This window comes from Vigna unguiculata, chromosome 6, assembly GCF_004118075.2.
Source record: "Vigna unguiculata cultivar IT97K-499-35 chromosome 6, ASM411807v1, whole genome shotgun sequence".
NCBI classification, from domain to species: Eukaryota; Viridiplantae; Streptophyta; class Magnoliopsida; order Fabales; family Fabaceae; genus Vigna; species Vigna unguiculata.
Genome location: NC_040284.1, coordinates 27668786 through 27789465, shown reverse-complemented (window position 1 = coordinate 27789465; position 120680 = coordinate 27668786). Strand labels below are relative to the sequence as shown.

General features: G+C 32.1%; 13 protein-coding genes and 5 non-coding genes across 21 annotated transcripts; 6 read left to right on the top strand and 12 right to left on the bottom strand.

Annotated features, from left to right (window-relative positions):
• Positions 1-14798: 14798 nt before the first annotated feature.
• Positions 14799-17734, top strand: LOC114188136 (U-box domain-containing protein 4-like). Its single transcript, XM_028076682.1, has 2 exons — positions 14799-16749; positions 17260-17734. The coding sequence occupies exons 1-2, from the start codon at positions 15439-15441 to the stop codon at positions 17320-17322; spliced, it is 1374 nt and encodes a 457-aa protein (XP_027932483.1). The 5' UTR covers positions 14799-15438; the 3' UTR covers positions 17323-17734.
• A 2406-nt stretch (positions 17735-20140) lies between these two features.
• On the bottom strand, positions 20141-27244 carry LOC114187363 (inositol transporter 4). Of its 3 annotated transcripts, none has more exons than XM_028075604.1 (7): positions 27090-27244; positions 22369-22499; positions 22139-22209; positions 21718-22053; positions 21540-21647; positions 20853-21458; positions 20141-20781 (listed from the first exon to the last, which is right to left on the bottom strand). In XM_028075604.1, the coding sequence occupies exons 2-7, from the start codon at positions 22493-22495 to the stop codon at positions 20296-20298; spliced, it is 1734 nt and encodes a 577-aa protein (XP_027931405.1). In that variant the 5' UTR covers positions 22496-22499; positions 27090-27244; the 3' UTR covers positions 20141-20295. The 3 variants fall into 3 exon arrangements, with proteins under 3 accessions (XP_027931405.1, XP_027931404.1, XP_027931406.1); XM_028075603.1 differs by having other exon boundaries at positions 22369-22710; positions 27090-27222; XM_028075605.1 differs by having other exon boundaries at positions 22369-22495; positions 27090-27222.
• A 4054-nt stretch (positions 27245-31298) lies between these two features.
• On the bottom strand, positions 31299-31379 carry TRNAL-CAG. The gene has a single exon. It is a non-coding gene; the product is annotated as a tRNA-Leu (tRNA).
• A 776-nt stretch (positions 31380-32155) lies between these two features.
• LOC114188836 (thymidine kinase a-like) lies at positions 32156-35936 on the top strand. The gene is made up of 4 exons (XM_028077493.1): positions 32156-32592; positions 34605-34749; positions 34979-35100; positions 35425-35936. Exons 1-4 carry the CDS (start codon positions 32276-32278, stop codon positions 35678-35680), a joined length of 840 nt encoding a protein of 279 aa, XP_027933294.1. The 5' UTR covers positions 32156-32275; the 3' UTR covers positions 35681-35936.
• A 1121-nt stretch (positions 35937-37057) lies between these two features.
• On the bottom strand, positions 37058-37146 carry LOC114189294. The gene has a single exon (XR_003605600.1). It is a non-coding gene; the product is annotated as a small nucleolar RNA SNORD96 family (small nucleolar RNA).
• A 329-nt stretch (positions 37147-37475) lies between these two features.
• LOC114189324 lies at positions 37476-37580 on the bottom strand. Its single transcript, XR_003605628.1, has one exon. It is a non-coding gene; the product is annotated as a small nucleolar RNA snoR109 (small nucleolar RNA).
• A 182-nt stretch (positions 37581-37762) lies between these two features.
• LOC114189293 lies at positions 37763-37851 on the bottom strand. The gene has a single exon (XR_003605599.1). It is a non-coding gene; the product is annotated as a small nucleolar RNA SNORD96 family (small nucleolar RNA).
• Positions 37852-41526: 3675 nt separating this feature from the next.
• Positions 41527-42437, bottom strand: LOC114188590. The gene is made up of 3 exons (XM_028077161.1): positions 42012-42437; positions 41743-41916; positions 41527-41672 (listed from the first exon to the last, which is right to left on the bottom strand). Exons 1-3 carry the CDS (start codon positions 42385-42387, stop codon positions 41527-41529), a joined length of 696 nt encoding a protein of 231 aa, XP_027932962.1. The 5' UTR covers positions 42388-42437.
• A 2045-nt stretch (positions 42438-44482) lies between these two features.
• LOC114187883 (scarecrow-like protein 13) lies at positions 44483-48189 on the bottom strand. Its single transcript, XM_028076279.1, has 2 exons — positions 47976-48189; positions 44483-46502 (listed from the first exon to the last, which is right to left on the bottom strand). The coding sequence occupies exon 2, from the start codon at positions 46290-46292 to the stop codon at positions 44631-44633; it is 1662 nt and encodes a 553-aa protein (XP_027932080.1). The 5' UTR covers positions 46293-46502; positions 47976-48189; the 3' UTR covers positions 44483-44630.
• Positions 48190-61951: 13762 nt separating this feature from the next.
• Positions 61952-62753, bottom strand: LOC114187222. Its single transcript, XM_028075406.1, has 2 exons — positions 62483-62753; positions 61952-62380 (listed from the first exon to the last, which is right to left on the bottom strand). The coding sequence occupies exons 1-2, from the start codon at positions 62634-62636 to the stop codon at positions 62229-62231; spliced, it is 306 nt and encodes a 101-aa protein (XP_027931207.1). The 5' UTR covers positions 62637-62753; the 3' UTR covers positions 61952-62228.
• A 5113-nt stretch (positions 62754-67866) lies between these two features.
• LOC114188589 lies at positions 67867-68268 on the top strand. The gene has a single exon (XM_028077160.1). The coding sequence runs from the start codon at positions 67867-67869 to the stop codon at positions 68266-68268; it is 402 nt and encodes a 133-aa protein (XP_027932961.1).
• Positions 68269-69658: 1390 nt separating this feature from the next.
• LOC114188588 lies at positions 69659-70147 on the bottom strand. The gene has a single exon (XM_028077159.1). The coding sequence runs from the start codon at positions 70145-70147 to the stop codon at positions 69659-69661; it is 489 nt and encodes a 162-aa protein (XP_027932960.1).
• Positions 70148-71825: 1678 nt separating this feature from the next.
• LOC114187614 (CASP-like protein 2B1) lies at positions 71826-74167 on the top strand. The gene is made up of 4 exons (XM_028075910.1): positions 71826-72450; positions 72622-72826; positions 72962-73094; positions 73872-74167. The coding sequence occupies exons 1-4, from the start codon at positions 72063-72065 to the stop codon at positions 74118-74120; spliced, it is 975 nt and encodes a 324-aa protein (XP_027931711.1). The 5' UTR covers positions 71826-72062; the 3' UTR covers positions 74121-74167.
• A 3354-nt stretch (positions 74168-77521) lies between these two features.
• Positions 77522-79332, top strand: LOC114187023 (probable stress-associated endoplasmic reticulum protein). The gene is made up of 3 exons (XM_028075124.1): positions 77522-77792; positions 78576-78717; positions 79016-79332. Exons 1-3 carry the CDS (start codon positions 77790-77792, stop codon positions 79060-79062), a joined length of 192 nt encoding a protein of 63 aa, XP_027930925.1. The 5' UTR covers positions 77522-77789; the 3' UTR covers positions 79063-79332.
• Positions 79333-79682: 350 nt separating this feature from the next.
• On the bottom strand, positions 79683-82253 carry LOC114187022. The gene is made up of 5 exons (XM_028075123.1): positions 81699-82253; positions 81078-81296; positions 80480-80578; positions 80267-80356; positions 79683-80180 (listed from the first exon to the last, which is right to left on the bottom strand). The coding sequence occupies exons 1-5, from the start codon at positions 82209-82211 to the stop codon at positions 79959-79961; spliced, it is 1143 nt and encodes a 380-aa protein (XP_027930924.1). The 5' UTR covers positions 82212-82253; the 3' UTR covers positions 79683-79958.
• A 3618-nt stretch (positions 82254-85871) lies between these two features.
• On the bottom strand, positions 85872-85978 carry LOC114189305. The gene has a single exon (XR_003605609.1). It is a non-coding gene; the product is annotated as a small nucleolar RNA R71 (small nucleolar RNA).
• A 13494-nt stretch (positions 85979-99472) lies between these two features.
• LOC114188933 (transcriptional adapter ADA2b) lies at positions 99473-104685 on the top strand. 2 transcript variants are annotated; one of them, XM_028077606.1, is made up of 13 exons: positions 99473-99862; positions 100133-100188; positions 100890-101068; positions 101350-101415; positions 101539-101664; positions 101752-101827; positions 102113-102173; positions 102248-102306; positions 102408-102509; positions 102908-103130; positions 103599-103809; positions 103983-104255; positions 104374-104685. In XM_028077606.1, exons 1-13 carry the CDS (start codon positions 99810-99812, stop codon positions 104563-104565), a joined length of 1677 nt encoding a protein of 558 aa, XP_027933407.1. In that variant the 5' UTR covers positions 99473-99809; the 3' UTR covers positions 104566-104685. The 2 variants fall into 2 exon arrangements, with proteins under 2 accessions (XP_027933407.1, XP_027933406.1); XM_028077605.1 differs by having other exon boundaries at positions 99810-99862; positions 102402-102509.
• Positions 104686-105897: 1212 nt separating this feature from the next.
• Positions 105898-115246, bottom strand: LOC114188137. Its single transcript, XM_028076683.1, has 6 exons — positions 114275-115246; positions 109085-109179; positions 108873-108989; positions 107350-108141; positions 106990-107206; positions 105898-106860 (listed from the first exon to the last, which is right to left on the bottom strand). Exons 1-6 carry the CDS (start codon positions 114570-114572, stop codon positions 106298-106300), a joined length of 2082 nt encoding a protein of 693 aa, XP_027932484.1. The 5' UTR covers positions 114573-115246; the 3' UTR covers positions 105898-106297.
• Positions 115247-120680: the final 5434 nt, after the last annotated feature.

The window sequence follows — 120680 nt, the reverse complement described above, 5'->3', positions numbered from 1 at the left end:
AACTAGATATTAGAGTCAGAGTTAAAATCTATCTTAATAAGATTTGATATTTATTTGGTTTATATCGAAAAGTTTATTATTATCGGATCATCCATTAATATTAACGTGAGGAGTGTGTTGAAAATTCTATATTAACTAAAGACAAACCTTCGTGATACATTTGTCTTTAAGGAATATTTAAGAGTTTGTTAAAAGTGTTAATTATGTTAAAACTACACTCGGCACTCACTTTGTAAAATAAGAGATTAACTCTGCTTAATTTACCTACTGTAATCCTTTTGCCAGCCAATGCTCATAACATTATCATTTACATTTTTATCTACATTCTGAACGAACATTCCAAAAGTTTGTGTTCCCATTTTTCTACCATCACTGTAAGCACCTTACACCTTCAGTACATTAATATAATATTAGACCTTACTACGTTGAATTCGCAAAAATCTCCAATGAATTGTCACAATTTTTGCTGCCATTATCTTTGGCATGAGATTCGTACAATTGAAGAGGAATAAAATCTGTATTTGTTTTATTTCTTTCTGAGGAACCAGGCCCATATGCAACTGTTCCTTATGGGGTTGTAGATTCTGTTCTTCTCTGCATGCATCATTCGTGTATCTGTCGCTTTGGACTTTTTCTTATTCTTCTACATGCACCAAATTGCTGATGAAGGGATCATATAGCTGTATCTCTTTATGGGCTACAGAAAAAGTTAACAACTTGATTCAGGATTCTTTTATGATAAAAGAAGAATTTGTGTTCATTTTCATATTTTTTCTAAAATAAACGCTTTCGTGGGGACAACTGCAGGAGATCACGAAACAAAAATTAAGGAGAAAGACAAGAATGCAGAACAAAATAGGGTAAATATATATATGAAGTTGCTGTAACATGCTGTCTTGAAACTTTAAAAATTTAAAGAACTAAAATAATAATGATTATATTTCATCTTTTTGTGGATTAATCTGGATAAAAGGAAGGTACTTGATGCGTCGTAATAGTGTGCCTGACGCTGTTAGTTGAGTGTAGTGATGATTAGACTAAGTTGAGAAACAGCTTAGAAATTTGAAATTTGAAATTTGAAAAATGAAAGTTATATTGTCTTATTTTAGTTGTAAGTGGAAATAGATCAAATGTATGAGATAAAGAAATGCAAAGGACAACACGGGAGGGATTTGTTTTATACGCGAGTTGTACTTGGTACGCTCCCATACCACACACGTTTTGTACGGAAATAATTGTTTTAAATAGGTTAAAATATTTTTTTTTATCTTCGTTAAATTTTATTAAATAAGTCGTAACTATTTTTACGTTTACAAATGTTTTAATTCTTGTCAATTTTATTTAATTTAGTTATCTTTTACTAATAATATTTAAATTATTGATGATAATAAACAGTGATTGTCATGTGTTACTTTATAGTTTTTATTTTTATTTTTTATTATATTTCTTTTAATTTTTTATTTATTTTTGAGAAAAAAAAATCTACATATCAATCCAACATCGTAGTGTGTTAAAGTCAATATTTATATTTAATTTATTTTCTATATTTATTATTTTTGTTTAATTTAGGTCCAATTTTATTTGAAATTGAATAATTTTTTCCTTCTCAAACTTTTGAGACCAAATTTAATTTTATATAAAAATTATTACGATGCTTTTGTTAAAATTTACATTTTTGCTTTAAGGTTAAAATTAATTTAAAATTAAAACAAAAATGTTAAGGATCAAAACCAACATCATTAATCTAAAAATTTTAAATTAATCTTTATGCTTAAATATTTTTTTTATAATTATAAACTACTTTTAACCCTGAAAAAAATTATTTAATAAAAATATGAATTTTAATATAAAAAAGTGAATTTAGTCTCAATTTGAAAAAGAACAAAATTGTTTCATTTAATAAAAAAAGGACTAAATTTAACAAAAATAAAGAATATGAAAACTAAATTGAATATAAAACATTAATTGGCACGTTGATATTGTTGTTGGGTTGACAAATGGACATTTAAAAATTAAAACAATTAAAAAATAAAAAACCAAAAAAATTACAAAGTAATATATGATCGTCACTATTCATTATCGTTAATGATTTAAACAGTACAAACAAAAAAAATTAAATGAACAAAAATAATAAAAATTGAAACTTATTTGAATACAGCATAATTTAAAACCTTGACGCAAATTCAGGAAAAAAAAAAAGAAATTTTAAACTTTTAAATAATCATGCAATTTTTTCTACACAATGGTAACAGATATTTGCTAACTCACTAACAGTGTAAAAGTCCACGACCGTGGTTTTACCAATTTATTGCCAACCACTTCTAATAACTCAATTTCTTAAAACTAATATTTAGAAAATCCTTGTTATGGCACAATGGTCGAAAATGTGTGGGACTGTTTACGAATTTGTTTTTTATGAAGTGAACAGAAAATGAAAACTGAAAGCAAGCAAAATCTCAATCGTAGGCCTATAATCGTTTTGAATGGTTGGAAAGGAAAATGAATCTGTTGGTGTTGGATACACAGTCCCCACGTGGGGTGTCAATGAGAGGTTCTCCATAAACATTTTAACATCATTCATTTTCCCACAACCACGTAATGTAATGTGATGTTAACACATCATTCTTCATTTCAAATGCCACCAAATTCAACTATAAAACTATTAAACATACGTTTATCTAATTTTTAATTAAAATATTTATATAACTATAACATAAATCTACTTCTGGTCATCGTATTTACAAATCTATTTTATTATAAGGTGTACAAATCTATATTTTTGTAAACTTTTAAAAACCGATTTTATAACTAACACCATAATTATTTATTGGACTTATAGGCTTGGCTTTTTATGTAAAGTAGCATGTCTAGTATTTAAAAATATAAAGAAAATTATGATTTTAATATATTATACAAATAATAATTACACTAAAATTTATTTATATTTATTTAAATGTATTGGCATGTAAAAAAGAAATCTTGTTTTTTCTTTTAAAAAATATTTGACTTTATCATATAGGCTAAGTCTTACATATCCATCGGATTATTGGACCTATTTCCTTCCCTTTTTATTGAGAATCATGCTCGTTAAAATTATAAATAAATACATTTCTTTACATTAAATAGGAAATATTGGTGATGCTAGTTCAATTTTTAATTCTTTTCTTTCAAGACTTCAAATAATAACATCAAATATAATTCATATTTTAAAAAATTTATCCAATTTAAAAGAAAAGAAAAGAGGAAGCCTTTTAAAAGGTTAAGAACTTGAGGAGAAAATAGTTGCTTGCACTCTCACGATTCTTCTTCTCACTTTACCAGTCTCTCATCTCTTCTTCTTGCTCTTTCACCTTTGGTCATTTTTCTAAGTGAAAAAAGAAAAAAAAAAAACTTATTACTTTTTATTTTAACTTTAAAATAAATCTTAAGTGAAAAAGTAAACGGTCAAACATATCGAATTGCAGGATCACAGTAAAAGTTATTGAAGCCAAAATTTGTGTTAGATGGTATAGGGTTTGGACGTTAATTGAGTATATTGGATAACACACTTGCTACATGATATAGATTGACATTGGAGTTGAGTAATGTTGCACTCAAGCTTTAAATTAAGAAAGGGACAAATCTACATTATTGTGTTATCCGAAAACATGTTGGAAAAATTAAAATTAATGTCCAAATAATTTACAAATACAAATTAATATACGTCAAAAATTTAGTCACTTAATAATAGTAAGAGAAATTATAAAACGTAGTCACTAATTCGTAGTTGTTGGTATGTTTCAAAATTCTTTTGTAGTATTAAACTGATAAATAAGTGAAAAACTATGTACGAAATTAATCTTGCTTGTAGGAAATATACATAAGGCACTCTATCTATAATAAAGAGATTACGAGTTAAACTCGAATTATAAATAATAGAAAAAAAAAATAATAACAGATAATTATAAGATAAAAGAAAATGTATCTAACACTTATCCTCAAACTAGTGTACCTAATAAATTGTATGTATCAAGCTTATTACAAATATAATGAATTTTTGGTCTTTGTAAGATTTATTGAAAATATTTGGTAACTGATCACTTCTTTTACAAATAAAAAAAGGGTTAAATATGTTTTGGTCCCTCAAGTTTTAGTGAATTTTGGAATTAGTTCCTCATCAAAATTTTATACCAATTTAGTCTTTCATCTTTCAAAATGAGTGAATTTAGTCCAAATTTTGTTAAGTTTATCTGACGTTTCAAGCACATTTCATGATAGTATTTAAGTTAACATTGAAGCAAAAATGTGTCAAACAGTGTAAATAATTTAAATACTATCATGAAATGCGCTTGAAACGTCAGATAAACTTAACAAAATTTGGTTAAAAGGACTAGATTCATGCATTTCGAAAGATGAAGGACTAAATTGGTCAAAAGTTTTGATGAGAGACTAATTTTAAATTTCGCTGAAACTTGAGGGACCAAAAACATATTTAACCCATAAAAAAATTTACTTTTTATAATTACTTGAAAAAATTTAACTACCAAAAATATATGATTTGGTAGAAGTTTAATATTAGGATCCATAATTGTGTTAACAGATTTTGAATTCATGAACATAATTTTCATCAAAATATTCAATGAATACTTCCTTTGAAATATAACAATGTCATAATTGAATCGTATCACTTTAATACCTAAAAAATATTTAAATTTACTAAAAACTTTGGGAGACATCATGATTATCACTTGTTTATAAAAACGATGATATCAATATATAATATCAAGTAGACACATTTTATAGCGGTAATAATCATGTCACGTGTTTGTAAAAATGATGACACAATAATTCTTTTGTATTATTAAACCATTAGGTTCTCATTTATGTTGTATTTTGTTTAACTTTATTTTTCCAATCCCAACTTTTTAAACGAGGGGGAAAGATCTTCCTTATTTTCACTGAACAAAAGGTTCAACTTTCTCGTATTAAACTAAACTTGTATGGTTAATTGATTAAAAAATAAGAAAATGATATTTTAACCTATTTTTTTGACCTACTTTTAACATACTACTTCGATCATCATTAGATAATTTATTTTGATTTCTTTTAATAATGTAATATGATGATCTAACGATAATTGAAAAGATAAATTAAAAGTAAATAAAAAAAATGAGTTAAAATATGATTGTCAAAAAAATATATCAAATTCATTCTAGAAATAGTAGTATTTGATAACTGTTCGTGTACAATAGAACATTCGAGATATGTAGGCTGCAAAATATAGTTGAAACAGTGATTAAGACCAGCAATAGGAGAGGTATTCGTAGATACTTTTTCTTTGTTTGGAAAAAGCTGATAAAGAAGTGAGAGCAGAGAGAGCAATGAGTGGTAACAAAAAGTAAGTGTGCAAAGCCATGATTAGTCTGATAAAGAGAAGAGATAAAAGTTGAAAAAAGTAACTTTGTTAATGTGAATACAATAATTCACACTGCTTGGTTTCTTAATGATATCCTGGTAAAAGCCCACTCTTTGTGATCTCACTTCATTGCGTGTTTAACTTCCCAATTCCCTAACCACACTTTGCACCTATTCATGTAATGTGTCAGTTGCTGGCTTTATCATATTTTTGGTCAAATACGCGTTATCGTGGACGACATTCGTTAGTTCAACTAATTAAACTCAACGTATTTAATTATCACCTATTCCAGCATCAAATTCTAGCTCTATTTAATTATCATCATTATCACTCATTTAAACGTTTTAAATCTTTTAATTACACTTTAAGAAACTACCCTACCGCTACCCTGTCACAAAGGTTTTAAGTGAAAAAGTCAGAATCCAAAATTAATCAACATTATAAAGCTAGTATTTGTTTTGATTGAAACCAAGGTGAGCGTATTTTCACTTTATTATGTGTTTATCCACTTTAAATAAGTCAAATATCGCATTAATTACAAAAACCGCGCAAATTATTTTTAAAATTAAAAATTCTATTATTTTAAAAATCGTGTACATTTATAATACAAATTACAAAACTGCATTGCTGATATAGTCGGCAAAGTGTTGGAGATGTTGAAATGATTATTTCATTTTCGACAAGTTGTTCATTATTCATAAGAAATCAACTTGCGCTATTCGTCAGTTATTTTCAGTCATTCTCAAAAAATATAATTTTCAGCGTAATATCATTGTCTTAATCCCTTACATCAAGATAAAGAAATTTTACAGAAAAACGAAACCTTCAAATTCTCTATATTAGATAAAACCAATTTTAATATATTTATATTAAAATAAAACTTGGGTTGTGGACAGCTCAGAATGCTACATCCTTACATAACAATCAAATTAAATTATTACCTATAATTTAATTCTCGACAGGTGCAAAGTATATGATATATAAATTTATATTATTTTCAATATCGTATATATAGTCAACTATTTATTATCAATTAAAGTTATTAGGTGATAATTTTCTTAATAACTTGTGTTAAATTTGTCTTTTTCACAGTCATTACTATAAATCAGCAATTTTAAACACAAGTTTGGCATGTTGCTACAAAACTCCATATAACTATTGTTTCCAAATTGACTTTGGAACTGTGGTCAAGTCTAATCACTTAGGTCTACCTAACTTCATTCTAGAAACATGTTTTTCACTAAGGTATCCATTCTTTAATCACAAGTTTTGTGAAAAAAAAACAATTAATTAACCTATTTATATAGTAAAATTATTATTGGTGGGTATATAAATTGGATCTTTTGAGCTAGTTCATTTAGTTCAACTTTTCAATGAAGATAGGTTGGAGATATTTAACCCACTAACTTATTCGGTTCATCTTATATTAATCCGTGAAAAAAACGCGTTTGTAAAAGGACAAAGGCAGATGATTTTTTCGGCTTGGAAGATTTTTCTTAAATTTTGTAAAACTAGATATAAAGAATAACACAGGGTTTCATGTATCTGTTTCCTTTTGTTATTGATGCATTAAAGAGAAGTGCGAAAAAATAGTTATTTCAAAAAGTTAAATTGAATTGAATTAATCATCTTATAAAACAGTTTTCTTAAAGTCAAACCATTCTGTTTCAATTATTTTGTCTTGCTTAGTTTGTTTGGTTATCCATCTTGTGTTTATGTATGGTTTAATTCTAAAAGTAAACTATTCAAGGTATAGAAAAAAAATTATGAGAGGAATGTAGAAATCTTTATACTTTTCACTTTGTAAATTTCCGACTCGTGAACAAGTTTCTATTTAATATTATTTTTTTATGAGAGTTAACATGTTTTAAATATATCTTTTTAATTGTACTAAGAAATGACAGCTAAAATTACTATTATAACTCGATCTCAAAGTAAATTAAAAAATATACAAGATATTGTATAATATTAGAAAATTAAATTTTTGAAATGTAAAAAAGATTAAATATATTTTTAGCTTTTAAATTTAGATACAAAAATTAAAATTTGATATGTTTTGATTCATAAACATTAAAAATAAATTAAAATAATTATTTTAATTTAATTGCGTTTGTTTTTTTCTTCTTTTAAATAATATTTTGAATTGACATTTTTTTGTTAGTGTTATATGCTGCCATACTTGTTTTAACTTGAATTAAAAAACATTTTCCTGGGTTAAATTCTCTTATTTTAATAACAGATAATTATTAGTTTAAGATTAGTTTTGAAAATTGAAATTACGTTAAAATTAAAAAATGAAACAATATGATGTGTTATTTGTTTGTAATAATGATGTTGATAACATAATATCTAGAAGGCCACCAATTTGGAAAACAGGGCAGCAACAATTGGCACAGGGGTTTCCAATTGAATATTTATCCACGTGTTCCTTAAGTTCACTGCTTTTACATAAGAGCTAAATTTGTTGATACTTGGTAGATAATTAATGTAAAAGTTAAAACTGATTATATGATAGTTGAGAGATAAAAAACTGTCAAAATAAATGTAGGCAATACAGAAATCACATTGTCAATACTCATAGACTAATATATAACTGTTATAAAATAAAGGTAATAAGAGAGACAAAGGAGAGGAAGAATAGAGAATGAGAGAGTAGGGAGCAACTTCTGTTTTTATGTGTGTCTCATTACTGATAGGACGAGTCCTATTTATAGGTACAATATGGTAACCCAGAAAGGATATAAAATCAAATAGTAAATACAAAATATTACATCATAAAGAGTAATGAATAATATGATTATCAATCATATGAGTAATTGTTAAATCAATGGACGACCATTAATTCATAACACTCCCCCTTGGGTGTCCATTGATAAAAGAATGTGCCTCGTTAAAACCTTACTAGGAAAAACCCTTTGGGATAAAAACCTAGTGAAGGAAAAAGAGTACATCATTCTATATAATATTGTTCTTTGCATCTTCTAATTTCTCCCCCTCATGTAAACTTACATCATTAAGATGGCGGATTCCAATCCTATGAACCAATTGCTCAAAAGTTCTCCTTGGCAAAGACTTTGTAAATAAATCTGCTAGATTTTCACATGAGCGAATCTTTTGGATCTCTACATCACCATTTCTTTGAAGATCATGAGTGAAAAAGAATTTTGGAAGAATATGTTTTGTTCTGTCTCCTTTAATATATCCTTCTTTCAATTGAGCAATGCATGCACTATTGTCTTCATATATCGTTGTTGGTTTCATTTTTCCCAAGGATAAACCACAAGTTTGTCGCACATGTTGAATTATAGACCTTAACCAAACACATTCACGACTTGCCTCATGTAATGCTAAAATTTCTGCATGATTTGACGATGTTGCTGTTATTGTTTGTTTCACAGATCGCCATGAAATCGCTGTGCCACCACATGTGAACAAATATCCTGTTTGTGATCGACCATTATGAGGATCTGATAAATAACCTGCATCTGCATAACCCATTAGATCTAATTTTGAATCATTTGGGTAAAACAAGCCCATATTCATAGTGCCTTTAAGGTAACGGAGTATTTGTTTTACTCCATTCCAATGTCTTCTTGTAGGTGAAGAACTATATCTTGCTAACAAATTTACAGCAAATGCTATATCGGGTCGAGTATAATTAGCAAGATACATTAGTGCTCCTATAGCACTAAGATATGGTACTTCAGGACCAAGTAGTTCTTCATCTTTTTCTTGAGGTCTAAAAGGGTCTTTATCAACATCTAATGACCTCACCACCATTGGAGTGCATAGTGAATGTGATTTGTCCATATAGAACTTTTTAAGCACTTTCGTTATATAAGCTTCTTGATGTACAAGAACACCTTTGTTTAAATACTCAATTTGTAATCCCAAACAAAACTTTGTCCTTCCAAGATCCTTCATCTCAAATTCTTTCTTTAAACAATCAATTGCCTTTGTGAGCTCATTAGGAGTTCCAACTATGTTTATGTCATCTACATAAACAGCAATTATGGCAAATTCATTCTCGGATCTTTTCATATAAATACAAGGACAAATAGGGTCATTTTTATACCCTTCCTTTAATAAGTACTCACTTAGACGGTTATACCACATACGTCCTGATTGTTTCAATCCATAAAGGGACTTATTCAATTTTATTGAATAATCCTTTTTAGAATTTGCTTTGTTGGGCACATTAAATCCTTCAGGGAGTTTCATATAAATATCATTTTCCAAAGAGCCATACAAATAGGCTGTAACAACATCCATGAGGTGCAAATTCAAACCTTCTTGTGCAACAAGGCTAATTAAATATCTAAATGTTGTTGCATCCAATACTGGAGAATATGTCTCCTCAAAATCAATACCAGGTCTTTGTGAAAAACCTTGAGCAACTAACCGTGCTTTGTATCTAACAATTTCACCATTCTCATTTCGTTTTTGTACAAAAACCCATCTGTACCCAATAGGTTTTACACCCTCAGGTGTGCGAACTACAGGTCCAAAAACCTTTCGTTTAGCAAGCGAATCTAATTCTGCTTGGATTGCATCTTTCCATTTTGGCCAATCATTTCTTTGCCGACAATCTTCAATTGTCATTGGTTCTTGATCATCATTGTCACTTATGACATCCTTTGCTACATTATATGCAAAAACCTCGTCAATATTGACTTTATTTCGATTCCATATTTTATGATTCATGACATAATTTATTGAGATCTCATCATTTTCAACAATTTCAGGTACCTGAGGTTCTTCTGGAACCGAATCATTGATTATGTCAAAAGAATCTTTTGGGACTTTTACCCCCTCGATTAGGCCATCTTGCCTTTTTTCCCTTTTTCTCACACGAGGATTTTTATCTTTGGAACCCAAAGGCCTACCACGCTTTAGGCGTGTTTGAGATTCATTTGCTATATTAGATTGTCCAACAGGAATATCAATTCTGATTGGAGTATTAGCAGCGGGTATATGCGACTTAGTTACCCTTTTTGTGTCAGTAAAAGCATCTGGTAATTGGTTGGCCAATTTTTGTAAATGAATTATCCGTTGAACTTCTAGTTCACACTCTTTTGTACGAGGATCAAGATGAGATAATGATAATTCATTCCAACCAATATCTTTTTCCAGTTTCTTTCTTTCTCCCCCTAACGTTGGAAAAATTGATTCATCAAAATGACTATCAGCAAATCGAGCTGTAAATAAGTCACCTGTTGATGGTTCAAGATATTTTATTATCGATGGAGAATCATATCCAACATATATTCCCAAACGTCTTTGAGGACCCATCATAGTCCTTTTTGGTGGGGAAATTGGGACATATACAGCACACCCAAAAATTCTTAAATGAGAAATATTTGGTTGTTGACCAAAAACCAACTGTAAAGGAGAGTATTTGTGATAACTTGTTGGTCTGATGCGAATCAATACTGCAGGATGCAGAATTGCATATCCCCAAGTAGTCATTGGAAGATTAGCTTTCATAAGTAAAGGTCGTGCAATCAATTTTAGACGTTTTATCAATGATTCTGCAAGTCCATTTTGAGTATGAACATGTGCTACTGGATGTTCAACTTCAATTCCAATTGACATACAATACTCATTAAAAGCATGAGATGTAAATTCACCAGCATTATCAAGACGAATTTTCTTAATTGGATAATCTGGGAAGTGGGCTCTTAACTTGATCAATTGTGCTAATAACTTAGCAAATGCTTGATTTCGAGTTGATAGTAAACAAATATGTGACCATCTAGTGGACGCATCAATTAATACCATGAAATATCTAAATGATCCACATGGTGGGTGTATTGGACCACAAATATCACCTTGTATTCGTTCTAAAAATGAGATTGACTCATTTCTAATTTTTTCTGGTGATGGTCTTATTATCAATTTTCCCTGCGAACATGCAGTACATGAGAAATCATTGGACTGAAGAAGCTTTTGACTTTTAAGTGGATGTCCACATGAGTTTTCAGCTATTTTTCGCATCATGATATATCCAGGATGACCCAACCGATCATGCCAAACAAGAAATTCATTCTTATTTGTAAGCTTCTGGCTTACAATAACATGCGTCTCAATCACATTAATATATGTGTAGTACAAGCCATAAGAGAAGGCTGATAATTTCTCCAATACACATTTTTTATTTGACTCAATTTGAGTGATATAAAGATATTCAACATCTCCTTCATTATTTGTCTCAATATGATATCCATTTAGACGAATATCCTTGAAACTTAATAAGTTTCTATTGGACTTAGGAGAATAAAATGCATTTTTAATATGCAATCTTGTACCTCTTGGCAGAAGTACTGTAGCTCTTCCAGAGCCTTCAATTATATTTGTAGTACCAGAAATAGTACTAACATTGACTTCTCGCATTACCAAAGTAGAGAAAAATTTATTACTCTTGAGAATTGTATGAGTTGTTGCACTATCAGCAAGGCACAGATCCTCATCATTGGTGTTAATGCCAATATTCATTCTTCATATAAACATAAATATCAATATTAGAGATTACTTTGTAAGAGGAGAGAAGGAAAAAAAAAATAAAATAGAGGATTTTATTCATAAAAACATAAAAACTTGTACATATAAAAGCAACATGAATTAAATATAAAACATTGTCTTAAAAATTAATCATAAAATAAAACTATTTTCTAACACTCCCATCACCAATAAGGTGATCAATGCTTCCATCGGGTTTAGAAAAGAAATCACCAATATCAAGATGAGTAGTATCCATATGACCATAATCAGAATCACCATCTTCATAAGCAAAGTGTGTTTCTACATTCTTCTTTTTAAGTGATTCTTGGTAGAGTTCAACAAGATGCTTTGGTGTATAACAGGCACGGGTCCAATGACCTTTACTACCACAACGGTAACATATATTTTCAGCCTTTTTGCCATTATTTTCACCCCTTTCTTTTTCCTTTTTCGCATTCTTGTTCCACTTCTGTTGATGAAGTTTCTCTTTGAAAATTTCCTTTATAACCATGTCCACGACCATGATTAATAGCACGACCACGACCACGACCATGGCTACGACCACGGCCAAAATTACGACCACGATTATTATTATGGTCTTGACCTCGTCCATGATTATATGGATCAGATGTTGCTGCATTCACTTCTGGGAATGGAGCAGAACCAGTTGGTCGGGCCTCATGATTTTTCATCAAGAGCTCATTATTTTGTTCAGCCACAAGAAGGCATGAAATCAATTCATAATATTGATTGCTCCATTCACTTCTGGGAATGGAGCAGATTAGGCGGATCTCATGATTTTTCATCAAAAGCTTTATTGCTTTGTCCAGCCAGCCATGCATAGGCATGAAATAAATTCACAATATTTGTGAAGTCTCTTTTCACAATATTTTTGTTATGAGCAAATTAGTTGCTTTATTTCTTTATTTAATGGTATCCCAATATCCATTGCATCTAAATATATTTCAACATTTAAAATCCAATATAAGGAATTCTTCCTTACAATATCAAGGGTCACAAATCCAAATTTTGCAACGTTTCGCGTGTTTAAAACTAACACATAAAATAATAATATTAATAATAATCATCATCATCAAAATAATAATATTAATAATAATCATCGTCATAATAAAAATATTATGACAGAGAATTTTGCAACGTTTCGCGTGTTTAAAACTAGCACATAAAATATTAATATAATCAAATTTCATGTATGAAATTATTAAAATCAAATAATAATAATAATAATAATATGACAGAGAAAAATAAATCAAATATGCCTTCACGCTCAGTTGGATAACCCTCGTGCTGATAACGTGTTATAAAATAAAGGTAATAAGAGAGACAAAGGAGAGGAAGAATAGAGAATGAGAGAGTAGGGAGCAACTTCTGTTTTTATGTGTGTCTCATTACTGATAGGACGAGTCCTATTTATAGGTACAATATGGTAACCCAGAAAGGATATAAAATCAAATAGTAAATACAAAATATTACATCATAAAGAGTAATGAATAATATGATTATCAATCATATGAGTAATTGTATAAATCAATGGACGACCATTAATTCATAACAATAACATATTTATAGAATTAGTTGCCTTTTTAAGTACTTTTAAAATTTTAACTTGAACTTAATATTATCTACTATTATCTATTATCACTTAACTATTAAAAGATTCAAAATTAATGTTGATATTACTTTTCTCTATCTAAAATTTAATATGATTTTATTTAATTTTTGTAATTTTTTAATGTTTCTTCTTAATTTTATTGTTTTCAAATCTTTTAAACTCACAATTTAAAAAAAAAACAAATTATTGTCAACTTCTTTTTAAAATTTTTATATAATCATTAAAATTCAAACTGTAACGTCTTCTTAATATATTTTTATGAAGAAAATTTTATATTTATTCTAATACACATAATAAATCTTATATCATTTAAGAATCAAGATTAAACACAATTTAAAATATATATTTTTTTTTTCTTTTTACACTCCATATTTCGGAGTAAATAAAATCACGAAAACGTAGTGATTGATTTGAAGGATGCTTAATGCTCCTAAACGAACTTATCTCAATATCACACATTCTTTTAAAATTTGAAGAAAAAAATATACTAAAACAATTTTTTTTAAATCTCAATTCTATTCACTCATTTCTTCTTATTTGCACATGACTACTTTGTTCCTTTTTCATCTTTCTTTTAAGAATTTTAAGTATACATCCATAAATGTACTAACACTTTTAGAATTTCATAAAATATTCATAAGGATTTTAAAATTACTTTATTCCATAAATATATATATATATATATATATATATATATATATAATTAGCTTTTTTCATGACAGAGATAAAGAATAATAATAAATAAGTGAAAAGTAAATGATAATTAATAAAAATCATACATTTAATTCAAATATTAGAAAAACAAAAAGTAAATAAAAAGAATCACTTTTTAAAATACGATATTTAATAAAGAATAAAAAGGAGTAATAATTTTAGCTAAAAGAGTAAAATTTGAGCATTTAATAGAGTTTATTAGAAAGTTAGTGAGCTATTATTTGCACTGTAGTGTGTGATTCAGCAGGATTGATTTCATTTTAGGGCTGTATATGACCACCACAGATATGAAGTGGCTGTAATAAGTTTGGGAGAACTGAAATGATAAGAAAAAAAATGAAATTTAAGAAAGATGAAAGTAGATTTATGATTTAAAATAAAAAACATTCTTTATTTAAAAAATAAATAAATTAGAAAAGATAGGGATAGAAATGTCCATGCAGTATGCGAATTCATAGCTGTGTGTGTAATGTGATAGCTAAATAAGGTAAAGGCATCGTCCCATACAACATACTTCTGTTACGTCCCATAAAAACACTTTGACTTGCAATAAATAACTCAGATAATACAGATCACTAGATCATACGGCGCAGATATAATAAGTTTAAGGTAAACTGAGAAAACCCTGTCTTCATCACGCCAACACGTGCCACTTGTTCCTTACACTTGACAACTGTCTTCGACTCTTTTCGTACACCTCCCTCCACCAGAATCTTCCCATGTCACCAAACCATACCCAAGCCAACGCCACTGAGGGCTTTTCAGTAATTACTTCCAGACACCAACTGAAGTTAAAAAAGCTACACAAAACGACGACGGTTCTGGCCGACGCCCACGACCCCACATCATACTATCCCAAACCCATTCTTCAATTCATTCACCTCCCCCACACATTTCTCACCGTCGATTTTTAAGATTCTGCTTTATCAGCACCGACCGTTACACTACAAATCTGAACGCCCAGTAACAATAGCCCGTCCCGGATACCAATGCGTTCACCATTCACAGCCAAATAAAAAAACGAAAATAGAAAAATCAAACAGTTATTCTTCTTCTCCTTAATATTCGTCGTCTTCAACCTGGCGCTGCCTTCACTCACTTCCTTTATTTTCACTATGAAAGTCTGAGTTGAGAAACGTAAATAACTCACTGCACAGAACCCTAATTCCCAATTTGTGAACACAGAAGTTCGAGAATGGTTTCGCTGGAAGAATCACGGTCTAATTCGAGCCGTTTCCCCTTGGCCAAGAGTTACCAGTACCACTCCTCAGTTTCGTCCAAAACGCAGCGTCATATAGGAAGGTCCATGCGCACGATACGTTCCAATTTCTTCCAAGACGACAGCAGTAGCTGCTCCTTCACCGAAAAATCCACCTGTCTATCGGAGAACCTCACCGACTCCGTCGTCGACCTTCGCCTCGGCGAGCTCGCGTCGCGGAACAACAAATCCTTGAAATCCTCACCCGGAGAGGAGGACTTCCTCGACCTCTCCCAGGCCTTCAGTGATTTCTCCGCATGCAGCAGCGACATCTCCGGCGAGCTGCAGCGGCTGGCGACACTCCCATCACCGGAATGCGTGCAGAAGAGCAATATATCTGGAGAAGTGGAGCCGGAGACGGAACCGGAGCCCTGCACGGGTTTCCTGCAGAGGGAGAGCTTCTCCACGGAGATTATCGAGAGCATTTCGCCGGAGGATCTCCAGCCGACGGTGAAGATTTGCATCGACGGCCTCCAGTCCCAGTCGGTGGCAGTAAAGCGCTCCGCGGCGGCGAAACTCCGGCTGCTAGCGAAGAATCGCGCCGACAACCGGGTTTTGATCGCGGAGTCCGGCGCGGTGCCCGTTCTTGTTCCGCTTCTCCGGTGTAGCGATCCTTGGACGCAGGAACATGCGGTAACCGCGCTGTTAAATCTATCTCTCCACGAGGACAATAAAATGCTGATAACCAATGCTGGAGCAGTGAAGTCGCTGATTTATGTGCTGAAAACGGGAACGGAAACTTCGAAGCAGAACGCGGCATGCGCGCTTCTAAGTCTGGCGCTGGTGGAAGAGAACAAAAGCTCCATCGGGGCTTCTGGAGCGATACCACCCTTAGTTTCGCTTCTTCTGAACGGTTCGAGCAGAGGGAAGAAGGACGCGCTGACGACGCTTTATAAGCTGTGTTCTGTGAGGCAGAACAAGGAGAGGGCGGTGAGCGCCGGTGCGGTGAAGCCGCTGGTGGAGCTGGTGGCAGAGCAGGGGAACGGCATGGCGGAGAAGGCCATGGTGGTGCTCAACAGCCTGGCCGGGATTCAGGAAGGGAAGGATGCAATTGTGGAAGAAGGTGGGATCGCTGCTCTTGTGGAAGCCATTGAGGATGGGTCTGTGAAGGGGAAGGAGTTCGCGGTTCTGACCCTTCTTCAGCTCTGTGTTGACAGTATCAGAAACAGAGGGTTTCTTGTCAGAGAGGGTGGGATTCCTCCCCTCGTTGCCCTTTCTCAAACTGGGAGTGTTCGAGCTAAGCACAAGGTCAGTCAAATCAAACCACTATCTTACCATACCAACAAACATCAATTCAATCATCGTATTAATTAAGTGTTCTGGTTTTACATTGAGTCATCCAAAATACCAATAAAGTGACAAGGTAATTAACATGATTATAAGTGAATGTTCCAACATTTAATTCTATGTTGACAAATTAATCTTGGATCCAGATTTGTTTTTTAGTTGATGCAATCTTTAGTAGTTTTTGAATGCTGTAAAAAAAGTTATCTGAGATTTAGTACACCTTACTTTTGGAATTAAAATATCCAAACACAAGTGGTTTTACTTCAACATCAATTCTAACCGAAGTCAATTTTATAAAATAAATTTCATTTAAAATATTTTTTTTCCAAAAGCCCGCTCAAACAATTGCTACACACTAATTCGCTTCATTCTTTTCTTTAGCATTAATGTGCATATGATCCAAGTTGTTGGGGATTTGTGGTATCTTAAAGAATGACCTGGATATTAAACTTCTGGCTTGTTTTTTCACAGGCCGAAACGCTGCTTCGATATTTGAGGGAATCAAGACAAGAGGCGTCTACATCGAGTTCTTAGCTAAATGATTACATTGCTACTTTGGAAGGTGGTAATTATACAATGTAATTGATTATTGTATATATAGTGATTTTGATGGTTTGTACAGTGTGGCCATGATAGTTGGAATGGAGCTGGGTTTATTGAAGTTAGATGAAAGCTAGCGGCTATAGACTGACCCTTTTAGATGTATGGATATAGCTAGATATGGGAGTTTGGTTTCCCTTGTTTCGATTTGCTCGTGTGTCCTGGTGTTACATGGTTGTATTTTTGGGTTGTTAGGTTGGTTCCTTTTGTTTATATGACCCTAGTTTTGTGAAAAGGGTTTCTGATCGTATTATTGTATGGTAATTAAGTTGCACGCTCGTAATGAAAGTACGAGCTTCTACTGAAATATACCTGGATTGTGTGTCCATAATCTCTTTTAGGTCAACATATAGCATGTTTTCGTTTTTCAGATACTGCTCAGTGTATTACATATGCTGGATGGACTGGAGCGTGGTGTTTTTTTGACGAATCGACTGGTACTCTGAAACGTATGCATATATTTTATAAGCAGTACTTGATTTGATTCCTTATCTCATGCGTCTTTGCCATGAGGATTGGGATATGCTTGCCTTAAAAGTTGAGAAATAAAACTTGGAATATGTTCTTTCTGAAATCGACAACACAAGCTGGGTAAAGCAGGAAATTGTATGGCATCGAGAATCCTCTTTAAGGACTAGGTTTGTGGTGGCTTGCAAGTGCTTTCTCTGCACTTCAACTGAAAATTGTAAAAAATATAAAAACGACAGAAGAGGCTTTAGCAAAACATATTTTTAATCTAGTCTGGAAAGTGTAAAAAGCAGGATTCTGATAAACTGAGTTAAGACCGTTTAGATGGTGGCGATATCTAAGTGGGGAAGAAGATCTTAACACAGATGGAGAGAAATGTTTGGTAGTGAAAAGGCTGTGTACATGGTGGGATTGGGACATGTTTAGGTGGGTACTGATATGAAAACAGGGAATGGGACCCTGGGTTGAGTACGTTGTCCTTGTGGTGAAGCGGCTGAGCCGCTGCATGCTACCATATCAAGTTCCAAGTTACATCTGTATGGCAAATCATAGCCCCACCTCGCAGTTTAATTCCACCACAGATTGCATCATTTTTGCCGTACAAAATTTCCTCATCTAGCATCTTACATCTTGATTTTTATTTTCTTTTTCCCCTTTCAAATCTTCCTGTCGCATATAATAATCACCAATTAGCTGGCAGAGCAGGTATGTTTTGTCCTGCCGTTTGTTTCGATGGTTGCACTTTCTAATCTGAGGTTTTGAAGAACCGGGTGTCGGTGTTCTCTTTCTTTCACTCATTTTAAAGTATGGGCCTTCATTGCTTGCATCATCAAAAGGCGAATCTGTTTGGTGAGATGTTACTGGTTTATCTTAACAAAAGTTTGAACTCTAAAGCATATCGGAACGTAGGAAGATCTCACGAAGATTGTTGAATTCTTACGTTTCTATCACTAAGCTCCTATCCCATACTATTTTTCAAAACTTATTCTCAAAAGTTGCTTTCAAACTATTCAACTTTTATATCTACGTCATTTCGAGAGAAAAATGAAAAATAAAAAACCAGTAGATAAAATAGAATGCGACCATCTCCATCTAGACATATATTCAACAACTTTTTTAACAATAATTTAATCCCTACCAATCAAACTTCTTTAGAGGGGTGTGTTAGTGTCTATACGAGTTACAAACTAATGTTTCTCATAAATTATTTCCTTTTATGATATCATATAATTGACTAAGTTTTCCACCAATTCTGCTTCTGTACCCAAGGGGATGTTCAACAACTTCCTTTTCGTCGTTTTTTAAAAAACTGATGTAGCAAGTTTAGCATTGTTTTTAAATTAATTATAATATAATAGGTGATTATTTATTATACTCGGCTTTAGCAAAACTTTTCCTCAAAATATGTTCAAACAAAGGGACAGTATATGGAAATTAAGGATGGGTTTGTTTAGAATAGAAAGATTGTGAAAAGAAAACTTAAAAAGGGAAGAAAATTAAGTATAAATTATTTTTAAGTTGTCTAAAATGAAAAAAAAAATAGAGAAAGAAAGGTAAAAAAAAATCGTCCTATTTAGTTGTTACCATAAGGATGGTTTGATATTTTAATTTTAACTAAATAAAATCCACTTTTTTCCTCTTTCTGTTGAAAATAGGTGGACTAAAAAGTATTGGGTCCATTTACGAACCCCCCTCTTTTCTATAGCAATATCAAATTCTTATATCTGTTCTGCGTTCCTTCCACCATTCCAATTAGTTTCCAAATTATGTTCTTCACAAATTGGATTTTGGGTTTATTTAACGTTTTATTTAATAGCCGAGATACAACTATGATTTTACACTAAATGCCTCAACGTTGTTTGGTATTACAATACATAAAAATAAGAAAATGATTCTTCCTAGATCCGCCCTCCTTAGGTAACTACACCCCGAGAGAAGTTGAGTGAGAAAACAAAGGAACTAATACGATTGATAATGTGAAGTTATACAGAATAAATAATTAAACCAATAAAACAAAAAATGTTGGTAGGATTCTTATAGTTTTGTGAGTGTAAAAATAGTAGCACCCTATTTTTTTTTTCGTATAATAAAAGCAAAATGAGCAATCGTCTAAATTCCAAAGTACTTGTAAAGTAACACATGTAAGAATAAACTTACTTTTCTCATAATAAATTTTCAAAATAAAAATTAATTAAATAAACGCTCAAACAACTTATAAGATCTCTTAGTATTTTGAGATTATGAAATAAATAGTTGATGGGATAGAGAAATATAAAGATAGTAGTTAGAAGAAGGATATTTGGTAGTTTATCTTGTGTTGTACAAGTCAAATGTTGTTCTATATGGATATTTATAGATTCCATTTCATCCACATGATTATTCTAAAGAATCCTAAGTACAACTACTTATGTACTTTAACAAGATGAGCACTAGTTATGACTAGGCCGAGGCTCGTCCTTTCCCTTGGTTATCCTCCTTTTTTCTGTTAAATGGGAAAGGTTTGAAGCCATTCTGGAGCAACTTCTGAACCTCCTCGAACTGAAGGCCTTTGGTTTCAGGCACCAGTGCATAGATGGCCCCAAGACCCACGAGGGAGAAACCTGCAAATAGGAGGAACGTTGCAGAAGTGCCTAAAGCTTGTGTGAGGCTTAAGAATGACTGACTCACAATCAAACTGGCACAAAAGTTGCAAACTGCTGCTATACCCCCTCCAAGACCTCTGAACCTCAATGGGTAAATCTCAGAGTTCAGAACCCAAGGCACGGTTCCCATCCCCGGAGAGTACACTATTATATACAGTCCAAGTATTACAACTGCAACAATTCCAATTTTGCTTGGACAACCTTCAGAAAACCATACACGATTTTGTGCACGACACATGCCTCTGATTCTCTTTTCCGCTGCCAAGCATGCTCCAGGAAGAACCTTCCACATAATTACAGATTGTTGAGTATGATAGATTATCAAAGATAAAGGAAATGTTTAGTAAAACTTACATCATTCTCGGTGCTAGCACAGAAGGCACAGCCCACATGCAAGCATTGCATGCAGTTCCAGGAGGAGAAATTTGGGGCCTTTGTGTAAGGCTGGCATGTAAAGTTAGCACCAAAGCTAACGGTGTCCTGGTTACTAATGGCAGGAGCATGGTGTGCTGCTAAATTGAATGTGGCACTTAAAATTACGAGGCAAACTATGATGCCAATCATGGATAAAAGCATCAACTTTCTCCTTCCAAATCTGTCGATGAAGAGCATGCTGACGACAGAGCCAACAGCGTTCAAACCAGAGGTAACGAGAGAAAGTGCAAGAGCTGTGGAGTTGGAGGCGATTCCAGCAAACTGAACGATGGTTGGGCTGTAATACATGACGGTATTGATGCCAACAAACTGCTGAGCCACTTGGACAGTGATCCCAGCATACAGTGCTCTTCGAACAACATCATTACCTAAGGCATTTTTCACTTTCTGTACTACACTGTGCCCGATCAACCCTTCCTCTTCCCTCGCACTTTTAACTGATTCTTCCATGGCTCTCATTTCCTCTTCAACTTCACTCGGACGATAGATTTTTGACAGAATGTGCTTTGCCTCTTCCACTTTGCTCTGTGGAAAATGAATGCCAGAAAATTTCAAATTTCATGGCATGGCAGAGAAAACAAGATGTTTGACAAACAGCATTAGTACCTGTCTGTAGAGCCATCTAGGAGACTCGGGAAGGGACAACACTAACATGAACTGTATCGCAGCAGGAACTCCTGCAACCCCAAGCATCCAACGCCAGGTTCCAGGAGCCTGAAACAAAAAATGAAATTGATGACACAAAAATAAGCCATTTAAAAAACTTGGGTGTGTATATATGTACCTTGGTGAATGCCAAATTGATGAGGTAAGAGAGAAATTGGCCAGAAGTGATGAGAAAACCATTGATACTGACTAGAGCACCTCTGATCTTGGCCGGGGAAGCTTCAGAGATGTATAGAGGGGCGGTGACAGATGCCATTCCAATTCCCAACCCAACTAAAACTCTTCCCAGAATGATGACCGATGGAACAGGAGCAGCAGCCATAACCAAAGCACCAATAAAGAATATAACATCAGCCACCAAAATAGATCTCTTTCTCCCTACCTTGTCATTCATCCACCCTCCAAATGCGGCACCAATTATAGATCCTGCAACTGCCATACTCACAATGGTTTCCTGCACAACAATGGATAAATAAAAACAATCGATCTCTCCACCCTCATTATTACTTTCAAACACAAGATACTAAAACGAACTTAACTTGGAGCCATGTTTTCTTGTCAACTTGCTCAAATTCATCACGGATGTACAACAAGGCCCCAGAAATCACTCCTGCATGTCAGTAATTTGGTCAAAACAAATATCGATCAAAGCAACATCTCTCCTAACCATTCTCTTCATATTATCTTAATTGATTAATAAAATCAACTGGGTTCAGAATGAAGCTGAATGTCATCAAATTTGAAGAAGGGTTGTTGTTTTTTGTGTGACCTGTATCATAACCAAAGAGAAGACCTCCTATGCCAGCAGATAAAGCAAGGCGCATGATATAAGGTGATTCAGTTGTCCTATGCCAGCATTCTGTGAACTCGGTCTTGTCTGCTACTCTTTCCTCCATCTTGCTTCAACCATACACGGGTTACAGATGATGCATGAAAGGGAAATGCTCGTCAACAACTCAAAGTGGAATTGTAAAACTAGAGAAGAAGACGATGGTTTTCAAGGAAAATTAATTCATAATTAATGCCCTGTTCCTTGTGCGGAACTTCTCCCAATGCAAGGTTTTCATGCAGTACCCAAATCCTGATACCGATATGGCTCAATAAATACACTCTGCCAAATTTATACACAGACAATTAAACCAAAAAAAGTAGAGAGGATTCTAAAATAAATGTGATGGACCCACAATGTGTCTTAATGAATCATCACTCTGATGCTGTTTTTCGAAATTCTGATTGTTGGATAGTTTGAAGGAGACGGTTATAAATTTTGATTACTAAATCTTAATATTTTTTTTTATAACATGTCATCTTTGATTTTAAAATATTAAAAAAAATAGAAATTAATTAAAAAATAACAGTTAAAGTTGGAAAAGAAAATTATCAAAATTTAGTAATTAAAATTTTTTTTTCTTTTTAAATCAGTATTTGTATGTGTTTGTGAAATTTGTCTTTAATGAATACTAGATATGGTTTAGTAACTTGCTTTCATGATAAATTAAGGAAAATTATGTGAAATTGCTCAATCCAACGAAGTTGATTTTGAGGTGTCTAAAGTTATACAAACATTTTGTATTATTGTTTTAGATTTAATCTGAACTTATTATTTGTATAAATGATATATATCTAGGATTACATGTAAGTCAAACTTGAACTAAAATAGATCAGCTATCAAACTCTTAAATATGTCAAATGCAAAACTCGTTAATGGATTAGATATTTAATTGTTAGAAGACATTGTACTGATGTAGTAAAAATTCATCTACGATAATCGATTAGATAAATTCTCTAATCCACTAATCTCAGCAGCAAAACTCTAATTTAAAAACAAATTTAAAATCAGTTTGAAAATCACGCATCACTAAATCAAGAAGAGATTTTTCTGACAGATTTTTCTAAGATTGAGATTCGCAAAGTTCTTGTTTTCTTGGGAGATCATTCAAGAAGATTGATGATTGATTCAATCTTGGAGGGTCAAGCATGGCATTAGGATTGAGTGTCACATCTGCACATTCATTAGGTGTATTTGTTCCTTGTTCTTTTTTGAATTATATTTTTGTTTGCTGTTCAATTTTGTGGAGGCATTGCATCTAGGGGGAGTTCTTGATTTGTAGATCAAGCTTCTTAGTCTTTACGGTCATGAATTATATAAATGTTCTTGTAATTCTATTGATTTAGTGGAATCCTCCTAAGCTCGGGTTGCTTAGAATGTAGATTCATTTTGAATCAAATCATTACAAAAATTGTTGTATTTTCTTGTTTCTTTTATCTTTTATGTCATTCCTAATTGATTGAATCAATCTATTAACACAAAATTGAACAAATGTTTATTGGATTTATAAAGATCGAAGATAATTTCAATTAAATAACCAATTCACCTCCCTCTTGGTTGGGTTATATTAGACACATTAGTTTTAACAAATTATAGTATGACTCTCATTTTTTACTCTTTGATGTAACTTAATGTCAGTTATTGATTTTTTAAAAGAAAAAATAGTAGTATATTAATCAATTACCCACACTAAATCACATCAAAGAATAAAGAATTAAATTTAAAAACAGGAATAATAGCATCATTGTCCATAAATTTAAATTTAAAGAAATGATTTTGATTAAAAATTAAGATAATGTAAATGAAAGGCGTATGATTTACTATCTTAATTCTAGGTTAACTCATTCTTCATTTTTAATTGTTAGACTTTTATGAAGATTTACTTATTTATTATTTTTTAAACATCAAGATAATATTATTATATTTAGTTATACTCTTATTTTAATAAATATAAGGAGAGGAAAAGTAGTTGCGGATAACAAAGAAAAAATGTGTAATAAGAAAATCAAAAAAAGTAAAATAAGAGATGATTTACTTAAAGTTATACTTAAAATACAATTTTTTTTTATGATTCACATAAAACCTAAAAAAAGAAACATTATAAGAAAATAAAATCTTACACAACTATATCTATAATAATATATAAAGAGGATTCCCCTTTCTGTGTAATATACAAAGGGGATTCCCCTTTCTGTGTTCACATTTCAAAATACTCATTTTACCCTTTAAATATAATAATTTATTAAATTTTTAAAAATTGATCGTTACTTTTACAAGATTTTTATAAAATCGGATGTCTCTGCTTCTTCTCTTTGTCTTTATTTATTAATGATTATTCTTTCATCTGTTATCATATATTTCACTTCATTTTTAATAAATATAATTTTAATTTATATATTAACTTAATAACAATATAATATTATCACCTACTAATATAATAACATGTATATTTAAAAAATGTATACACAGGCGCCATAGCACCTGTGTTTACGCTAGTTATAAAAGAATGATTGATTGTTCTCTTAACTCCCATCTTTTATTTTTAAAGTTCATAATGAGCGTGGAAGATAAAGAATACTTGCTACAACGTTTAATACAAGTTAGTTTTAACATAACTATAATATTAATAAAAAATATTAATTTAGTTAAATTTTAAAATTAATATACAAAGGGAATTCTCCGTGTCCACATTTAAAAATATCCATTTTACCCTTTAAATATAATAATTTATTAAATTTTTAAAAATTGACCGTTACTTTTACAAGATTTTTATAAAATCGGATGTCTCTGTTTTTTTTTCTTTGTCTTTATTTATTAATGATTATTTTTTCATCTGTTATCATATATTTCACTTCATTTTTAATAAATATAATTTTAATTTATATATTAACTTAATAACATTACAATATTATCACCTACTAATATAATAACATATATATTTAAAAAATGTATACACACATGTGTTATCGCGCTGTGTTTATGCTAGTTATAAAAGAATGATCGATTGTTCTCTTAACTCCCATCTTTATTTTTAAAGTTGATAATGAGCATGGAAGATAAATTTTAAAACAGTATTATCAATTTAGTGCAGTTACTATCGAATTAGTGAGTTTTAGTATTCTCTTTCCATTTTTTATTAATAGAAACAAACGTTTTATATTCATTATGTCCAATAAAATAAATAAATAAAAGCAAATTTAATATTCATACTTTTCTTCTAGATAATATATATCATTATTTTAATCCCAAGGAGTGTGGATTCTAAAAAAAAATACGTTTGACATTAAGGCATGTTAAAAGCAAGCAGAAACTGTCGGTGTGTTTTGGATCCTCCTCCATTAAGGTCTCATGTGGATCTCTGAAGCAACCATTGACTCTCTTTTTTTTTCACATTTCGGAGCTTTTTTTCAAATTAAAAAAAAAATTGAAAAAAATTATGATATATAAGAGTCCGTTCAATAGGAAATAAATGAATAGAAGATAAATAAATAAATAAATAAATAAAATAACTACTAGATTAAAATTTTAATTTCCACCAAACCAAATTGATTTTTTTTAATCTCTTATTTTATCCATTTTCCATCTATAAAAACCCATGAACTACTAAACTTGTGATTTCGTGTTGAAAGGTTGGATTGGACCCCTGGAAAAAATACCGAATTGGAACCTGATATAATTAATTAATGTCATAACATGACTATAGTCCCCACTTTTCAACATGTGTACATAATTAATTAATTAATGCGATACTTAAGTCATCATTATCTTGTATTCAAAATATAGTAATTAAATTTTAAATTTTTATAGATTTAAGTATTTTTAATTAAATGTGTATTAAAAATAATATTTTATTATGTATTTAAAATTTTTATATTTTCAGTGGAGTGTCTAATATTAATTGGGTTGACATAACAATTTGATCTTGCTACTTCAAATACCATATCAAAAAATTACACCACAATAAGAAAAACAAAACTTTAAACTTTAATTATCTTAGACAACATTATTTTGTGTCTGCATATTATTAGTACAATTTTTATTTTAATATTTAACTTAATAGAATAAAATGATATTAATATTTTATAATGATAAGTAGGATTTTAAAAATTCACTTTCATTATAATTTAAATTTATGGAATATGTTTAAGATTATAAAATTAAATGGTCATTTACTTCACTTGATAACAAAGTTAAATGATAAAAAATATAAAAAATTACAATAAACTTACAACTTAATTATTTCACTTTTTTTTTGTCCATCAACAAATTAAAAAAGATATATAAGTTTGAGTATTCAATAAAATGAAAAATTCTAATAAAAACTTAACTATGAATATATAAATTTGTTAAAAAATAATTAAGGATATTTTTATCAAAATACTTTCATTGATAAGTTATTATAATAAAGATTAAAATGAGCAATATAAGTTTTAGTTAAAACTCAAGATTGAAAGGGTGGGTTTTGATGAATCCATGGATCATCGTCTTCTTTAAATCGTTTGCGGAAAACTGAAGAAATCTGATTACAACTATAATCGTCTCTCCAAACATTCCATTTTCATGCATACGCTCTCATTTAGAAAAACAAACACAAAAAAACAAATGTGACACTGAAAAAATGATTAAAAAGTATAGAAATAGAGAACTTAGAGTGTTCTTACCTGCAGTATGACACTGCGTCAAAACTCCGCAGAGGCTTTGGATTTGAAGGCAACTCTTCCTCTTCTTTTCTTGTTCTTCTTTGTTGCTGACTTTCTTTCGTGCACAATTTGAATTTGGGCTGTTGCAAATTGTAGCCCTTCTTTGAGGAATAAAGCGAAAGTGGGCAAATTGTGGCCATTCTTTGAGGAATAAACAGTATGAGACCCGTGCACGGTCGGCATTTTATTTTTGTATCAAACAAAATAATGTAGTTATTTTAGGCATATTAAATAAATTTTTATAATTAAATTTTTGTATAAGATTGGTGTTAAAATAAATTTCATGCATATTTTATAATAGGATCTTGTATAAAATAAATACAACACCCAAATGTGATGTTAAAATTATTAAATAAAAATCATTAGTAAATGTAAACTGTTTAAATTACATAAAAATATCGAAAAGGTATTGGTCATATGAAATAAAGAAAAAATGAAATTAAACTTAAAATATAGTAAACAAAAGCAATTTGTATAAAATATAACATATTGTGAAATGTAATTTATATTAAAAAAATTGAGTAATATAAATTTGAGGTTAAATATTTTTAACAAAAATACCTGAAGATTTTGTTATCAATGAAGACATTGACACTATATATGATAACTAATTATTGTTGCGTATGTAGGATATTTTTTGTTTAGATAAAATTGACATCAACAATTTATATGTAGTAAAACAATATAATATAATCGTATGATTAAAATTATAATTAAACTTTTGATTATATATTATATTAAAATGAAATGTGTATATATGAATCATAATCAAATTAAAATGAGCATATTATGTATTATGGATCCCGTACAAAATAAATACAACACAAATTGATGTTAAAATTTGTCATTAAAAGCACATGCAGATATAAACAACCTAAAAAACAAATAATATTGAAAAGGAAGTGGTCAGAAATAAGAGAAAAAAAGGAAATTAAACTAAATTTATTCAAAGGTGTGTATGAATAAAATGAAAGATATTGTCATGATAATAAATATGTAATATTTCGTAATATAATCTTATACAAAATAAATGCAACATTAAGTTCGTGTTAAAAAATTTAAATAGAAACACAACTAGATATAAACAACTTAAAAAAGTATATAAATATTATAAAAATAAAGAAAAAAATAAGTTAAACTTTATTCTAAACAAAAGTAACATAGAGACATGAATAATAAACTTAAAGTAAATGCATATATATTGTGAACTGCAGTTTCTAATAAAGAAGTTCGAGTAACATGAGATTGAGGTTAAAAATTTTAATTAAAAATATATTTGGATATTGTTATCAATTTTGACATTGAGTTTATAATAACTAATTATTGATGCATACATATAAGTTTTTTTTAAAATGATAATATTAGGCTTAAAAAATAATATTTTTGATATGGATTTATTTTTGTTAAATTATAAAATCGACATAATAACTAAGTAGTGATATGTAGTAAAACGATTATAATTTACGATTAGACTTTTTAAGTTACAAATTATATTAAAATGAAATATGTTTCTTTAGTTGTTGTTAAAGAAAAATATAAATATATTTTCAATAAAATATGATATCGCGTACAAAGTAAAAACAAGCACATAATAGATATAGACAGATATATTCGAATATAAAATTGTTCGGAATAAATTATAATTTGACACTAATTAGTGATATGCTAAATTATAAAGCACAACATATATATACATATATATGCTAATACGAATTGAAGCAGTAATATTAAAGGTTAAACATATTTTTGTCCATTGACTTTAAAGAAAAATTTAAATTAGTCGTACTTATAATTTTTAAACCAATTTAGTTTCTCAATTTTAAAATGCATCAATTTAGTCATTTTAACTATATTTTATTAAGTTTATTTAACCTTTGAAACGTCAAATAAACTTAACAAAATTTAGTTAAAAATGATTAAATTCAGACATTTTAAACATGAAAGACTAAATTGATTTGGAATTTAAAAAATTGACTAATTTTAATTTTCACTAAAAAATTAAAGAAAAAAACATATTTAATCATAATATTAATAATAATACTAACACAAATAATGCTAACACTAATAACAACAATAACCCTTCTCGTAATTATAATGTTTATAATAATAATAATAATAAAAATAATAATAATACCACTATTACTAATAATAATAAGTACTAGTGGGTAATTTTTTTATTTGAATTAAGAAAATTAATATAATGATTATATTTAAATGAAAACTTTATTTATATAATTATATTTAAATGTTATAATTATATATATTGTAACATCCCATTTAATAGATAATTTTAATAAATAAAGTATCACAAAATTATCATAAAATAGAGCAATGGCAGAAGCATATTGGAATTACGGAATTAATATTTTACAGTTATCCAAAATATATACTGAAAGAGAAGGAAAGATCGAGGCACAAGAGGCACAAGACCATGATGTAAACGTACTTCACAAAGCAAAACAGTCTAGTCAAAGATTGCTCACATACCAAGGAATTTAAAATAAACAGTTCAAAAAGGATGCTCAAAGAGTCATAAAATAAAGTCTAATCTAAACAGCTGCATCTCCACCATCCTCATGATCACTCCACATCTGCTCACACCAACATTGGTGATCATCGCAAAAAAAAAACCACACAAGAAACAGACACATAGAAAAAGGGTAAGCTAGATAAAATAATTTTTGTACATATAAACAAGCAAGAAATTTGTTAAACAGATTATAAATAGAAAATTCGGTAAGCACACAAAGCATGTGATAGCCAACAATAAAGACCCTCTAACTCAATTATCCGGATACATGTAACGAGATCAGATTCACTGGTTGCTTGCACTTGTGGTGGCCTCTACTGCTCTGCAGAGCTATTACCTCTGCAGAACCATTACCAATGAATTTCACCTTACTACGCCTGTGAAGAGAGACCTCCTAGCCTGGGCAAGATTACCCTTGCTCAAAACTGGAGCTTTGCCTAAGCGACAACTTGAGAAGAAACCTGGGTGAGTTATCTACTATTCTCGCTTAGGTGAGGGTTGCTCGCTTGGACAAAAATAGCAGGTTCCTCCCCTGCTCACGTATGCAACATCAGACATCCAAAATTAAACAACATTTCCACGCAACCATAACAACAAGCAGACATTATAAAAGTGATTCAGAACCCAGAAATAGACATGATAATTAAAAAATGTGAAAATCCTAGCTTTCTTTACCTTTGACAAAAAGCTACACTTGAGATGAAAAAACCCTTAGTGAGAAAACACTTATACTTGTAACAGTTTAAAGAGCTGAAAGCAGAAACAAAGGCACATGAATGATGCTCTAAGGAAGACCCCGACCAACACAACCAAACTGAAAAGGACGGTAAAACATGAAGTTTTTTTTTGTTCAGCTTATGTGAGTGGAGCGTTTGGCTAGCTCAAAGGAGAATCTTGCAGTGTCCTAGCTGAGCTTCTGTTCTAAGGGGAGCAAGAGTGAGAACATTATTTTTTAGTAAGTGAGGGAAAAAGAGGGAATGGTTGAGTGGGAGAAACTGAGGAGTTTTTCTGAAATTGAAAAAAGTGGACTGACATGGATTTCATCACTTTGCCTAGACCCAACTCATGAAATAAAAATGAGTCTCACATACAATTATATATAATATTTAAATAAAGAGTTTAATAATATGACAAAAATTAAATAATTAATTACATATATTTTTTTATAACAAATAAATTAAAAATAAAAAACACTATTTTAATATTGATTTTTATAAGCTAAAGTAATAAATTATATAAAGTATAATAATAATAATATTATTATTGGAGTATAATGCAAATATATTGTATGATACAATTTCTATTAATAATTTGATTACAATTGTTGATTTACTAGACGTAAATTAGAAAAACTTTGGACCAGGCTTTTTTGAAAATTGGTTTTCCTTTGGTGTCTATATAGTAGTTTATTGAATTATAATACTTCATTGACTTAAGCTTACAAATAGTAGGGGATAAAGGTTTACAACTGAACTATATTGACAAAAAACAAAACGACCAAACTTCTGAAAAAATAAAAGTACGTCACAAAACAAGAACAAGCCAAACAACGTTTAGGTGCGTCCTAACAGGTTTCAAAAATAGAAGAAAGATATATGCTGGAAAATAAAACAAATTTTATTTATTAAAAATAAAAAAATTGTCAAGAATGGGATTCGAACCCATGCCCTTTCGGACCAGTACCTGAAACTGGCGCCTTAGACCAACTCGGCCATCTTGACTTTGATATTATGTTACATAAAACAATAATTTAACTTAATAATTCCAGCAAACTACACAAACCACCAATCTCTAGAAACAAACATTTCCCACAAAATGCAGGAATTGAAAATTTTCATTACATAAGTTTATAAGATTTTAAACAATTCACATTTAAATATTTAATTTATTCTAATGCATATAATGTTTTAAAAACATTTCTCTTTTATGAATGACTTAACATGAAAGTATCATGGTAATTTTTAACTATGAACACAATAACATGTATAAAAGGAAAACAATTATTTCTAGAGAAAAAACTGTTTCAGTAAGAAAAATTTACGTGTTTAGAAGGTGAGACAACATGTTTAAAAGGGCTATTAATTTTACCATGTTTGAAGATCTTTAGAAGGTAGTGTGGGTGTGTCAACAAAGATATTCTAATACCTAAGTCATTGTTCAGGAATAACAATTAATATAGTAACAAATGAACAATAATAAGTAGTAAATATTTTAAAATCATTGTCTATTTGTAGTATTCTTAATATTCATTTAATTATTGTTTATATATATGATTATTACTTTTGGATACTTTTAATGTTTGATTATTACTTATGATAAAAAAAATAAAATTTTCAATAACAGATTAAAGTTGTTTGAAAGGGAAGATTAATATAAGAATAATGAGATGTAACTTGAAGGAGTAAAATCGTTCCTTTCCCCTATTTTTTATTATTACTTTTAAGAATAAAACCAATCAAAATTAATTTTCAATATAGCTCTTGTGAAACAAGTTACTAAGTGCAGCTAGGATTTTAGCATTGTGAGTGTTGTTCCCCCGAGGTTTCCCTCCAACTCAAACTGCATAAATTCCGAAGTCTTTGTTCTCAGTACCAAAACCCTTAAACCCCTTCACGCCATGAAGTCCCTTCTCAACCCAAAGTTTTCCGCTTTATCCTCCAAAGCCTCTCCTTTTCCTCTGTTTTCACTACCGTCTCAACCCACGTCTCGATTTTCTTTCCGCAGCAACTCACGTCAAATTCCCAATCGTCTTCTCCGCCTCAACCCACCTCCCTTTTCGTCCAATAACTTCACTTGCACCAATCAAAATCGAAGCTTGCAAACAGAGCCATCGCCACCTTCCTCCGGTGAGATCCACGTCATAGTGGGGCCCATGTTCGCAGGAAAAACCACCTCGCTCCTCCGACGGATTCAATTGGAAACCGCCAACGGCAGGTAAACTCTTCTATATTTATCTATAATTTTATTATTAAAAGCAAAACCCTTTTACCTGAAGTATTTTGTTTGTTTGTTGTTTATCTTAATTTTTCTGCTTGAATAGTTGGTTGTTGAATGTAGATTGTCACGGTGAGTTATAGGTGTGTCATGCTTGAAACTATTGGTGCCCAGAGTCATTATGTGTTTTGTACTTTGAATTGGAAATACCTTTTTTTTTTTTGTTTGCAATGCCATATTGGTTGCAATCATCACTGGACGGGTATTTTCAGCTTTGAGGTTAAGCCTTGCAGAAAAAACCCAACTTGGGTTAGGTCATGAGGGGTCTGTGTGTATCTCGAAGGTTGCTGGTGGTAATTGTGCTCTTGTGCGGAACTGGATTGACCCCGCAGTAGAGAGCCTATTTTCTGATGCTGCAGCAATGCATATTCTAACGGCTATTGGAAGCTCATATTGTTAATATTGTATTTATACGCAAAATTGGGATATCTACAAACTGCTCTTCATATTCAACAACTTTGTGGGGAAGGGCTTGTATTTTTGGAATGCTGTTATATCTGGTTATGTTCAACAAGACCTTGGAGAAGTCCAATTGGACTTCTGTTATGGGAGGGGCTGGTTTAAGACCAGATCAGTACATCTTTGCATCAGTTCTCGGTGTATGTGCAGTTTTATTAGAGACAACCTCGTAGTCAACAGGGCTTAACATAAATATATTTTGAATGCAATTTGATTTGTGTTGGACATTTGCTGTTTGAAAAGTGTGACTAGAAACACGATTATTTAGACCAACTTGCTTGGGATTTCAGGCTTTGTTGGTGTTGGGTAATCATCTAGTGTCAAATTAGAGACAACGTCGTAGTCAACAGTGCTTGACATAAATATATTTTGAATGCAGTTTGATTTGTGTTGCGCTTTTGCTGTTTGATAAGTGTGACTAGAAACACGATTACCTAGACCAACTTGCTTGGGATTTCATTATTGTAAATCACTTATTAAAGAGTATTATGCCACAAGATAAACATTATGCAGCAATGGCTAACTGTATAGGGTATGATGGGCACTTACAGACTCCTATGAATTGTTTTGAAGTCATTTTGTGAAGAGCACTTAGTAATATGGGATGCCTTGGGGCTTATAAGCTTTATGGTGAGTTGGACTCAAAAAATTTGATCTAAGAAGTTCTTTAAATTTGAATGTGTAAATGCTGGAGAGCATGCTTCCTTGGCAATGCCTATGCCTCTCAGAAGTAGTTCCCCTCCAAGGTATGTATACAAAATTTACGAATAGATCTATTGTAAGCATACCAATTAGTATGATCCAGTTCTTTGTACTCATAGTTCTTTATGTATATATTCGATTATAGTCATTTCATATTCTCCTAGAAACATACCTAGTTGACTCATGTTTGAATGTTCTAGGTTTACTGTTTCTGGAACTCATGTTGCCTTGCTTAATTTTTTTTGTTGCGTCACTACTAAAAACAAGTCTCGTGTATAAAAATTTCTCTAATGGAAACTAGTATTTTTTGGTAAGACAATGAGGGGTCCTATCACACCCTTTGGGTTTGAGTCTAATCTCCCCCCAGCATTGGATGTTGGCGTGGCCCCGAGCATGAGGAGCTTCAGTGGGTTTTGAATCCCTATACTGTATCTTAAGCCTGACTGCATTACCCATAACTTAAAGGTGCTTCTAGCTGGTTTTTGAATTCCTATACTGTCTAAACTCTGCTCATCTTGACCGCAATTTTCCAATTGAGTCACACCCAGTTGTTAGATATAAGTGGTTTGAGTTTCATACTTTCTCATTCCTTTTGGGAAGCAAGGAAAGTTAATTCGGGATGTTTGGTATTCTGATAGAATGACAGTTGAAGCTTATGTTGCTGTGATAGCTCTCGAAGTATAGCACGTAGGTTCCGGATCGTTATATTTGTTTATTTTCCGGGAAACTCACTGAATGGTTTAGTAATATTCATGAGGTAAATATTTAAACTTTATGTTTCTCTTATGCAGAAATGTAGCAGTAATTAAATCAAGCAAGGATACACGATATGGATTAGACTCAATTGTTACACATGATGGTGCAAAATTACCATGTTGGGCACTGGCAAACTTATCATCATTCAAGCAGAAGTTTGGAATTGATGCTTATGAAAAGGTATCATAGTTTTATGTTCTGAGCATGTAGTTAATGGTTTATATTTACTATTTAAACAGCAGAAAATTCAATGTGTGGTTGTGTACATGGATTCTAATTGGTAATTATATAATTGGACTATGTGATGTGTGGCTGTTGATAGTTTTATTCTCCCCCTCCATGTCCAAGGTATACTAGTTTACTGCCTGCATTTTTTGTTTTGACTCTCTCCACTGATACATGATGACAGCTGGATGTGATTGGTATTGATGAAGCGCAATTCTTCGATGACCTTTATGAATTCTGCCGTGAAGCTGCTGACGATGATGGAAAAACTGTAATAGTTGCAGGATTAGATGGGAACTACATGAGGTAATAATATATAGATATAAAATTTCCATTTGTTTGGTGGGGTTGGAATAAAGCCAAACTTAGTGTTTTCTGAAGTCTTGGTCCGGAGAGGTTCCAGTATAAAGAAATGACCCTGCCAAAATTTTGAATTGATTGAGAATATAAATAAATCTGTTCCATGAACTTCAACTCAAAGTTGATTTCTATGTCCTGATTAGAGCTAATTCCAACATTTTAGTGACGCTTAATTTCAAGCACAATAAGTTACAATTTGTTTGTATTTGGGGTCTGTAAGTAGGGTATTATGAAGAAGGTGATGGTGTTTGTTTGTGCATTTACTGACAGGAGGAGCTTTGGTGGTGTTATTGATATAATTCCTCTTGCTGATTCTGTAACCAAGTTAACTGCTACATGTGAAATATGTAAAAGGCCGGCTTCCTTTACCCTGAGGAAGACACAGGATAAACAGATTGAATTGATTGGTGGAGTTGATGTCTACATGCCGGTGTGTCGGCAGCACTATGTGAGTGGACAGGTAGCCGTCGAAGCTGCAAGGCATGTCATTCAATCCCACAACCTTCAATGCGGCTCCTATACATAAGCAGTTGTGTCATATCTATATTGTAGGCAACTATCGAGTAGCTTATTTTTCAGCTCTGAATGGAAACCTGGTTTTTATTTTTCTTCTTATGAAGCGGCTAGTATATAGTATAATTTTATGAAAATCTCATTGGTGTAAGTTTTGTTTAGCTTCAGACTGCTGGTACACTCGGACTAATCAGTTTGAAAATACTAATGATGTGTTCTACTTTATTTTATGTAAATATAATTTCACTATTGGTGTCTTGGCTTAGAAATTTAAAAAAGAGTTATTTGTTTTCATATTAACATTCTTTAATTTCCTTAGTTTATCTATTATTCCGCACAAACATTTTTATTTCAACAATATCTTTGTTGGTTTGTTGTTATTTCAGCAATATCAACATTGTTGTTTGTTATTTCAACACCATCTTGTTTGTTATTTTGGCTTATTTTTCCTCCGGAGCTCAGTTTTGGTGATAACATACTTAGTAGATCAATAGGACTTTTATTTGGCTTTTAACGGGGTCAGGGATAAGGGTAGGATAGAAGGTAGTGATACTAAGACCTTTAGTGGAATGTGAACATGGAGTATTGTACCTTGAGGATTTGTTCCAATTTGTCTCTTTTTCTTGTCAATTCTGTTTCCTTCCTTTAATGTCATGAGAGGTTTAGGGTTTAGGCTCAAAATTTACATGAGTGGTTTATTCAACCTGAAATTGATCACGGATCAATGTTAGTGTAACTAGGACATGGCTTCCTGAGTGAGGTAAACCTTCCAAATTTTAAAATCTTCGGATGGTACAGGTGTTGAGGTAATTAAGTGGCAACTTCGCTAATCGCTAATCTAGTGGGACAGCTTGATTCCCGTAGAAAATCCTCAATTGTTGTCCGTTCACCGAGTTTTATTTTTCACAAAACGTTCAATGATAATAGCCAAGTAACACTTATGATAGTTCTGGTCAGATAACATATAATTATTACTGTGATACAATCATGATTTTAGTCTTTCATTGTATCATTCAGAATCTAAGATTTTACGGATTTGATTTTGGTCAGATAACAGAATTATTAATGTGATACCGAATAATCATAATTTTAGTCTTTCATTGTGGTATAAGATTTCACGGATTTGATTTTCAAAATAGCAATACTAGTTAAAATAATAGCGAGTCAAAAGATTATTAAAACTTACATAACTATGACACGGATTTGATTTTCAAAACAACAATACTATTTAAAATAATAATGATGTCCAAAAAGATTATTAAAACTTATACAAATATGACGACCAACAAAAAAGATTGTACAAACTTTAAGATGTAGTTATATATATTGTTGAAAAATATTATTGTTGCAAAATATTAATTTTATTCAAATAATTAAAATTACATAGCCAGGTTCTCAGAATTGCAGAATTAACAGCAAGGCATGAAATGCCATTCAGTCCCGAAAGATGGTATTGATGAATGTTATCATCATCGACACTGGCTAAGAAAATTGGATAGGCATTCGAAGAGGTAAATATACATAGTTAAAACAGTTTTACACCAAAAAATAATCAATGAGAATCATACTAAAATGATGATTCAGTGAACATCGAAGACTGAGTAAAGAAAAGAGTATATTGTGTAGGCACCTATTGACGCAATCTGCCGGAATATCAAGGCAGATTGCCTGGAAAGTGACCCATAGGTGTTATATAAGAGAAGGATCTTCAGAAAAAGCGTAATTCTAGGCTTATTTTCCTCTTCTCACCCTCTCATTACAGACCAAAAAACCAATGAAGTTTTAAGCAGAAAAGTGATTAGAAGAGTGATTGTGAGAAACTCGGTAAGCAGATTTATTGACAGAGATCCCAAAAGGATATCACAATAACCGGCCAGTTAGCTTCTCAAGCGGATTCGATTTAGCTACAGCCACTATGGCACATTCAAGATCAAGGGTACAGCTTTTCGCTCTCACCCTTCTCTTGGTACATGCAGCCTCAACACAAAAATTTCCATATTAAATAACCAAAATTTAAACTTCCTCGATCGCCAGATCAGAAACCATTTTCACAATTCCAAAATCATAAAATAAAAAAGCAAATAAAAACAACAAATAGCCTCAGAATTGCAGAATAACAACAAGGCTTTATGAGCCATTCAGTCCCGAAAGATGGTGTTTGGTAACTGATTTCGTCATCGGCTACATTTTGGTTTTAGAATAACACAGGAAATGGAAATATTGAAGAACAGAGAGAGAGAGAAAGAGAGAGAGGCGGCACCAGGTTGAAACTAGGTTTTGAAGAGCGTTTCCCATGCTATGCCCATTGAAGCGTGGTTTGCTACTCGCGTTTGTACTGTTTATAAATACAACACTTTGGTCATTTGGGCCTATGGGCCTCCATCCTTCTTGCCTTATTCTGTTAAAAAACATCTGTCATAACAAATATAATTAAAATAACATTTTATATAAATAGCTTCCCAAAATATTATTATATTAACACGTACACATATCTTATTTTTTAAATATGAGTGATAATATTTTAATAGATAATAATATACATATCTTATTTTTTAAATATGAGTGATAATATTTTAATAGATAATAATAGTATAATGTTATCAAATTAATATATAAAATAAATTTATATTTATTAAAAATAAAGTGAAATGTTAAAAATAAAGTGAAATGAATAGAAAAATTAATTTTTGATGAATAAAAATAATAAACAAGTTTATAGAAAATAGGTAAAAATAACCATTAATTTTAAAATTTTTAATAAATAATTATATTTTAAAGGATAAAATTGGTATTATGAAATGTAGATACAAAAGAGGGAATTCTCTTTATATATTATTATAGATAAAAAAAAAAACTATGTCTTTCGCTTGATTCTTAATTTGAATGTGATAGTAAAATTTTTAGAAAATGATTTGCACTACACTTGTATTATCCTATGCAAGAAATAAATATATGATAGTTGTTATCTTTGTATATTCTTTTCCTTTAAAAAAAACATTTATACACTATACTTATCAATTGTTAACCATATTCTTGTGAGTTTGTTTTTCTTGTTTAATTCTGCCTTTCTTATTTTTAACAATGTGTGATTATCCTTATTTTAAATATAGCGTATACGTTTATTTAATTAATACATTTGGACAAGTTTATTTCTTAAAAAAATTAAAAGAAAAAAAATGAACTTCTCTACACTAGTCACAAATAGCTTATAAATATGTTGAAAAATGCATGTGATTCCTTTATGTTTTAGACGCACTCTTACTCCATGATAGTCATGGAATAACAAGTTGATCATTGTTAGGATTTTGTTATGTGTATATGTCAAGCTTAAGTAATGTGGTGATGGTGGTATCCAAATAGAATGTAAGTTCTTTCTTTCAAGTAAAGGAAATTGATCATTTAAAAGTCACTATTGACATTTGTGTTCAATGAATTTGACAAGTTCTGACAATGACAACGTTTGAGTATGTGTAGTTTGAAATTAAAATTTGAGAAATTTGGTATCTTTGAGTGTGTTTTGATGCAGTGTGGGTAGATTTATGAATTTGGATTTTCTATTGGGTTTTTTTGTGTTGTTTCTCTATTGTATCTCCATAATATACTGATTATCACTAATATTGACATTTCAAAATATATCAAAAAATTATTTAAAATGCTAACACAATATATTTTTAATATTCAGCAGAGAACAACACAAACAAAACCCAGTAGAGAATCTGGATGGGTTGGAAAATATGATAATGTTGGATGCCTTGATGTAAATTTGTGAATGTTTTGAAACTATGAAGCAGGTTAATCATTTAACTTGTTTTAAATTGAGAATTAATAATCTTTTGAATATTTAAATTGTTTTAGAGTCTAATTGAATGTAACTTTATGGTTACTCTTCTTATGCTCTATATAGGTCTTGGTACATGTTTTAGTTTTTGGCGTATTATATGATGATGAAAATTTTGAATTGTTAGCATGTAAAAAATTGTTTAATAGAATTTATGTGGTGCATTTTGTGAACATGTTAAGGCATAATTATAATATATTGAGACGGTCGGGAATTTGTGCTAGAATTGAATATGGAAAGAGTTTTATAGAACAACTCCTTGTGGAAGCTAATTTTCTTGTAAAGTTAATGATTTTATGTTGAAAGATAAAAATGGTGATATGATTATAGTGATTGAATGTTGCTAAAGCATGAAAATTCCTTACAATAAGTGTAAGTTTAATGAATAATGTTAGTAGTTATGATATTTTATTTTGTACAAATAAAATTAAGAAATTTGAGATGAAGAAAACTTGGTATGTATGGTGAAATTACCTAGTGTAAGTGAAATTGTTGGATTGGATTGGTTGAATTGACATTGCTAATGCTATGAAATTTGTATGAAAGTGACTATCGAAGAGTTGTACAAAACTCAATTGTAAAAAAAATTCTTAGTCTTCACATTAGTGTATGAAAACTATTTTTCTTTTATTTACATTACTGCTTTGTTATATTTTTAACATTTAAATTTTCTCCGTCATAATATGATTTATTCTTTTTCTATTATTCTTGTAAATGCATTAACTTACCTACCTGCATCACCTATAATTTCATTTCAAATTAAAGCGTACAAAACTTTAATTGATATACTCCAACTTCCAAACAAGACCCTAATTATCAGTATTACTCACTTTATAAATAATATTTCTTACAATGAATTTTCTCACCAATTTGTTTAATAATAATAATAAACCTTAGGATCATAAAATATAATTATAGTCGATTTTTGACTAGATTTATAAAACTTGTTTCTAAACTATGCATTTTAAAATCTTAGTAAGAAGTCAACAAACTAATCTTTAATGTATTATCCATATGTTTGGATAAGGTAAAAATGTTACAGAGAAGTTATAGTAAGGAAAGCAAGGAAGAAATGTATGACATTAAAACGTGTAAGATATATTTACATAATGTGAAAGGATTTTACTAGGCTTTAGTCAAATTATTTTTTGTGGAGGGAAATTGGAAACAACGTCAACTCAACTCTATGACAGATGAAGAGTAGGACGAGAAAAACAAAGTTTCACTTTATACTTATCTAAATATAACCTGTAAATTAAAAAAAAAAAACAAAGTATAGTAAAATCTATCATCATCTATCATTTACCCTGACAAAACATCTACATGGAATGTATAATATGATCATCTTAGAAAGAAAAAATTAATCCTCAAACATACTTTTTTTATATGCATAAATTACATTCATATATAGTTTCTTTATCTGCATAAGTTACATCAGTAATCGAAACTATAAAGTTCTGGCTAGCAAGTAACTCAATGCTCGTGCTTATCCTTCTCATATAATCATCTGTACTCTTTTTATAAATAAAAAACAAAATTATCACACAATTGAAACATTGATTTCAGTTTGCTACCTGAACAATCAAAACAATTATTTCAGTGTAATCGAAGGAGCAACAAAACACTTCTTGTCTGATTCCTTATCTGAGTACATTTTGTGTCATTAATTAAGTATCAGAGGGAGAGACTGGTGGAATGAAACTACTAATTACAACATCAATGGTCGGATTTACGGGTATGTGGTGCAATAATAATTGCACATATGAAAGTGATTATCAAAGCAGAGCAGTCTTCCTTGTTTCGTTAAGTCTTGTTTCAGCATGATGTTGGGTGTAGTTGGAGGTATAACACAGTATTAGGAAATTACGGGTAGTTTGCATGCTCTTGTGATGAAAGGTGCATGTTTGTTTGACATGTTGACGGACATTTGTTTTTAGCAAGATATTTTCTCATCATAGTTTTAATTGGATTAAGAGTTTGTATTTTGTAAAAGAGGTTGATATCAGTGAGTTAAATAGATACTATGAAGTTCTGGCGAGCAAGTAACCGATCCCTCCCGCTGGAAATTTATATTCCTTCTGGTATGCATTCTCTTCATAAAAAGAATTATTTTTTGATCGGGCAAGACGCTTCACACAATTCAAACGCAATGATTTTGCTGTGTTACCTGAACAATCAAAACAATAACACTTAAGGTGCTAACAGCATATTATTAGAAGCACAAATACAAAACTTACCGAGCAATACATCTTGAAGTTCCTTAGATAGTAATTCTGATGTAACCAAACGTGCACAAGGATCAACAATTGAGTGTGTCAGGTTTCGTGCAAGACCTCTGACATGATTTAGTCGCATTCGCTTTGGGGAATTGGCTGGTTTACAGAGTAAAGTTTCCAAGGGGACTGATGACCCTATTGTTCAAAAGAGATGAATGAAACATAAACATGTTGTTAACTTGAAAAGAAAAACAACAACAAAGTGGTAAGGTGAACTTAACAAGAATGACCTTGAATCAGCTTGGTTTCCATGTTTAGCATGTGTTGTCCTAGGTTGAGGTCGTGTTGAGGGAAACCTATGACTTGATGAAAAATTCCATATTCTGCAAAGGTAGGAGAAGGCAAACCCTGAAGCTCATCACTGGTGCTGGCTTCACCAGCACTCGATTCTGGAGGTTGAAATTGAGGAAAAGAAGTGTATGGAAGATGAGCATTTGCAGCTCTTTGTCTTCTGAGTTGGTAGTTCCTCCTGCGTCTTGCAAGATGTCTTTCCCTTTGTTCTTGAGTCATTGATTGTCTCCTCTGTCTGTCACGGATGCGCCTCCTCTCCCTCTCTTGCTCCCTCTGCATTCTCCTTAACTCTCCCCTCCCTGAAAACTCCTCCATGCTCACTCACTCACCCTTGAAACTTCTCTTCTTAACACCCCACATTTCTCTTTTCCTTTATGTTTTTTGGGTGAATAACAATGGTTCATCCTCAACAATGCATTGAAAATGATTTACTTTCCTAACCAAACAAAGATGGAAGAGAATTTTAGAGAATTTTACATCAAGATAATGCATGCACATTTCATGTGGATAATATAAGAATAAAATTCATGAAAATCTTGCAAGTCTAAAACTGCTAGCTTCAGACATGGAAAGCACGAGGGTCGTTTATCAAAATTGAAAATTCAGTTTCTAGATTAGATATTTTTGTAGTTTAATAATAAAATTCAAATTTAAGAACTTGAAAAGGGTTAGTATTATTTGTGGATTTGGCAAATGAAAATATGGAAAGAAGACATTTGTTACCTGCCGGTGCAGATATGAATTGATACCGGGGAGACAGAGCCAAGAAATTGGTTGGTATAATGCATTAAAATGAAACGAAACATGGATGTGAATGATAGAAAAATAGTGTTCTTTATTTAATTAATTAGTGTTTTTGTTTTTGTTTTTTGCTTGAGATTTGCATGACAAGTTTCGTGGACCACCCTTGCTTCTGCGTCCCATAATAACGGTTCAATTGAGAATTTGCCAAATCAATGGTTCCAAACTTGAATCTCAAACTATACAAGGTCCAACATGCCTGAACTTAGGTTGTAATCAATATATATGAATCTTATTAGTTTAAATTTAGAGAATAACCCGAAAAAGGGAGACATTATTTAAATTCCTTTAGTTAGATTTTTTTAATGTTTAATGATAGCTATTTTTTCACCCTTTATTTTATTATTATTTTCTTCCCACTTTTTAAAAGATTTATTTTTATTTTTAATCTTTTAAATTTAGATGAATGTTGTTATTCTGAAATGGAATTTTTTCTTTGAGGACACAATTTGTTTTTCACGCGATTTTTATTGGGTGTTTTTTTTTCTCTTAATCCAAAAAGTTGTGTCCCATAGTTTTGATTTGAAAAAAAAAATGTTTCACTCCATAGTTTTGATTGAAAAAAAAAATGTTTCACTCCATGTACAAGCCCATCATAGTTTTTATTCTTAAACTTTCAATCAAATTTAGTTCTAATTTCCGTAATTTGAGTGAAATTTGGTTTTGGTTTTTACTTGTGAATATAACTTTAATTTATAAAGTGTAAAAATATAGATTAAATAATTAAGTTTGAGTTTTATCTAAATTAGTTAAAAATACATTATTTGACTTGTCTATGAGAAATACCTTTTTAAAAGGACTAATTTGATTAATTAATGATTAATTTATTTTAAGATGTAGAGATCATAATTTCACGTCAAGATAGAGATAACTATATGAATTTGAGACCATTTAAAATTTGAGTTTAATTTATCTAATATAAAGATAGTTTTTTGATCTAATGTGACACCCGTAACAACTAATTACAAATTTGCAGCAAAAACTTTAAATGCGTGACATAACTAAATATGATTAACTTATAAACTTATAAGATTGATTTCAGACTTTGTATAACTTATAAGATTAATTTGAGTAGTTCATATTAAATAAGCTGATTTGTTAGACCTAAAATAAATTTCGAAATATATTAGTGGGTCACCTTTCGAACTAAATATGTTTTAATAATAGTCTTGCCCAGTTTTGTTTTGTTTTTTTTTTTTTTCAAAAAGAAAAAGACTAGTCTTACCCGGTTGATATAATCTAGTCATAAGCTCCTCACCCTCGGTTTAATTTATTTTCGGTACATTAACTGAATTTAATATATTTTTTTCTATCGTAATATATGATTAATAATCAATTTTAATGATAATTTTTTTTAATCATTATAATAATTAATTAGATACCATTGTAAAATAAAATATTATTAATTATTAAAATAATCACAAAATAGAAATTTTTAAACTCGTGAAAAATTAGGTAAATTTTGTTCACGACTTCAAGGTAGAATATCACTGATATTTTAACTACCTGTTCAAAGTTTACTATAATAATTACTCGGAGAGAATTTTGTTGTTTAGTTGGATAAATTTTTTATTTGTTTTCTCTCTTATATAAAAGGTTTAGAGAAAAGTTCTCGAAATATACATAACTATCTTGATAGCTAGTCCTCGTGTTGATAAAATGGTGATACTAGAGAAAAATGAGTAAATGATAATGAAAAAGAAAAAGAAGGAAGAAGGAGAAGAAGATGCAGACATAGATAGATGTATGACAGTGAATCAGTAACATCTCCAGGCAGAAGATGTGGACAGGGCTCTTCTCTTCCATCCTAAATAGAGCGCACCATCTCTATGTTCTAACCTATAATTTCCATTGAATTCTCTTAACATATTTCTAACTGCATTAGTGACCGAGGAACTCAAAGGCCATGCTGCAAAACCAGCCATTGAAAATCTTGACCTCCACTTCCCCAAAAGTTCATGCCTTTCCACCCTCTCAGGGCCCTCACAAGCTATCATGTTAACAATGTCACGAGCCACGCAGTGTTGTTCAGCACTGATCCTCTGCTTATCCTCTCTGGGCAGGGCCACGTCTATGGACTCAAACATTGCACTGTAATAACTCAAGGTCTCAACAAACCTCTGGAAAAATGGGGAAGTGTTGGTGTTGGATTCTTGCTCAACAAGGGTCACAACCTTGGGTGACAAGCTCTTGACCAGTCTTAATAGCCTGTCCCTGTGGTTCTCTGTGCTCACACTCTCATCTGGCATGTGGTGCAAAACATAAGGGAAATTCACAGCCAGAGCTTCCCCCGGTACAACCACGAGGTTTTCTAGTTCAACCTCGCATCCAGACATTGCAGCACTGTGGAACTCAAATGGAACTCCACGAGATTTGGCATAATCTGAGAGGCGTTTTCCTACAATGTCAAGTCCTCCTCCTCTTGCATGAAAGGATTCGGAATCATCGACACCAGTTACACGAATGAAAGGTGGTCCACCAGGACGAGACGCGAGAGCATGGATAAGCAGCATCCACTGAGTGCCCTGTGCAATTTGGAAGTCAATTATGTGGATTCTTGATTCATTTACCATTGCTTCTCCAATGACAGCATTCGCAGAGACATAAGCAAACTTAAAATATGGGCAAATCTGGTACAAGATGTGCATGTAACTCATGAGATCTTTTCCTGCTGGTTGTTCACATTTCAAGGCTTTGTAGATTAGGCTCCCCGAAGACTCCAACCTTGCTCTTAGACCCTCCAACATGTAGGCCCCTAGCCTCTGGATTGGGTCACCCCCCACTGATACCATCTTTGGCAATACATTATTCATAAATCCCACCGCTGTTTCAATATCACCATCGGACACAGCCTGTGCACACCGGTTCAGGACTTCTTTCAAGTCTAGTTTTGGAATCATTTCTACAACCTGATCCCAATTGTATTTAGCCATTGACGATGCTCCGTGGTGGCCACCCTCGTAGCAGCACTGACAACTGTCAACAATACCTGAATCAGGCCCCAACAGTGAAATCTCGAGTTCTCTCAGCTTGTGCTTCAGCTCGTAGCTATCATCAGCACTAGAGTGTGCACTTGTTGGTGATCCATAGTTGTTGTCAGATGACTGATGCTGGTCTGAATGGTATGAATGAGAAACATGTGGAGAAAAAGGACTCCTATTGGAACTGGACGATGCACTAGCATAGGAAGGAGAATCACAACCTATGAGATCATTGAGTGGTGGGGATGATTCAAGGGTAAAGTATTGCTCCTTGCAGGGTTCGAACGAGATAGTGGTTCCCTGACTGTTGCTATCATGGATTTCATGGCAAGAATTGCTTTGCAATACTTGGTAACGAGTGTAGGGATCGATGTTTTGCACAGGCTGGTGGTATAAATGGATACCGGATGAAGTTGGGTGTTTCTGGGACGTTTGCATCTAAAACGAAATTATCTGCTCAGCTGAGAGATATTGATTAGAGAATAAGGGTGATCAAATTTTGTAGTTGCAAAAATGCTTCCAAACTCTTCCTGATTTCGCGTTCATCAGGTGCATATAGCTCTACACTTCCGTTTTGTAGGATGGTCAATCTTCATTTTTATTAGCTGCCAGATGCTTCAAATATCAGCAAAAATTGTTGTCCACAACCTACATAGTAGCATAATAGTATGTCAATGGAGATTCAATGTTGATTAAATAAAGCGAGAAATAAATTTTAACAGTTTGCCAAAGAAAGTTCTTATCAAATGAAGATCTAGTAGAGAAAAGCACATGCCGATGCACTCTATAATACAAAGATTTCAGTCCACGGAGGAGTTTCTACGTAATTGTTTCTATGTAGAGAAAAAAAAAAGTTAAAATCATGCTAGGATCCACAAGCACCAACATTCTAGGCGCAATGAAGACGCTAAAAATGAAAAGATGCAAGGGCTTCTTCACTGTGGTAGAGAGAAGTTTTAATTACACACTTGTCTTTCCATACTCAAACAAGAATTCCAGGAGATTTTTGTATGTAATGAATCATGTTATACAATACACCACAGCAGAGCAATTTGAAGCAAGCACGCAACATATCCCGGCGTTGTGACTTGGAAGGATCGCATAATTTCTAGAGATGCAAAAGAAAGGACGAAAGAACTAAGAAGACTAATATCTTGTTTATTTCAGAATTTCTTTACAAAAAACAAAGGAAGATAAAGTTAATTAGAAAGGGGAAGAGGACCATTCAATTGCCCTAGAAATCACGAGATAACTCGGAGAGTCAAATTTAGAAAGGGTCAAAAGTACGGGAAAAGATAAGGACAAACAGATGCGCACTCTAATAAGATTTCTTTCATGGAACAAGGAGGTGTAGCTGTCAAAACTCTTAATATCTTATACAGTTAAATCAGCATTACCTTTTTAATAAAACCATCCACTTGTGAAACTAATAATAGTTTATGTAATTAGAAACCAGAGAAGATCTTAGCAACCAAAAAACACAGATTATAAAGCAAGACAAAAACAAGTTTTATTCCTTTTCCCTGATAGAATAGAACGAAGTTTTCAACATATACGTAATTCACTTTACAGAGCAGAAGGACTCTCAAATTTGAAAGCCATTATCCCAGCAAGAAAATCGCCAGTGTAAAGAAACAGAGAGACTAGCATAATATTGGTAGATATAAAACAAAAATCATATATTCCAATAGTGGTAAACTGTACACGGTTTCAGGATAGAGAAAAAGGCAAGTAACTGCCAAAATAAAAAGAAAGCAGTTTTTTAACAAAGTCGGCAAGAAAAAACAGCTATAACACAAATAACAATGCTCTATAACCCGGATGTTAGAACAAAACCACCGAAACACGGTCGAAGCGCGTCGACAACCTCCATGTCAAAGAAATGTAACCAAAATGCTCAAGAAACAAGAAACATCTCTGGAGACTACAAATCAAACCCGACAATTTTGACTTATGAAAATAGATAGAAATAGAAGTTTCAACAGATTATAACGCCAACCCAGATTAACTCTTATCAAACATGGTCCTCAGACAAAGCAGAATCAAAGTCCAACATAAACAGAAAGAGAAAAACACATGTCATCTCATCAACCTTATGGAGACAGGACAGACAGAACATACCTTTTGTTGACAGCAAGGTTCAGATTCAGAGACAGGTCTTTGGTTGATATGTTGAGTTACGCGCTGCTTGGCAGAGATTCGTGGCAAGGAAGAGGGTGGTTTTGCAGAGAGAGAGAGAGAGAGAGAGAGAAGAGGGTGTTTGAGGCTTGTGTGGAGTCCAAAAACAATGGATTGGTAATCAGTGAGCGCTTTGTGTGATTTTAATGTTACATTAACTGCATCATATCATCATATGACATGTATTTATAATAAATAAAAATGTATTGTGAGAATTAGCCTTAGAAATGAACTATAATTACGTCATAACCCTTACGTGGGACCTGCATGTCACAGTACCACTCGGTTTCATAACAGCCATCAGAAAGATATTACGAAATAAGATAAGCGAACATAATAGAAGCTTCTTCTCCGACTCCGAGTAAAGTAGGTACTCGTTAATTCATTATGAGCACACCAAAAAATTTAATATCGCTCTCTCAGTCTCACTTGTCATACTATACAGACTAAACGAAAGCCATGTGTTTCTATGTACCTTATCTTCTGCCTCACTTTTTTTTTTAATTTTTAATTTTTTTTTATTCTATCGAAAAATCATTTAGGGAGCACAAGAAAAAGTTACCATGAGTTGTGATCTCATTCGACTCAAATTTATCCTTTGTAAAACTAGTTGTGATCCATAAAAGAAATCGAAGTTCGTTAAAAAAAAAACGAGATTTCAGTTTAAAATGTGAACAAAATTTTAACTTTGAAATGAAGTTTTCAATGCTAAATTTAGGACCAAACTAATCTTATTTTTTCATTTTGATATATAAATACAAATTAAACTCAAGTTGATTTAATCTTTCAAGTAAAGTTAAATACGATTAACTTTAATAAATTTGTTTTTTAAGTTAAAACACATTTAAAAAATTTATAACAGAGAAAATATAACAATTCAAAATAAATATTATATAATTAAACATTGTCGCAATTATGTTGTTTTTTCGAGCCCAAATACTATTTGTAAATCTTAGTATTAATGTATTTGCTTACTTCTTGTGAATTGTCCCAATCACTTCTTCATTCACACCGAGATCTTTCTAATTAGAGGGACACACTTTGACACCTAAATCATATATAAGTGTATAATAATAAATACATTAATAAATTGAATGAATACTCATACTTTGTGAATAGTATTATTTTATACTATTTTTATGAATATTTACAAGAATGGATGTATGCTAAGTCAAGCCTAATTTAAATATTTTTAGGGTATTATGATTTTGCCTTAATCACTAATTAACTAATTGTAAATTCGCTTATCACATCAATCTTCTTTAATGTTAGCGATATGAGATGATGTTGTCTCGTACTAACAACATATTTCTTTAATATAAACGAACCGAGATGATATCGTGCTAAAAACATCATCTAGTAACCATCTTTCATATATTCTTTATAAATAAAATTATAACAGCTATAAAATACAAGGTATAGTGAGAAAATTGTATAGCCTTTGTTGTAAAAGATAATTGAACTGTTGTATAATTTCATCTGTTTAATATCAATTAAAAAGAAACTAAAAAAAGTCAATGTTGCATTTATATAACAGTTGTCTTCAGTCAAGTAGATTTGTCATTTTATATAGGCTTAAATATACATTTGGTCCTATTTTTGTTGATTTTATTCAATTTAGTCCCTATTTTTGTTTTATGTTCAATTAGGTCCTCATTTTCGTCAAATTGTAGTCAATTTGGTCCTTTTCACTAACGGTATTTAAATAGTTAACGTTTTTGAATAGTACATGCCACGTGTCAGCTCCTGGTTTTTTTGATTTTTTTAATTTTTTTAAAAAAAAATTTAATTTCAAAAAAAGTGTCCACATGTCAAGTCACAATTGTGCTACGTGTCAATGCTAGTGCCACGTGTCAATTTCTGATAGTATTATTTTTTTGTTCAATTTAGTCTCTATATTCGTTATTTTTGTTCAATTCAGTCCCTATATTCGTTATTTTTGTTTAATTTAGTCCCAAATTTTGTGAAAATAGAACCATTTAATTTTTAAAATTGACATTATTATTACTTCTTTTTTAAATTTAATTATAAATTATAATATTTAATTATTAATTGAATATAATTCTTAGATTCAATTGTTAAATAGAATATAATTATTTAAATATTATTAAAATATAATTATTTAAATAATATTAAAATATAATTATTTAAATATTATTACAATATAATTATTAAAATTTTAAAAATATATATTAACATTTGTAAAATTTACATTTAAATTTAAAGTATTTAATATTTTTATTGCATTTTAGATATTAAAATCTAAAATATTTTATATGTAAATGTTAATTTTACAAATATTAGTTTATTTTTCTAAAATATTTTGAATATTTAAAATATTTTTATATATCAATTTTAAAAATATTTTAGAATATAAATATTAGAAAAAAAATTAATAATTATATTTTCATAATATTTTAAATAATTATATTCTATTTAGAAATTAAATATAAGAATTTATTCAATTTATAATTAAATTTAATAATTTATAATTGAATTTAAAAAATAATAAATTTAAAGATCAATTTTAGAAAAGATATTAATATAATTTGTATAAAAGATATTAAATTTAGCGTCAGACTAAATTGAACAAAAATAACGAATATAGGGACTAAATTGAACAAAAAAAATAATACTACCACAAACTGACACATGGCACAATTATGACTTGACACGTGGACCATTTTTTTGAAATTAAAAAAAAATTAAAAAAAATTAAAAAAAAATTAAAAAAACCAGGAGCTGACACGTGGCATATACTGTACAAAAACGTTAACTATTTAAACACCGTTAGTGAAAAGGACCAAATTGACCATAATTTAACAAAAATGAGGACCTAATTGAACATAAAACGAAAATAGAGACCAAAAATTGAATAAAATCAACAAAAATGGGACCAAATGTATATTTAAGTCTTTTATATAATATTAAGTTGAGAATGGTGCATCGAAAATACTAATGTTTGGACGGTTATTGAGTTTTTTCTTTTTAAGTTTAAAATTCAGAAAAAAAATAGTTCCAATAATTTTTTTCATAAACTATAAAAATAATTTATAAAGTATTCTCCAAAAATTACATTATAGAAGTCTTCTTCTTCTTCAAACTAATTCAAACGCATCCATCAAGATTCCACCCTATATTTGGTGCCTAAAATTGGCTGGAACCAAACACATGTCTCTGAGCTCAATTTCTTAGGATCATATCCGATACTTTCCTTTAAGCCGAAAAATACAATAATGTCAGATTTCATTAACGGCTTAGTTTCAATTAATGAGGAGAATGGACAAAATTTTGGTCACTCAACCTGACTATTAATTAATTTCATTTAAAAAATTGTTACATCGATATAAGCTTAAGCTTACAATATATATATATATATATATATATATATATATATATATATATATATGTGTGTGTGTGTGTGTGTGATAAATTTAAAATAAAAATATCTATTCTTGCACAAACATTCTTGATGTACTTAAATCACACCACAACAATACATGTAAGAGTAAATTATGGAAATTATTTCTTATTTAAAAAAATATGTAAAGAAAACATTATAATTAAATATAAAAAATTAATTAAATTCCATTAAAATATTAATATTCAGATTAAATTTAAAGAATATACTTAATAAAAAAAACTCTCTGATTTATATCATTGGAGGTGATGATGGATTCAATCCAAAATAAGAATCTAATAAACCGACCCCACTTGGAAAAGAAAAAAGACGATAGACGGGTTTATTTGAATATTGAGTTGAATGGAATCATCAAAATACGGGTGTAATCCAACGATACCCAATTGGGTATTGAATGCTTGATTATGATTAATATAAATCCGGTCATCTTCGGAAATTTGTATTCTATTTATCCAAATTTTTTTATATATTTTAATTTTTAATTTTTAAAAATAAATATATACAATCAATTTAATTTAATTTAATTATATTAAATTTTTTAAAATATATTTCATATTAGTTTTTGAGTTATGTTATTTGAAATATTTTTGTTTTAATGTTAATTAGAAAATATATTTAATACATCAACCAAATTTAATATAATTGAATTAAAAAGATTAAGATTATTTAGTTTTTAGGTTTAGAAATAAGATATAACAAAATTTTGGATGAAGGTGAATTTTAATTTTATATTAGTGTGAAAAATATATTTAACTTGTTAAATAAATTAATATAAAAGTACGTAAAAGAATTATTTTAAAAGCTAAATTGCATGTGTTTCGGAAACTAAGTTTTGAATGTGTTGATTTAACTTCTAATAAATTCAACTGATATAGTTTAATGAGATTATTTCAACTTGAATTTCTTTGACAATTTCAAATTAATAAAAAAATTTATCCGAATTATATTATTTTACTTTTAATTATAATTTATCAAAGAATATTCGCACCAAATTCGGAAGTATAAAAGGAAGGATGATACAAGACACTTGGGTACTATCAATCCGCACTCAACATGCATGATCTGAGTCGCCAAATTTAATTGCAAATAGATTATCTCATCCTCCAATAAAAACAATTTATAAGTGATGTCAAGTTAGTATACATTCATCAATAATAATAACAGCACACTACTATACCTTATTTACAAAATATACTTCATATGTAATAACATTTTAATATAATTATATTTAATATCTAATTAATATTTAGAAACTTTATTTTATTTATGCATATTTTTAAAAATTATTATGTATAAATTTGCTTTAATGAACTCCTACAGACCAGGCTTAAAATATAGTTATTATGAAATTAACCCCAATTTGAGTTATTATTACGATAAAATCGCCATAAGTAAATAATTATATAAAACTTTAGTTACATGTAAATAGTATCTTTTTTAATAATTTTAAAAGTTTAACATAGTCGCTTGTAATGATAATATGAGTCAATCTATTTCACTTTAGCTTATCTTGTAATTGGTTTATCGGATGAAGCAAGTTAACCTGCATAAAACGTGTAGTTAATAAGTTTGACTTATCTCACATAATTGCAAGTTTACATAAATTAAAATAAGCTGACTTTTGTTTTAATGTTTTAATTTCAATATGAATATGTTATAAATACAAAAAATTATTTCAAATATAAATATTAAAAAAAACTTAAAAACTAATAATTAACTATTTACTACAAAGAAATAAAAAAATACATTAGTAAATATTCAAATAAAATTCAAATTATACTTTTAAGTATATAATATATAATTAATATTATACAATAACAAAATATTAAAAAAATTTAATACAACTTATAAAAATATTTAATCATATTCAATACATAATTAATAGTATATAATAGTGAAATATTAAAAAATTAATGTAAAATTAGAAAATTGGACGAGTGAGCATGTAAATCAAACTTATTCGAACTACTAAACTTAAATAGCTAATTTTGGATTATGTTCACAACGGATTACGAATCAGACTACTACTGTGGTCCTTCCAGAGAGAACTAAAAAACGTCTTTGAAATATGAAAACTAAAACCAAAATTGAAAAGTTACAAACACAAAAATGTGTTTTGTTTTTTGCTATTGATATTAGGTTACGTACGGTACACGCCACATGACAATGTTGGATATTTCCAAACACTGCGAGATTTTAAAAGACCCATGCCCTTCCAAAAGTTACCAATATTATTCCATGGATAAGATAAATTCTTATATTACTCATATATATATATATATATATATATAGAGAGAGAGAGAGAGACCTACTACACAATTCAATTATATTTTTTAATTTTATTTATTTACATTGTAAGACACAATCTAACCCGATAACTCCATTTATTTTTTAAAAAATGAGATTGGATTGTGTCGAATTGGACAGATTGAGAACTTAAGTGCGATCCACTTACAATCCTAAGTATATGTATAAAGAAAGTTGCAAAACTTAATGATTTTGTTCGGAAACTTATTGAGAAATATTTTATAACATCTATCAAGTGGTTTTGAAATGCTTTTACAATTCTAAAAAAAAATCAAAGAGTCCATATTTTGGATTTTTTTTTGTTTGTTTCTTGTTTATTGATTTTGGTGACTATAAAAAACTGCAGTCTTTCCTTTTCCATTTTTTATTTTCTAGACCTATTTAAATTGAATGAGAAAAAGTATTTTACTTTAAGCTAATCTTTTAGTCAATAAAAATAAAATAAAATAAATATAAATAAAAAATGTTGTGGTCAAATGTTTACTTAAACAAATTTCAAGTTTTATGAATTTATTTATTTTTCTATTTTCTGTTCAATAGTTTTACTTGTTATCAAATCAATGAGTGTTTGTTAAATGTACTATGATGATAAAGTTAACGAATGATTCATCGGTCAAAGCAGTAAATATTGTAATTAATGTAAGATAACAGTCTCAACAATCATACATTTGACTTATATTTATAGTTTTTTTAATATGTTTGTGATTAGGATTGACTTAATTACAGTCCAATTGTTTTTAATCCTGATTACTGACTGACTTGTTTACACTAATTAGAGATGATTAATACTAAAGTAGTTCGGTATGAAAAATCAAATGACTTGACACGTAATTGAGCGACAACTAATTACATTTTTAAACACCTTCTTTGAAGTAGTCTCACACGAGCGGTACATTGATAACATTTTTTGAAGCAATCTTACTCGAGTGATTTTTAAAGGAATATTGATCGCATCAATGCAATTTTTTTTTTCAAAATAGTCACACGAATTACTCATACAGTGGGCTAGACGTATTAGTTATATAAATAATTACTTATATGATTTTGTGTATTATTATATTATCTGTTGCGGTATAGTTTGATTAGATTACATTACATAACTATTATAATTAGTTATATGATTTCAAAAGAAAATATAGTTACGTGAATAATTAGTTATAATTATGCGTACATATGGGTAATTCTCACTATTTTGGCTTTTTATATGTTTGTTGTCGGATTGTCTTTGATTTCACATTCTTGGCGTGATTTATGGACAAGTTTAATTCATAGTCATTCATTATTGTTAGAATAAAAGTAGCATTGATTTCAAACTTGTAACAAAAATGACTGAAGCAGCACATGTTTTAATTATTTCTTTATAGAAAAAAATGAAGAATATAATTATATTTTTGCATGTGTATTAAAGTATGTTATTGAAATTTAAAAACATGAAAACAACCATCACCACAGAAGTTTCCCATCATCTTTTTCAAAGATAAAATATAAAAACAGAGAGATATATTTATTGATAAAAATATTATAGAACAAAAAATATCCCTTCATTTTCCATTAACACGTCATTAAGAAAACTATTCATTACTTTTTTTTTCAGCTGAATTATTTTTTCATTAATTAGTATATGAATTTTTTGTTTTCATTCAAATGGAAAAAGAAATAATGTATGAAATATTAGGAAACATCTTGGTCGTTTCATACGTGCGGTTTGAATACACTTACCTTGCCTTACTCGGTTAGGTAGAGCTTATTATTATCACGTGATTTTCAATTTTTATGAATACAAAATTTACGTCACGTTCTTTGCGCATTCGTGTAATTGCGCGTGTCATTCTTTTTCATAATTTTCAATTAAAAACTGCTATACAAACTTATTATTTCAAAACTCAATTATACAAAACAATAAACTTTAGATTTAAATATAAATAAATTTCGATTATTTTTATCCTCATTACATAATATATACTATTTAAAAATACCTTTCAAATTAATTGAGATTCTATTATATTTTTATAATGAGTTCCAACAAAAAATACTTTTAAAGCCACAATTGTAAATTTTTGTAAAATATATTATTCATGATTATGATAAAACCATTAAAATATTGTTAATCTGTTATTAAATTTCACAACTCCACTGAGCTCAATGAGCCACTGAAACGACCAGATGTATAAAACCATTACCTTGCATTAATATTAGTTACTTTACTAATATATTTAATCCTGTTATTTTAATAAAATATACTAATGTCATATATTTAATGTTGATATATTTTGCATCCATTTATTTTTATCGTACGTTTACACGTGTGTTAACCTTGTTATCTAAAAACTAAAGATAGTAAAAGTTATTTCAATTTTATGGTGAAGAAAATACTTTACTTATTCACCATTGAAATCTTTTACGTCACTTTGATACAAAAAATAAAAAATAAAAAATTGATGTGTCCTACATCATGCTTTTGTATTTTGAGTATGTAAAGTAGATTTTGGTTTAATGTTAGAACACCTTGAGGGATTGTAAAGTTATATTGAGCACTCCCTAAAAATTCATATACATAAAAGTTTATTATAATATTATTAATAGATAGAATTTTTAATGTACACCCTGTTTATTTATTACAATTTACTATTTCATTAATATTTTTTATCTCATGTAAACATTATATTATCTAATGTAAGGTAAGGTCCTCCTAATTCAACATTTGAATAAATACAAATACACATTTTAACCCCACAAAATTTAGAGAAAAACACAACAACAAAAAAGTTAAATTTTATAAAATGCAACTAAAAAAAGTAAATAACAAATAATTTTAGAAACAAAAAAATAATAATTAAACACCATATTAACTAATTTAAATACTAATTCACAAATTAAAAATTATTGTTATCTAAAATAATCTCTATTACAAATGAAAATTATAATTAGTTTGTAAATTATTATTTAAATTGATCTCTAATATTAGTTTTTAAGGTTTTAACTATTAAGAAATTAGGGTTTAAATTGAATATTTAAATAATGTAAAAGACAAGATAAATATTTAGATTTTAAAATCTAAAACTTTTTGTGGATAGAATTCACAATTGGATAATAAATTGTTTTATACTTTAAACCTAATCACATGTAAAAGACAAATACTATATAAATAATGTACAAATTATAAAGTAGGCATCAATCTTAAAAAAAAAAATCAATAAACCATTTATATAATTTATATAGGATATATAGATATTCTTATTCCCAATGGCGGATCTTGACCAAAAATTTTGGAGGGGCTAGAATAATATAATTTTTTTATCATTTAATTGGACCATTAGTATAACACTTTAAAAATAACTTTTCTATAAAACAATTGGATCATTAGATTGGATTATTAGTATAATACTTTAAATACTTTAAAAGATACGAAGAAATATAATTTAACTTGTTTTCATCTTCACGTGTAGCTTCCCTTTTACTACTCCTACAAAATAAATTCATTATTTTATTCTTCATCGATATGCTTTTTTTTTTAAATATAATAAAAAATAATTTATCATAATCTAATAAAATATTGAGAGAAATAAGTATTAGAAGAAAAATATGTTATAATCAAGTCACAATTAAAAATCGGTTATAAAAAAACATATAATACATGATTTTTTTCTTCTATAATCATAAAAAGTAAGTATACAAAAGGTTCATGAGATAAAAAATAATTTTAATAACTATTAAAGTAATATTTCATCATCAAGTAAGACAAGAGAAAGTTACATTTTTTTTCTTCGAGAAATGAAGGAAACAGATGAGAAATGAGAGCAAATATAATGAGTATGTGACTAACTTCATTTTTTCTTCAAAAAAAACATATGATAGTGAGAGATGAGTATAATTTTGTCAAAATTTTAAAAGCCAGAAGAAAATAAAAAATATTTTAATAAATGTTTGATTTAATTACTCTTTTGGTTATTGTTTCCAAAAATGTAAGTTGATCTTCCACTTCTTTTACTTTCAATTTAGTGACAATTTGATATTTTTATACGAAAATAGATATTAGAAAACTAATTAAACCTAAATATTTTTTTATTTTTTATTATTTATTAACATTAAATATTGTATTTTATAAAATAAATAAAGATACACAATTTAATTATTATCAATTTTTAAAATATACTATATATAATTTTAAAATTTTCAAAAATTTAAAAAATTTAAAAAAATGGATATATAATTTTGAAAAAAATCAAAATTATTTGGGGGCTCCTGCTCCTATGAGGCTCCGCCTCTGCCTATTCCTATATGCATATATAAAACAAGTAAATAATTTATGTAATTCTACGTAATGGTTTTATATTCTTACAACCTTCTCTATTATCATGTTAAATATACAAATATACAAGTTACATAAATAAAGTAAGTGACAGATGTAACATATTAAACATAATATTTGATAATAAATAAAGTTGATATTTTCCATGACATCAAATATTATCATTATGATGAATTTTTATTATATTTAATTACATTTATAACTCAACAGTTTTGGAAAGATTAAAAGAGAGCATGCATGTAGTTGATTTAATATCAAAATTTACTCTCTCACATCACATGGTAGTTTACAAACAGTTAAGGTAATCATTGCACTCTACTGTAGTAAATAATAGTAAGTTTTCATTCACTTTTCACCTTTATTGTCCTCTTTACATAATTTGAAAATTACTGAAGCCTACATATTTTATTTCTTCAATGGTTTAGATGTTCAAGACACTACACATTATTAGAGTGATTTTTTCTATCATAAAAATTTACTTTTAAATTTGACCAAAGATAAATTCTCCTAGGCTCAACAAAATTAAACATAAATAAAAATTCAATACAATAATATATATATATATATATATATATATATATATATATATATATATATATATATATATATATATATATATATATATATATAAAGAAGACATTACCACATCGACACATATGTAAATCAAAATTATATATAGTTTTAATGAGACAAGGTCACTTGAAAGTTATTCTCTAATAAAAAGAGTTGATCTCAAACCTACTTCCTCTTTCAAAAGCTAGGCTTTCGCTTGAGGCGACATATTTGTGGCTCGAGCGAATCTTTAATAAACATTTCGTCTATAAAAATTAAATTGATTAAATCCATCATTTATCTAGAATTATAATTTCACAAAGATGATGTATTTGTTTGACGTAACTATCGGAGTGTACAATTTGATCTGGAACTCCCAGTTTCTTATGGAAAAATCTTTGTTTTTTTTTTTTCACTTTCTTTATAGCTACATTCATGTCGTACTAAAACAAAGAAAAAGAAGATTCAATCCATGTCGATCTTTAAAGCTTTCGGATGTGAAAGAATAATCTGCTTCTAATTTTGTCCAATCAAATCCTTTAAATTACACTTTCTTTTACGCGGAAACGGTGACTCTGTATGTTTACCAGTAATATTTTGAAGAAAAAAAAAGTGGACATTTTTTAATTAAAATTAAAAATATTATAAAAATAAATAATGAATACATTAAATCAATTGTAAATTTTTATTATACTTTTTTTTTCATTTTAGAAATATCAAATTAAAAAAAAAAATCATTTATATAGTTTCAGCCTTAGAAAGACATAGTAGTGGCCAATATTCACTCAAACTTCACCGTCTTTCACAGTCAAGCAAGTCAGGTGTGAACTGCTTTCTGAAGCCAACTCAGCAACTGACGTTACCATCACTTAGTTTTCAGTTATCACTTTTCGATCTTACACACACAGTTTTCACACAGAAAAGAAAGGAGATAGAAACACAAAGTGAATCTCACACTTTTACCAATTGAGTTCCCTCAAAGGCTTCTCCTACAATTATCTCTGCAGTAAATGTTATGTGTATTTTGGCCAACCACAGTATTTTAAAACGCTTTTTTCATCAATATTTATTCAATCAAGAAAATTATGAAAAAGACCTTCATTTAAAAAAAATGGTCTTCCATAAGATATTTAAGTCGAAAGTGGATTAGATAAAAGTGTGTCTGGGAATTGCATTTGAAAATAATGCCACAATAAAATAAGCAAAATATGTAACGTGTGTCTGAGAACTGCATTACCACCTTGTCTAGCATCTCTTAAAAGTTCATTTGGCAAGATACCTTATTTCGGAAAACCATTTTGTAAGTCATATCATATAGATAAAGAGAGGCAAGTGGGTTGCAAAAATCCAAGCAATGTTGAATTGAGAAAGAAATGAAAATGGATTTTCTTTTTCTTTCACTTTTGTTTTCCCTTTTCGTTTCTTTTCTGATAAGCAAAACAGTAGTGTGGCAACTTGAATTTTAATCTTTCTTGGATTCTAAAAGGTCCTCCATTTTTTCTATCCCCGTAACCCTAAACAACCACTCAACAACCCGTCATTAGACATTAATCATTTATCCAATAAGACTATAACTCTTGGCAAAGCTAGTGCTGTTCCAAAATGTTGTCTTATTCAACACAAAAAAAGAAAAAAAAGACTTCAGTATTTAGCTATAAATGATCATTTGGCTAAATTGATAAGCACACTTTTATGGAATTGGCCGGATGTTAAAATAATATATTAAACTGTTAAATGATACAATTGAAAAATTAGAAAATTATTTCGATTATAATTTCATTCCCTAATATGGATGAAGACACTTGTAGAATAATCATTTAATTATTGGTACTTTTTAGCTTATACAAGTGTATTTCTTCTTACTTATAAATCATTGATAAAGAATACGAGTATATTTTACTTTCTCTCAGTAATAGTTCCGTGGAAACGTGGAAGAAAATGCGAACTGTTACCCTAATTGTCAAATAGCATTCTAGCAAGTTTTCTATCAGAATAGAAAGACATAAAACCCAAAACGATGCTAAATAAGGACAGAATTCTTTTAGGTGTTAATAACGCATCCAAACACACGAAGAACTCACCCATAAAATCTCACAGTTAAAAGAGAAGTACCAAACATTTAAATACTCCATAGAACATCCCATACTATTCAATGAAATTTAAACACCTCATAATAGTTGAGTCAATGTCATGTAACCATGCAAAAACCATCAATCGAGTCTTTCCCATCATGACATTCTTCTGGCGAAACATTATATTCAAGTTGATTATTCCAGAATTCATAATGCAATACTTAAATCGTAGGTTCAAACTCCACATTCAACCAAGCAGTTTGGGTGGGCTAATATGGTTTACTATTGAGTAGAAACATGAAGATGTTGAAGAAAAACAGACAAACATGGAAATGGATTATCTATGAATCAGTAAAACAGATAAAAGAAAAAGGACCATATGGGCATTGCAAATTTGAACATAAACCTCCATCATTCACAAATGGAGAGAATGACAAGTATGACACGAGATGTCATAATTTTATATAGTTACAGGAAGGACACAAACTTTTGAAAACAAGTTCTTAGAAAGGCACTCCTTTATTAATGCATATAATATGTTCAGAAGCAACCCAGACATTATCGAATTGTGTGCATGGAGAAATGGGTGGTTTTGGTGCCCAAAGTTTCAATTTCTCAAATAAGTTTTCCATATTTTTCAAAACAATGAAACGATCATATTGATAATGTTTTGTCCATATGACAATTGGTGATAATTCAATAACATCAATAATATGTATAGTTTAATCTTAATATTTTGTCCACTTATAGATATAGTAAGCTGATGTGAACAACTTTTGGCATAGCAACTAACAATATTCTTGAATCACAAGACAATTGAATTTGTAACTAGTGAACCAATGAGAAATCATTCTAATTATGACTATTAAAAACTAAGGTTGTAGATAATGTTTAATTATAATATATCAATGTCTTTTAAAACATATCTAAATCAAATTTGTAGACCCTCATGCCACCAACTATTGGGTTTTCCCTAATTCCGTGCTCGAGATGTAGTCTTCAACTAAAGATAAAGTCCAATTATAATTTATAATATATATAAATGACTGCAAAACACATCTAAGTAAACGGGTTTTGTATGATTGAATGAGGCTGAAATCTCACTTTCTAAGAACCTTAAAAGACATTCTATGATTACTTTTTTACACGTTTCAGTGCATTCTAACCAGTCTCTTATTCAATGGTCGATAAAAGGCACACTGAATAGAATTCATAGACATTTGCGTTCAAAGAGACTGAAAAATTTCAATTAATACTATTAACAAGGAAAATGCATCTTGTCAAATAAAACACCAAAATCCACAAACTTGCATACCACATTTTACCACAGTTTCTAGAAAAAGGCATTACATTGGCATTGTCTCCCTTAAGCGAAATTATAGAATAAACTAGCAAGGTTTTATCACTCCTTTATAAGGAGAATGAAGTAAATTCCGTACAAATAAAAGCTTAAAAAATAGGAGAGGCAAAATGTGATTATTAATGTTCAGAAACAACTACAAAAGAGAGTTTTTGTAATGAGAAACGGAAAAGGATTACTTTTTGTTGAGTCGAGCTACCTCATCGTCGTTGGGGAAGAAACCCATGAGTCTCCCGGCAGAATTTTGGTAAGCATACATGAAGCCACCCATCACTCCAATCAGACCCCCTGTAACCATCGAAGGACCCCTAATTCCAGGCTTAATCCCTAACAAACAAAATTCGTTTTCGAAATTTCAATTATTGGATTAGATTCGATACAGATTGACACATGGCAAGAAAAAATATTTTCATTATTCAGGGTACTGACCGGAGAGGTAGCCGACGGTGACGGAAACGCCGGTGATGGTGACGAATCGGAGATAATCGAGAGTGCTGAAGTTGCCGACGACTTTGGTGAAGGGAGGGTTGCGATCAACAACAGGGTATTCTGGTTTCGTCGATGCAGTGATGTCTGTGTTCATCTTTCCTCTTCGGATTCTCTCTCTATATCCAACCTTGCTACAAAAAATCACGAAGACACTGTAACCTCAACACAATACAACACTCTTTCTGCATTGATGTTTGCCTAACATCTGTAAGATCCATTGGGCCTTTTTCAGTCTTCACAGGCCGGCCCATTTTTTGAATTGAATGTTGACCAAAGAAAATGTCCTCATTATTCAGTACCATTTATTGACACTGCATACCCCAAAATTTGCATCTTTTGGGAGTTCGGGTCATGCTGTTGCGATGTTATTTTTAAAATAATAATTTTTATTTAAATATAAGAAAAAAATAGTTTTTACACAGTCAATTATATGAAGAAAGTGTATGCATAAAGAAATATTGGGGTCTTAAATTAGGGACTTGAGTTTGTTCATATCTTGCGAGGAGAAAACTATTTGTTCAATTCAAACAGAAAAAATTAGAATAAGAATTAGTTGATGAAAACATAATAAGAGTCATCACTCAGATAAAAAAAAATTAAACAGCAATAATTTAATTATAGAATACAATTCTTTTGAATGCTCAGTAAAAAAGTTATATATTAATTGAAACTACTCAAATATGTAAATAACTTCAAACTTAATTAAGACAAATCTTTACAGAATTACACGTACTCAAAGAAATAAAATAAAAAATCATTTAAAAGCTAAGGTACATAATTTAATTTATTTGTATATTTTATTCATTTTAATATACTTGAGTAGCTAGATGTGTGTGCAAGCTGCCATTAAAATAACACTTGAATTAAAGTTGGGTTAAAAAGGAACCCGAGAAGAGAAAGAACTGATTTATGGGAACAGATTATTAATCTTATGTTATGTTTCAAATGGTGATATGTTAAGGCAGCTCAGAAATCGTTCTAGATTATCGAGGAACAGAGACAGAAATCTTGTGTAGAGGATGTTATGATATGCAACACCGCATGTTGTCGTGTCTCACAAGATCACAAAGTACCGTGTCATTTTTGTAGAGCTTGAAACTAGTTAACAATATTAGATGATGACGATTAAGATGGTTGGTAGATGGGTGTTGCAAATCAAGGATTTTGGAGAGGTGTTATGTTACCCTATAAGATGATGATAATGAAACCAAATGATGGTGTTTTTACAGATGCTTTCATGATATCCTATACAGTTAAAATTCATCTCCAAGTCTATTGTTGTTGTAGGTAACAATAGGCATACAAGATTTTGACGGAGAAGACAACATAGTACATATTGGTGTTTGAGATTCTAAGTTAGACAGTAATACAACCAAAATAGTACAAAAGTTTTAAAAGTATTTTGTAATAACCCCAGATGCAGTGTTATTTAGGATTGGAATTGGGGCATTGAATCGAATTGAAAAGTTGAGCAAAAGAAGGGTGTTTGCTAGGAGACAGAAGAGAAATGATTGCAAATTGAGTCAGTGAGCACGTTAACTGGCAATGAGGAACGTGGGTTTTGGTCCAGCTTCGTTGTGGTGAGGCAGAAGAAGGAATTGAAGAAATTTGAGAGGAAGGACCACACGACAGTTGAGTCATGCACTCACAAACACAACTGATGTTTCTGTCCGACACCTGGTTGGAACTTTATGGTGCAATGGCAAAAACACCCCAATAACTCACCACACACAACCACCATCACCATCGATTATATTTATTATAGCCTCATAATAATAATAATAATAACTCTCGAACATTACTCGATGCCACCACCTTCTTCTGCTCAAACAATGAATCACAGTTAACGGTGAAGTTCAAGTGAGTATAAAATATAGTAATTCAAACAGAGAAACTGAAAACGACGCCAAAAGTTGGTGAGAGAACATGAAAGTGAAAGCTATGTAACCACGATGCTAACCAGATTTCCCTTTTCAAAAAAGAAAAATAAACAACAAAGCCTCATAGAGTCTTATGCTTTTGTATTTCTCTTCTCTAGATTCACCTTCATTTTATCATCAACCTCATTCTTAACGGTATCATAAATAAATTCGTTGATTTTATTATAATTACTATGTTAAAAATGATATTGAATTAATTAAACCCTAAAATTACATATATGTTAAAAAAAACACGTACTTAATATATATTATTGGCTTATACACCCACTTGTTCTTTTAGAGAGAGTAAGATAACAATTTAAAGTATAGGTGCGCTTTAAAAGTTCGTTAACTTATCCTTTCTAAAAAAAGGTCAGTGTAAGTTAGCAAACTTCATACTTTTGTTTTTAAAAACCTAGGCTATAACTTATTAATTTACTCTTTCTTAAGAAAAAATAAGTATAAGTTAGAAAACCATACATATGAATAAAATTATTCTAAGAGCAAATGTAAAACAAAAATATTCATCATACACAAGCACTAAAATGATATAATGTTCTAATATCTTAAATCATTTTAATTATATAAATATCTATTTAAAAAAAACTATATTTATAAATATTTTTTATATTTGTACATAAAGTAGACATACTATCATGATAATAAATGTTAGTAACCAATTTAGATATTAATTCATAATAAAAATTATTTTAGTTACCAATTTAAAAATTAATTATAATTTTTATTTATAATAAAAACTATTTAATTAATACTGATTTTTAATTTATAAATTGATATTTAAATTGGTTACTATGATTAATTATTTTTAGTCATTAAAATTAATCATTATTTAAGAATTTGTATGTAGTTTCCAAACAAATATGTTCAAAATGATATTTTAAATTCAAGAATTATTTTATTTTTTGTATTTTTATCTTAAATTTTTAAATAGGATTTTAAAAGTGTGTATAAAGTTGGTGCTTGATGACAACAAACATTTTTCTTCATTGAATTGGTTTTGTTTGAGCTTTGTTGTATTTTCTTTTCCAAACCAAATCAAATCAATTTTGATTGTTTTAGTCATGTTCCTCAAGCAGAATAAAACTAACTCATATTTTCCTAAAACGTAAGATACTTTGAGAACATTATTGATATATAAAACCTTCGCATGCTATTTTTAGGTTATTTTATGATTGAAACTATAATTCTGAGGAGCTAAAATTTCGTTAAATTCTATAAATAGGATTAGTATATGTGAATTCTTAAATTTTATCTTTTAAATTACAGAAAGTTTCTACTATGAAACTCTTTTTTACTATCCATGTGTATCATTTATCAATTACCTTCACTAGTTCCTTTATTATTATTATACATTATTGTAACCACTACCATATTATGTGGTTGTGGTTTCTATCATCAATATTAATTCTTATCACTACCACCATCCTATTGCCTCCAATTATTGTGGATTTTGTTTTAATTCAAACATCCTCTTCATAACCTTATTTAGAGGTGTGAAATAAAATTTAAACATAACTTAGACCTATAAATTATATTTTTTGAAACAATTATAACTTTGACAGCATAAGAATTTAATTAAAGTAAATTATAATTCAAATTTTATGCTCCAAATATCAACCTTTTTAGGAAAAACCTAAATAAGCTTATTCCAACAATTTGTTCCTATATCATAAATTTGAATTTTTATGTGGCGCATTTATTTATCTTACAAATAAAAATTAATAATTTCATTTTTATTAAAAATACTAAATCTTATCAGTTTTCTTTACTATTTTAGTCCATATTTATCCATCTGGCTTAAAGTCAACATCTATAAGTTTGGCTAAAATAAAATATCTTTCTGCTATTTTCTCTTCCTAAGCTGTGTGTGAATCACTATCAACTTAGACATTAGGTCACACTCAAAAGGAAATAATCAAACACAGTAAAATGCATCAATCAAAGTTAACGATAACTATTACTTTCAGTAATGCATACCTATCAATCAAACTGTGCTATTGATATAAGGTCTGGAGATCCCACTTGCGTATAGAAGAAGAATGTTTGTATGAGTACAGCTAGCACAGTTTCTATTTATTGTTACTTGTTTGCGTTGTTTTCCGAATTAAGTAACTGTTAAAAATGTGAGTGTTTTTGTTAAGGGTGATTTGATAGCAGTTTTAGATCTGAGGTTTGAGAATGAGCAGTGTGGTGTTAATGGATAGAAGCCCAGCATATTGTAGGCATCCCCAAGAATGGGGTCAAATGTGGTGATTAAGAATTTCTGTTGATTTGAGATATTACTTTTCTATTTTGTTTGATGAGGCTGGTATGGTACGTCCATTCAAACTCAGCTCCAAATACCTTTTTCTTTATTGGACATAGCGAAGCAGAAGTTATAGCAGTAACTGTTTGAGATAATTGGATGTGTGAAATGTAGTTGCTTAACCTTTTTTGCATGAGCAACTTCTTATGGTTGTATGTTGCTAATTATACTTAAGTAAGTGGCCAATGAGAATGAATATAATAGGATTTATAATGCACGCCTTGTCCGTGTGTGAGTGTGGTTTAATTAATCGTGTTTTATGGTTTAAAAGTGGAAAGGATGCAAAGAAAATAATAGAGGAGAGGAGGGGGCGCTTCTGCCGCATAAAAGAAGCATCCAATCGAAGCATTAGTGGCATCTGCAGCTTTCATTGCTGCATGCCATTCACATCCAAACACTTGGGGACAAAGGAGTTGCATAGAGATGAAGAGAGAGAGAAGAATGTTGGTATGTTTGTCCTTGTCATACATAATTGTTCAATCAAAGCATGATGACCTCCCAAGATTATTCCTCCTTCTATAACCCTTGTCTTCTTGCTTCTCCCAACAAAAGCAACAAGTTAGGAGCGCATTAGATTAGAGTCTAAAAGAAAAGGAAAAGAGGAAGTTAAATAATGTGATGATATCCAAACAAAGCCTACCAAAAAGACTCCACCATCCCCAAAGCTCAAGAGGCCTTTTGGGACATGTTGGCAGGGCATCACTCCACTTATTATTCCTCCAAACATACCCTTCCATGTGCTACTTCCGACATTCCCTTGTTTTCTTCTCTTTGTTCTCTTCTGCTTTAGTATGCTTTTGCCTCTTCGTACCGAAAAAAAGGAAAGATATGCTTGTGCCTCCTTCCCCCACATACACACCCTAAAAACTCGCTTAGATTGCCCAATCAACATCTTCTTTTTGGACTTTGCACCTTATCTGCCGATTCTCATTCCCTTTTCTTAACCATTTACAATTTTATCTCCTTACACTAAAAGTAAAAACACTCCCATATTTTTATTCTCCACTCCAACTTCTTAACCATGCCATCACCCTATATATATATACCTCTACCTGCAACACCACCTCATCATCATCATAATGGGAAGGGAAAGCCACCATGACCCCTCTTCCTTTCACTCTTCCATTGCCCTTCTACAAGAGAGGTTCAGACAATTGCAGAGAGTAAAAGAAATGAGGGAGGAGAGGGAGCTCCAGAAGATGCTCAATGAACCTAAACAATTCACTTCCAACTCCACTCTCACTTATCACAATTCCAACACTTCCTCAATTCTCTCTCACCCTGAATTCATCATGCCATCCACCTCACCACCCCATGTTTCTCTCTCCCTTTGGCCAACTTCTCAGGCCAAGCAAGACCACTATGCAGGTGCTCGCACCCCGGTCTCAACACACTCACAGTCCCTTCAGGTTTCCTGGAAGAACGTCTACGATTGTGACTCTGCCGCTGATTCTGGTGTTGACACTTCTCTTCACCTGTGAAACAGTCTCGGTTATTCTCTAACGATGTTGCTTCAGATGGATAATGTGTAAAATCTACTCATTCTGATGTGACTCAATGGCCTCTCTAGTGGCTTAATTGGCACCACTGTATTATCATCATCTAATCATCAGCTTAGCTATTTGATATTGCTACCTGTGTTAATTGCTAGCTACTACTACCAAAAGATTCAATCATAAGGCTCCAAATTAATCGCATGACCATGCATGAGGGTTTTTCGGATATTTTGGTCACTCACTCAATATCAACGACCAATCTTTTTTGCTTAATTTTCTTAATTGGTTGGTTTTATTTTTCATCCTTTGATTTCTAGTTTAGCATCAATCTTTGAAGCTTGTTATCAGTCTGCTTAGTAATCAACTTCATTTTTTCCTTGAAAAAGGAACATGCAATTATGGTCAGTGATATATCTGTAATATAACGGTGATGCGCCGTACTGCGATTTTGACATGGCCCGTATAAGAAATTCTTATAGATAATGAGGTTTCTCAGATAACAATGACGGAATAGGAGAAGATAGTACTACGGTTAAGCAAAAGTATAAAATAAAGTATTAAAAAAATGAAGAAACAAATCCCTCTGAACAAGTAAACGGTTTTCATGCAACAAGATTTACAAAAAATACAACGATGAAGATGACTTCAAAGTTCAATGAATCCAAATTGTTTTTTTCTGTATGTTCGGATGCGAGATAACCTCACAAAGTCCATGCACCTCACTTGCTAATATATTACCACTTTAATATTATAGTAATTGTAGTGTATGTGTATATATATAGGATGAGGTGCATCGATTCAATGCACACTAGTGGGGTTATATGCTGCACCTTTTACTGCAAAACATCATGAATCCTCTTTTTACTGCTACAAAATGAGGCGCACACATTGATCTCAATGCCATTTTATCTTGGAAATCAATTTTTTTTAATTTGATTGAATGAATTATCTCCTCTTAAAATAAGCCAATGTAAATTTGCTGTATGTTCTTTCATCACCTCAACCCTCCTCAAGAGATTCCATTAAATAAAAGGTGAAAATGCAAAGGACAATTTTGTCTGAGAAAATGTTTTCTGCTTTTATTTTTAATCACAAAACTCTCCTATTAGTTTCAGTTTTCAAGATTTTATAGAAAATAGTTAGTTTTTTTCCTGTATAAATGCTTGAAAAATTTTAATAGATTAAAGAATGAATACAGAAGATGTCTAAATAAGTGAAAACAAACAACTTGAAACGTAGTGATGGTTTTATTTCTGTCGGATAGAGTTTGGAGCATGTATGAGGACAAACGAAATCCGTTCTCATGATATCCAAGGTTGTTTGCACCTGAAGCATGCTAATATACGTCTGTCTTGATTAATTACGTAATGTATTTTCAATTATAATAGTCAATTATTGCATCAACTCCATGGCATTTGATCGCAGATTTCAAGCAGACATTGGCAGAAACAATTTTTGCATTATTAAGAAAGAAATCCCCTTTGCCACGGTTATGGATCCTAATCATTTGGGAGGTATTCCCCGAGGGAACAAGGGTACCGGTTGGGAAATGAGATAAGTCGCTGAAGTACAGAGGCATTGGTATGGCATGTTTTAGCAAGAACTCGCCCACTTCATCAGCAGAAATAGATGAAAAAGATAGTTTTTTATCATCTGGCATCAAGAAAGTGAAATCCCCATTTGGTTGTGCTGTTTTTCCAGTGAGCATCTGCAAAAGCATTGCGAATCCGTAATAAGATTTTGCTCGCATGTCACGTATTGCTGCTTGTAAGTCCGTGTGGTTAAAGGGGTGTGTGAAAGGCTGTGATTCTGCAAAACCGAGAAGGAAAAGAATGATAAAGAAACAAGAACTTAGCAGGGCCATTGGGGGAGAGAAGAGAAAAGAAGAGTTATGGAAGAAGGTAGAGAGGTGTGTGAATAAATAAGAAGAGAGTGAGGAAGTGTTGAGGGTGAAAAGCATGAGGATCTCATCACAATATTCTTGAACAGAAACGTAATGCAGAGTAGGTTGTACATGAGGAACCACTTTCTTGGAAACCATAGGCTTTCCAAAGTTAGGCTACTACAGTGTGCTGCTATCCACACTGTTCAAATTCATCTGACCACTACTGTTCTCCTTGGTCAATGCTTTCAATTTAGTAAACAAAAGGAAAATGATGTGGCAACACTCAACTTTCTTTATAGTCTGTGGAGTGATAGAGTGTTCTTATGTGAGTGCTTGAAGTTAAATTAATTCGTAAGTAAAAATTAACTTAGCCCGTGGGATGCAGTTTGTTTTCATCTGACCGTAGGACATGGACCTGGGCCACCCAGTTTTGCTGACAAAAACAATTGGCCCATTTTACTCTCACCTCCCCTTTGTTCTCTTTAATTCTTTTTCTTTTTGTCTTCCAAAATTTGTTTTCGAAATGTATTTTTAGCTCTCCACAACTAATTTAAGAAAAAAATGTCTTGAACTAGAATTTCCAATTTATCTACAGGGTAATTTTGGGACATGTTTGGAGTGTTGAATGGGTCAGTATGAGCGTGGCCCCCGGAAAATATGGAATAATTGCAGAAAGATTAAGTTTGTTTTTCTTTTATTTTAGTTTTTGGGAGAAAATGGATTTAAGTGAATTTGAAAAAAAAATAAAGGTAAAGTTATTTAGATTAAAGGAAACATACTACAAATTTAGAGAAATAAAAAAAAGTTGGTAAAAATTTGTAAAGCATTTAATTGATGTAAATGATAAAAAATATTTTAATAAAAGAAATTTTTTGAAATGATCCAATGTTCCTTTCATAGAAATTATTATTATTACTAATTATAAAAATTATTCTTATGAAGATAATTATTATCATTTATATTATTAGTATAATAATTATCATTAATACATGTAAATTATTGTTTAATTAGGTATTTACATCTCACTTCACTAGTCCCTAGTCCCCCAAAATATATAAAGAAAAAAAAGTATATGTAGTGATAATATATAAATAAAAAATGTAAAAAGAAAGGAGTGTATTCATCTTGATAAAACTGCAAATCATACATATGTTGAGTTGATTTTTCATTTAAATGTTCTTATAGATGCAAGGAGAGAAAATACAGAAATAAGGAAAATACATAAACAGCGCATTCCTATGCCATGAAACCCTCTTACATACACAGAAACAAACGTGATAGTAGTTATGCTGAAACAAAAACAGCCAAAATGTTGAGTCAAGTGTGAAACAACCCTTTTATCTAACAAGGGATCATTCCTTGTGTCTTCCTGCCTCAATTACCAGTTTATCACAAAAGATGTACTGTTTGCAAAGATGGAAGATGATGGAAGATGATGGATGGATAAGGGTGAACAGGGAAGAAGCATCCTTGCTTGGGTGAGGAGGGGGAAAAAACATAGGATAATGCAACAATGTGCCTTTTTTTATTGCAAGTACATGATAATTGATACTCCCATGGTTTGCTATCCTTTCACGTCACGTGTGAACACTCAGTTCTTCATTTATGAGACTAATCACATACATATTTTCTGAGCATAGTCTTGTACCTGTATATACCTATAAAAAGATCCAAATAATAAAAGCTCTTGATTCCTCCACCAGCTTTTATACTGAGTAATTTTCCAGCAACCAAATTTCTACACTAGGCCAAACAAGTGAAACTAACAGTTATTATGCTTTATCAAGCAAGATGTCTACAACAGGGAAGGCCACTTTTTTCTGTTTAGACTTCATTCTTTCCCCAAACCCCAGAAAAAAAATGGTAAAAACTAGGCACCATATCTTCCTTTACCATGCCTTTGGTATGGTGTAGGCAAAAAAAGAAAATGGGGCGTCATAACTCGAACCACGCTATCTTGGATTTATCAGGATTTAAGCACTCCTCACCTATTATCATATCAGATCAGATCAGATCATTCCTGGGGACGGGAAACTGTTACTTCTTCCCAGACACAATAAAGGAGTGCTCAAAATCAAAATTTTCTTTGCATTTATCAGTTTTAAATGCAGAACCATATGTCAGAGCAGACCCATTTAATGCCAATGTAAGTATGTATGGATTGAAGTGCCTTTTATGTCTACCTAACACACTTTCTCTAGTCTATCCTAGCAGCTCCAAGTTTTTACCACTTGGCACGCTGTGCAGCTCTGCCGCTACGCACCACAGTCACAACTTTATAGGTGGGAAAAAAAAACTGTCTATTTAAGTAATAGAAAGTTAGAGTTGATGTTCATCCATAGTTCTCACTACTTTCTTTCTTGGTTGATTTGAGGAAATCTTTTATATTGCACTGTGTTTCTTGTTTCCGAGTGTTGATTTTGGAGGAGAAATGAGTAGTTATTTGGGTGTAGGTGTTAGTACTGGGATTGTCCCAGTTAACCACGACACAAATGCCAAAGTGTTTGAAAGGAGGATCAAGATAACTGAGTTGGTGCTGAGGTGTGTGATCTTAGGTTTGGGAGTTCTTGCGGCTGTTCTCGTAGGAACTGATTCCCAAGTCAAAGAGTTTTTCTCAATTCAGAAGACAGCTAAATTTACAGACATGAAGGCTTTAGTGTAAGCTCTTGAACTCCCCAATCTTATCTTTTGATTACAAAACTGCGATTGTGATCGAACTTTAAAAACTTGCTTTTGATTGCCAAAACGTTGCAGGTTGTAATGTTCTAATTTATGTTGTTGTTAACCTTGCAGATTCCTGGTAGTTGCAAATGGGTTAGCTGCTGGCTTCTCCTTAGTCCAAGGGCTGCACTGTATCATTTGTATGGTCAGAGGAAGAGCACTCTTAAGCAAGCCCTTAGCGTGGGCCATTTTTTCTGGTGATCAGGTACATTTTATACAAGTGAAAAGCACTGCGTATTTGCTTTCCTTTTGAAATGTGACCAAAACTAAATTCTCAAGATGCCTCACCATGTTATTGGACTTCCATTGCATTTCATTGTTCTGCTTCTTATGGAAATTTGATAGCTTTCCTTTAACTAACACTACCCAAAGTTTAAGTCTTGCTCAGGTGACTGTTCCTGGTTTCAAAGGAATTCGTATGAACAATTACTGATAGTTTGCATCCAATTAGTCCCTTTTATTCTATCTAGTACATCAATCAATGGTGTAATTGTGAACCAGTAATTGGGCAAAACATCACAGTTCACAGTAGAGAGCGACATTTGATAACATTACATATGTTTCTCTGTAAATTTTGCTCTCTACATTTGTCTAAAGCTCAACAAGGGTCAAATTTAGACAGCAAAACATAAAGATCTCAACTTTGTCTTGTGAAGCAAGATACTGTGGTGGGGCCTTTTAGGGAACCGTGTCCGATTGATGTTAAGACATACTAAAATTCCATGATTGGGGAGTATCCAAGTGAGTGGTGGTTGTTGGGATTTTTAACAGCATATGGGAATATGGGAATGAGAAATGGTAGATGTGGTCTTATTATCCTAAAATTTGAATACACCATTACATAAAGAAAGATTCATTTATTGGTTCTAATAGATCCATTATCTAGAAATGGATCCTGGTCTTAAAGAAGAACATGTTAGTTAAGAAAAGTATTACACACTGTGATCATAAGACTAAAGACATAACTTTGATATGTACGAAGGTAATGGCATATGTAACAGTGGCGGCAGTGGCGGCTTCAGGGCAATCTGGTATGTTGGCAAAGGTGGGCCAGGCAGAACTGCAGTGGATGGAGTTGTGCAAGATGTATGGAAAATTCTGCAACCAAGTGGAAGAAGGGATAGTTTCTGCTTTTGTGGTTAGCCTTAGTATGGTGGTCCTGTCTTGTTTTTCTGCTTTCAGTCTCTTCCGTTTGTATGGTGATCACAAACTGAAAAATGTAAATTGGTAGGTTGGAACATACCATTGACTCAACTTAATACCATACCTACCACTCAACCAATTGTTCTTCATCTTGCAAGGTAAGGTTCTTCGTGTGTGGTGTATTACAGTGGTGGTGAATAATGATTACAGTTATACGAGAATGCTTACTATTGCAATGATAAGTTAATAATTGACGCCACTACACTTTGAAGTTCTTTGACACTTTTGCATATGTTCAATCTTCAGTCCTAACTTTAAAATCATTTATGTTAAGTAGTATAGCTTTAAATTATTTAAAAAATAAATAGACATGTGATCAAAATAAACTTACTCAGAACATCGACATCAACTTTTCAAGAAGAGGAAGAACACTTGAAAACATTAATATGCATGAGTTAGATTTTTGATAGAATCTAAATGATCATTAAGTGCTCAACTAATATGAGATGCCATCAGATTTTAAAATGGATTAATTATAATAAAATTATGAAAAAATTGGAAAAGAGAAAATGGTTGTGAAAGATTTAACCCGAAAAGAAAAGATAAACATAAGACGAGACATCATTTATTTCTTTTTCCCTTTTGTTTTTAAACACGTTACATATAAAATTAATATGCAATATGGTACTGTAGTTGTATGCACGAGTTTAGTATAACAAGTGGGAAGATACTCCATCATAAAACAAGTCGTTTTGTCTTTTATATATATATACTATTTAGATTTTTCATTGACATTCTCATTTAGATAATGTCTCTTCGTCTTGTTTAAAAATTTTAACGGTTTATTGAAATTTTGAGTATTTTGGACATTTATGATATTTTTATTGTAGTAATGGTAAACTAACAGGATTTTTTGTTTTATACTTTCATTTTTTTTTGTTTTTTAAATTGACAAATTCTGGATGTATTTAACTAGAGGTAGCATTGTGAATTCGAGAAGATATTAATATAAACTCATGTTTTAGTTCCATTCATTTGTGTTTTGTAAGATTAACTTTGAATGTGTAATACCTCTTTAATATTTGATACACCCTCAATAATACAATATATATATATATATATATATATATATATATATATATATATATATATATATATATATATAACAATAATAACATTTTTTCTAATTTCTTTTTTATTATTGACATATGGTGACATTAAAAATTTGAAAGTGGTGAGAAAAAGCAGATTTGAGATTTTGATGGAGCGTGCCCGAATCTCTCTGACCTTTTTGGCGTTGCTTTATTGAACAAGTATAGAAGCTGTCATTGTTTTATAATAAAATACTAATAAAAGCTGTCAGTACTGATAACCATTTATCTTCGCATTTAACGATGTTTGAAAATATTAAGAGCGTTTTATATACAAAAGTTAAATAGTCTATGTATTATTTTTATGATGAAGAGTCAATAAACGCAAAATTACATTACAGACGTACAAACGCGCCACAAATTTACTTTTTAAACCAACTAATAAATTTAATCAAACTCGATCAGTGCCAAATTAATGTAATAAAACGCATTTTTGTGATGAACCTTTATAATAGATAAATATATAGTTATGTTGAATATTAGTTAAAAATAAAGGTTAATTATTAATATACATTTTGGTGCTCTATCTCAGAATATGTTTTATAAATTAGTTACGTTGAAATTAGTTAAAAATAAAATTAGTGCATATATATATATATATATATATATTTTTTTGAAGTTTTGATTTTTAGTTTTATTTTTTAAATGATATAAATATAATATGATTTTATGAAGAGAGAATTTAAATTTGAAAAACTAAGTTGATGTAAATATTATAAAAATATATAAGTCATATTAATTAATGATAATGTAAAGTAAATACTATTAATATGATGCTACACAATTAAAATTGACTTCTTGATAAGAAATACCATATTTTAGTAATAATAAGAGGTATGTTTGTTCAAATTTTCCAATAATTTTTTAATGAAATAGTTATTTATCGAAAATAATTATTGCTTAAATAAATTGATTTTAAAAAGGGAAATAAAGAATTGGAAGTAAATTTATTCTTAAAAAGGCGAATAAAGAAATGGAATACAATACAAGAATTTTTTTTTTCTGGTTCTAATCTCTTGTAATATTTTTTTTTAAATACAAATCAAATATATAAACTTATATTCGGTAAATGGTCTCGATATTATACAGTATGGTCAAATGTAATATTCCCTAGATGTAATATATTTTATGAAATTTTTATTGAGTACTAATTAACGGTAGATATTGAATGGAGGTTATTATAATTAATAAAAATATATAACTGAATAAAGATTAAATTGCATTTAATATTTGCGTTCAACTGTATTTAATTTGTATATATTACATCATAATTAATATACAATAGAGTTTGCCACAAAATAACATTAATAAAAATATTTATTTAATTTATTATCGCATTTAATACGCTATACTATAGTTAACTAATTGGATGTTTTTCTACTACAATTCTTGTCCTTCCTAAGCAATTTTAAAACTTTACTTAAAAAGTTCATTCCAATCTAGCAAGCTGGTTTTCAATTTGCTTTTCCTAATATTAAACCGACATTCAAATAATAATTTTAGTCTAAAAATTTTTTCAACCAAACTCAATTTGGGGATATTCATATCAAATTAGTCCAAGATTAATATACATGGTTAACTATATTTTTATTTTTTTAAATTTGATGCAAATTTAAAATTCCTTTATTTTTAAAATTTTAATATATTTTGATTTTTAAATTTTTAAAATTTAGAAATTAAAATTATATTTAATTTAATATATATTATAATGATGTAATGTTATTATTTATTAAAATATTGATTTTGATAAGGTTCATGATATTAATCTTAGATGTAATGCTTTAGTTTTTTTTTTTCAACTTAATAAAAACAGGTTTAAAAAATGATAATGTAATAAGTGTACACTTACCATATTTTTCAATAATAGTGATAATTTATGATACACGTAAATAATACGTCTATATGATATAATATATATTTAATACGTTTTTATTTTAAAAGTAATATGATACGTGATATATATATATATATATATATATATATATATATATATAATAAATATATAATTATTATTATATAAATTAAAATTAAAATCATATATTAAAATTATTACAATAAAATTATAATTTTAGAAATTAAATATTTTATTAATAAAATATTCTAATATACATGTCAGATTCGGATAAGTACCATCAAAACATGGTTAATAATAAACTATATTAGAATTGAATAAATCATTAAACTTAATTTCGTGATCATTTCAGAAATTATGAATTTATTTGAGAATTAATTCCGTTTGCAACGTATCCGTTGACAAGACAAACTCTTAAATCAATTACCCATTATAACGTCTGTAATTACAGAGCATTTAATGAGTCAGTAACACAACGCGTCCCTCATCAAGCATTTGCTATATTTTTTTACCAAAACTGAGAAACATATAATTAAACTTCCCAAAGCAGAAGAAGAGGGTGTGTTTGGTTAATCTCCACGAGTCAGCTTAAGGAGCTGACACACTCATACGTACGTGACAAACCACACTCAAATACCCCTCTCCTTTTCATTATAAGAACCAAAAAACAGTGTTCAGGTTTCAGTGTTTCATAGTTTTACAAAAAAACTTGGTAGTTGTTGGGTTGGTCTCTCATCTCCTCACTACTGTCATTATGGTAAAGTTTCTCTCCCTCCTTCTTTTCATAATTTATTCTGTAATTTTGGTTGGTTTTCTCTTTTGTTTCTGATTAATTTGTTGCTGTTATTTTTTTTATTTTGTTGACTGTCATCGAAATCCCGTTGACTTATTTGCCTTTGTGGCCAGTTCATTGTAGAAAAGTCCTTTCTATGTGATTTTCTCTCATACTCTTTTCTCTATCTCGAAAATCTTTCCTTTATCTGATTGTTATTAGGGAAAAGAAAAAGTAGATTTTGGGAGTTTTGTAATTTGTATATCAGTTTTAATTTTAATTTCTTTGAATTGCATAGGCGTTTGAAAAGAATCTTAGAGACCAGCATAAAAAGCGTAATCTCTAATGTCGTCAAGCTTCTTTAATCAAATCAATAGCCAAAAAAACATTCTTTTTCAATTATATATATATATATATATATATATATATATATATATATATATATATGATGATATTCACAAACAAAGTTCATGATTTTAATTTTGTGAATGACATTGCTCTCTTTTGGTCGTCAAATTCGTAGAAAGAAATACGAACGATGAAACTTCAATTGATAAAATAATTAAAATAAGTATATATATATAAATAGGAGCAATATCATATAATTTGGATTTGGAGTAACTGAACCCTACAAATGTTGTCCTTCTTTTCCTTTCCTTTTTTTTTTTTTTTTCCTTTTGGGAATTGGTGTTACAGAAGTCAGAATAAAGAAGGCTGTTTTTGAAATTTTGATCTTTTGATTTGATGTTATGGGTTTTGATTTCACAGACTACTTCAAAGCGCCTAGCAGACAGGAAAATTGCAAGGTTTGAGCGGAATATTAGCAAAAAAGGATCAGAAAGCACTAAGAAAGGCTACCCTGTGGGCCCAATTCTTCTTGGATTCTTCATCTTTGTTGTCGTTGGATCTTGTATGTTCTTTCCCTTCTTTCAAATTTTCATTTCACTTTTATACTCTTCAATACTCACATGCGGGTGATGAGTTAATTCCTTTGTTTTATACTATGCATTGTTTTCTCATGCACAGTTTTCTTGTTAAGAATTTATTTGATTTGCCAATATACTTTGAAAGGTAAAACTTAATTACTTAAAGATAATGACATTGCAGATCATATTTTAGTTAAGATTGGATAATGTTAGGAGGATATTTCTTTGTAAATATTTAGTTATTTTTGTGAAGATATCACTCATTGTTGTTTTGTTTGTCAGCTCTGTTTCAGATCATTAGGACAGCTTCAAGTCGTGGGATGTTCTAAGGCTGGAGGAATAATGTTTGTCAAATGTTACATATGTTATATATATAACGAATGTTATATGTATAGCAAGTAGGTATCTAGCAAACATAATAATTCACTTTACATCGGCTTTGGTTGATAAAAAGTGAAATTAGAACTTAGCTTTGCTAATAGAGGAATGTTTCATTTTTATGTGGTTTATTTACATGTTTACTGTAATGTTCTATGCTCAATTCTCAAGTGGTCGAAGCCACAAAGCCATAGGCAATTGAGACTAGACTAGTTAATTTCCGTGCTTTGCATTGCGATCTAGAATAATTTATTTGTATGATTTTTTGAAAACAAAATGACGGATTTATAATTGGAAAGGGAAAATCAAAATATAAAATGGGTCTCAAAGTTTGAGTACACGGCCAAAACCAAGAAAACCTTAATTTGAAAGCCTCGTAACGTTGGTACACAATAAAGTCTAATCTAAAATACTAACGCATTTTATTCTAGTTGAAATATTTATCCAAGAATGGATTCCTATTTATTGTTACTGAAAATAGCTTAGAAATTTGGTAATTGGACAAAGTCTCGAACGATACACAGGGTAAATGGAGGCAATCTCATGTAAGATCAAATGTAAAATTTGAGACTGATTATTCTCTGTAATCTCAGATGTAGGAATTTGTACTTTGTAATATCGAATTTTAGAGCAATATTTCTAAGGATATGTGGATTTCGAGGCCTTATTCACTGCCCTTGTGCACAAATATACAACGAGGAGGAGTCATTTAATCTTACATGTTTCAAAGAGACAATGTCCAAGTTCTTGAAACAGAAATATTGACGGTATAATAATAACAAAACTGAAAGATGATAACAGGGAGAAGGGATAAGAAATCCCGCTAAGGGGCAGGGATTGAGATTATTTATGCAAATCTATTCTTTCTACCTCCATAGGCTAATTTGCTCTCATCAGATCTTCGACCTGCTTTGGTTGGGACACTTCTTTTGCTGGAATTATGGCAACAGTCAGAACTTTTGGAAAACTTGTGATCAAGAGCGCTAAAATTTATCTCAGGATACACTTTAGCATCATCCTCGGATAAGCTTTCATCAAGTACAGAGCCAGAGCCCCTACCCTCAAATTCCTGCAGAAAATGGAGTCATTTGATAAGAATTACCAATTTGAGGAACACGGGAAATTTTAGAACAGAATATAGGAGAAGTTAATCACCTTTGATCTTGATTTGGCGTTGCACGGTGTTAAACAGGGATTTAGATCATTTAGTAACAGGTCATCGGACTGGTCATCAGAGCTGAATTCCTGCATGAATTTGTTGAGCAGTAAGGTCAAAGATAACAACAGAGTTGCCTAAGAATTTCTACTTTAGTTCATATAGTTATGATTATGAAATTTCAGTTGTATTGTGTTTAACTGCAAGCTTACCCAAGAGTTGCAAGCATCTTCCCGGGCATATGTTGGTGTCCTCGGAGAACTTCCATAACCGAGAAGACCTACTTTGGCTGAATATTTATCAGCCTTGACCTAACAAAAGCAAAGGAAAATATAAACAACTAAAGAATAAACAAGAAATACAATCACAGTCTACTCAACAATCAATTTTTCATTCAAAATTTACGACTTTTTGAAATTGTTTCCAAAACAACAACTTTCAAAACCAGAAACAAATGCAGTTAGATATTTTTCATCTTCTCTTGCTTTCATTGTATCCAACTTCTCGAATTCCACCCTCTACTTGTGGCCTTTTACCACCTTCCACCCGCTGAGTTTGAAAACTAAAAACAGTTTCTAAAACAGGTATCAAAAACACCCTAAAAAAGTCCCAGTACACTAGCTCCTAATAGGTAATACTACCTTTTCTTCATTTATTTAAGATAAAAAGAAGATGCAATTCATTAAAAAACATGACCATGTATAGCTGAAAGGTGTCCACCTCAATCAGTGTCTAATTTAAATAACCTGCATTTGTTGACAGATGACAACAATTTGATGTCAAACATACAAGGATGCAATTTATGTGTACCTCAGCAAGATCCTCCGCAAGGTTTTGAAGCTGACCAGTGAGAGAAGAAACCTGCTGTTGCAGAGCTGGAATAACCAGTTTGGCTTGCTTAAGCTCCGAACCTTGCTTCTCCAGAAGCTCTTGAAGCTGAGAATTCATAACATCCGGGAAAAGTACCGCATTCTTCAATGACTTGATCTCCTCCCTCTGCTTCAAACACAAGTCCTTCAACTTCTCCACCTGCAAAATCAAAATCCATGATTCCCTTTCCTTGGTTGAATCAGATCCAAAAACAACACAACACTATAAGAATTCGGTTTGCACTCATCCACAGATGATCTGATAATGATTAAATAAGATTAATCATACTACTATAAGCTCAATAACAATCACTAGAACAAACTCTCAGAGTTTTCAAATTTGGAATTGTATACTGAATGTGATATATGCTGGTCTGGTAACAATCAAATAGCAATAATCCAACGAGTCCATGAACATATAGTCACTAGAATAAATTCCTATAAAATACTAAAATCTGGATTTAAGTAAAACATCAATCGTGAGGTTACGACTGTCTCCAAGTTACATTGCATTGTATACCTATGTTGAGATCTCACCGACAAACACATTTGAGTTGTTTACCTCTTTGTTCTTGTCCTCAAGCATTTGCTTGAGGTGAGAAATTTGCTCATCGTGCTCCTTGTTGATGCTGAGAAGTTCCCTCTCGCTCCTGAGCACCATGGCCAATGTCCTGGTGTTGTTCTTGACCTCCGTCAAGGCCTTAACCTTCTCCTTCTTCTCGGAAGCGCCCTTTCCGAAGAGCTTCTTCTGCAGCGCAGAGAAGCCCGCCACTCTCTTGGCGTCCTTTTTCAAATCCTGCGCCATGAAGTCGGAGGGAATAATCAACCTGGTGGCGGTGGCGGAGGAAGACTTGGGCTTGCGGTCCATGAACTTCTTGACCATGGTGGTGAAGGTGGGGTCCACCTTGGCGGTGTGAGAGGGTTTGGTCTTGACGAGGGCGCGGGTGGAAACTGGTTTGGTTCTCGGGTTGTTGAATTCATGGGAAGAAGAAGGGTCGGAGAAATGAGAGGAGGTGGAGGAGCGTGAATCGTAGGAACTGTAACGCGAAGGAGGTTTCGCACCGGAGGAGGACATCCTGATTCAAATTGAAACTTTGAAACTCAAGAAGAAGCGAAGGGTGTGAATGGTTTTTAGTAAGAGGATGTTGTGGTTAGGGACACGTGGCGTGTGACAGTGTGTGTGTTCGGTTCGGCGCCGTAGCAATTCAAATATTTTCACGTGTTGGGCGCGGGCTTTGGTTTTTGAGTAATTGATTGATTATTGCATTTGTTTTAGAAATTACCAAATAAAGCAAACACTCTTCTCTTCATTCAACACTGGTTTTCTTTTCTTATGTTCTTACTGTGTCCTCTGCTACACTCTCTGCTCTTCGCACTCCAAATTTTAACTTCAAATCCATATACCAACTTCATATCACTGATTTATATTTTTAGTCATAATTGTTCTCATTTATTTAGTATAGTAGTCTTGAAAAAAAATTAAAATGTCATGTATTTTTATCACATTTATTCATTTTTTTAGTTATACTAAATATAGTAATTTTCATCTACTGATATATACTATGTAATATAATTGATAGAATGTCTCGGCTGAAATTTTTGATAATATTTTTGTATTATTTAACTAATTGTTTTAATTTGTTTAATCAATCAAGTATGATCTATATTTACAGATATATTAATAATTGGTTTCATCTTATCATAAAATTGGTAATAATTATGGAAATTTTTATATAATGTTTTATAGTTATATAGTTTTCAAACGTATTTCAATTAGCATATTAATTTACATATCAATTTGATTAACAATAGTACGAATTTAATAAAATTATTGTAATTTAATTAATATATTGTGATCCAAAAGAAATATATATAAAAGGAAGATGTGGAGCCAATGTAGACCTCCTTTATCAATTTTTTTATCTCTATGTTTTCATAACCTAAAATCAAAAATATATGCAAAGAAACAAAATAGAAGTAATTTTTTCCGTTTCAAAATAATAGTAACACCTTGACTAATATGATGTATATTTCTGTCAAACTTGCACGAGGTTTTTTAATACCAAATATAGTGTATTACTATTTTTTATAAATAATTTTTTTTTTATAATTTCATCCCTTCAATAAAATTTATAAAAATAACTATAAATTATTTATATATCAATTTATATTACTTTTTACATAAAAACATTTTTGTAATCTAAATTTTATATCTATTAATTTTTTTTTAATATGTTACATTAAACGATTTTTTCACAAACTTCGTTACCAAATTCACTACAAAATTACCTTTAGAGTGTGTTTGGATAGAGTATTTTAATGAAACAATTCATTTTTTTTGAAGAATTTAGATTTATTTGTAATGAAATGCTTTGTTTGGATAGAGAAATTAAAAAGCATTTCAAATGCAAACATTTTTTTTGAAGGATTTCAATTAGCTAAATTAGTAGAAATTCAAATACCCTCACAATAGGTGGAATTTGAAATTCTTCTCACTCAACCTCACATTCCAGACAATCCGGACGGGCACGACGACCCGGACGTGTCCGACGATCCCAACGGGGTCGACGACCCGAACGTGCCCGACGACCTAGACGGGCCCGATGACACGGACGGTCCCGACGATCCAGACGGGTCCGACGATCCAGACGGGTCCGACGACTCCTACAGGCCAGATGGTTTGAAAGGGCTCGTACGAGTTGTCGGGCCCGTTCGAGTCTCAGGCCCGTCTAGGTCGTCGGGCTTGTCCGAGTCGTCGAACGTGTCCAAGTCGTCGGGCCCATCCGAGTCGTCGGGTCCTCGGGCCCATCCGAGTCATTGGACACTGATAAGTGTGATAATTACCTATTGTTTACACTTCTTAGAACCTCTTAATTGTCTTTTATTCATGTATTTTTGTGTTAATCTCATGAAAGAATTTAGGATTTTGTTATTTATTTCAAAAACATGTTTACTTTGATGTTTGTGGACTTTTGTAGAAAAGAATGGAAGATTGGAGAAAAATTCACTAGTTGCTGCCTGGAGCCATTAGCCCAGCTAGCTGGATGTACTCGCCCAGCTAACCAGACTCACTAGCCCAACGAACCAGACTCACTAGCCCAGCGAACCAGACTCACTAGCCCAGCGAGGAAGGCTCTCTAGCCCAGCGAGAATGAATGTTGGCCCAGCGAGTTTATCTTTTTGCTCAAACATTAAAAGTGTCGAGATCGAATAGAAAGACAGTTTTTGGTGGGAGGAACACTGCTGGAACTCAAAACGAAGGCAGAGACATTTCTGGAGCTTAAAGGATCAATCTTTCTTCATCCATTCTACCATTTCAACTCCATTTGTGCTCTAGATGTATAGGAGTAGCTAAACTCCATCTCATTGGGGTTGGATGTAATGTACCTAAACTCGTTATAGTTTCATCTATGCAATAGAATCTCTTTCACTGTTTTTGTGTTCTATCTAAATTATTTTCGTGCATGATGGAATATCTATGCGTTTTGGGTGGTATCTAGTCATTGGAAAGTGTTTTGGAACCCTAGACATGGATAGAACAACCTAAAGATTTGGTTCTAGACATAGACCAAAGCTTTTGGTCATTCTAGACATCGTTTTTAATGTGTCTTTTGTGTTTAAACCTCTAAGGGATTAGTAATTTTTACATAAAAGTTCAAAACATACCCCTAAGGGATTAGGGATTGAATACCTTTGATGTCAATGCTTGAGTAGATGAGAGATTTATATTGTGAGGTGCTTGCTTAGAGTTTTGGTCATGAATTCCAACCCCAATGAGTCTTTGCCTTGGTATTTTATCACTTTAAAGTTTAGAAATCCTTATGTTTTCACTTGTTTCGAATTAATCAATGGTTACATTCAACGCTTAAATTAGTAAGTACACCTAGTTAACTAAACAAACGCAATTCCCGTGGGAAAACGATACTTGGACTTACCATTTTTATTACTTGCACGACTTGGTACACTTGCCAAAGTCATAACAAGTTTTTGGCGTCGTTGCCGGGGAATTGTTTGTTGTTTAGGCAAATTGTGTGCTATTTACCGATTTAGGCTTATTCATTCCATTCATTAATTTATTGCCTTTTACACTTTTGATTGTATATAGTCCAATTGTATATACTTACCCTTTTGCGTAACTTCTCTTTTCTAGTGTTTCTTGTTTTGCATGAGAAGTAGAACTAGAGCTGATAATTTGCTCTTTGATCCTGAAATTGAAAGAACGGCTCGAAGAAACAATAGTAGAAGAAGAAGGCAAAGCAGGGAAGCTAGAGAAGCAACTGTTATTTCTGATCCAACTCTCATTTCTTCATCTGATCAAGAAGATGAAGACATGGCAGAAAATCCGCATGATGATGCTAGAGGTGAAAGAAGACGCACGTTGGAAGATTATGCTGCATTCACAGGGACCATTAATTTCAACAGTATTGCTCGACCAACGGTGAATGCTACAAATATGGAGATGAAGCCAGCTCTAATCCACTTGGTGCAAAGTAATCAGTTTAATGGATTGGCTAATGAGAATCCATACACGCATCTGACCACCTTCTTAGAGATATGTAATACAGTAAAAATCCATCAAGTGCCTGATGAAGCCATTCGCTTGAGTTTATTCCCTTTCTCGTTGGCGGGAAATGCCAAGGTTTGGCTAAATTCTTTCCCCGAAAACAGTCTCACTAGCTGGGAGGATGCGGTTTCCAAATTCTTGGGCAAGTATTTCCCTCAATCCAAGATTAACAAAGGCAAACAAGAAATCTCTGCTTTCCAGCAAGACGTGGATGAGTCCTTGGGGCAAGCATGGGACAGGTTCAAGGGATTGCTCAGAAAAACTCCCATTCATGGGTTTGATGAGCCCACACAACTTACACTTTTCTTGGCAGGGTTGAAATCTCACTCAAAGTTAATGTTGGATGCATCAGCGGGAGGAAGTATTAAGTGGAAGACACCTACTGAAGCACGAGAATTAATTGAAAATATGGCCTCCAATGACAATGAAGTGCACAATGAGAGAGCTCAATCTCAACAGAAGGGTGTTCTATAACTTCAGTCTCATGACGCTCTACTGGCACAAAACAAAATCATGACACAACAGCTTGAAGCTCTCATGAAGAAGCTCTCTCAACTTCCGCAAGATCTCCGAAATGTTTCTCAAGCTCAACACCAACAACAGTTGCAAAATTGTGAGTTGTGTGGTGGGGATCATCCCAATGGGCAGTGTGCCATGAAAAACACATCTCAAGAAGAGGTTAATTACATGGGTAATACAAGTCGCCAAGGTAATTACAACCAAGGTTGGAGGCCTCACCCAAACATGGGACAAGCAGGACCCTCGAATAGACCACCACCTCAACAATTTCAGCAACATCCCTCTTTGGCAGATAGAACTTCAAAGATTGAGGACACACTCAATCAATTCATGCAAGTGTCAATATCCAACCACAAGAGCACCGAAGCTGCTATCCGTAACTTGGAGGTGCAAATGGGGCAAATAGCTAAGAGGATGGAGGAGAAATCCGATACAAATTTTGCGGCTAACACTGAAGTTAACCCAAAAGAGCATGTTAAAGCTATTACTACAAGGAGTGGAAAGGTGTTAGAAGAGAGAAAAGTAAATAGAGATGATGAAAAAGGAGAAGAGAGTGGAGAGTTACATGAGAGAAAAGAAGAGAGCATTGAAGAAGATGATGAGAATGTTGAAGGAGGACATAAAGAAATGGGTGAGAGAGAGAAGAATAAAGGAAAAAGTGTTGAAAAGCCCCTACCTTACCCTAAAATCCATTCTAGAAAAGAGAAGGAGAAGCAATTTGGGCGATTTTTAGACATATTCAAGAGGCTTGAGATTAATATCCCCTTCTCTGAGGCCCTCCAACAAATGCCTTCATATGCTCGATTCATGAAGGAGTTGCTCACAAAGAAAAGAAAGTACATTGAAGAAGAGACCATCGAAGTCCAGGGAAATTGTAGTGCCATCATCCAAAAGTTGCTTCCACCAAAGTTTAAAGATCCCGGTAGTTTCACTATTCCTTGCACTATTGGCGAGTTGGCTATTGGGAAAGCACTAATCGATCTGGGAGCAAACATAAACTTGATGCCTCTTTCTGTGATGAGGAGGATTGGAGATTTGGAATTGAAGCCCACAAGAATGACACTCCAGTTAGCAGATAGGTCTATCAAATGCCCCTATGGAGTCATTGAGGACGTGCTAGTGAAGGTGGACAAATTCACTTTCCCAGTGGATTTTGTCATTCTAGACATGGAAGAAGACACTGAAGTTCCGCTTATATTGGGCAGGCCATTCATGAAAACTGCAAGGGTGCTCATTGATGTGGATAATGGTCATCTCAAGGTGCGTGTGGAAGATGAGACTGTCACCTTCAATGTTTTGGAAGCTATGCAACACCCTGGTGATAATAGCAACTGCTTTAGAGTGGATGTTCTAGAAGAAGTGATTGAGACTACCAAGAGCCAATTGCATGTGAAGTCCCCACTTGAGAGGGTTTTGATTGAGGCATGTGATGAGTTGACCCTTGATGAGGAAGCGGAAGTGGAGGAAGTGACCAGACAACTAGAAAAGCTCAAGGAGATATCTCCTAATGATGTGAAAGTGGAAAAATTGGAGAAGGAAAAATTTGATGATCAAAACAAGATTGAGCTTAAATTGTTGCCTGATCACCTCAAGTATGTGTTCCTAGAAGGGGAAGCAAAGAAGCCTGTGATAATTAGTAGCTCTCTATCTAAAGCTGAAGAAGAGAAACTGATTGAAGTTCTTAAGGCAAATCAAGGAGCTATAGGGTGGCACATTTCTGATTTGAAGGGGTTAAGCCCAACTTATTGTATGCACAAGATTATGTTAGAGAAAGATTACAAGCCCATAGCACAACCACAAAGAAGATTGAATCCCACTATGAAGGAGGTGGTGAGAAAGGAGGTGCTAAAACTCCTTGAAGCTGGAATGATATACCCGATCTCTGATAGTGCATGGGTTAGTCTTGTGCATGTGGTGCCAAAGAAAGGAGGTATGACAGTCATTCAGAACGAGAAAAATGAGTTGATTCCAACTAGGACGGTCACCGGGTGGAGGATGTGTATTGACTACAGGAAACTTAATCAAGCCACTCGAAAGGATCATTTCCCCCTTCCCTTCATGGATCAGATGTTGGAACGTTTAGCAGGACAAGCGTACTATTGCTTCTTAGATGGTTATTCTGGATATAATCAGATTGTGGTAAATCCGGAAGATCAAGAAAAGACTGCGTTCACTTGTCCATTCGGTGTGTTTGCTTATAGAAGAATGTCGTTTGGTCTGTGCAATGCTCCTGCTACATTTCAAAGATGCATGTTAGCCATCTTTGCTGACTTGGTTGAGAAGTGCATTGAAGTATTTATGGACGACTTCTCTGTGTTTGGCAAATCCTTTGATCTCTGCTTGAAGAACTTAGATGTGGTGATGAAGAGGTGCATAGACACAAACCTTGTGCTCAATTGGGAGAAATGCCATTTTATGGTGCGTGAAGGAATTGTGTTGGGACATAAAATTTCATCTCGGGGGATAGCAATGGATAATGCCAAGGTTGATGTAATTGAGAAATTGCCGCCTCCTACTAATGTGAAGGGGGTTAGAAGTTTTCTTGGGCACGCCGGGTTTTATAGAAGATTTATAAAAGATTTCTCCAAGATTGCCAAACCCTTGTGCAACCTCCTTGTTAAAGACACTCCGTTTGAATTTGATGAAGAGTGTTTGAAAGCTTTCAATATATTGAAGAACAAATTGATTTCTTCCCCTGTGATCATTGCTCCAAATTGGAAACAAGACTTTGAGATAATGTGTGATGCCAGCGACTATGCTATAGGAGCTGTTCTTAGCCAGAGGCGAGAAAAATTGTTTCATGCCATTTATTATGCAAGCAAGGTCTTGAATGGAGCTCAATTGAATTATGCCACAACTGAAAAGGAGTTTTTGGCTATTGTGTATGCGCTTGAGAAGTTTAGACCTTATCTCATTGGGTCTAAAGTTACCATTTACACTGACCACGCTGCCATTAAATATTTGTTGACCAAACCTGACTCCAAACCTCGGTTGATTAGATGGGTTCTCTTGCTTCAAGAGTTTGATTTGGAGATTAGGGATAAGAAGGGGAGTGAAAATGTTATTGCTGATCATCTCTCTCGGTTAGTGAATGAGGAAGTGACATGCAAAGAGAAGGAGATCCAAGAAGCTTTTTCAGATGAAAAGCTTATGCTAATTCAGGAGAGGCCATGGTTCGCTGACATGGCTAATTTCAAAGCTGCTGGAGTTCTCCCCGATGATTTTACATGGCAGCAAAAGAAGAAATTCTTGCATGATGCAAAGCAGTTCATTTGGGATGATCCCTTCTTGTTTAAGCTTGGCGCTGATAATCTCTTGAGGAGGTGTGTTACTGCAGAGGAAGTTGCAGGGATCCTGTGGCATTGCCACAACTCGCCATATGGTGGTCACTTCAATGGTGATAGGACAGCTACTAAAGTGCTTCAATCCGGGTTCTATTGGCCCACCTTGTTTAAGGATGCTCATGCTCATGCTAAGAGCTGTGATAAATGCCAAAGGATTGGAAGCATCTCGAGAAGGCATGAAATGCCACTGCAAGCTATCTTAGAAGTGGAGGTCTTTGATTGTTGGGGAATTGATTTCGTTGGTCCCCTCCCTTCTTCATTCAACAATGAGTATATTCTAGTGGCAGTTGATTACGTCAGTAAGTGGGTGGAGGCAACAGCTTGTCAGAAAAATGATGCCAAGACTGTCATCAAGTTTCTAAAGAGACAAATCTTCTCTCGGTTTGGAGTCCCCAGGGTTCTCATCAGTGATGGAGGATCCCATTTCTGCAATGCCCAATTGGCCAAAGTCTTGAAACACTATGAAGTGAAGCACAAGGTTGCTTCACCTTATCATCCACAGACTAATGGTCAAGCCGAGGTGTCTAATCGGGAGATTAAGAGGATTTTAGAGAAGACCGTGGCTTCATCTAGAAAAGACTGGTCCTTAAAACTTGATGATGCCCTCTGGGCATATAGGACTGCCATGAAGACTCCTCTTGGATTATCACCTTACCAGTTGGTCTATGGCAAATCATGTCACTTGCCTGTGGAAATGGAGCACAAGGCATACTGGGCCTTGAAGTTTTTGAATTTTGAGCCCTCTTTATCTGCTGAGAAGAGGAGGATCCAATTGCTGGAGCTTGAAGAGATGAGGTTAAATGCGTATGAGAACTCTAAAAGCTACAAGGAGAGAGTTAAAATGTATCATGATAGAAAGCTACTTAAGAAAGAATTTCAACCCGGCCAACAAGTATTGTTGTTCAATTCAAGGCTCAAATTATTTCCGGGTAAGTTGAAGTCTAAATGGTCTGGACCCTTCACCATCAAGGAAGTCAAACCCTATGGAGCAATAGAGCTGATGGATCCCTCCTCGGAAGATCCACAAAGGAGTTGGGTTGTGAACGGACAGCGACTTAAGCACTATTTGGGGGGTGAGGTTGAACGCCTCACCACTGTCATTCATCTAGATGACGCATGAGCCTACAGGCGTCGAGCTAATGACGTTAAACAAGCGCTGACTGGGAGGCAACCCAGTGTTTTGAGTTTTTCTTAGTTAGTAGATTCAATTTCACTAATTTTTGGGTGCATCAGGTCTGCCACTGCTCGCCCAGCGAGTGACCACTAGCTTCGCGAGTCTGGTTTTTCACAGAAAAACAGTTCCAAAATTATGAAGACTCGCCCAGCTAGCCCCCACTCGCCCAGCGAGCATGACCCCTGCACCAACAAAATCTTTTGTCCAATTTGAACGAATTTTTGCCCCTGGAGCTACTCGCTGGGCGCATAAACTCGCCCAGCGACTCTCTTTCACTAAAAAAAAAAAAAAATTTGAAATTCGAATTTTTGGGGGGAAAACCTGACCACTCGCCCAGCGAGCGGTGCCACTCGCCCAGCGACTGCGCAGCATTTAATGCTGTCAGCGGGTAGTTGGGTCAAGCCTGCTTTTTAAATTTCCGAAGCATCTCGCCCAGCGAGTGGTATCAGTCGCCCAGCGAGCAACTGCGGTTATTTCCCATTATTACTTTTCATTTTTAATCTTTTTTTCCCCCTTCTTTTTACCCTAGCCGTTCCCCTTCCCTCTTCCTCGCTCACTTGCGCCTCCACCTTCACCTAAGCTCACACTTTGCACTTTTGCTTCCATCTTTCACGTTTTCTCTTTGTCTCTTCCATCAAGTAAGTGATTTTTGCTTCCATTCTCATTTTGTTGTTGTTTTGCTGCTGTTTTGATGTTTAAGATTAGTGTTAGGGTTCTGTTTTGGTTGATTTCATGTTCATGCTTCTTGAATTTGTGTGTATTCGATATTTGGTCCATTTTGTGTGCCTTTTTCGTCAGTTGTAGTTGGTTTAGCTTTGCGTTCGCCTAGCGGGTGCGTGCTTGTATGTTTTGGGTTGTTTTGATTCATAGTGAGTCGTCCAGCGAGCATTCCCTGTACAACGAGATCCTCTCGCCCAGCGGGTCTGCTCGCCCAGCGAGTGACGATCCCTGTCACTGTTTTCCAGTTTTTAGACCTCTCGTCCAGCGAGCCTGTTCGCCCAGCGAGCGAATCCACCTGGTTTTGCTGTTTCTCTGGTTTTGCTTGCTCACCCCTGTAATCTTGTGTTTTTATTCAGCAACCTTGTTTGTTCTTATTGTGTTGTTTTGTTTTACTTCTAGTTGTAATCCTAGTTTTGTGTAGTGTAATGCTTTGTGTTCTTCTTTTTGCAGATGGTTCCTCCTAAGACTTCCCATGTTGCTAAAAAGAAGAGAATTACCCGAGGCTCTTCTTCTCAGAATCCCCAACCAGACTTCATGGAATCAGACATGGTGCAGAATTTTGATCAACATAAATTCTCTTCGGAGACGGCTGCCAACCGCTTTGCCGAGATAATGCCCAGGAGCTTGATACCAGAGAGGAAGGTCAAATTAAATCCTGGGGAGTATGATGAGTTTCGTTTGGAGCTTGAGAGGCGAAACTAGCATAAGGTGTTAGCAGACCTTCCTAATGAAATTGATGAAGTGTTGGTAAAAGAGTTCTATGCAAACGCATACCAGCAGGTGAGGGATGGTCCCCGTCAATGTAGGGTGCGGGGGAAGCTGATAAAATATGACAGGAAGACAATCAATACCTTTTTGAGGACGGCATCACCTCCTGCGGGCCACGTAACTCCATTTAGTGAATTCTCAAGTGCTCACAAGGATCATGATGCAATTGCCTCAGCTTTGTGCACCCTGGGTCATACTTACATGTTGGGCGTCAATGGCAATCCCATCCGCATTCTCCGGAAGCATCTAACCTCATTGGCACAAATGTGGAGTGCCTTCTCCTACACCAACCTAAGCCCCAACACTCATACTTCAGATCTTAACTTAATGAGATCTTATCTCATTTATGGGCTTGTAACAGGTATGGACATGGACGTGGGGGCCCACATTTCTCAGGATATCGCCTACACTGCGGACATGGAGAATGTAAAGTTGGGTTTTCCTGCACTTATCACAACTCTTTGTAGGGAAAAGGGAATCATTGCTGACACTCCTGTACTCCTCTCCCTCCAGCCACCCATAGACAAAAAGTTCATAAGGAAGAATTGCATTAGTAGGGTGGAACTCAATGAACCTGCACCACCACCCCGAGTACCCCGTCCACCCCGAGCTTCCTCTTCCTCTCAGTCCACACATGATCCTTCCTCCACTTTCGAGGCATCCTTCCAAGCAGCCATGACCAAAATGTTTGCAAGACAGGAGGACATGTGGCTGGGTCATCAAGCACTTCGGCAAGGCCAAGTCAACATCATAGATAGCATGCACCATTTGTCTCTAGGTGTTCCAGATTTTCCAGATGATCTTATCATGACAGGAGCACAGTTTGAGGCACGCATTCCTTGGCCTGTGGGCAGGCCTGAGTCTCAGTGGGGGGGAGGTACTATTGCTGCTGATGATGATCCTGATGCAGAAGAAGGAGGTCAGGAGGACCCTGATGCTGAAGAAGAAGAGCAGGGAGGACCCTGATGCAGTCTGGAGTACTTTGATTGGTGTTTTTGTTGGTTTTTTTTTTTTTTTTTTTTAGTGTTTTAGTTTGTGTTATTAGTCAGCTGTTTATTTAGTTTTTGCTTTCAGTACCTTGTTTTAGGGTGGAACACTTGCTTGATAGTTGAACTAATTCTCTTTTTCTCATAATTTTGTTGGCCAGCCTTGTTTTGGATGCCTTATTTTGTTGTTGGCATTGGGAGCTTTGATGTCTTTTCATGTTATCCTTGCATGATCTTGAGCATTTTGCTTGCAAATCCAAGAGTGAGAATGTGGACGTGGTTGCAATTTGATTAATTCCTTAACCTTGTGTGATTATGACCAGGGGATTGAATGGTGAGAATTGTGAGAATGTGTTTGGGAGTGTATGTGAGAAAGCTGTTGTTGCTATGGATTTGAGTTTTGCATGATTCTTGTAAATGCACATACACACTTGATTAGATATGAGAAAGGCACTTCTTTGTTTTTTTATGTTACATAGCTACTTGGCCAAATAGCCACCCTTGATGCTTGACTTTGATCTTTTGTAAACCTTTTGAGCTTTGTTATTTTTGTGACCCCTAAGCCTATAAAGAGAAATACATCTTTACCCACACCCTAGAAGAAGAGAACAAATAGTATGTTATGAGGGTATAAGTTGGGATTAAGTTTGGGGGAAGATTGTGTGAAAAAGTAAGGGGTGAATTGGTTAAGAATGCCTCTTAGTAATGTTTGAATATCTTTATCAAAGAAAAAAGAGAGAAAAAGAAAAAGAAAAAGAAAATGAATGAACAAAAGAAAAAGGCAAGCAAAGAGGTTGCTACAGATAAAAATGAGGTTAGAAGGATATGGGAGCCTATTTTTTTATATGAAGGTAGAGGATGTTGATGAATGATTTATGCATATTTTTGTTCTCTTCTTCTCATTTGGTGTCTTTGAATCCAAGAAAAACCATGTTTCTTCTAGCCAAGCCAAGCTACAACCCTTAAAGACCTTTTGATCTAAATCAAGTTGTGTGAAGTGTTTTTGAGATGAAGTGCAAAGGTTGATGAAGTAGTTTTCTGACATGCTGAGTTCGAGTTGTTTAAACACTTGTTAGTTGAGTGAAACACTACCATGGTGAAAGCTGTGATGATTCTCTTTCCTGTGTGCCATATATCATTCTGGTTTAAGGATTTGTGTTGATAAAAGCACCATTCCATGTTCACTCTTTGAAATGCAAAAGAATTTTCTCTATTTTGTGATAAGGATAGTGTGAGTTGATATCATATGCTTCTCTTTTTGTTGATCAGGCTAGCCTTGCTTCTCTTTGCTGTTTTGATAGTTTTTCTTTCCATGAGGACATGAAAAAATTCAAGTTTGGGAGAGTTGATAAGTGTGATAATTACCTATTGTTTACACTTCTTAGAACCTCTTAATTGTCTTTTATTCATGTATTTTTGTGTTAATCTCATGAAAGAATTTAGGATTTTGTTATTTATTTCAAAAACATGTTTACTTTGATGTTTGTGGACTTTTGTAGAAAAGAATGGAAGATTGGAGAAAAATTCACTAGTTGCTGCCTGGAGCCATTAGCCCAGCTAGCTGGATGTACTCGCCCAGCTAACCAGACTCACTAGCCCAGCGAACCAGACTCACTAGCCCAGCGAGGAAGGCTCTCTAGCCCAGCGAGAATGAATGTTGGCCCAGCGAGTTTATCTTTTTGCTCAAACATTAAAAGTGTCGAGACTCGAATAGAAAGACAGTTTTTGGTGGGAGGAACACTGCTGGAACTCAAAACGAAGGCAGAGACATTTCTGGAGCTTAAAGGATCAATCTTTCTTCATCCATTCTACCATTTCAACTCCATTTGTGCTCTAGATGTATAGGAGTAGCTAAACTCCATCTCATTGGGGTTGGATGTAATGTACCTAAACTCGTTATAGTTTCATCTATGCAATAGAATCTCTTTCACTGTTTTTGTGTTCTATCTAAATTATTTTCGTGCATGATGGAATATCTATGCGTTTTGGGTGGTATCTAGTCATTGGAAAGTGTTTTGGAACCCTAGACATGGATAGAACAACCTAAAGATTTGGTTCTAGACATAGACCAAAGCTTTTGGTCATTCTAGACATCGTTTTTAATGTGTCTTTTGTGTTTAAACCTCTAAGGGATTAGTAATTTTTACATAAAAGTTCAAAACATACCCCTAAGGGATTAGGGATTGAATACCTTTGATGTCAATGCTTGAGTAGATGAGAGATTTATATTGTGAGGTGCTTGCTTAGAGTTTTGGTCATGAATTCCAACCCCAATGAGTCTTTGCCTTGGTATTTTATCACTTTAAAGTTTAGAAATCCTTATGTTTTCACTTGTTTCGAATTAATCAATGGTTACATTCAACGCTTAAATTAGTAAGTACACCTAGTTAACTAAACAAACGCAATTCCCGTGGGAAAACGATACTTGGACTTACCATTTTTATTACTTGCACGACTTGGTACACTTGCCAAAGTCATAACAGACACGTCCAAGTCTTCGGGCTCGTCTGGGTGTACGGGCCTGTCCGGGTCGTCGAACCCGTCCGAGTATTTGGACTCGTCCGGGTATTCGGACTCGTCCGGGTATTCGGACTCGTCCGGGCCACCCAACCTGTCTGGGCTTCCCAGTCAGTCCAGCTCGGGTGGGTCATCGGGTCTAACCAATCCGGTTGCGTAGTTGGGTTTGCCCGACCCATCTGGGTTGTCGAGCATGTTTCCAAATTTATCATGAACTCAAAACATAATTAAGCGTGAAATAAATATTAATAAAATTAAATTTTATCTCACAATAAATTCAATTTTTTTCCAAACAAGAAATTGAAATGTAAGGTATTTTAATTTTCTTATCCAAACAAGTTATTTAAAGAATGAATGGAATTTAATTACAAGCAATTCAAATACAAAGTATTTTAATTTCTAAGCATTGTTGAAATGCTCCATCCAAACACAATGTAATGGTTTGTTTGAATAAGGCAATTCAAGAGGGTAATTCATTTATTTGGAGAATTTGAAATTCTTTGTAATGAAATGTTTTGTTTGGATAGAGAAATTAAAAAGCATTTAAAATGCATGCATTTTTTTGAAGTATTTCAATTAGTTAAATTAGAAGAAATTCAAATACCCTAAAAAAAGGTGTAATTTGAAATTCTTCTCACTCAACCTCGCACTTTGGACTCAACCCAAACAGACCCGACAAACCCGACGATCCAGACGGGTCGAGCGGGTCTGATGACCCAAACGGGTCAGGCGGGCCTGACGACCCAGACAAGTCGGGCGGGTCCGGCGACCCAGACGAACATGGGTGACTTGATGACACATATGGATCGGGCGGGCTTGACAACTCAAATAGGTCGGTCAAGCCTGACAACCCACACCACCCAGGTAGGCTCGACGACCAAGATGTGTCGGGCTAGTCCAACAGTCCAGACATACCTCACTAGCCCTACGACATAAATGGGTCGGGTGGGCCTGACGACCCAAACGAGTCGGGTGGGCTCAAAGACAAAGACAGGTTGAACCGACCAGACAACCAATATGGGTTGGCAGGTCCGATGACCCAAGCAGGACGGACGAGCCCAACAACCCACACTGGTTTGGTGGGTCAGACGACCTAGAGGTGTCGGGCGGGCCTGACGACCCAGACATGTCGGGTAGGCCCAACGACCCGACCGACCTGTTGACCCGACAAGTCTGACCGATCCGTTTCCAAATTTATCATGAACTCAAAACATAATTAAGCCTAAAATAAATATTGATAAAATGGAATTATTTCACAAGAAAATCAATTATTTTATCCAAACAAAAAATTGAAATGTAAGGTATTTTAATTTCATTATCCAAACAAGTTATTTAGAAAATTAAGTGAATTTAATTGCAAACAATTCAAATACAATGCATTTCAATTTCTCAGTATTATTGAAATGCTTCATCCAAACACAAAGTTAAAGAATAAAGACAAATTTTCATTCCATCATATGTATGTTTCTCACTTTCTTTTACTGCCAACGGAAATAGAGGTGCAATTTTGCATTATCTTATATGTACAACGGTTTTTTATATTCAAATATATAATTTATAATTTTAATAAAAATAATGTTAAAATTTAATATAGATTAAATATTTAGGTAAAGAAAAAAAAAACTAATCATATTATAAAATAATAAAAAATAAATTAGTAACGGGTACTTTTCTTGTTATAATTGATAACTTACTTTCAATATTTTTTATTGCTACACATGACCTACATAATAGTTATAAGATGAAAAATATTTTAATTTAAAAATATAGTTAAAAATTAAAACAATAAAGTTTGTTCTATTAAAAAAAAAAGTACTTTGAAATAAGTATCTTCAGTCATATCAAGAGGTATATATAAGTTGTAGGAAGTTGTTTTGTTATTTTCAAAATTTAACTGATATTATTCAATTATTAAAGTTTATACGTTCTTAATTACTATACTTCATGATTTTTACTTAAAATTTTTATTATTTTATTGGTTTTATTTTAGTGAATAATTTGTTCTATGACTAACCAATTATATAAGTTAGATTGGATTGAATATTAATAAATATATATATATATATATATATATATATATATATATATTACCTAAAAGTTATTAATATTTTTTATCTATGATGTTAGTTGTTAATATTTATTTGTAAGTTTAGGAAAAAAAAAAAAAACATTTGTTATCAGAATTGAACCACATCTCTTTGGCTTTCTCTTTTAACTTTATATACTAAGATATGAGAAATAAATAGAAATCATGATTAAATCATACGTAAGAAATTGAAACATGATTTATAATGTAACTTTATCCGATCTGTTTAATTATACCAATATACAACCTCCAACTCTCTTACAACGGCTCCATATAACTTGCGATGCAAATAACTTAGAACACCATTTTGCGACCTTGATTTGCCAACTATATTTTTATCAAGGTAATATTCTACATTATACATAAAAATAAACATTATTATATATCATGGTATATTAGTTATAACACGTAATGAAAGAAAAATTAATCACGGTTGTGGTAGAATTATAAGCTTTTATATGCCACTTAAAGATTTACATAAAGGGATAGAAAAATAAAATAAAAAGTTTTGCATATAACGAATCATCGTTACCGTATTTTCCTTTTTATTATTGACATAGTAGATTTTATTTTCACCCTTTATTTAGCTAAACAAAACAATATATCACATCAAATAAGATTGTCATTGATATTTGAGTAAATATTTTTATATTTCGTATGCTTAATAAGGGACAGACATCCTACAAAACGATTAGGATAGATAATATTTTTAATCTCTAAAATTTCAAGTAGTTATCATTTTTAATTTCTGTTAATCTCTTAAATTATGGTTTTAAATTTAAAAAAATAAAATTGAGAGTAAATTAGTTTTCAAACCTAAACCAATATAACACACATTTATCAGTAAGAAATACATAGAATTTTCAATTGATTTACGCATTAACTTTGAATTTCAATATCTCATAGAATTCTCACTTGTAAGTTTGACCATACAAATGTGTAAATCATAATTATTTTTTCATTTATACAATATGATGTTGAAATTATATATATATATATATATATATATATATATATATATATATATATATAAATACACAGAGAGAATAATGATTTGATTATTTATTTATTGGTTCGATCAAGATATATTAGATGTATTCATTTTAATTATTTATGCATTACAAATGTTATAAATTAAAAATAAAAATTAATTTGATTTAAAAAATGTATAAAAAATTTCTTTTAATAAAATCTCTCTCCATATATATATATATATATATATATATATATATATATATAAAATCGTGTAAAGAGATGTTCTCACATATTTACATATGTACATACTTTTTAAATCTTTTTAAATATGTATAATATTATATTAATAAAAAAAATAATATAATATAATTAAATTAATATATAAAATAAAATTATATTTATTAAAAATAAAGTAAAATATATAAAAATTTAAAAAAAAATAACGGTGAATAAATAAAAAATAATAATAACTTTATAAAAGAATAACGATTAATTTTTAAAAATTTAATAAATAATTATATTTTAATATAGTTGTTGGTATAAATATATATATATATATATATATATATATAAATATATATATATATATATATATATATATATTTATATTTTGATCGAAAAGGTACTGAATCCAAATAATTTTCCTCTAAGTTAGACATAAATATATTAGTTGTAGTTGAAGCAGAATCCTCGTAGCTGAGTTCCGCACAGGCATCATCAAACTCAACTTGGTTTGACCCTACGCAGGGCTAAAACATATCTTTTGTTGCTGTTCTTTTCCACAATTCCCTCTCTCTCGTCCTTTTTTCACTGCATTTTAGCGCCCAATACAAAAACCACATACAAATCCTCAGGGCCAACACAGAAGTTTCCATATTTATAAAAGTTCCCACCTCAATTCTAATCACAAAAATCTAGGGTTTTTTATCTTAAAAAATTATGACTGCTGTCCCTTTTCTTCCATCGTGATCTTCTGCTTCGACAAACTTAAATTCGTTCAGGAGTTCTTGCGGAGAATCAATGGGTCGTTCTCGTGGGAATTTTCATCACGCGGATGAGGACCCCAACCAGAGGTTTCTCTCTTTCAATTTTTCTTCTTCTTATCTTTACCTGATTATACTTAACGATTTTAGTCCTTGGTCCAAATGTAATTCTCGTTGTAAGAGAACGGATGACAATTACAATTGAAGCTTGATATGTTCTTGAATGTGTATAACTGATCGCAAATACAGTGAAATGCTATGCTTATTTTACACTTTGATGCTCAACTAAATCTTTCTTTGCTCCCTTTCCTTTTTTCCCATCGTGTTCTATCTGTTTAATTGGTTTTTTTGGCTCTGTAGATCAAGGAGAAAAAAGAATGCCGCCAGTGGAGAAAACTCTGAATCTGGAGCTGCAGGTAATTTTTTGCACTATTCTGCAGTATCTGGATAAGTTTGATCCTTCAATGTACTATGAAGTTATAGGGTTTATGTAAAAAAGGTGAGGTTCCCAGGGTTGTTTGATTGTGTGAAAATACATTAGAGCACACCTATTTATCTCCTCGCGGATTTGCATGGAAATTGCACAGTATCAATGGGTATGAATAATTCATAATTATGATTGATCAATTGCAAATTCTTCATAAGAGACAAATTTATATACATAGCCTATCTCACTTAATGGGTTTCCATGTATGTACCAGTACTACATATTCACAATGGGTGTATTATGATGTACTTATGTTGAACACTGTAGGTTTGTTACTTCAGTGTCACTGAAAGAACTTTTAAATTATGTTTTCAAACTTCATCAAATACAAAGTCTTATTTCTCAATGCACCTGCCCAATAGTCTTTTTGCTGAAGATATCATGTATGTGTGGCCTGAATTTCTCTTTTCATTTAAAATAAAGGACACTAGAAGAAAGGTTGTGTTGTGATTTGTTATGGTTGTTCTGGAAGGCTCGTGGAATGTCTGATAGGTTAAAGAAACCAAATTAATTGTTTTTCAGACATGTAAAACTATAGCTGCAGTAGTTACTTAGACCTTAAATTTCCTTGTTGGTTCATGAATATTGATGTTTGAAAATATATATTTTTTTGGTTTTCACATGAACTAGGTCAAGGAGCAGGAGAAGGGAAAAAGGCTCTGTACCATTGCAATTATTGTAATAAAGATATAACTGGAAAAATCCGTATTAAGTGTGCCATGTGCCCAGATTTTGACTTGTGTATAGAGTGCTTTTCCGTTGGAGCTGAGGTGACACCTCACAAAAGCAACCATCCTTACAGGGTTATGGTCAGTTACCATTAATCTTCCATCTTTTTGTTCAATGCTTTCTTAATTTAAAGATTTTTTATTACTGAGAAAGTTGTGTTATTTTTCGTGCTAAACTGCTACTTGATCTGTCTGACTGTCTCTGATAGATTACAGGATCACTCACTTAAATTTCATTGGAGTTTGTTCTGAAAATGTTTTGTTACCTTGTGTAAAATATGATTTAGATTTGTGAGAGTTTATCTTTAAATGAGTGTCCCCAACTGTTAAGAAAATTGTGTTATGTGATTCTATTTTGACAGGACAATTTGTCTTTCCCTCTTATTTGCCCAGACTGGAACGCAGATGATGAAATTTTGCTGCTAGAGGTACTTCAAATTTATTTTCTAGGAGTAAAGATAACTAGTGGTTTGAAACTGTAAAGCTTGTGTTCCAACAATATATCTCTTATTTGTATTGGATCTTTTGAGCGATAATTTTTTTGATTTTAGGGAATCGAAATGTATGGCTTGGGAAACTGGACAGAAGTCGCTGAGCATGTTGGAACCAAAAACAAAGAGTCATGCATCGAACACTATAAGAACATATACTTGAGCTCCCCATTCTTTCCTGTTCCGGTATGACGGGGCATCAAATGAAGCTGCAATGAATTCTTTTTAATATTTTCAGTGGTATTTTATATCCTGATCTGTTTTATTTTCTAGGACATGTCTCACGTGGTTGGGAAAAACAGAAAAGAACTTCTTGCCATGGCAAAGGGGCAGGGTGAAGACAAGAAAGGTTTGTCAAGATCCATGACATAACACTCATTAATTTCTAATTTAATGTCACTTGTATAGTATGTTTACCACTTCTTTTAGATGACATGAACTTGCTTCCTTCTACTTAAGTTTTTATGTACAAATAATAATGCCTGAATGCTTACAGCAGATTGTCTTAATATAAATGTACCGAATGACTCTGATTATTTTGCATGATTGATATGTGGTTTCTAATTATTTTGCATGATTGATAGGTTTTTGTGTTTTAGTGACATTTTCATATCTATTGGTCACTTTGACACAGGAATTTCCATGGGGGATCTTAGTTTAAAGGCAGAATCTCCCTTCTCTCCATCTAGAGCCAAGTAAGACTGTCATTTTTATATGCTTCGTCTCTCTTCTTTATACTATATTTTCTAACGTCTATTTGTTGATTCAGGGTTGAAGATTCACATAAAGCTGGCACTGCTAATCGTTTGTCTTCCAATTTGAATTCAGGTAAAGCAAAATAAGTTTAGAGCTAATTAGTTAACCATGCATCGACTTGCCCATTTTCATATTCTTTGGATCCCTATCTTGTTTATATATGGAAGAGTCAGATTCTGGTCCCTCGGGTAACACACACTCTGCCGCTGGTGCTAACCAAAAGGCATCTAATGTGGCCAGGGGAAAAGGTGGTCCTGGAGTCATTAAAATGGAAGGTATGCATCTTTGTGTTTGGTTCTTTGTCCTCGTTGATTTTTAATAAATTTTATCCTTTTGAATTTCACTTCCATCGAAAAACTTAAAACCAACTTCTTGGAATAACACCTTTTACTTTTATTCGTATAAAAGAGAGCTGAAAGATTTGTGTGGCATATTTTTCAACCATAACAATAACTTATATTTGATGAAATGAAGCAGTTCTTCCGTTACTAGTATAACTACAACTAAGATTTTGTGTATGCTGAACTAACATAAATGGGAACATTTCTTGCTTTAAACTCTTGACACTTCTGTATCTTTTTCTTCACGTAGTTTAATTTTCTATCATGCATGTTCTTTGAGGAAATTAATGACACTCTGATGTATTAAATTTACTAGTCTGTATTATTGGCAGATTCTCAGATAGACAGAGATTTTGGAGGAAAGAAGCCAACTTCCTCAGGAAATGAAGGCCCTTCTTTGGTAGAATTGAGTGGTTACAATGCTAAAAGACAAGAATTCGATACTGAGTATGATAATGATGCTGAACAACTACTCGCTGAAATGGAATTTAAGGATACTGACTCTGAGGAAGAGCGAGAGTTGAAATTACGTGTATTGCGTTTATATTCAAAGAGGTAAATAACTAATTTAATTAATTTTTATGTTTTTTTTAATCACGGTCAACTATTATTTTATTAATGTTATTAGGATGCTGTCATAAATGGATGCAATGAATGTATTATGTATAAGGATAATGTGCATATTCCATATGACGACACACTTATTTTAAGAATAGTATCATAATCGAAGCATGACAAATAATGTATTTAAAAAATGTATAAAAATTCTTAAAACACAATAAATGTATGACTGTAATCGGATCAATCCAAATTAAACTCACATTTCTTTGACATTATCAGATAGAGTTATAAATCATTGTCATCACACAAGCTTTGTGCTTCCTATGCTTTGATACTTCATCGATACGTATTGGTCATGTATCCTAGAGTATCCTATAGGGATTTGTGAAACAAATGGAAACATCATAGCATCATAGTCTGGATGTATTGACAGTAATAATTTTTATTCTATAATTGTTGCAGGCTTGATGAAAGAAAACGGAGGAAGGATTTCATACTCGAAAGAAATTTGTTATACCCAAATCCATTGGAGAAGGATTTAACACCCGAGGAGAAGGCAATGTGTCGAAAATATGATATATTCATGCGCTTTCATTCTAAGGAAGATCACGATGAGTTGCTTAGAACAATGATCTTTGAGCATAGAAGTTGGAAAAAGATTCAAGAGCTTAAGGTTTGAAACGTGACATTAAATTACTATTAACATTCACTTTTATCGTTCTTTCTCTTGCTTTTTGTCTCTTGGTATAACATTTGTAAAGAATAGAAAAAATTTCATCCCAATCAAGATTGCTGTAGTGAAATTGATACCATGTTAGATTCTAACTGTCAATTTTAACACTGCAGGAAGCCCGGTTAGCCGGTTGCCGCAATTCAGCTGATGCTGAAAAATATATCTCTTTGAAGAGAAAGAGGGAAGCAGAAGAAAATGCTCGAAGGACAAGGACAAAAGAAAGTGCTCAGGTTGGGCCGAGCAATCAGGGTATTCCAAATGCATTGACTTCTCCAGATTCAGCTAGTAAGGATCTGAGTGCAAGACCTGCAGGGCCAGCTACTTCTAGTTCTGTCAATGAGATGGATGCCATAGGATACAGTGGAGCAGATTTGCTTTCTGAAGCGGTAAGCTTCTGGAATTGAGCTGATATAAACTGTAATAGTTATCTAAGTTTATTATAAATGGTTTTGGCCAATTTTTCTTCAATTTTCTGAGGTCTGTTTTGTATGTTCTTCTTGGCAGGAGAAACGTTTGTGCTGTGAGCTAAGATTGTCTCCAGCCACGTATCTAAAAATGCAAGAGCAACTGTCACTGCAAATACTTGCTGGCACTGTGTCTGCAAAATCTGATGCTCATCAATTGTTCAAGTTGGATGCCATAAAAGTTGACAGGGTGTATGATATGCTCATTAAAAAGGGGATCGGTTTACCCTGAGACCTCTTTTGCTTCCTATCTGTAACTTGGAATTAGATTATTCTCTTCTAGCCTCCCATAATTGGAAGTTAGCTTGTATAACAGGATCATAGAAATTTTGCAGTGCTGTATTGTGTTTTATGTAGCTGTATTATGTTTTATGTACTAGATTTATTAATATAAATAATTTTATTATTTTATCTTTCTGATTTTCAAACTGATTTTTTAAAATTTAATAACTATAAAAAAATCACATACTTGTAACAAAATTATAAAAATTCATTTTATATTTACTTTCTATTTTTACATATTTTTTTTTAAATTTAATAAAATTAATTTTTATTTTTTTATTATTGAGATAAAAGTAGACTAGTGTACGTGTTTTTTTTTTTTTTTTAAATAGAAACATATACGACGAAAGCGAAGCCTGTTGTTCAAGTTTTTTTTTTCTTGGTCACAACTATAATCATGAATTAGAAATGTTTGCACACTGAGAATTTGACTACAGGCTTTTAGACTGTCTTAAGTGTTACGAAAATTGTGGCTTATAAAATATTTGAAGTGCCGTGGGTTCAATGACTCCACTTTTATACTGATTGAATGTTTCCATTTATCTAATTAATACCCACTCACTAGGGTAACTTATCACAGTAAAAGAGTTGACCTAATTATTAGGGGTTTCAATTAAGTTAACTTGTATTAAGACTTTGAATCATTTTAAATATGTGGCCTAATTATTTTTCTTTACCAGATTATGAACCTCAATAGCAATAGCATGTGAGAAAAATCCATTAAGGCTATAAAGCATCTAAGGGAATAAAAAAAGACAAGTTTAAAGTGGTGCTCCATTAAATAACATGGATAAGGCATAATAAATAAAATTAAAATAATAACCAAAGAAGAAAAGATTTAAATCTCGAAGTGATTGTGACACTAGTATTGTATTTTAATAGAAGAGAACAAAAATGCCTATTGGAGACAAAAACATTTTTTTTGTAATTGGGAATAAAATGTCACTTTTTTTCTCAGCAAAGGAAAGAAAAATAGAAACTTATTGTTAGTGTGATAATAATAATTTAAACATTTCATAAAACCAATAAGGAATCTTATTTTTAAAATTTCCATTTCTGAAAATGTGGTTTAGTTGAGAATAAACATTTATGGATATCACACTTCTTAATTCTAAAAGGAAAATTTTCCCCATACAATTCCATTCTAATAAATCAATTTAAAAGTGAACTGAGAGATCCATAGTAGTTGGGGTTGAACCAACTTAAGAAAACTCCACTTACACCTAATTCCTCCATTTGCCAGAAAAAACCGGAACCTTACTTAAGAATTCAAATCAGTTACTTCTGGAACGATAATTTAGATATAGAAGAATCTCGACATGGCAGATTTTGTAATTCTGTAATCTTGTAAGATTCATGGTCAAAAGCCAAAACTACTGAATATCATTACAAACTTTACTCATGGGCTAACTCTATAATATGCAGCTTGAACTGATATGTGCAGTTGCGCATCTACCAGCCACATTACCTAAATATGGAGCCTATAGAAGTTGATCTCATGAGCCCAAAAACATAAGCTATAATGCTATACACTACAATTATCCTTAAGTCAGAAACTTCAGAATCATTATCCTCTGCATATGCAACTACCTCAGGGCTTCAAATGGTTTATATACAAGCTCATTCCACCTTCAGGTAAAATCAGGAGAGAAAAAAATTCCCCATTTAGCTTCTATAATATATTATTCATCATGCACTTGTATTGCTTCTGCTGCATCAAGTTTTGGTTCACAACAATCAAAATTTTCCTTACTTGCCTCCCCGTTGTCAACATCATCACCATTGACATTATCATCATCCTCAGTTTCATCATCACTGCCGCTACAAGAGTTATTGTCCTTGTGTTCATTGAAGGTCAGAATTGTCTTCACAGCTTTGTCAGCTTCATCACAGCCACCACCAGAGTTATCCTTGTCCTCATGAATGGCATAGAGTGGCTCCCTCAGAGTTATTCCCTTCATATTTTCCAGATCAACAGGGATTTCCAAACCAGACGATTCTGGCTCAACCTTCTTAGAAAGTTCAACTTTGGGAATTGATGATGATTTACTTTCTAAAGCAGAGCAATCAGACATGGATCCAACCACCACTGCAGAATTAGCTGACATCCCGATGCTGGACCTGACATTTGAAGTTAAATAAGTGCAAATGTCAGGCTTTCCTCGTATATCAATCCATCTGTTATTGATCCAATCTCGGGAAATCCGAATGTTCTTCTGATCGACCTTCAGGAACCTCTCTTCACCTAATGAGAAAGTCATAACTACCAATTGTCAGACATAAAACCCGAACAAAACATGATTCACAAACTCACGGAGTCCATGAGCCAGTGAACTACATCACAATAATTAAAGAAAAAAAGAATGTATCCTACCAGGGGTATAAACTTGCAGGATTCCATCTCCACTGACATTAACTGCAGTTATGACGCCTTCCCACCATCCATCAGACCACCAGGCATCCACTGCTGCTCCAATCTCAAAAGTACGATCTGAATTGTATTCAGGAGGGCATGACCGGACTGTTAAGCGGCCTGAACATCGCATACCCAATTTATCAGGAGCTGCCACTCTAGATGCAGGGACCCATTCCTAAAAGGGTTAACAACAGGCTGAGAACCATACTTTTCACTAGAAATTTTTTTATATGATTGGACTTCTGTGTCCAAAAATTACTACAATCAGTAGTTCAGCAATGTTGAGATAAAGAAAAGAAAACACAAGCCATTGCATACCTCTAGTTTCTGTGCTCCGTCTATATCAAGCAAATCATCATACTGGACCTTCAGCAGCCTCGCAGACATGCTCAAGATTTTACATCTAAACCAGCATCCTCTAATGCCACTATCTTGACAAAGAACCTCTATCTTAGCACCGACCTGAAAAGACAGTTTAGGCTTTGGTCCAATAACCTTAATACCTACTGTTTTTCTTGATAGTTTTAATTTTAAACTAGGATATTTCAGTCCACATTTTGTCATTTGCAGACCAGGAAAACCCTTCTCAAATATGTGATCCTTAGAACTTCTAATCCTCTTATTGCTGGACCTTAAAGGATCGTCTTGAGTGAAGTTCTCATCATCATCTGTGTGTGACTTTTCAAACTTTGCCTTTCTCTTGGAGAGAATAGGACTATTTAAACAAGAAAGAACAGGCTGGTTACTATACCCACGCAACTTTGTAAGCGTGAAGGGCTTAAGCCTATTGTTTTTAAACTGCCTAAAGCATGTATGGATCTCGGATAAAGATGTATGAGGCACAGCAGCCAGGTATTTCTCATAATGCTTAGGAGTCAAAACAGTGGCAGGACCATTGACACACTCAGCGCTGATCACCTGAACATGAGGTGTGATGAAAACCTCTCCCTCTTGCAGAATCAGCTGTGGAATCACCTGCTTAACTTCCTGACCATGATGAAACCAACGCACCTTCACCTTTTTTTGTCTCTTCTTGTCTTCATACATATCTTCCAAGTAACCAAGATAGTGGTTTTCTTCTTCAGCCATAATATATACAAATGAGTGGACCTAAAATTTAGAAAAAAATAGCTTTAGTATCATAAAAATTAAACAATTCCAAAAACAGAAAAAGTATATGGTACCAAGAAGGTGGGTGGGTGATAAGCACCCAAACACTTGGGTAGCCCACCCTCATAGGCTATCTATTAAGGAGAACCAAAACACTTGAATACTCCATCAAACATCACATATTACTTGATGTGATATCTTGAGAATCATGAAAGTTAAACTCCTTCCAAAAACAGAAAAAGTATATGGTACCAAGAAAGTGGGTGATAAGCACTTGGGGAAGCCACCCTCAAATGCTATCTGTTAAGGAGAACCTAAACACTTAAATACTCCATCAAACATCCCATTTTACTCGATGTGATCTTAAACACCTCATAATACCAAGTCCCTATCAGAGCACTGCCGCCCCTAAGAGCCAAAGTCTTCACCTTCACAACACATTACTTGATGGCATTTCACTCAACTCAACTCCTTGTTGGTCTAAAACCTCCACAGGTAGCCCTTTCCGAGACACTGACAACCAACTTTGTTACTGCTTGATAAGTACTCAAAGTCTTAGGAAACCCATCCTCAAAAGCTAGCTATTTGAGGAATAGGAGAGAACCAAACACTTAAATATTCCACCAAATATCACATACTACATGATATGAGACTTAGGCACCTCATAATACCAAGTCCCTATTAGTGAGGAAAAAATTGAGATGTAATGAAAAACAAAATAATTTTCTCACATTTATGGCTGTTCCGTTCCTACAAAACCCTGAGTAGTGCTTCAGCTGTTTAGCACAAAACCAAGGACTGCCTGACCATTCAATATCCGAACTTTGGAATTTTAGTTTCCTAGAAATCTGCAGTACAAGAAACAAATGCATGGTTAATTAATCAAATGAAGATAGAAGGGAAAATATAGAGAGATGACTTCAATTAGTTGTCATTTCCTTACCATTTTATCAGGTAAAATCTTATTACTAACATTAATTCCAGGCACTAAAATCTTGAGAGATTCATCAGCTTGTGCTAATTCATCCAATTGTACACCTGTGACAGAAAGATTATGGTTGCTTAAAATGTCTTCTTCCCATAACTGCAGAAAAAACAGCTAAAAGTACCTTGTAGAAAAATAAGGACAAGACAAACAACAAAAATATCCACTAGATTAGGGAAAGGAGATTCATCCCGAAAAACAGTAATTCATTTAGCATCAAAAGGGCATAAAGCATTTTATTTGGACCAAGGGATCACATAACCACGTTAAGAGTGTTCAGATTGCCATTTAAGGCTTGCTAAACAGACAATCACACTTTCCAGTGATGAAAACAGAGAAGTAAGGTTTTTGTGTCACTGATGAAAGTTGCGTTGAAGGTAATAGTTAGAAAAACACATCCTAGTGGCATCCAACTCAACTCAGTTTTAATGTTAGTTCATCTTTGGTTCCTTTTAGCAAAATGTTAAAACTATTGGTCTTCTAAGTGTTTATACCTACCTAAAATACTACATAAATCTTACTTTATAGAAATAACAAAAATAGTGAATTGAAATAATTTTCTTCAATAGAAGGTTCTTGTCTTTTTTGGACCTCATAATAGTATTCTAAACAAATATGAAACGGCATGGGATAGCATGAAGTGTAAAGTTCATTAGCATCAATAGAAATTATTTATACATGGAAAAGATGTTCTTAAAACTTATTCAAGAAAAGATTGACATCACCAAACTACCCAACTCAATGCCATAATTGTCTTCATGGTAACACATAAGACCAAAAAAAATTTACCAATTTGTCAATGGATATGCTATCAAATCTTTCTTGCCATGAAAAAATAACTACAGGCTAGGCTCACTTCCAAATTAAAAGAGAAATAGCTTTGTCAGCTCCAACAACCAACTAGCTTTGTAAGAAGCTTGAGTTATATTATACATGTTTCAACTTGAGAGGCAGTGCTAAAGATATGATTTTAAAGGACAAAGCATATTGAAGCTAATTGTAACTTTGTTAGAGAAAAAGTTATATCTGGGAAAATTCTGATGATCACCTAGCATATTATATATATATATATATATATATATATATATATATATATATATATATATATATATATATATATATATATATATATTCACCAAGGGAGTCCTTGGATTAACTACATATGTGAAAAGCTTGGTACATATGACCTATATGCTCCAACTTGAGGAGAGTGTTAGAATACTATAGATATAGTAAATGATGATATTAGGATATTAGCCTAAAATAGGGTAACTAAATATTCTGTAATTCCATTGTGGTCGTCAACACTCATATTTCATCATATGCCTTCTTGTTTTCTCTCTTCTCAATAGGTACTTTCATTGAGAGTCAGGCTAAGGTAAGGGTTACATATAGGCTACATTAAGGTGCAAACTGAATATTGATAGGACACTAAAATTGTCAAATAGAAAAACCTACCATTGAGTAGTGTCAATAGAGTGAAAGTTGTTATGGATTTAAAGAGGGTGGCAATGTTAGGCATTCTACATTAAGTAGCATAAATCACTTCATGTAGTGCTTCGGTCCTGAGACTCTTCCACCCAATAACCTAGTTTTTCTAGTTGGACTCCTCATTAAGAGCACTTGGGGAGAGCTAACCCAAAACACAAATCTATTAGGTGGAAGAGCCTCAAATACAACATTAAGTAGTTCATTCTACTCAATAAGGAGCGTCCAACAAAGGTCACCGATCTTCAAATTGAGTCATGTTATGCCTAAATGTTAATGGTGGAGTGGCTCAAATCACAGTAGTCTACAAGATTTGCTAATGCAATGTCAAATATGGTACTAGAGATAGTTTCCCCCCTGACAAAGTGCCATTTCAAGCTCATATATAGAGGGTAACATTGAAAAATAAAGCAATTTGAAGTTGATCCATTTAAGGTTTTCCTTAGCCTCTGTACTTCAGAACCCTCTACTGCACTTGTCTGCAAGTTTATATAACCACACTATTCCTTACTGCTACGCAGCACTTTCTAGCCCTTTTTTTGGCATTGAGACTTTGTTCTCACTGGTTTACAAATATCAATCTCTTTCCAGATTAATTTTAGGCATTTTCTTCATTGTTGTAAGCAGTCCTCCGCCATTTCAATCTTATTTCTACTTCTTTCTTATAGAGACCTCATTTTGATTAGATATATGATCAAATTATATAAATGGCTACAGACCTCATCTTCCAAATTGATTATGTAGGATTGAGTTAGGCCTAAACACATTAGCTAAGATGGTACCAAAATCTATCCTAAAAAGGTTTCTGGGGTCTACCATTTCAAATTTGAGATTTCCAGTATTCGACGTGAAAGGATGTGTGAAAGATCCACATTGGCGGGAGATATAATTGAATTATTATAGTGCATAGGTGCATTCAAACATTATTTTTCAGATTAGGCTTAAGCCCTCTTTTAAGACTTTCTACTAAATTCTATCTTCAGTCTCTTTAAAAATGTTGAAGCAACAATGATTATTAACTTTAGGTGATTTTTCTTTATTTTTTAGTATAAGTTTATGCCTAGTTGTTTAGGCTCGAAATAGTGGCCATCCTGTTGTCCCTCGATTTTTTTGGGGGTTCACCACACCATGCTACTAGTTGGGATTGACTACTGAGGTATTGTACAAGTAAACCAAGAATAAGTAGACCACAAGACTTGTATTAAGTTGTCATGAAATATATATATATATATATATATATATATATATAGTATGAGTGGTTTGTCAACCCTAGAACCCTAATTCTTTTATTATTATTAGCTATATCTTCTTCAGTCTATCACAACTTACAAGGCTGGTGCCTTTTTCTGCCTTGCTTCATAATGGAAGCAAGCAATTCAAGCCATAAGGCCAGATTAAGTCTCTAAACAACGTTTTTCTAACCATAAGTGCAACTATAAATAATATTATAATGTATTAATACAATACCTGATAAGTCATGTTTTCAAGAAAGGAAAGAGAACAATAATTACATAAGTAAAATTACAAGCCACTAACCAGAATAACAAGCCAATCACAACTACTCTCATATTTATTCACTTAACATGAAAAACCTCAATGACAAATGTTAGCATGGCGATAACTAGTCATCCTTAGTAACTTATTAGGAAAAGTAACATAAATTCCATTAAATTTGCACTTAAGCAATTCAAATAAAATATTTGATATGGTATTGCCACTATTTTAAAATAAACCAATTTACTCAATTTTAACAAATCTTAAAGATCTTTAATTTCCAAAATAATTCACCCATTATTGTAATTCCTTGATACATCCGAAGGCTACATCCCACAAATAAGGCCATTATTGTAAATAACTGTAATGTAAGTGGTCATGCAGGGAAGAATAACAGGAGTTGACAAAATTCCTTGAAAAGATAACTCAAGGGAAGTGCTTTTCCGTTATTAATCAAAATAAGTCTAAAAGCTTTCTGAAAAAAATACAGGACAAACGGTTACAGATGAAAAAGATAATGACAATGCACACAGTAACTTCCATTAGGTGTCAATAAAAACCTTCACTTTAAAATTCCGTGAGCCAAACCATGCACACAGTAACTTCCAACACATGCATCCACATTTACTATTTCACAGAAACAAAAATAATCCAAAACAATAAAAAGATGTGATTGCATGCTGAAAACCTAACTACTGCATGTGAAACGGACAATTCCACCGAAACAAACAAGTGAGTTAGTTGACGTGACATGCAACCAAGAATGACATAACCCATATAACTCAGGGCAGACTTGACCAAATTCCTTTAATAGATAAATTCATAAGGGTAATTGTGCGGTCAATCAGACCAAGCCTTGTAGCTTTCCAGCATCAATATGAGACACCAGTCATTTTATAACCAACAACTAAAAACAACCAAGCTATTTCTTCATTAATCAGAACAAGTTTTGTCGCTTTCCAATGTCGGTGATACAAGACACCAGTTTATGACCTACTACAACTAACAAAAACCAAGCCATTATGCAATTAATCAGCAAAATATAGCACAAGCTTTACCAGATTCCTTTAATAGATAAATTCGTATGAAGTAAAGCTGTGCAATTAATCAGAACAAGCCTTGTAGCTTTCTGGCATTGATACAAGACATCGATCTGTTCATAACTATTAACTAAAGACAACCAAGCTATTTCTTGATTAATTAGAACAAATTTTGTCGCTTTCTGGTGTCGGTAGTACAAAGACATCAGTTTATTACCTACTAAATCTAACAACAACTAAGTCATTATGCAATTAATCAGCACAATATAGCACAGGCTTTACCAAATTCCTTTAATAGATAAATTCATAAAAAACAAAGTTGTGAGATTAAGCAGAACAAGTCATGTAGCTTTCCGGTGTAGGCGGTCTGTAACTAACAACTAAAAACAACCAAACTATCTCTTGATTAATCAGAACAAGTTTTGTCACTTTCTGGTGTCAGTAGTAAAGACACCAATTTATTTCCTACTAAAACCAACAACAACCAAGCCATTATGCAACTAAACAGAACAATATAGCACAGGCTTTAACAAATTCCTTTAATAGACAAACTCGTTCAAAGCAAAGTTGTGCGATTAATCAGAACAAGCCTTGTAGCATGTCAACACCAAGCAGTTTATAACTGACAGCTATAAACAACCGACCTATCTCTTGATTAATCAAAATAAGTTTTGTCACTTTCTCGTGTGGCACAAGACACCATTTTATGACCTACTACAACTAACAACAACCAAGCCACCATGCAATTAATCAGCACAGGTCTTGTAGCTCTCAGGTGTTAGTGCATGACTAAATTTTACTACCAACAACCAAGCCTGCCATCAGGCTGGGTAGGTTTGAAACTGCAGTACCAGTTGATATTGCAGGAAATTTGGAGCAAATGAGACCCAATTGCTGTCCTGGTGATCACAAAATCCTTATTGTTGTAGCTGGAATAACAGACCTTAGTGACAAGCCATTTTTTTCAAAACATTAGGGAATAACAAAACATACAATCTCCCTGGTAAAACTCTACAACAAGAGACCATGCACACAGTAGTAAGTAACATTCAGCACATGCATACACAATGAACATTCCATAGAACCATACAAATCACCCATAGAACACTCACAAGAGCCAAACTACCTGCATGGTGTGACCGATTCCTGGAGACCAAACAAGTAAGCCAGTCAACAACCTCACGCCGCGCCCTCCACTTGCAGGCATTGATTGGCTGTGTGGATCCATAGGCCTGCAAGAAATGGTCAGGGACAACATACATCATGTGCCTCACACTCCTCTCGGTCCCCACAACGGCCAGCACCGAATTCCCCAACGCATCCTTCAGATAGAAGTGAATCACTCGGTTCCCACGCTCCTGGCATATCACCTGCTCCTCCCACGCCACAAAAACACCCCCACCACCTACCTCCCCACCAGACATTCTCAAACCTACCACAGTCAGTTCCTCTACCAACGCAAATTGGACTAGGAAAAACCCTAACACAAACCACCACCCCCTAACTCAACCATCCCACAGCACCAAAACCAGTAAAAATACAGCAATTAAAAAAAAAAAACTAAACCGCAACGCAAAAGGGATCAAGTTCTGGAGAGAGAGTGAAACATCACCGCCAGAAATTAAAGAGTAAAACGAAGTGAGAGGAGCCCGGGAGTGAAGTCAAACAATGCCCAGCAAAAGGAGGAAAAGACGAGGAAAAAACACAAATGTTAGAGCGCATTCAAGGGAGTGTGCAATAACTAGGAGTGTGACCAGGTTTGTGTGTTTACGTGTGTCTGTGACGAAGGTTTTGGTGGGTGGGACCAGGTGGTTTCAATGGAGGGGTGAGTGAGACGACCCAGATAACAAACAAAACAAAAACAAGAAAAAAAAAAAAAGCTTTAAACTCTTGGGGAGGGGTTAGAGTATATGGTTGGGTCCCTTTGAGTGGGGAGAAAAAATGGGTAATGGAGCAGACAAAGAGAGAGACAGAGTTGAAACTGCTCTGCTATTGCTGCTGCTACCAAGTAACCTCTCTCTTCTCTTCTTCTGTTTCTGTGCCATGTGTTGTGAATCAGTGGGTTGAGAGAGGAAGAGAAAGGAGGAAGAGAAGAACTGTGAGGGTATTGTGGGAATTATGGTTGTTTTTTCCTTGAGGGATATTCGGGTGTTGCGACTACATTGTACCCACTGACACGTGTCTTTCTATTTGACTACCTTTTCTCCCTCCATCATGCCCATGCTGTTGCTTGTAGTTGTGTCCTATCTATACGACCGGTACTAAGATAAATTTGGTTATGTTTTCTCATTGTCAAGTTTTCCATCTTAATTTTCTCTTTCTGTGTCGTTTTGATGTTCTTAGTGAAGGTGACTCCCACTCAGAACAGAGAGGGTTGTAGAAATAGTCTACAAAATAGGTTTACACTTGTAGAAAGTCCCAACTTAAAGTTAAAAATTAAAAAAAAATAATTATATATATATATGAAAATATTATTTTTTGTAATCGAAAAGTGAGAATCATTGACTTGGAATGATCATATTGAAACATATTGAAAGTGAACGACTCTTGTTAGATAAAGTATTATTTACTGGTAAAATTTATCATCAGATCCGTGTTTACATCAAAATGTATTTGAAAGGTTTAATATTATAGCAGCACATTCTTTATTACTGTCATTAGTGAGAGTTTATTGAAAATTAATTGTAATTTCTTGTAGTCCTTGTTTGATGGATATCTTTTATGACTTTATAATTTTATCTATTTTAATCTGTAGTATATGTTGTTTAAATTCTGTTTTTAAATTAGAGTTGTATGGTTTATTGAATCACTTCAAAATCTCTTAAATATTTATAGATAATTTTGTTAAGGTTAGTTATTATATTTATTATTAGTTTTGGAACTCCAAATTTTATTTTTAAAATACACTTGAAAGAATTTATACTTAATCAACATTTAAAATAATATGAGATTATTAAATGTATTAAAGTAGTTTTAAAATAATATGGATTAACCTTTTGTTTGAAAATTATAGTAAGAAATTCATACATTTCATTATTTAATAATGTTTGATATGATTAACATATAAAGAGAGTATGTAGGCTCCTCAGTTAACTAACACAGAATAAACAAAAACAATACAAATACTTTAAAATAGATGTAACATTTTTATGTGCGAAAATGTTCAAATACCTCATCATTTAAAAAAAATTACACTTTATTGATAGATATAACATATTTAAACATAACTTATATTTATCTCTGTAACGACTGAATTCAAACTTCATCCATCGTAGAGATAGATATGCCCTTAATCACTTCTTTCACCTACAAATTAACTACTGTTTTAACTATTTAACTAAAAGATATTTTTAAAAATAAATATTTAAAAATATAAATATGTTAATTTACTTTTAATTTAGAAAAAAAAAAACTCTATACATCTTTACTATTTATTTATTTAATGTCAAACTTGAAGATCAACATTCGTAGAAATATTATATTATAAAGATAAAGATAAAGTTCTTTTGTAAACCATTATGACATTTCTAATAAAAATTACTTATAATAGTTATTTATAAATAAAGATATTCATTTTATGTGATTCACACATATAAAATTCTTTGAAATTAAAGAAAGTTATTAACAACTTTCTTTAAATTTAATTAACCATGTATATATATGACTTATATTAAAATAATTATTTAATCATTAGAGATGTTTATATTTATCATTATGTTTTCCTATATTTCTTCATTATGATTCTAATCTAAAAATATATGCACATTTTTATTAAATTTTAAATAAATAATTACTTTTCCCAAATTTTAAATAAAAATAATATCAATATTTATTGTATTTTCATTTTATTTAGAAATCGGTAGAAATGATTGTGCAATATGATTATATAAAAACAATCGATAGGAATTGTTCTTACAGGGATCTTGTGTGTGAATATTTGAACAAGTACCAAAATTTTAGTAAATTGAAAAATATTGATGTATGTTTCTGAGGACTGAAAGGGTTGGAACACATGGGAATATCTATTTAAAAGACTCTTTGACACTCAAATACCTTTTATCTTTTAAAGTAAGAGATAATGAGTATGAGAGATTGAACATCTGGACAAGTGGCGAAATTTGAGTGGATTGGAGAATCCTGATGTGTGTATGCTCCTCAAGGTTGGAACACAAGGGAACATTCACCTGCAAAAAACTTTTTGACACTCAAGTTAGTAGTAAGAAAGTTTGAATCTTTTAGGGTAAGAGATAATAAGTATGAGAGAGAGAGTGTATAATAGTTGTGTGATAAAAATATATAATATAAATAGAATAACAAATAATATAAACAAATATGACATTAATGTTATATAACATGATATATACCAAATATGCTGTAAATATATAATATTAAGGAATACCATGACATAATCAAACTACCGATATTTAGTCATATATACGATTAATATATGAATATTTGCACCTACAAATATATCTCATAATATCTTCTAATCACTCTAGGTTGGTAAAACTGAATGAGTTTTATTGAGCTGCATCACTTAGCATATTTGTTGAGTAAGGTATTTACGTATGGCCTCAAGCTCGGAAGTTTGATTAGTGTAAATGAAATATTTCTTGCGGCTGTGACTGGCTTTTTAGCCGAGTTGTAGTCGGCTTTATGTTTGCAGGTGGATTGGCCGTTTTGTCAGATTGTGGATGGTCGTCTTTGACCAATGATGTTATCTTAAGCGTATGGAATTATTGACTTTGGCAGGATCTGATGCCGCTTATCTGAGCAAGCTTTATGTTGCCGACTTATACAAGCTTTATGTGTGCTGCAGACTTAGGCAAACTTGGGTGTCGCCTTCTCGAGCTTAATTTAATGTTACCGTCTAGTAGGCCAAGGTGTCGCTTGAGCGGCTTAACTTGTGTTACAATCTAGATAGCTCAAGGGTCACGTTTATGGGCTTGTGTTGACACCAGGTAACTCGGGTGCCACATTTTATGGGTTTGCTATCGTTTAGATAACTCAGTGTCTCAAGGACTTTGCTTAGGTTATTGTCTAAGTATCTCAATGACTTGTTTGGAGTTTTCATTTATGTTACCGTTTGGATAACTCAGTGCCTCATTTGAGAGATTTGCTTATGTTATTGTCTAAGTAACTTGGTACCTCATTTGGAGGGCTTCAATTTAACTTGGTGCCTCGCTTGGGTGCTTTTCATTAATGTTATTTATCTAAGTAACTTGGTGTCTCGTCCGGAAGACTTCTCATTAATGCTACTTGTCTAAGTAACTTGTTGCCTCGTTTGGAGGGCTTTTCGTTAATGTTACTTGTTTCAAGTAACTTGGTGCGCTTGTTTAAAGTAGTTTGGTGTCTTGCCTAAAGGATTTTTATTTTAATGTTATTAGTCTAAGTAACTCAATGCCTCGCCTTGAGGACTTTTGTTTAATATGACTAGTTTATGTAATTCAGTGCCCTACTTGGATGCCAAATGTTCTTACCGAGAACTTGAGGCGAACCTTTAGACAAGTGACATGATCTTGATGATTTTGATAGACTTAAGATCTTTTTGTAAGAAATAATGAATATACGAGAGTGTGTGTTTTCTCTGAGTAATACTAGTAGTATTTATAGGATTTTTTGACTTAGAAGTCCATGTGATAAACTCTTAACCTGATATCAAATAATGTAAGTAAAATAATAACTTACCTTAATTATGTAATAATTATGATAATGTTGTGTCAACATACCTCTTATGTAAAGTATGTTGCAAATATACGATATTAAGGAATATCATGGAATAAACTAAGATTTGGAATATTATGTTAATATAAAAATATTAAATCTTGTGAAAATATTATTTGATATCTCCATATTATTATGCTTAATGGGCCTTATTGAGTCTTGGAGGTGCATATATTCCAATTCCAAATTTGATGATATAATCATTGTTAATCATTATATATTATAATTATGTTCGCTTTGAAATATGTGTTTTATCATATTTTGTTCTTAAAAAATATGTCAATGGAAAGAGGAAGGGAATTTAATTCGTCTTAGATGTCAGTTTTTAAGTGATAGAAAATTATTGAATGCGGTAGGAACAACAATAGAAAAATGAGTCATTATAATAACTATCCAAAGAAAAATATGGAGAATAAAATCAAAAAGAAAAAAATAATTAAAAATTAAAAGTTTTAAAATAAAATTTTAAATATTATAAGAAAAAAAGTAAATGATTTGGCTTAGAAAAGTTACATCTATTATAGGCTTCTTTTAGAACACGCCACACTTTAATTTTAAATTATAAATAAATTAACATTTGTGGTATTTTTTTATTTATATTTATGTTTTATTAAAACAACGTAGAATATAATATTAAGTTAATAAATATAATTATATCTTTTATTCTGAATTAACTATATATTATATTAACTTTTTCTATAATATTACTTTTATATTATTATTATTATAAGACTTTATTGGTTATATAATTTCAATGACATATTTATTATGTAATAATTAAAAAAATTCAAATTTTGTTTATAAAAAAAAAATGACACGAGGTTTATTTTAAAACGATTGGAAAACAAAAAGGCCAGTACATATTTTTGTCTGCTACTTTTAATAAAATATTTTTAGAATGTAATTTTTGTGGCTAAGATTATCATATAGTTAGTTAGTTTTTTTGTTATTTCAAATAACAGCTTCTATTTGATTTCCTCAACCATTTCTTTGTAAAGTTTATCATACACAAACTTACCTTCATGATTATAAATATGGGAGTTGTTATTTTCGAATTATACTTAAAATTTCACCTTATATGTACATATTATAACCAAATTTAAAAATATAACAGCATCATAATAAGACTACCACCTAAGTTCCTATAATCGGAATTTAAGATTTCCCAACGATTATAATAAATCATCTATTATTAGTATTGGAAACCAAAACTCAATGTAATCTCTAAAATAGAGCAACATATAACTCTTTATTATATTTTCTCATATTTTTATTCGTTACCTGTTTGAAAAATGAAATTAGTTTTCTATAAAGGACTTTTTTTTCCAACAAACAAAAAAATATAAAATTTTATTTTTCATTTTAATTAGTTCTACAATTTTTTTATTTTATCCATTTTTATCTTAATTGAACACAGTAACCAAGTGAAAGCATTCATAGAATATGAGAAGACACCGTGGAATAAAAAAAAAGTAAAAATGTGATCGTTAGATGTTAATTTATAATTTCAATCTTTTGTTACTAAGTTAATGTAATAAAATGTAAATCTTCCTTCTTTATTTTTTTTAACCGATTCAGCTTCACATTTAAAAGAAAACAAGCAAAACTTAACATTAAATTAATATACACAAAAACAATCTTAATTTAGAAAATAAATAAAAAAAACCTAAAACCCATAATGTAGAAGGAAAAAAAAAACACTATGAATTATTTTCTATCTCAAATGATAAGAGCGGGACAAAATTTGAATGTCAATTTACCATTTAATATTTTTTAAAACACAAATCAAATTATAGTTTCATTTTTTC

Coding starts and splice junctions, on each gene's coding strand:
- LOC114188136 (XM_028076682.1), top strand. CDS start 15,439: ATGGTTTCGCTGGAAGAATCACGGTCTAATTCGAGCCGTTTCCCCTTG. Junction 16,750..17,259: donor GTGTTCGAGCTAAGCACAAG/GTCAGTCAAATC, acceptor GTTTTTTCACAG/GCCGAAACGCTGCTTCGATA.
- LOC114187363 (XM_028075604.1), bottom strand. CDS start 22,495: ATGGAGGAAAGAGTAGCAGACAAGACCGAGTTCACAGAATGCTGGCAT. Junction 22,210..22,368: donor TCTCTTTGGTTATGATACAG/GTCACACAAAAA, acceptor ACTGACATGCAG/GAGTGATTTCTGGGGCCTTG. Junction 21,648..21,717: donor TCAATTTGGCATTCACCAAG/GTACATATATAC, acceptor TTTTTGTTTCAG/GCTCCTGGAACCTGGCGTTG.
- LOC114188836 (XM_028077493.1), top strand. CDS start 32,276: ATGAAGTCCCTTCTCAACCCAAAGTTTTCCGCTTTATCCTCCAAAGCC. Junction 34,750..34,978: donor GAATTGATGCTTATGAAAAG/GTATCATAGTTT, acceptor ACATGATGACAG/CTGGATGTGATTGGTATTGA. Junction 35,101..35,424: donor TTAGATGGGAACTACATGAG/GTAATAATATAT, acceptor ATTTACTGACAG/GAGGAGCTTTGGTGGTGTTA.
- LOC114188590 (XM_028077161.1), bottom strand. CDS start 42,387: ATGGAGGAGTTTTCAGGGAGGGGAGAGTTAAGGAGAATGCAGAGGGAG. Junction 41,917..42,011: donor GGAAACCAAGCTGATTCAAG/GTCATTCTTGTT, acceptor TTTGAACAATAG/GGTCATCAGTCCCCTTGGAA. Junction 41,673..41,742: donor ACTTCAAGATGTATTGCTCG/GTAAGTTTTGTA, acceptor TTGATTGTTCAG/GTAACACAGCAAAATCATTG.
- LOC114187883 (XM_028076279.1), bottom strand. CDS start 46,292: ATGCAAACGTCCCAGAAACACCCAACTTCATCCGGTATCCATTTATAC.
- LOC114187222 (XM_028075406.1), bottom strand. CDS start 62,636: ATGAACACAGACATCACTGCATCGACGAAACCAGAATACCCTGTTGTT. Junction 62,381..62,482: donor CACCGTCGGCTACCTCTCCG/GTCAGTACCCTG, acceptor TTTGTTTGTTAG/GGATTAAGCCTGGAATTAGG.
- LOC114188589 (XM_028077160.1), top strand. CDS start 67,867: ATGGGAAGGGAAAGCCACCATGACCCCTCTTCCTTTCACTCTTCCATT.
- LOC114188588 (XM_028077159.1), bottom strand. CDS start 70,147: ATGGCCCTGCTAAGTTCTTGTTTCTTTATCATTCTTTTCCTTCTCGGT.
- LOC114187614 (XM_028075910.1), top strand. CDS start 72,063: ATGCCTTTGGTATGGTGTAGGCAAAAAAAGAAAATGGGGCGTCATAAC. Junction 72,451..72,621: donor CCACAGTCACAACTTTATAG/GTGGGAAAAAAA, acceptor ATTTGGGTGTAG/GTGTTAGTACTGGGATTGTC. Junction 72,827..72,961: donor ACAGACATGAAGGCTTTAGT/GTAAGCTCTTGA, acceptor TTAACCTTGCAG/ATTCCTGGTAGTTGCAAATG.
- LOC114187023 (XM_028075124.1), top strand. Junction 78,718..79,015: donor CTTTGTTGTCGTTGGATCTT/GTATGTTCTTTC, acceptor TTTGTTTGTCAG/CTCTGTTTCAGATCATTAGG.
- LOC114187022 (XM_028075123.1), bottom strand. CDS start 82,211: ATGTCCTCCTCCGGTGCGAAACCTCCTTCGCGTTACAGTTCCTACGAT. Junction 81,297..81,698: donor TTGAGGACAAGAACAAAGAG/GTAAACAACTCA, acceptor TTGATTTTGCAG/GTGGAGAAGTTGAAGGACTT. Junction 80,357..80,479: donor AAGATGCTTGCAACTCTTGG/GTAAGCTTGCAG, acceptor AAATTCATGCAG/GAATTCAGCTCTGATGACCA.
- LOC114188933 (XM_028077605.1), top strand. CDS start 99,810: ATGGGTCGTTCTCGTGGGAATTTTCATCACGCGGATGAGGACCCCAAC. Junction 101,416..101,538: donor ATGAAATTTTGCTGCTAGAG/GTACTTCAAATT, acceptor TTTTGATTTTAG/GGAATCGAAATGTATGGCTT. Junction 101,665..101,751: donor CCCCATTCTTTCCTGTTCCG/GTATGACGGGGC, acceptor TTTATTTTCTAG/GACATGTCTCACGTGGTTGG.
- LOC114188137 (XM_028076683.1), bottom strand. CDS start 114,572: ATGTCTGGTGGGGAGGTAGGTGGTGGGGGTGTTTTTGTGGCGTGGGAG. Junction 108,990..109,084: donor AGATTTTACCTGATAAAATG/GTAAGGAAATGA, acceptor CTTGTACTGCAG/ATTTCTAGGAAACTAAAATT. Junction 106,861..106,989: donor CCTGCAAGTTTATACCCCTG/GTAGGATACATT, acceptor CTTTCTCATTAG/GTGAAGAGAGGTTCCTGAAG.